General features: G+C 39.6%; 1 protein-coding gene across 1 annotated transcript; it reads left to right on the forward strand.

Annotated features, from left to right (window-relative positions):
* The first annotated feature begins 20,348 nt into the window (after positions 1-20,348).
* LOC131229905 (uncharacterized) lies at positions 20,349-115,599 on the forward strand. The gene is made up of 13 exons (XM_058225986.1): positions 20,349-20,849; positions 26,052-26,120; positions 26,207-26,314; positions 45,216-45,281; positions 54,771-54,935; positions 55,622-55,672; positions 76,580-76,686; positions 76,820-76,891; positions 77,944-77,995; positions 78,366-78,976; positions 92,557-92,760; positions 92,859-92,979; positions 115,258-115,599. Exons 1-13 carry the CDS (start codon positions 20,442-20,444, stop codon positions 115,330-115,332), a joined length of 2,109 nt encoding a protein of 702 aa, XP_058081969.1. The 5' UTR covers positions 20,349-20,441; the 3' UTR covers positions 115,333-115,599.
* Positions 115,600-144,179: the final 28,580 nt, after the last annotated feature.

Below are 144,179 nucleotides of genomic sequence, written 5' to 3' on the forward strand. Positions count from 1 at the left end.
CACATTAAAATTGACAATGGTGAAACACAGGTTGAACTTAAGTAGCAGCAACAGGTACAGGAGCAAATGGATTAACCACCTCTCAGGAGAAATCTATTACGAGATCACGGGTTAATAACGAGATACAAAGATGACTTGAATATTGCATTCACCCTTATTACAGATATGGGGGATCAGTCCACCTTCCAAGAATCACTAGATGATCTAGATGCTGAGAAGTGGATGGCAACAATATAAGATGAAATGGACTCTTTATATAAATTGAAACGTAGGAACTGGTGGAGCTTTCCATTGGGTGTAAAGTGATCGAGTCCAAGTAGATTTAAAAGAAGAAACACGATAGATATAAAGTAAGGTTTGTAGCGAAAGAGTGTGCTCAGAAAGAAGGTATCAACTTTAATGAGATATTAATGTCAATTGTTAAGCATGTATCTATTAGTTTCGAATTGGTGCTGGTTGCCTAATACAACTTTAAGCTGGAACAGATGGATATGAAAACTGCTTTCCTACATAGGGAGTTAGAAGAGTAGATATATATAAAAGCAACCAAAAGGGTTTGAAATACAAGGGGCATAGATAAGGTTTGTAGGTTGAGGATGTTGTTATATGACTTGAAACAGTCGCATGGTCAGTAGTACAGGAAGTTTGATACTTTTATAATGAGTTAGAGATTTACTAGAAGTGAATATGATCATTATGTCTACTTTAAGACACTGAGTGATGGGCGATTTTTTTATTGGTACTATATGTTGATGATATGCTTAACGTCAATTAAAGCATGTCTAAGATCAATATATTGAAGACACAGTTGTTATGGACATTCAAAATAAAAGATTTGAGGATTACAAATAAGATTCTTGGCATAGACATACACAGAGATAGGGAGAGGATCAGATTACAGTTATCTCAGGCGGAGTACCTTGGGAAGGTATTAGTGAAGTTTAGGATAGACAAGGTTAAGTCAATTAGCATACCCCATACTGCTCACTTTAAGCTTTCTTTAGAGTAATATCTTATTACAGATGAAGAAAAGTAAGTTATATCTCATGTGCTCTATTCAAGCGCAGTTGACAGTTTGATGTATGCCATGGTCTCTACGACACCAGATATTTCACATATAGTTAGTATTGTGAGCAGATACGTGTCAAACATCGACAAGTAACATTAGGAGGTAGTTAAATAGCTACTTTATTATTTACGAGGCACAACGGACTACGTCTTAACATTTAAAAAATCATAGGGAAAGATTGTACACTATATTCATTCAAACTACACAGAGAATGTGGACAACAAAAGGTCGACTTTAGGTTATTCGTTTGTATTAGCGGGTAGAACGATCAATTGGATGTCGAAGCTTTAGTTTATGATTGCTCTTTTCACCATAGAAGTTAAGTATATGCTATTGACAGAAGCATTTAAGGAAGGTCTTTTGTTGCGAGGAATGATGAATGAACTTGGGCTTCAGCAGGAGGCTGTGCTAGCTAATTGTGACAGCAAAAGTGTGAACAATTTGGCGAAGAATTCAGTTTTTCATTATCGTATTAAACGTATTGATGTTCGTCATTAATTTATCCAACATGTGCTTGAGAAAGGCGTGTGACTCTTGAGAAGATCCATATGAGTGTGAATCTGATAGGCATGCTTACAAAGGTGGTCCTTGCAGAGAAGTTTCAATTATGTTTGACTTCTTTGGGTTTGGCGAAAGGTTGATGAAGATGGAGTGTGCACAAGAAGCGATGACGATGGTGAAGCTATAATGGTAGCAATTAGAAATGAAAGATGAAGCTTGGATCTGTGGCTTATGAATAAAGATTGAAGCCATGGTAGAGATTATTATCAGATGTCTTAAATCTGTACATACATAAGGGGTTCAATCGATCGATCACCCTAGTCGATCAATCGAGTGAACTCCGAATTATAAATATTGATCTCTGGATAATTTTGGACATCCTCGATCGATTGACATAAATTTGAAAATATGTGTAAATTCTCTGGACTGTTTTGAGCGTGTCTGATCGATCGATGGTCTTCTTGATCGATCAAACTATCGGGTCAATTAATCGACGATGCGCGCAATTTTGTGGAATTGTGTGGATTGTTTCTTATTCTGGGTGTGATACTATATATATAAGTATAAATTGGATTATGGTATATTCCAATTGTGGGCTAATTTTTTTATTTTTTTTAACACAAAAATCATGTGCTTGTTATTACTTTGTTTATGTTTGCTTAATCTCGTCTGATTTAAATTCGGAATTTGCTTTCATAGATTCCCAACAACCCTAACCTTAATGGATCATCCATAGATACTCAGATTGAAATATGCTAGAATTTGGCCATTTTGGTTGAATGTGAATCGCTGCTAAAATGAAAGTAGTAGCAACAACATTAAAAGGAACATGAAAAGGAGGGAAGGAACAAGTTGTAGAAGAACCACAGTTCATGGTTGGGTTTTAATAACTCATCTAAGTCACTGAGGCATGGGGAGATTTGGAAAAGTTGGCCCATTCATGTCTATTCACCTTTCTTGAATCTGCATGAAATTAATCGAACATCTGACCCTAACCCAACCCTCCAATGGCCCTGCCTAACCGGATGAGGCGGCAGTTACAGCCAGAGTATAAAGCAGAGAAGCTGTCAGTAGTGATGCGCAGATTGTGAAGAAAAAAGTCATTAATCCTTTAGGAACAAGTTGAACATATTCCAATTTATATGTAAACAGGGTGGATTAAAATAAATGATGAGTGGACTGTATTACCTGGGCCAATACAATTTTTTAGTCGGATAGCCTATGATCCACCATCCACATTAGGAATCATGATCTTGATGATTTAGATTGGTATCATATCTTCAAACTATTCATTTTTCTCAGGAGATGTGGCCTGCTACTGAATGGACGAGCTTTATTTCAGGCAGGGCAAGTTCACCGTTGCACCCGATTGATGAATGGTTCGGATCTTCTGTATGCGTGCTGGGTTGGGACATGTTATGAATCACCTTCTAAGGCTAACTTCTTCCGGAGAAAACGATAGAGCCTTCTGTCATAAGGAAGATAGAAGAGTGGATTCGCATGATTTGAATGAGTGAATGAGATCCAGCCCATCATTTGTGGGCCTAACATGCATGTGTTGCCGAAGAAATGGGGCTGGTCTACTCAAACATAAGAGCTCATGTTCGAGAAAAATGGATGGTGGGAACATGAGACTCAGCTGATGAATGGGCTTGTGTCACATGCATACGACAGTTGATAGCTAATTGCCTTTTCACTGTCCTTGCATAGGTTGCTTTAGGTCCTGTTTAGGAGCTTGTATTTGGAATGTATTGGATTCCAAATCACAAATCAAGATGATTCCGGAGCCGTAAATGTGTTTGACAGCTTGTAATCCAAATTTATTGGAGTTCAATATATAGAAATGTATTAAAATTTTATAATATGTTTACAGGAATTTGAATTTGATTACTAAATCAACTTTGATATTTTTGATTAGTGTACATATGTGATATTTGATAGAATAATTGTAATAAACTCACTGAAATATATATTTTAGCCAAAACTCACAAAATCCTGAACCTCAAGTGGGCCACAACCATAGGATCACAAAAGAACGACTTGTTAACGTTTTTTAACTGCCGATTTACATGGCCAATTTTTGGACTATTCAGGTCATTCTATTGAGGTAACTAATTATTTTAATTACTCTGAGGTATCATCTGTATGCCATGTGTATAATGCATAGTAGCTTAGGTAGACTATTGTTACATATGCGACTCTCTTACCATTGAAAAAGTACAAAAAAAACATGTGATTTTGAATCACAACAAAAAGATGGAATTTCAAAACATAACAAAACTAATATTTCAAATGTCTCTTAATCCTCATTACTAAATGACTTTTGGATTTAGAATACTCTTGAATATGCTCAAATCCACATTGCCAAACGACATTTGAGTGTATATAAGTGCATTCTTCTAGGAAATGTTTGATATCTTTGGCAGAGTAAAATACCATACACCATTAGGTACTTATAAATAGTACGCATGGTATGTGTTAGCCCAAACTTAATTGTGGAATCCATTGCTGCTAAGCCACGGTTCAAAAATCAAAGCGGTTGGAGCAATCCAAACCTATGATTCGTGGATGCTTGTTTGCTGAAATAGAACCATTTGACTTTTTTGTACTGTCTAAAAATGTCCATCAATAGTCAGATAACGTGTGCTGAAATGAAGCCATTGGATTTTTTTAGTTTTAACCGTCCAATAAGTGTCCATCAATCTGATAGTCAGGTAATGAAATAGGTTGCTTAATTTGGCTTCATGATTCATCTAAACTGCAATCCATCATCTGAACAGTTCATGCTAAGTGCATGATTTTCATTCATCGCACTCTGCCCGAGTATCAAAGTTCTTCTCTTCCCACTGTCAGTGGAGATACGATTGTGGGAGCCTTCTGCTGCTGAGAGTGTGAGGGAGAGAGCGAAGGGCCAACTCTCGCACACATGACTACACGTGCAAGCGTGTGGGATCAGGTCCTCTCATCATGTTGAGTGCTCCAGTAACCGTATCCTTGTCCTTTAAAAAAAAAAAACTTCTCATCACGTGAGCCACACATGCACTTCGGATATGGAACAGTGGTCATCATTTTGTAACCATTGACTTCTCTCTTACACTTATCACTAACCAGATGATCAATCCAGCCCAACTTTTGGGCTAGAGAATACCAAGAGTGGGACCCTACTTGCCGAGTGGCCCCAGATCTTGAAAAACGATTCCATGTTACCAACCTGGAAGCGGATTGCGTGGTGACACCAACACCACTGGCATCTGTGGTGAGCAGATTCTGTGGGCCCATCCTGATGTATGTCTTTTATCCATGCCGTTCATCTGATTTTCCAGCTCATTTTAGATAATGAGCCAAAAATTGAAGAATATCCAAAGCTCAACTGGACCACACCACAAGAAAAAGCGGGGATTGAACACCTATTGTTGAAAACTTCTTGAGGTCACAGAAGTTTTGGGTCAAGTTGATATCTCTATTTTCCCTTCACTCTAGATTTGTCTGATCATATAAATAAATTGGATGGCAAATAAATATTATGGTGGGTTCAACGGTGGACATCATTATCCCACCGTCAGATTGCCACTGCCACTGGTGCTTTATGGATTTCATGATAACGTATGTGTTTTATTAATAGTGTCCATATTTTGCATAATTATTCTAAGGCATGAATGCAAAAACCAGGCAAATCCAAATCTCCACTGGACCACACCAGAAGGAAACAATGGTAATTGAACCATTGTTGACATCACAAATATTAGCTACATTCAAAACTTTTTTTGGTCCCAAGAAGTTTTTAATGGTAGCGGTCCAATCTCTTCTGTTTTTTTGTGTGCAGGCAGATTGTGTGCTGACAGTGCAAGCAGCGAGGTGCTGTTGACAATGCTTTGTGAGCCCTGCTTGACATTAATGTATTTTATCAAAGCCATCCACCGTATCATTATAGAGCATGAGCCCAAAAATGAGAGAGATCCAAATCTCAAGTAGATGACACTACAAGAAAACAATGAAGATTGAATGCCCACCGTTAAAAACTTCATAGGACTGCCTGTAATGTTTAATTGTCATCCAATCTGTTAATTAGGTCACGCACACTTTGATGAAAAGAAAACACAAATGTCAGCTTAATCCAAAACTTTGGTGGCTCCTAAGAAGTTTTTAACTGTAAGTTCAATCGCCACTCTTTCCTGCATTGTGGTCCATATGAGATTTGGATTTGCATTACCTTTGAGATCATAACATAAATATAGTCTGCAAAAAGGATAGATGGCATGGATAGGACACACATTATGTTTGGGCCCACGTAGAACTGTCAGGAGCCACCTTGCTCAATGTCCATCGGCAATCTAAACTATGTTCCTAATTTTTGGGCTCATTCTCCAATTAAGAAAATTAGATGAACAGCATGGACAAAATACAAATTTGGATCCTCTACTTGTCACAAGGAAAAAAAAAAAAAGAACATGATAAATTTAGGACTATGTACCCCACCTTTTATCCAGCTGTTTTTATGAAAGAATACGAACTTTGTTTTGCAACTTAGAACTGCTCGTACGGACAACAAATTTGAGGACGAAAATACCCCTCCTTTCATGGAAACAGATTGGGTACTCCGCCTGCCACCAGCCAATGGCGGATGGTCGGTGGTCTGTGGGCCCTACCATGATGTATGCTTTTCATCCATGCCGTCCATATATTTTTCCAGATCATTTTATGCTATGAGACCAAAAATGAGGTATATCGGGGGCCCACTGTGATGTTTGTGAGAAATCCTCCCCATCTAAGTTCCTTCATAGGGTCACAAAGACCTGGATGAAGAGGAAAAACAAATTTCATAATGATCCAAAACTTCGGTAACCCCTAAAAGGGTTTCAATGGTAGACATTCAATTCCCCATTGCCTTTTACAGTGTGGTCCACTTGATAGTTAGATCTATCTTATTTTTCGTTTCGAGCCTTAATATGAGCTCGCCAAATAGATGGATGGTTTGGATATAACACAGACCTCATTATGGGACCCACAAAAGCAAGACAGCAAAAAAAAACAAAAACACATATGGCCGCCGCACTGCCGGCCGCGTAGTCTACTACGGTTATGACTACGGTTATAATCCGTAGCCATAGTGTATCGAAAATTGCTGCATTTTTTAGGCAAACTCACTGGAAAGTTATCATATAATGTTTTATATTATTATTATATAATATAATATAATATTTTATATAAATATCATGGTGGGTTTGGCGTGCCAGGTACGCCCCACCATGATGTTGTGTTATATCCCTACCGTCCACCTGTACGTGGACGTGGGGCCACCGTGATGATTGGGTTTCGTCACACCTATCCAGCATGCTGGACAGGTGGGACCCACCACTTGATGTGACGTGCTGCATCCAGCCATCCATCCATTTGGTTAGCTTTTCGTAAGCTTGAGACAAAAAAAAATGAAGCTGATTCACATCTCTGGTGGGGCCACACTGACGTGGACCCACCCTAAATGTATATGGTTCATCCAACTGTCCATCCAATAGGTGAGCCAATCATAAGGTTTTAAAAATATATATATATATATATATATATATATATATATATATATATATATATATATATATATATAATAATAAAAAGGAAGACAGATCTAGTATCAGGTGGACCACATGGCAATAAACAGTAGGAATTGAACGCCTGCCATTGAAATCCCCTTTTTGGAGTACAGAAGTTTTGGATAAATATGAAATTTGCTTTCCTCTTAATCCAGGTCTTTGTGACTTTGTGCATAGATTGGATGGAAAATAAACGTTATGGAGGGGTCCACCTTAGATGTATGTGCTATAAATCCATGCTGTTCATCTGAAGGGGGAGGGGGGCTTATTTGGATGGTGCAGGCCTACCTGCTGGTTGTGCAGGGCCCACCTACTACGAGGCCCTTGTATGAGGCCCAATGCAATAAACTATGAGGCCCACCTCGATGTATTTGTGGGTCATCCATCGGGCCCATTGACGTAGCCGACTTGATGAGTATGAGGCCCATTAGTGCGGCCCATTGTGATGTATTTACGGCTCGTTAGTGCGGCCCATTGATGCAGCTCACTATGATGTAATTGGGGTCATATGATGAGGCCCGATGCGATGTTTATGTGGCCCATGTGTTGCAGCCCACTTGTTAGATTGATGCCCATTGATGCGGCCCAATGATGCGACCCACCGTGATGTGCACATTAGGCTAATGGTGCGGCCCAATGCATCGACCCACCGTGATGTGTAGGCCCACGTGCTGCATGTGTAAGCCTCACCTGTGATGACTATTTGAGGCCACCCGTTGGATATTTGGGCCCACCTTATGTTGACTCTACATGGGCCACTGCTTGGGGGCAATGTTGGTTGAATACCCACCTTGATTGGTAATGACGATTAGATGTCCTCATTGTAACCTTCCCTTAGGCCTTGTTAGGCCCATTCTCTTCGTGAGTTAACCCAAGTAAGTGGGCCCCATTCGTCATAGACAGATGGCTTCGTGCTATCGGATTAATATAACCACGTCTAAGAGCCGATCTTTACATTATTGTTGATTGGTTGTTTATCTATGGACCCCGCCTTGTTTATATATGCTGGTTGTCTGTGCCGATCATTGATGCTGATTGTCAGTGAGATTGATTGTCGATTCCAATCCCGATTGTCGAGGCCGAATATCGAGGCCGATTGTTGAGGCCCAATGCGATGTATATGCGGCCCGTATTTGAGGACCGTTGTGATGTGCATTCAGGCCGTGTTTAAGGTCTAATATGATGTATATGAGGCCTATACGGTGAGGCCCATTGGGATGCATTTGAGGACCAGGTTATGGATCCCATTGTGATGTATTCATGGCCCATGATGCATAGCCCATTTGATGTATTCGAGACCCATGTGTAGGGCCCACATGTCATGTATTTGAGGTACATGAGCAGGGCCACCTGTTGTGTATATGTGGTCCTTGAGTAAGGCCCCCTGTGTTGTATATCAGGCCTCTGTGTGAGGCTGTGGGCCCATTATATATGTTTGGCTCTATATAGGCCATTCCTTAGGGGCAATGTTGGTTAAATGTCCACATTGTCGAGGTTGATTGTCGATACCGATTATGAGTATTTGACAGCATAACATCATGATACATGCCCATACGCATCATCTGCATGTTTGTTATGAGATGTGGTTGATCATTGCATATGTCATTGAGCATGTTGTTATGAGACTCCCTGATAGGCGGAGGTTATCTCACTTGAGCACGCAGTATGCACAAGATTGATGCATGACTGGATTGTATGACTCATGCATCTCGCATTATGATTATTGTACGCCCTAGCGACACTAGGGCTGTAGCCTCCACAGGCGTATCATGGATGGCCAAATGGGACACCGGAAATATTTTGTTCTAGCATACGGCCGCCATAGATGTCCCTGGGTGAAAATTCCTAAACCTCCGTGGCCAGGAGACGCCCCAACGTCGAGACCGAGTGGATACATAAGCGCCTGAGTGCCGAATATCAGGAGGCCGCGTCTCCCACTGTGTCGTGGTCGGTTGGGAGGGGGTGTGGCCTTACCCGCCCGAGGGTAGGGGGCAATATTAGGCTGAGTTTAACCAGCTTGTGAATGGGTCCACTATCGACATGCCGGATAGGTATTGGCAGACTATTGGCCAGGCGGATAGTGAGGTTTCTTACGCTCACTTGGACTGTGCGGCTGGGAGAGCGGCAGTGCCATTTGGAGTGTACTAAACCCCGGTGATGATCCCAGAGATGAACCGTACTGATATGTGGACTTAGTGAGTAGGAGTTGCATACTCATTCATTCATTCATCATTCACTACCCACTCGGGCTGGTGGTGCGCAACTATTTGTTACGTGTACCTTCGCAATGGCCAGGATTTCGGTTGGGGCACGCGACTAACCTGAGATCAGGAGTTTACCACATTGGGTCTGACCATCCAAATTAGGTATAAGACTAGTTTGGATAGAAGTCCACTGTGATGGACCCCATAGCCTGTGATACTACGTACTACCATACCGACTTCACACTCCAGCATGGTCATTCCATTTGCACTGCATGTTGCATTACATCCCCAGTATATGGTATGGTTGACGCTATTCATTTTACTTATCAGGAATGTATATTGTATTGCATCCTCTGCATCTGATATTTGGCTCTCTACGACTCTTCGTTTGCATACTGATTTGTATTGTGTATTTTAATATTATATGATTTATGCACTTATTAATTTTTCCGCTTACTCTATTATCGTGTGATTTATGACCTTGTCAGTATTTCTGTTTGCTCTGAAAATTCCTGCCCTCGTCAATATTTCTGCTTATTCTGATTATGTACGATTTATGGATTACTAGTATTTCCGGTATTGTATGATGATGGCATTGTATTTAATACTTGGCACTTACCTTGTGCACACACTTTCACCACCCTCTAAGCTTTCTATAAGCTTACGCACGATAGATGCGTGCAGGTGTTATTAGGTTGCAACAGCGTTGAGCTTGGAGCGTGCAGTTGTATTCTGGAGCTTTGACTTCGATATATGTATTTTCCCTTTCAGCATTGTACTCAAATGATTATATTAGTGGATATGTGATGATGATGTTGCTTTTGTGAATTGGGGTAATCTTGTGGTTATACTTATTATGAGTTAAATGTACAAAAAAAAATTCCTCCTCGTAGGATCCCAGGATTGGAATCTAGCGTATGGATGCTAGGACCCGAGAATGAGGTACTACGGAGGCTGTCGGCACCGGATTCGGTGATCGGGATTCCTGCGAATCCGATTTCCGGGTTTGGGGCGTGACAAAAGTTCTGGACTTTTTCGATAACATTGAAAGAACTTCGATATATCGAAGCTACGATTATAATCCGTAGCTATAGGATCCCACTGACCGTAAAAATCTATAAAAAAAATTTCCTGTTGTGGTTGATGTAAGATCGGCTACAGTACCTATTGCTATGGTTATAATCCGTAGCCATAGGTCTACTTATCAATACTATCAATCATATCTCGATATTATCGATGACTTATGCTCGATACTATCGAACATGTGTCGATAATATCGAAAATTCATCCATTTTTCAAGTTTTGTTGCTGGACGATTTGGCATTCATCTTCGATATTATCGAATAATGGTTGAAATTATCGACAATCTATCGCTACGGTTATAATCCGTAGCCATAGGTCTATGGTCATTTTCTCCTCTGTTTTCCCCATAAGTACTATTACTTTATCAACTTTCTTCTTCACTCCTGATGTAAAAAAAATAATAAAAAAAAAAAATATATAAAAAAAAAAGAAACAAAGCATTAGGACACCATAGAGAATGTAACCTTAAAAGGCAATGTTTTGTCCATCTGAGCTTCATGGGCAACATCTTCCTACAACATGAGAAGGCTCAAATTATGAAAGGAGCAAGTATCAATAGGATTCTTGTCCTATTCCAGAATAGAATAGTACAGTGATGAGAATGCAATTAAACCAATATTTGAATTACAATATAATATATTTTATAATATAACTCATGTAATTTGAAGTCTGGCTCAGTTTCGAACTTCCATCTGCCTGGCTTCAATAAATGCCCAATGTGATGAATGTTGCTCTGGTTCCTTTGGTAGTTCACATGGTTGGAGTTGGTTATAAAGAGTGCTCCATGTAGAAACCTCTGCCATGTACTTCCAAAAAGTCAACCCAAATTCTTAGGAGAAGACTAAGATAATAATGGTGATGATGATGCATTTGTAAATTCATACACATATACAAACAGACATACTTATAGAAATATATAGATATGCATATGCACATATAGATACAGATACAGGCATGTGGTTTTGATCGTATATGACGATCACACAATGCAATTCTTGAGATTCCGGAAATGTCCATCTTTTTCATAGCCAACAATCATGGCCACATAGGACCTATCACTTGCCATGAAAGAGAAAAAGCCCTTAATTTATTTTTAAAATTGCAACAAACCCAAGACATCATTTCAGTAGCAATAGTGTAGGATACGATGTAAAGTAAAAACCCACTACACCTCGTGAATCAATGTAATTTCAAAATAAAATTACACATGCATATAGGACTGATTTAGATAGTGGACTCAATCCAATTCCAAACAACACATTCCATCCAATTCCATTACAAAATTATTTTAAAAAATTTCGAATCAAGTTGAGAAGTATTAAGAATATCCACTAATCAATGCAAAAATGATACCTATCAAGTTAAGATGTGACATGCCAAAGTATGCATATTACACCATAACTCTTTCAAGTTATTTTGAATTTTCAATAACATTCCTCCATATTATCATGCAACAAGAAAGGCTTGTTATTTGATTAGTTACTCTTGAATTTAACAGGGACTCAACGTTTGAATCATTTTATGAACATGTTTGATAATAAACAAACATCACTGTTGGGCCTAATATAGTTTCAACAGTGGAACTCATTATACCCACTGTTTCCCGTGGTATGATCCACTTGATCTTTTAATATGCTTCAATTTGGGGCTCAACCCTTTAAATTAGATGGAAAAACGGATGGACGACGTGGATATACTACACACATTCAATGTGGGCCCAATTGAGGTTACTCAGTACGATGGGAGTATACTGCCTAACTCAATACGCAATCCAATTACGCTTGCTACTCAGCGGGGCAAACTAGAAATTGAGTGGGGCAAACTGGAAATTGAGCGAGGCAAATATAAAATTGAGCAGGGCAAACATGAAATTTAGCGGGGCAAACTGGAAATTGAGTGGGGCAAACTAGAAATTGAGCAAGGCAAACAAAAAATTCAGTGGGGTAAACATGAAATTTAGCGGTTTTATATATATTAAAAAAACTGAAAATTCAGCGAGGGTAACATGAATTTCAATGAATTCAAAATACAATTGAACTAGCCTAACACATAATTAAAATGCAATTGAACTAGCCTAACATGAATTTTAATGAACATGAAATGCGATTGAACTGGCCAAACATTAAATTTTAAGGTCATTACTCAGGGAATTCAACCAATCATGAACCGGGAATTACAACGAAAAAAAAAAGCTAACTATCAAGTGGACCACACTGTAAAAGGCAGTGGAGGATTGAACGTCTACTATTGAAACCCTTTTAGGGGTCATATAAGTTCTGGATCATTATGAAATTTGTTTTTCCTCTTCATCAAGGTCTTTTATGACCTTATGAATAGATTGGATGAAAAATATATGTTATGGTGGGCCCTACAAAATTTTTAACGGTGAAAATCAATTTTCTCGCTGCTCTTTGTGGTGTGGTCCAGTTGATATTTGGATATGATTCTTTTTTTAAAAAAAATAATGCTCCCAAATGATCTCGAAATATGGATGAACGTTGTGGATATAATAAATACATAACTGTGGGGCCCATGTAACTTTGATCTCCTTTGAGTGGGGCGAACATGAAAATTGAGCAGGGCAAACTAGAAATTGAGCGGGGCAAACTGAAAATTGAGCGGGGCAAACATGAAATTAAGCAGGGCAAACATGAAATTGAGTAGAGCAAACTAGAAATTGAGCGGGGCAAACATGAAATTGAGCAAAGCAAACTAGAAATTGAGCAGGCAAAAATGAAATTGAGCAGGCCAAACTAGAAATTGAACGTGGCAAACATGAAATTGAGCATGCAATGACATTGAAGTTACTATCTCTTCATCAATATCATCATCATCATCTGAGACTTGTGGTGGATTAAAGAAGTTGAAGAAACTATCACATTGTTCAGTTTTTGTGATGAGCTTGGCATTCTTTGATCCCTTCTTTGGCTTATTTTTCAGAACCTTTTGTGTCAGGCTCTTTCCAGGATATCATTCAATCTCTGTCCTATAAGTACCTCAACCAAATTCCACATCATTTTTTGAGTCATTTACCTCCTCACCAACCACTTCGTTGGTTTTCATTACAGTGAGCCAAAAATCTGGTACTCCTTTCTCTTAAAAAAACAACACATAATAAGCATCCTAAACAAAGTATTTCCAATAAATTGGAGCACTCAAGGTTTCTTAAATACCTTATGTAGCTTTATCCTCTGTAGGTGTTCCCTCAATGCCCAGAACAACACAAAAAGCTACCTAAACTAAGTAATACTTGCTGTGTGCAACACAGCATAATGTGTTAAACACCTACGTGCTACTGTATCAGGTAAAACAATTAACTCGATATGGCAAAACAATGAACCATGTTCAGAAAGTGTCTTTTCAATAAACAAATAAAAATGATACCTTTGCATACAATGGATCATACATCTTCTAGTACTTAGCTTTAAGTGCCGCTCTCTCCTCAAAAAATTTTGCCTCCAGCTCATCATGTTGGCTCTGCAAATTGAGAAACCATTACAAGATTCAAAACTCAAATCTTCTCTCAAGTACATCCATCATAAGCAGGGAGAAACATGCAGAGGTTTGACATGGTCATATACTCGTGACTGTGAAACTAAGTTGAAGGAAAGCAAGAAAGAAAAAACATCCTAGAAATGAAACAAGCATTGATTATATTTTGAGAACCAGGAAAACGCCAAGCAACAGACATTGAAGACATTAAACATAATAGCAATTCTGAATAGCAATACAACTAAGCAAGTGAACAATACCTTTGTGCAGTTCCACCACATCACCAAGTGCTACTTAAAGAGTGCATCAGAATAAATGCAAAAAAAAAAAAAAAAAACTAGAATAGAGATTTAACAAAGTCAAGAATAAATATCCTACAGAACTACTGGAAGAAAAGGACCTTTGTTCATAATTTTTCTTTCCAGTTTAAAATTAACAAACAGAAAATCAATTGCAGTTTGCATAAGAAGGTTAGTTAGATTCTTCTAGTAGTATCTGAGAGGGGCCTCAATATTTATGAGAATTTGTAGAAATTGGAAGTGAATGGTGACCTCAAGATGAGCCAAATGAATGAACAAATGTTAACATAGAAGCCATTGGACCAGTAGAGAAATCTTGAAATTCAGCGGGGCAAGCATGAAATTCAATAGAGCAAGCATGAAATTCAGCAAGACAAATTAGGAATTGAGTGGGGCAAACATGAAATTCAGCGAGGCAAATTAGGAATTCAGCGGAGGAAGCTAGAAATTGAGAGGAGCAAACATGAAATTCAGCGGGGCAAGCATGAAATTCAGCGGGGTAAGCATGAGTTTGAGTGGGGCAAACATGAAATTTAGTGGGGCAAGCATGAAATTCAGCGGGGATGAGAAGTGGATGCATCTAATACATTACCCTTGGCGAAACCAAACGTGTGCACATCGAATTCCTCATGCATGAAGCATTCTTTCTCTTTAATATCATTTTCTTCTCCTCTCTTCAACTCCTCACCCTCCTCCTCCATCGTACAATCTTCCTTCTCCTTATTAAACTCCTCTCTTTCCTTCGCTAACTTTTCTCTCTCTTCAAAAAAAATCCTTCTCCCTTTTCAATGCTTCTTTCTCTTTCAGTAACGCCTCCCTCTCATCAACCCTCGCTTCTTTCCTTCTCAAGTCTTCCTTCTCTTTCCTCAATCTTCCCTCTCCTTCTTCAACTCTTCCTTCTCAACCCGAAATTCCTCCATAAGAATAATACACCCCCTCGGTCCCTCTCCCTCCACGCCTTTCTCAGTATTTTTGCCCACTTCATCTGATTCGTCTTCCTCCTCATGATCACTCTCATTACCCTCTTCCTCATCTTCCTGGGTCTCATTGAGCTACAGTGTAACGATGGGTATGTAAGAGGAATGATACATTTACAAAAGCAGAAAAAATATAGTTCATTTTTCCATAACATCTTACCTAGAAACTTTCACGAACCGATCTCACCGCATCCGTTTCCCATTCTCGAGGGGTTGGTTCTAATTTCATTATTACTGATGTCTGCAAAAGAACGAGGAGTATTATTAAATATAAAAGCGTATACTTGTTAGAATTAAGCAAAGTAAATGTCAGAGAAATATATTAACTTACAACTTTATTTTCAAGAATAACATGTATTTTGTTGTACCTCCAACCCTTCCAGCCTTGATATTGATTGAAGTGTGGAATTTGATGGGGAACATACGAAACAACACACTCTTACAGGGAAGGTAGTATCTCTACTGCCCATACTTGTTAGAATGAAATTGCACCAGGTTAAAAATTCATAATTGAATATAGAGGATAAACATATAAAAAAATAAAAGGTGTTCTTACTTGTAGAGGAAGGAAGCAACCACATATAGTGTACCGATGGGCACTTGATGCTACAACGTCAGATTTTATTCCTTGCGACATTGTATAGTACCCCAAACTACTCCAAGGATTGCTATAGAAATCATCTAGCGAGTCCACCAAGTGAATATAATGCATGTTACACATGGTTTTCGGTTCGGTTGCCTTGAGAAAGAACTCTACAACCAGGAGTAGGGCAACCTTTACGACATCCTCATGCTTATTGCTTTCAACTAATCTATAAAAAACGTCCATTTGGTCCTTCTTTAATACTGAATATTGCTTGAAGTATTTGTCTATTCATGTACTCGTAGTGCCACAAATTTTCGGTACTGTAAGATCTCCAGTCTTAAGGCCCGTAATGAGGGCGAAGTCTATCTCGATAAACTGCACTCGTCTCCCTTTGATCTCAAATACTAGATCATCTTTATATCGTTGAAAAAGAAGGTGAAATAGAGCCCCTAAAAATCTAAAGGATGTAGCATGTAATAGAAATGAAAAAGGGGATTAGCTAAACAAATTTAGCCGACTATCGTGCTTTTCCAATCCACCCTTCACCTTCTCAAACCACCATTTCAGTGTACACCTAGAGGTTGGGTTGAGGATTATAGAAGAATATTTGTTACCTGCAAAGATGAAAATGAAAAACATGTCAAACATAAAATTCACAACATAAACATACTGTACAAATCAGAAATAAACGAAAACAATATAACATTTCATGAATTTGAACAAGGTTCATATGAAATAGAGATAAAAATTGAGTAAGGAAATACTAGAAATTTTGTAATACAAACTATCAAAATAAGCAAGTCAAACATGAAATTAAGCAGGGCAAACTAGATATTCAGCGGGGGACACTAGAAAAACAGCGGGGCAAACTAAAAATTTAGCGGGCCAAACTACAAAATTGAGTGACAATTACATGAAATTGAGCGGGACAAACATGAAATTGAGCGGGGCGAACTAGAAATTCAGCGAGGGAAACATTAAATTGAGCGGGGCAAACTAGAAATTCAGTGGGTCAAACTTGAATTTCAGCGAGGGAAACTTGAATTTGAGCGGGGCAAACTTGAAATTCAGCGGGGTAGACCTGAATTTGAGCGGGGCAAACATGAAGTTCAGCGGGGCAAACATGAAAATGAGAGGGGTAAACATGAAATTCAGCAGGGTAAACTATGAATTCAACGGGGCAAACTAAAAAATCAGTAGGGCAACCTAAAAAATCAGCGGGGGAAACACGAAATTGAGCAGGGCAAACTAGAAATTCAGCGGGGGAAACATTAAATTGAGTGGGGCAAACTACAAAATCAGCTTGGCAAACTAGGAAATCAGCGAGGCAAACATGAAATTCAGTGGGGGAAACGTGAAATTCAGCGGGGCAAACTAGAAAATCAGCGGTGCAAACTTAACAGATAATTTCATTTATGGAGCTGAAAAAACTAAAATCCAACGTTTAAATGGACCACACCACATAAAAATTTTGAATTGAACTTCTCATATTGATAATTTCTTAGGGGCCACAAAAGTTTTGGATCAAGCTTATAATTGTGTTTTCTATTAATCCATGTCTATATGAATTTATGAATAGGTTTGATAACAAGCAAACATCATTGTTGGGCCCACTATGGTTTCAACGGTGGAAATCATTATGCCCACTTTTTCCCTTGGTATGATCCACTTAATCTTTTGATATGCTTCAATTTGGGGCTAAACCGCTAAGATTAGATGGAAGAACGGATGGACGCCGTGGATATACTACATACATTCAATGTGGGCCCATATGACTTTACTTAGTACAATGGGAGCATACTGACTAACGCAGTACGCAATCCGATTACGCTTGCTATGATGTTTTATTTGTAATACATCATGTTCATCGGATTATGTATACACCAAAACCCCATATGTGGGAGGGAACCTAGATATTGAACAGGGCAAACATGAAATTTAATGGGGGAAACAGAAAATTCAGCGGAAAAAACTGAACAATGAGCGGGGCAAACATGAAATTCAGCGGGAGAAACATAAAATTCAGCGGGGCAAACTATGAAATTCAGCGGGCCAAACTAAAAAATCAGCGGGGCAACCTGGAAAATCAGCAGGGGAAACATGAAATTGACCGGGGCAAACTAGAAATTCAGTGGGGAAAACATGAAATTGAACGAGGCAAGCTAGAATTTTAGCGGGGGAAACATTAAATTGAGTGGGGCAAACAAAAAAATCAGCGGGGTAAACTTGAATTTCAGCGATGGAAACTTGAATTTGAGAGGGGCAAACTTCCAATTCAGCGGGGTAAACTTGAATTTGAGCGGGGCAAACTAGGAATTCAATGGGGCAAACTAGTAATTCAATGGGGCAAACAAGACATTGAGCGAGGGAAACTTGAATTTTGAGTGAGGCAAACTACAAAATCAGCGGGGCAAACTAGGAAATCAGCGAGACAAACATGAAATTGAGCGGAGGAAACATGAAATTCAGCGAGGGAAACTTAAATTTAAGCGGGGCAAACTACAAAATCAACGGGGCAAACTAGGAAATCAGCGAGGCAAACATGAAATTGAGGGGGGAAACATGAAATTTAGCGGGGCAAACTAGAAAATCATTATGCCCACTGTGTTCGGTGCTCCGTGGGCCCCATCAGGATGTATGTGTTTCATCAATGCCGTCCATCTATTTTTATGGATCATTTTCTGATATTATACAACAAATGAGGTGTATCCTGATCTCAATTGGACCACATTACATGAAACGGTGTTTCATGAACATCGACCATTAAAAACTTTTTAGGGGTCATAAAAGTATTGGATCAAGATGATCTTTGTTTTTAGACTTCATCTGGGTCTTTATGACCTAATAAATAGATTGAATTTCAGATAAACAGTACAGTGGGCCTCAGGAGGATTTAAATGATTGATATCCAATCACTATTGTTTTCCTGCAGTGTGGTACATCTAAGATTTATATCCCTCTTATTTTTAGGATGAAGCCCTGAAATGATCTTTACAAATGGATGAACGGAATGGATGAAACATATACATCATGGTGGGGCCCACAGAGCACCGACCACCGGCCACGGGGCTGGTGTCAGGGGGAGTAGCCAATCCGTTACCTATACTAAATACATTCAATGTGGGCCCAACTGAGTTTAAAATATACCTGTGGTGTGTGATTTCTTCCCTGGACCGACCATTTTTGGAAGAAGACAAAATGCTGATAAGGGTAGCCCACAAAATGAGTTTTTTTCGTCTTTCTCGTAGAACCGGATCGTGAAAAGGGGGGTTGAAAGCAACGTGAAAGCAGCAGTAAAAAGGGAGATGAAAATCAAATGGTGAAAAGGGAAATGAAAATCAATAGAGGAAAGGGAAAAGGAAAAGTGGATAGCAGTAAAAAGGAAGGGTATTTTTGTCCTGAAATTGGGTATAGGCGCGTGGAGGTCTAAGTTGCAAAAGAAAGTTTGTACTCTTTCATAAAACCAGCTGGATAAAAGGTGGGGTCCACGGTCCTAAATTTCCCAAAAAACATCATACTTTTCTACACTGTGATTAGTCCAAGCCATCACTGGTATTATTGGCACTGCTCATTAAATACAGTACGTAATGATGTTGTCCAGTTAGATGGTGACAAGCAGGATTTTCCTGCCTGACACAAGCAAGGAATCTGAAATCATAAAACACATGCATCATGGCGGGGCTCATAGAGCACTCGTCTGCAGTCCACGTCCGTAATGTGGGCCAGCGTGTTGCCTGTGGCACCCCAAAGGATATCATGTGACACGAAGTGGCCCAAGCTCCATGGCCCCACCATGATGTACACGTATTATCCATGCCATTCATCTGTTTTTCCAGCTCAATGTAGGGCATGACCCCGGAAATCATATAGATCCAAATTCAAGTGTACCACACGGCAGAAAAAAGTAGGGATCGAATGATAACCCTTGAAAACTTTCTAATTCCTCCCGTGTTGTTTTACTTGCTATCTTACGTAATTATAAGGTTACACAGACACGAAAAAACACAAATATAAGCTTCATCCAGAACTTCCGTGGCCTCGAGAAGTTTTCAACGGCGGTCGTTCAATCACCCTTGTTTTCGCAGTCTAACTGAGCTTTCTGATCAGCATCATTTCTAACTCACTCCATAAAATGAGGTGGCAGAAACGAATAAATATAAACACATGTATCATGGTGGCCTCACAGAACTGGGCCCATGTCGTACCACGGGCAATCTGCTAAGGGAAGATTATTGAGCCATGAGAAAGTGGCATGATTATGCATCAATCAAGACTTTCCATCCAGTTGGCCTTATCATGCATCACCCACCGCTAAAAAATTAGTGGGATCAGACAATATTAACTTCAAATTCTCGCCCAAAATATTCGACCATAAACTAACTTTATTTTTAACCGTCTATTGTAGTTACTTTTTATTAAGGCACGGAATCATCTGATGTAAACGTATCATGAAACATATATCATCCACATCATGGCCACCTAGATGGACGATCTAGATTTATAAATAATCCTTCCACGTGTACCATGTAGAGACAGCGTTACCAGATTCTGGTTCTTCTGTCTCTACCATACCATCTACTTCAACCAAAATTCCATTTCTTTCCCCGGGCTCTCTCCTGCGGTTGGAGAGCAGAGGGATTTTCCGATGGAGAAATGGAAAGAACCCAGCTCTGCGGCGAGTCTGGACCTAGACCTAGACCTAGACTTAGACCTCGCTGCTTCTGATCATCCTAACCGTTCATCGCAACATCCCCCAAGGCCCACCAGATTCCACCCCAAGTCCACCAAGCTCAAACCCAAACCCAAGCCAGAACCAGAACCAGAATCAGATGCTCTTCCTTTATTGAAGAAGCAGCAGAAGGAAGGATCCTCTCTCCTCCATTTAAACACAGCACAACCCTCTCATGCCGTTACTGTCTCCAAAGGAGTAGTCTCAATTCAGGAGTCAGGAATGGATATTGACGACAATAGAGGTGGAGGTGATGATGAAGACGGAGTGGTTCGGGAGATTGATGTGTTCTTTACACCTTCTCCGCTCGATAACAATGCTCAGGTACGTACGTTCTCTACCTCTTTGTACTCAAATTTGATTAAGAAGGGTGCTTTTGGATTCGCCAATTTCTCTTCTTGTAAAATGGTGATAACTGAATTCTGCTGGTAATTATTTACTTTTGAGTTGGACCTGGAAGGACCATAGCTGCAGTTTGATGGCTAGTTCCTCTTTGATGGATTTCTGTCATTTCCTATTGGGGCCTGTTTGGATTTGTTGAGAAAAAAGACGAAAATTAATTTCTTTGGGAATAATGTATCTAGGAAAATTGGTGGAAATGAAACAGTAATTTTGTTTTCTGTTGAAAATGTCCATGGAGATTGGTCTTGTTTCCAGTTACGTTGTTTGGCAGCTCACCTCATTTGTGTGGAAACTTTGTGACTTGGTTTACATACCAATCTGCGATCCATGGCCCATCTCTATGGAAGCCCATGTGCCGACTTTGTCAGGATAGACTATTGGTGGGCCCCACATGGTTAAGTCCATCTATCGATGAGCCATAAGTATAACTACATGTGGTTAGGATCGGTTAACGATGAGCCCCATGTGGAAATATGTAGCTAGGATCGACTAACAGTGGGCCTGAAATGGTTAAGATTGTTTGGTGATGGACCCCATGTGGGCATATGCGTGGCTGGGATCGACTAATGGTGGGGGCCGCATGCTTAAGATCATCTAATGATGGTTCCATTGTGGAAATATGGTTGACTAATGATAGTGATGCAATCGTCACTAAAAAATTCCACCGTTTTCCTCATGTTTCTCCACATTTCCGGTTATCGGCGATATTGTTGTTGATATCAATATTGTTTCCGTATCCCTAGGCAATGAAACTTGTAGTGGCACCGATACTTCGAACATTGTGGTTGGTGGGTTGTAACATGAGCCTCACAATTGATGACATCTAAATAGGATTGTTGGTGATCTTCAATTGCTGTGTGATGTGTGTTGATGCAAAAATCTGGTCCACCCTTTTAGACCTTCGAGTACCTGCACAAGAAGTAAATAAAGGAGACCTTGGCTAGAGCAGGGGACCCTCCGATGCCAAAGTCAGGCTAGGAATCTGAATCTGGGTCTGGTAGTATCGAAGGGTTTTGGGTACGAGATTTTGTGTACTTTTCACCGTAGATAGGCCCTTTATTTATAGGGCAAGAGTTGATTACGTGGGTGGAGACGTTTCCTGAATTATAGACGTACGTTCAGCGGATGTCTCTCAACTGTTTCGCGTGATCTCTAGCGAAGATAAGATTTAATGGTTGAACCCCGAGAAAGTCGAGCAGAGGCCGATTTGTCGAGGCCGAGGTCTATGGTTGAGGCTAAGGTGGTCTTGGCCGACGTGACCTCGGAGTAATATACCGACCTTACCTAGGGGTAGTATGCCGACCCGGATTCTCTGGCGAGCCCTGACCCTTCTCTCAGTGCCGTGTAGATTGTTGATCTGCCGATCTGCCTTCATATGTAGTAGGTGACCGACCTCTTTTCCTTGGCCATTGAGGAGCTCATTGGTTATGACCGGCGTTGGCCAACCTTGTGTCCCGCAGAGATGTCCGAGCTTACCTCCTCTTTAGCTAGTCCATTTTTACCCATAACAGTTAGCCCCCTACTTTCGAGCTCGCGCAACAGGCTTGGGAAGTAAGTTGGTTTTGGTGAGATCAGACATTTTAGCTGAGTAGGAGCATTGGGGTGAGCTCTTGAGTTCTTCCTTTTATTAGGGGAATTATGCTTTTGTCAAACAGATGGGTTAACAGCAATGACCCCTTCATAAGGGACTGCGCAGTTTACTTAGGAGGATTATTTTCTTTTGCACTAAGGGATCCTCATTGTAGATCGTGTGATCCGAGTGGCATTACCAATTGTCTGACCTCTTCTTTAAGGGTCGGACGATTGGTGAGAACTGTTTTTCCCTTGCACTAAGGGAAGTCCTCAGTAGTTCGTGTAGCTTGGATTGTAAAAAAAGAGATTTTCTTCCCGATCTAGGGAACTTGTTCCATAGTAGAATTCATGGTAGACGACTTTTTTTTTTCTTACACTAAGGGAAGTCCTCGTAGTCGATTTTACAACTTGGATAGTCAAAATTTGAAAGAAGTTCTCTTCCTCTGACTTGGGGAAGTTCTTTTATTGTAGAAATCGTTGGACAGTAGAAAACATGACAGTAGTGTTGCGAGCACCTTTTTCCCTTTTAGAAAGGGAGGTCATCATTGTCCAGTAGGTCGGTCAGTGGACGCACTCTTGATCGGAGGACTTTTTAAGTCATCATGAGTAGTAGATCTTCAAGTGGTCAACATTCTACGGGCGAGGTAAGAGCCCCCCATGTCTTCTAGTCAATACATTCTTCAGTATTTGATGTCAAGGTCAGAGTTGGCCGATAAGTCTTATTATCGAGCTTGATTAATTGGTTCAGTTCAGTTATCAGGTTTCCTTGCTCAGCTCGGCTTCTTTCAGTATCTGCTCTGGCTTGGTGTTCAAGGGAGTACCAATGGAAGTGACTTTCTGGATGTCGGTTGGTGTGCTGGCATCAGTCTTGGTCGTCCTCTTTCTTTCTTTTGGCGTTAAAGACAGAGTGCTCCCCTTCTTCCTTTCTCTTCTTATCCTCAGCCGAGTTGTTTCCTCTTAAAGCAGCTCTTTGTGAACTAAAGAGCTCCTCAGCATTGTAATATTTTTGAGCTTGGTTGAGTAGGTCTGCGAGGGTAGTCGGGGGGTTCTTACCAATGGAGAGGGGGAACTTTCCTTGTTTGAGTTCGGCTACCATGGCGGTCAAATCTATCGGGTCGGAATAATCGTCGACTTGGACAGCTTCGGCATTGAAACGGATGAGGTAGGCTCTTAATAGCTTGTCCTCTCTTTGCTTGATTGTGAGAAGATGAGTTGATGGATTCCTTCTGTCTCCCACCGATGAACTGTGTGAGGAAGGCTTTGCTGAGTTGCGAGAAGAAACTGATGGAACTTGGCTTCAGCTACCTGAATCACTGTCGAGTAGCTCTTGATAAGATTAGAGAGAATGCTTGGCACATCACGGGGCTTAAGGCGCCATGAAGCTCCATCCAAGCTCTGAAGGATTCGAGGTGCTCGGCCGGGTCTGTGGTTTCAGAATAGGGGGTCATCTGCCGCATCCGGAACCTAGGCGGAAGCGTAGATGCCACAATGTCGTCGGTGAATGGTGGTTCGGTTTCTCCTAACATGAACTCTACCGAGGTCGACATTTGGGCATGGTAGGCTTATTTGACGTCGCTGATCTGCCCTCAAATTTTCCTGAGCTCTGCCTCCTAAGGGCTCTCGTTCTCGGCCACTGCTTCGGGAGTTTTTCCATAGCTCTTCCTCTGTAACACGAGGCGCAGGTCGGAATCGAGCGTGACTGCCCTTGAAGTGTGGGAAAGAGCTTGGGCTGGCAGCTCAGGAGGTTGTTTGTTTTTCTGCGAGTGGACCAGTGCTTGAGGTGGTGCAGTGGTAGAACACTCCTCTGCATCACGACCAATGGGTGGATTCTGTCTCTCCAGGAGTTGCATGAATCGATCAATGTTTTTATTCAAAGCTTCTAATCGGTTCCCCAAGGAGACTAATTGACCACCCCGGGTGTGGGATCGAGGAGTAGGCGCCGCAGGAGTAGAGCCGGCCCACTACTAGTAGGGCTGGGCACCCTGCTCGGCTGATGATTCGTGAAGAGCTGGGATGGTTGCAGCAATGGCACTAGTGCTTTTTTCTTTCCTTTCGCCGTTGTAGTTTTCTGGTAAAGTAGGAACGACTTTGATGTCGTTCCCACAGACAACGCCAAACTGTTGATGCAAAAATCTGGTCCACCCTTTTTAGACCTTCGAGTACCTGCACAGGATGAAGACAAAGGAGACTCTGACTAGAGCAGGGGACCCTCCGATGCCAAATTCAGGCTAGGAATCTGGGTCTGGTAGTATCGAGGGGTTTTGGGTAAGAGATTCTGCATACCTTTCACCGTAGATAGGCCTTCTATTTATAGGGTAAGAGTTGATTACGTGGGTGGAGACGTTTCCTGAATTATAGGCGTGCGTTTAGCGGACGTCTCTCAACTGTTTCGCGTGATCTCTAGTGAAGATAAGATTAAGTGGTCGAACCCCGATAAAGTTGAGGCAGAGGCCGATCTGTCGAGGCCGAGGTCTATGGTTTAGGCCGAGGTGGTCTTGGCTGACGTGACCTGGGGGTAATATGCCGACCTGACCTGGGTATAGTATGCTGACCTATATTCTCTGGTGAGCCCTGACCCTTCTCTCAGTGCTGTGTAGATTGCCAACTTGCCGACCTACCGACCTGCCTTTATATGTAGTAGGTGACCGACCTCTCTTCCTTGGCCATTGAGGAGCTCATTGGTCATGACCGGCACTGGCCGATCTCATGTCCCACAAAGATGTCCGAGCTTACCTCTTCTCTTTAGCTAATCCATTTTTACCCATAACAATGTGTTCAAAGGGTGCAGAGTCGGTGGCCATTGCCCATTGTCCGGAAGGTGTGGGAGTAATTCCTTACATTCTTTAGAATGTTTTGGGTAATGCTGGGGGTCCATCAAAGGCCTTTTATTGTCTTGGCTTGGGTGAGGGAATGGGAAGAAAGAAAAGGTGGTGTGGAGGTGAGTCTTGATGTCTGTAAGAGGGCTCAGCTGGTTGTAAGTGGGTGGGTTTCATGTATTAAGGATTTTGACCAAAGTGATTGGCCATTTTTGTCTGGGCCGCAGTGGTTGTTTGCTGTTTTGAGCCCTTTTGGTGCTCTTTTATAAAAATCTTCGTTACTTCTCAGAAAAAGAAAAAAAAAAACATAACTCTACGAGTTAGCAAGAAAATGACATATCTTACACTTGCATTGGGCTCCTATTTTTTTGGCTCTTTTTAAAGCCAAAATCCTTGTCCCTTTGTGATGAATAAACGTATTAATCATTGTGAAATAAGTTGCTTATTTGGCCATAGGGTTAAAACAGGTATTTGGCTTAGAGGCAATCCTTTTATCTATGTAATTAGTGGACATACTAATCGAATTTAGTTTCATACCTCGTTATTATGGGATTTGGGTATGAAAAAATGGCAACTTAAAAACTAAAGAGATCTAATCTCTCTAGCAAAACCATCTCATATATGCCCACATGATGTTCTACTCTATACCCATGTTTTTGAATAGTTACATTTTCTACTTTTGTTGTTATCTTTGATTATTGACTTTAACTAACAAGGTGTTTTCTCTGCCTTGCAGCTATATGTTATGCAATATCCCCTTCGACCTTGTTGGCGTCCTTATGAATTGAAGGAAAGTTGTATAGAGGTATGTTCAACCTTATGTTTGTGGTCTATGTATCTATTAGTTCAAATATTGATTTTTTATTTTTATTTATTTATTATTATTTTTAGGTTAGGGTGAAGCCTAAACAATCAAAACTTGAAGTCGACTTGGAGCTGAATGTTGATGGAGAAAATTATGATCGAGAGGTTGCCGAGCCTTTCAGGATCCGAAAGCAGGTTGATCCTAATTTTCTTTTTTATATTTGTAAAATCATTGACAACATGGCTGGTTACCAGTGGGTGGTGTTAGTTGTACGAGATAGCATTGCCAGGTGGATGGACCATTTTTTTTCTTGGATGCTATTGGCAAAGTGCTCTTGAAAATTATGTTTTAAAAAAAGTGCTCTTGGAATTTTGACTATAGTCTATCATTATATTTCTCGAAAAAGATTTATCCACCAATCTTGTTGTTTCTTGTGGATATCGACTGATTGATATTTGTTTTGTTCCTTGGTTGGCCATTAAGCCTGCATTTACTTTCCTGAAATTCAAGTTTCCTATAACCTGTGTGAGTAATTTCATTATGGTATACTGCTACATGCAGTTGCTAGTTTATTATCTTCAGTTTGTGATTATATGCCCCATTGAGCGGAACTTGTTAACGTCATGCTGGATATAAATGAGAGAGGGAGGAGGGAGTGTCTCCTACACTCCCCATCTAGTTGGAGCATTGATATTGCACATGCCCAATTCGCACACAATCTCCTGAAGCTGGGAGAAGGTAGAGTCTTTTGTCAGAATCTCAGCTAATTGATTATCGATTAGACAGGCAGAATACACTAGAACTTGGTTGAAATATTCTCTCACAAAATGGCAGTAAACTTGCGAAAACTAGATTAGAGGCAATGAGAATCACGGTTTGATTGTCACGATATAAGGAAACATGAGTAGGAACACCAAAGCTCATTTCCTGAAGGTGAGAACGAATCTCTTTGACCACAACCTGATTGTGTTGGAGACATGTGAAGAGTCATGGGGCCCCAAAACCTTTTAGGTTTGAATTAGTGTGGCTTGAAGAGGAGGGATTCTTCCGGAAAGTGAAGGATTGGTGGGCTGAGTTCTAAGTTTCTGGTTGGGCTGGTCATAGACTTATGTTCCAATTGAAGCTCTTAGAAGGAAAGATCAAAGACTGAGTGAAGGAGAAGAAAGATTCACCAGAGGATTAAAAAGGCCTGATTGATTGAGGTGATTATAAAAATAGATGGTATGGAGGAAGAGGGCCTGCTGGAGGAGGTTGAGGTGGTGGAGAGACACGTTCTAAAGGCGGAGCTTGACAAGCATTTCTTATGAGATGTGATAAAGTGGAGACAGATTGATGGTGGTTTGGCTTAAAGAAGGCGGTATCGTGAATGCTAGGATCAATTGGATCCAAAACCTTTTAATTGTAATGTTAGCATGAATGATAAAGAAGATATTTGAGACGAATCAATTTAAAATTTCTCTAATCTTCATTCAGATGAAGAATGGGTCATTCTGCAGCTCTTGTTTGACCAAATCGGTGATGCCGAAGCAGCTTTGGTTGGAAAGGAACTTCGAAGAGGAAGAGGTATGGGAAGTGCTAAAGAGCCTGGGCAGGGATATACATGAATGGCTTTCCGATAGCCTTCTTTCAATATTTATTTATTTATTCTTATTTATTTTTTATTTTTATTATTATTAGGAGGGGAAGAGGGATGTGATGGCATTTATGCCTGAATTCTTCGAATGAAATAGGCTTTCTAAACACTTGGGGCCTTATTTATCGCCTTGATCCCAAAGCAGGAGGGGGCTGAAAGTTTGAAAGATTTTTGCCCGACCAGTCTCATTGGCAGTTCATATAAGTTTCTAGCTAAAGTCATTGCGTCAAGGCTTTGCAAAGTTCGTGGCAAGCCATTTCGGAGTCCTGAAGAGCCTTTGTCTTCAGTAGGTAGATTCTAGATGGAGCTCTTATTGCCCAGGGATACATCGATTCGAGATACAAAGTAGGTAGTATGGGGTGTATAATCTATGGATTTGGAGAAAGCCTACAGTTACGCCAATTGGGAGTTTCTTCGCTATTTGATTAGGCATATAGGTTTTGACACAAATGGTGCAAGTGGATAGGGGAATGTATTGGTTCAACATTCTTTTCTATTTTGATTGAAGGGTTGCCTTAACACTTCTTCAAAAATTCTAGAGGGCTGTGTTAAGGAGACCCATTATCTCCTTTCTTTTGGTCATTTTGGTGTAAGTCCTTAGCAAAATGCTTGATAGAGCGGGAGAGGTGGGCCTCATTAAGGGCTATGAGGTGGGGCATGCATATATGCAGGTTTTGCATCTCCAATTTGCCGGTGACACTCCTTTTTCGTGATGCGGATAATGAATAAATCATTAATTTTTTGCAAAGTGTCAAGCTGTTTTGAAGCGTGTTAACGTCCAGAATAGCGAGTTAACATCCAGAATAGCGGGTTGCCTATTTGTATTGGCAAGCTGGCTAAGCATCTATGGGATGTGGCGATCAAAAGGATAGGCATGCAAACTCTCGGGTTGGAAGAGTTGTTACTTGTCTTTGGGAGGGAGAATTACGTTTATTGAATCTGCACTTGCTAGTTTGCCCATGTTTTTCATGTCGATGTTTCATTGCCTAGCTAGTGTGATTCAGAGGCTTAAAAAAACTAAAAGGATTTTCTTTGGCAAGGAATGGATACAAAGAATAAGGTTGGTGAAGTGGGAGGAGGTATGTAAGTCAAAGTCTACAGGCAAGTTGGGGATTAGAAGGCTTAAGCTTATGAACCTAGCACTTGTAGGCAAACGATTGTAGAGATTAGGGGAGGAGAGTGGCCTTTAGACCCGATTAATTATTAACAAAAACAGAAGAGAGGAAGGAGGGTGGTTTTCAAGATCTTTTGTCCAATATTGAGTTTCGGGTGCATGGAAAGCAATGTTAAAGTAGAAGAGGCATTCAAAAGGAAACTTATCCTTAGAATAGGGGAAGGATCGAGGGTTAGATTTTGGGTAGATACTTGGTGTGGGGAGGGATCTCTATCCCTAGCATTTCCTTTGTTATTTAGGTTGGCAGAGGGGGAGAACAACCCTATTTCCAAGTGTTGGGGGCAACATGGTGTGGTTCTTGTGGATTCAAAGAAAATTTTTGTGACGACGTGATAGAAGAAGTGATTAGCTTCATGAGCCTTCTCTAACACTTAAGTTTGAACTTGGAGGAACTTAATCAGTGGGTTTGGAGAGTGGATATTGCGACCAATACCCGATTAAGTCCTTTTACGTGGTCCTAGTAGGGAATTAGAGCCAACCGATCCTTCTAGTTGGATTTCGAAATTGAAAGGTCCTCACATTCTTGCCTTTTCATGGCTTGTGGCTAAAAGAAAGGTGCTCATGAGTGACAACCTCAGAAGAAGAGGCCTTGTGTTAGTTAATGGTTGCTCTCTATGCCTTCATGAGGCGGAATTAACATGTCACCTATTTATGCACTGCCCAATTGCTCAATCTGTATAGTGGAAGATTTTTTCATTGTTCGGGGTAGAATGGATCATGACGTAATCGTTGGAGGTTTTAATCCATGTTTAGTATGGTGTGGGTATGGTATATAGGAGAAGAAAGGAGCATTGGAGATTCATCATGGTCGTTGTGTTGTGATCGGTTTGGTTAGACAACAACATTTAAACCTTGAACAATTCCATAAACCAACTTTTTGTAGTCTTTCTAATGTCAAGCACTTGGAGAGAGAATGGGGTAAAAAGGGTATTGTATTCGGGGATGGGAGGAGTCTATTGTAAGCCCATTGGGACTTCTGTTCTGTGTCCTAGACGAGTCCTTATCATCCTTCTTTTTGCAATATATATTTTTATCCTTAAAAAAAAAAGTAAAAAAGAAAAAGAAAAAAGAAAAAGACATTCATATAACTTCCCATGTAACATGAGCATCAAACCATAATTTGCTTTAATAAAGGAGCGTGCCATCATAGTTTATTTCTTACTTTGGTAGGTTACTAGATTCTACCAATAAAGTTACAATAATCGCTTCTAGACTGTCTATTGGAGTGATAAAGTCCCTTGATATACATGGATTCACCACACTCTCTAGCAGCTTAAGCTTTTAGACTAAATGATTGTTTGACATGGTATCAGAGTGGAAGTTCCTATGTTCGAATCTCGAGAGCAGCAAATATGCCTCACTAATATATTATTCTCCCACGAGGGGTCAGGAAAATTAGATCTGGCCAAGGGATTGGGAAATCAAGCCCGGCCTATTTATGGTGTGAGTGTCCCTCCACCCTTGTCAATTTGTTCCCGTGTGGAGTTCCCACGCCGGGGGGGGGGGGGGGGTGTTGGTGTTGGAGTGATAGAGTCCCTTGATATACATTGATATACCACAGTCTGACAGCTTAAGCTTTTAGAGTAAATGGTTGTTTGACACTGTCCACCAATGAAGTTACAATAATCACTTGTAGATTGTCTGTCATTAGAAGATCCTTTATAATCAACATCACACTACCCACTCAGATTCAAGTAGCCATGTTTAGAGTAGTAAACCCCTTCTTAGAGTAGCCTTCAAATAATGAAGATTATGGGAGACAACATTAAGATGGTGAGAGCATAGAGCTCGCATGAACTAACTAGTCACACTGGGAGCATAGGCAATTGTTGGGCGAGTTATCATCAAGTAAATAAGCTTATCCACCATTCGACGATACATGTCGGATTATGAAGGGATTCTGAATCCTTATCATGAAGGCAATGATTAACGTAGAGAGGAGTATCCGCTGGTCGAGCACTCGACATACTTGATGTACAAGATGACCAAGAGCATATTTCCTCTATGAGATATTTCCCTTTTTGACCGAGCAACCTCTATTCCAAGGAAATATTTCAAAAACCTCAAGTCCCTAATAGCAAATGTACAAGCTAGGAAGGACTTCCCCTTATCTTACATCGTGAGGAATATATCACGATGAGTCCTTATCATCCTTCTTTTTGCAATAAAATTTTTCATCCTTCGTAAAAAAGAAAAGAAAAGAAAAGAAATTCATATAACTTCCCATGTAACATGAGCATCAAGCCATAATCTGCTTCAATAAAGGAGCGTGCCATCATAGTTTATTTCTTACTCTTGTAGGTTACTAACTTCCGCCAATAAAGTTCCAATAATCGCTTCTAAACTGTCCACCAACGAAGTTACAATAATCACTTGTAGACTGTTTGTCATTAGAAGACGCTTCATAATCAACATCACACTACCCGATCAGATTTAGGCAACCACGTTTAGAATAGTAAACCCCTTATTGGAGTAGCCTTCAAATAATGAAGAGTATGGGAGACAACCTTAAGATGGTGAGAGCATAGAGCTCGCATGAACTGAGTAGTCACACTGGGAGCATAGGCAATTGTTGGGCGGGTTATTATCAACTAGGTATTGTATTCGGGGATGGGAGGAGTCTCTTGTAAGCCCATTGGGACTTCTGTTCTATGTCCTAGATGAGTCCTTATCATCCTTCTTTTTGCAATATATATATATATATATATATATATATATTATTTTTTTAAATCCTTAAAAAAAAATTCATATAACTTCCCACAACACGAGCATCAAGCCATACTCTGCTTCAATAAAGGAGCGTGCCATCATAGTTTATTTCTTGCTCTCGTAGGTTACGGGCTTTTGCCAATAAAGTTACAATAATCGCTTCTAAACAGTTAGCCAACGAAGTTACACTATTCGCTTCTGGACTGTTTGTCATTAGAAGATCATAATCAACATCACACTATCCACTCAGATTCAGGTAACCATGTTTAGAATAGTAAACCCCTTCTTGGAGTAGCCTTCAAATAATGAAGAGTATGGGAGATAGCATTAAGATGGTGAGAGCATAGAGCTCGCATGACCTGACTAGTCACACCGGGAGCATAGGCAATTGTTGGACGGGTTATCACGAGTAAGTAAGCTTATCCACCATTTGGCGATACATGTCGGATCATGAAGGGATTCTGAATCCTTATCATGAAGGCAATGATTAACATAGAGAGGAGTATCCATTGGTCGAGCACGTGACATACTTGATGTATATGATGACCAAGAACATATTTCCTCTATGAGATTTCCCCCCTTTTGACTGAGCAACCACTATTCCAAGGAAATATTTCAACAACCTCAAGTCCTTTATAGTAAATGTATAAGCCAGGAAGGACTTCCCCCTATGTTACATCGTGAGGACTATATCGCGATGAGTCCTTATCATCCTTCTTTTTACAATAATTTTTTTTATCCTTCAAAAAAAAAAGAAGAAAGAAAGAAAGAAAGAAAGAAAAGAAATTCATATAACTTCCCATGTAACATGAGCATCAAGCCATAATCTACATCAATAAAGGAGTGTGCCATCATAGTTTATTTCTTACTGTCGATTGTCGTAGGCTACCAGCTTCCGCCAATAAAGTTACAATAATCGCTTCTAGATTCTCCGCCAATGAAGTTACTATAACCGCTTATAGACTGTTTGTCATTAGAAGAACTTTCATAATCAACATCACACTACCCACTCAGATTTAGCTAACCAAGTTTAGAATAGTAAACCCCTTCTTGGAGTAGCCTTCAAATAATGAAGAGTATGGGAAATAACCTTAAGATGGTGAGAGCATAGAGCTCGCATGAATTGACTAGTCACACGGGGAGCCTAGGCAATTGGTGGACGTGTTATTATCAAGTGGGTATTGTATTCAAGGATGGGAGGAGTCTCTTGTAAGCCCATTGGGACTTCTGTTCTATGTTCTAGATGAGTCTTTATCATCCTTCTTTTTTGCAATAATTTTTTTTAATCCTTCAAAAAAACAGAAGAGGAATTCATATAATTTCCCACATAACACGAGCATCAAGCCATACTTTGCTTCAATAAAGGAGCGTGCCATCATAGTTTATTTCTTACTCTCGTAGGTTATCGGCTTCTGCCAATAGAGTTACAATAATCGCTTTTAGACTGTTCGCCAACGAAGTTACTCTAATCGCTTCTAGACTATTTGTCATTATAAGATCCTTCATAATCAGCATCACACTACCCAATCAGATTCAGGTAACCATGTTTAGAATAGTAAACCCCTTCTTGGAGTAGTTTTCAAATAATGAAGAGTATGAGAGACAACATTAATATGGTGAGAGCATAAAGCTCGCATGAACTGACTAGTCACACTGGGAGCATAGGCAATTGTTGGACGGGTTATCACGAGCAAGGTATCCCGTATCAGTATCGGTTGGCGTAACGGTGCCCTCTGATACCGATACGGATACGGGGGTGTAACGGTGATACGGAGGCGTAACGGCCCGTAACAGTGCAAATTTTTTTTTTTGGCCAAAAAAGTATGAAAAAATATGGATTAAATCCGGAATATTCTAAGCATTCCAAATATGCATTTGTTTATAAATGGTGGTGTAATGGTGCATGTTTATGGTGGTTTAACGGTCCACTCTTTGGTGAGAAGTTGTATCGGACTATCTGATTAAATTTTGAACCAGGTAACTTGAATTTGACTACAAAATTCATATATTTAATTTTCTAAATATCTAATTTATATACTTAACTTGATATCATTTCTCCCAATAGTTCTTTAAAAAAATGAAATTAAATTCAGGTAGATGGCGTTACCAATTTGGGGCTGACTTGGAGGACCAATCTATGCTCCAAATCAGCCTTAAATTTATGCAATTTATTGTCATTATCTTACTTATGAATTGGTGGACGTTTATTGGATAGTTAATCATGAAAAAATAAAATCAAAAGGCCCTATTTTAAAAAATAAAAGTCCACAAATTAACAATTAAAACTATTCAAACAATTTGATTTTGGCATTGTGAGTTCGCAATTGCAGTCCATAATTTAATTGCTAAATTTTAAGTTAATATATGTCTCGTGTACAATTTTTTAAGGCTCGAATTAGGCGGGACTCGGATTGTGAAGTGTAGCACAAGTGTCAAAGTTTTTTGGGCCCCACCCGTGATGAATGTGTTATATCCACATCGTCCATCCATTTTGCCAAATAATTTTAGGGCATGAGCCCAAAAATGAGGTACATCCAAAGCTCAGGTGGACTGCACCATAAGAAACAACAATAATTAAACGTTCACCATTAAAAATTTATTGGGGGCTACAAAAGTTTCAGATCAAGCTGACATGTGTGTTTTCCCTTCATCCATGCCAGTGTGACCCAATTAATAGGTTAGATTGAAAATATACATTACGGTGGACCTTAAGAAAATTTTAATGGTGAGCATTCTATAATCACTGTTTCCTATGGTGTGGTCAACCTGAGATTTGGATATTACTAATTTTTTGGATCCTGACCTAAAATGATGTGGCAAAATGGATGGCCGACATGGATAAAATATATACATCATGGTGGGGCCCACTCGGGTCTGATCAGATTGGATGGAAAATAAACGTTACCGTGGGCCCTATGAATTGTTTAACGGTGAAAATCATTATCTCCACTGCTATTTTTGGTGTGGTCCAGATGATCTTTGGATATAATTCATTTTTTGGGTAGTGCTCTAAAATGATCTCTGAAAATAGATGAACGGTGTAGATGTAATAAATACATCACTGTGGAGTCCATATAACTTTGATCTCCTTTGAACCGTTCGTACAACTCGGAGCTCGAGGAGTGTTAGCGCTCGTCTTAGCATGACACGTACCTACAACAGCTAGCTGGTGTGTGGTACGCCTGCAAATAAAAAAAAAGGGAGAGAGGGACACCGAAAAGAAAAAAGAGGGAAAGAAGAGAGAAGAAAAAAGAGGGAAAGAACAGAGAGAGAGAGAGAGAGAGAGAGAGAGAGAGAGAGAGAGAGAGAAGAGGAAGAAGAAGAACAGGAAGAAGGCCGTAGCCGCAGCTGCCTGAGAAGAAGAAGAAGAAGAAGAAGAAGAAGAAAGAGAAGAAGAAAAGAAAGGAAAAAAAGGTAAGTTTTTTTTTTTTGCCGTTTCGACCCCGTATCGCGTAAAGGTGTCGGTCGTTACCATTACGTATCGGCCAATACGGCCATATCGTAATGGATACGGGACACCTTGATCACGAGCAAGTAAGCTTATCCACCATTTGGCGATACATGTTGGATCATGAAGGGATTCTGAATCCTTATCATGAAGGCAATGATTAACGTAGAGATGAGTATCCACTGGTCGAGCACTTGACATTCTTGATGTATAAGATGACCAAGAACATATTTCCTCTATGAGATATCCCCCCCTTTTGACCAAACAACCTCTATTCTACGTAAATATTTCAACAACCTCAAGTCCTTAATAGGAAATGTACAAGCCAAGAAGGACTTCCCCTTGTCTTACGTCATGAAGACTATATCATTTGCATGGACAATTAGAATGATCGTGAGTCACCATGTCTCTTTATAAACATAGAGTGATAGAGGAGCTTTGAGGAAATATAAGAATTGAACTTCTCAAACCAAGCTATAGGAGACTACTCATGACCATAACTTGCTTTCTTCACTTTTCACACTTTCCCTTCCTTTCCTTGTGGGTGGAACCCATGAGGTAGGTACATGCTTACTTTTTCCTGAATTTTCCGTAAAGAAATGCCTTCTTCACATCAAGTCGATGAATATACCAGTTTCGAAATGCAATGGTGGATGGAAGAACCCAGAAAGAGTTTGAAAGAACCCACAAAGAGTTTAATTTTGATATAAGAGTGAACGTTTCCTAATAGTCCAACCCACACTATTGGGTAACTTTGCTACAGGAGCAAACTTCTCCTAATAGTCTACCCCATGCTGTTTGGTGAACCCTTTCGCCACTAGACATGGTTTTCTTCTAGTCATTGAGCCATCTGCCTTATGTTTTAGGGTATACACCCTTTTGCGACTAACAACATGTTTCCCAAATCCCATCTTCCCCATCTCTTTAGAGCTGACATCTCCTTTATTATTGTTGCTTTTTAGTGAGGATCAACCAAAGCATCTGTAAATTTAGAAGGAATGGAAACGTAGGATATGTGATGGGGACATTAGAGTACCTACTCGGGTGTACCAAAGATGGAGACGACCACCCATATGAGCATTACTTTCTTTGTGGATGGGAGATGAGCTCTAGATGGGGCCCGCCGGACCATTTTGAAGACCCCACATGCATTGGATGTGCATCAGGAAGACCCTAAAGCATGTGGATTGCTTAGGAGACCATTTTAATCATAGGATTTTTATTTCGTGTCGATCCGACCGTTGGATCTTGTCAAGTAGGCCATTGGGCCACCAGATCTTGTAGATCTAGGCCCCTTGTACTCTGTTCTTGCTTTCTTTATGTTTTTTATTATTTTTAGGATTTATTTGATGGTTGAGATCGATAATAAATGTTTTAGTTTTCTTAATTTGGATGATAGGCCACTTCACTTAAGTGAGTGGTATAGTTGTAATCATGCCGAATTTTTAATTTCAAAATTTTAATCATAAAAGCACAGGGGATGTGGAGTTCTAACCCTAGTGGTATTATTGAGAAGAAAGAAAAAAGAGAGAAAGCTCTGTTGTGTGAATGAATTTTTCTCATTGTGTTTTAGGGTTTGTTAGAAACCCTAATTTCCAATTGAATTGTATAAGGGTAGAAGCTTGTTTGGTGGTGGATTCCCAAAGGTACATCCTTCCTTTTCATCTTCTTCGAAATGTATTCTTCTTATTACATCCTTTCTCTCTCTTCTTCGAAAGGTATCCATCTTCTTCTTCTCGTCTTCCTCTTTTCCTTTCCATTACAACCTTCTAAATCCTAGATCCATTGAATCCGTAAAAAGCCCATTCTTAAATTTCTATCAATGAATCCAAAACCCTAATCAAAATCTGAATTTTTTTATTTTTATTTTTGTGAAACTTTCCCAAAACCAGAATTTTGCTAGCATCATTATCTATCCACGTGGTTGTTGCACTACCCACACTGGATTGGAAGTCCTTACTTCCAAGTGGGCTACTCTTGAATTATTTTATATTTTCGTGCACCGTGTATGTGAAAACCTAGAATCTTCATGTTATAAATTTGAATTTCCGAATCTATTATGAGGATATGCTTGATTTTACACGATTGATTGCTGAAATTAATGTGTAATTGATCTCTCATCTTGCATCCTAGGATAGTTTCCATCATCCTGCATCAATATGGAAGAAAGATATGCTTTAAAGGAAGGAGGGGTGGATCTATAGGACGCAAAATTATTGATTGGATGTGATGTAGATGATCGATGTGCTTTTCAAAGAACAATTGGTAATCCTAGAGGCAAGGGAACTAAACCAAAAGATGGATGATGGTCATGAATAATATATGATGGCTTATCCTTGTCTTTCCTTTGTATCATAAGGAATTTGCCTTTTCTATTGATTCTTATGGATTGGCTTAAAAATAATAATAATAAAAAATATCCTGAAGAGGTATTCAACTCCAGGATTAATTGAAAAAGAAATCTTTATCAGTTCTACCTCCTATTTTTCATGAAGAGAATGGATCTTTTTATCAAAAGATAAAAAAAAATCGGTTCAGATTTCCTGCGGAAATAATTTGGAAGATCCAAAACAAAAGATAGCGGTATTTACTGGCAACCTTGAGTTGCTTCTGTATAAGCTTGGACTGTTTATCAATAGGACTTACCAGCCTACCAGGTAATTCCCGATCACAAGGATTTGTAATAAACCATCACGAGATGGAGTAATGGTAGTTCTTTGTGACAAGAAACTACATTACCAAAGAACTTACCATCTTTAGAGATAGACATTTTTTTAGGCATTGGACAATAACAATTATACCCCTTTTGAGCATTTGAGTACCTTAAGTAGGCAATTTAAGAAATGAGGTCCCAACTTATGTTTCAATGGTCCTAAAACACGGACAAAACACACATGCAAAGAGTTTTAGTGAGAATACATGAACACTGTGTTTAAAAAGCTTTAAACGATGGTTGTTTGTACGAATAAGAGTGCCATCATATTAATCATGTAGGTAGCTGTGAGAACTGCCTTATCCCAATAGACTTCAGGAACCAACATTCTTATGATGATGGATCTGGTACATAGTTGCATGCATTGTTTTTTGTATTGTTATCGCGTAATGTATCGCACCCTTGGGATTCGGATACATATTGGTTATCATATGGTATATATTGGGTGTATCGCGTAATTTATTGCTATTGTTGGGAAACATGGGAAAACATTGGGAAATTGGTCGATTTTTTAAAATAAAACTTTAGAAATTGTTAAAAAAGACACCAATACACACTTACAAATTAAAAAAAAAAAAATCACAAAAAAAGTGCACATAATAGGTTTCATCTGTATCGGGTCCTAATATTCATAAAATTTATAAATGTAAGAAGACACGTATGGAAACACAAGCATTACATTCAAAAGAAAAAGAAGTAGAAAATTAGAAATATACTTGTGGATTTCAAAAAAAAATATATGAATTTTTAGCATTCTTAATTAAAAATTATATTTTTCCCCAAAAAATCCTCAATTTGCCAAGAACGTGTAGATTAGGTTATATACATGTTTGATTTTGTATCTGGACACTGAGATTACAATTGATTTGGGAAAAATCTGGGAACTTTTGATTTTTTCCCAAATTTATGCAACTCGGGCCATCTCCTCCAAATCTCGAAATCATAGTTCCAAATCCATAATGTTTTATGCAAAACATGAAGAATCATGGATTTCTTATCATTTGAAATTATTTACAACATATAAAAATGAAAAAAAAAAAATTGAAATTAAAAAATATGCACCTTTTAGAATCCGGCCCCAAGAAGCTTCCAATTGCAATTTTGGAGAAATTTCGAAGATTTTCTTCCAACAATCTAGAGTGGACTGGTCAAAATCACCTTACGATGTACTAGGAAGAAGTGTTTTTTTTTTTTTTCTTGCAATATATATATATATATATATATATATAGGTTTTTGTGGTTTTTTAGGATTTTTCAGACAATATAGCATTGGTTTCCTTTTATCCCCTTGGACATCACACTTGGTGTTGATATATCGCACAATCCATTAAGAATTTATAAAAGGGGAGTGTGGATATATCGCATGATATCATGATATCCATGTTATATATCGTGATATTGTCCGATATATCGGATGATACCATGAAAACTGGATATTAAAGCTGCGTTTTGTATTTGCCCACCTGGGATAAAAGATATATCCTGGGATTTATCAGTGATATCGCAAGATACTGAAAACTCTGGTTGCATGAAGCGTGAAGTGAAACAGAACAAATTCTGGTACGGGTGCGGGAAGCTTCTCTTTCAAAATGTAAGCATAAATAGGTAGAAAGTGGGAGTGTGAGACTGTGAGTTGAGTCCGAAGCGGGGATTTGAAGTGGGAGCATCACCTAGTTAGAGGGATCCTGCAACTAAGGTACAAAGTCTGTTGTTGCAACGGGCCTTCATTTCAATTGCAGTTAACTTCTTAACTAGCAGCATAGGGAATGCAGATGCCTGCAATCCTAACAACTGATCCTATAAGGTGGTCTGCTCCTTAACCAGCTTTGTCTGATGTCCATGGTTGTAGGTCACAACACATGACTTTTGACGTAGTAGTAGGTTGAAACATTTCCATATTTGGTTTTAACTTATCCTTGAGGTTGCTAATAAAGCAACCGATAGAACTTTTCTGCTTAACAACACCATTTTGTTGTGTAATATTTGAATATATGGACAAAAAGTTTAGAGTTTTACACCATGCTCTAAAAAGTAAGGGCCTATTCGGCACTCGTAATAGCCTGTTAGCAAAAAGTAGGGCTATCATGATAGATAATTTTTCATTTGGCATTTTAATTGGCTATGCTCATAGCATAGTTATCAAAATTGGCGCCCCCTTTTTCTTTGATGATTGCAAAGAAATTCATTAAGAAGGCAAAAGCCAGGAAAACAACAAGCAGAACAGAACAGGGAGAGGGCAAAAAGACCTAAAAGCCTTTTTAGGGAGGGAGGGAGAGAGGGAAGGCAAAAAGACCTAAAAGCCTAAAAACCTAAAAAGGGAGAGCAAAAAGACCTAAAAGCCTAAAAACCTAAAAAACACAACTCAAGACAAAGGCAGGTGCGAAAGAGCTAATTGAAGATGGAGGAGAAGGGCAATCTGTCTAATAGATTTAGACTGATCAGCCACTCCTTCAGATGCCAAATGATCTGCTTAGAAACAGAAGCAGAAGAGGAGGCTTGATCATAAAAGTGGCGATAGTTCCTTTCTTTCCAATGGCCCACAAGGTGGCCATAACTGCTGTGTTCCACTCTGTCTTCGAATTCTTCTCGAGAAAGATTCCTTGCAAAGCAAGCGGAAGAGAGGGATCCAATCAGGCATGACCCAGGGGACTTGGAATCTGTTGAAGATCAAGGACCAGACCTCCGTAGTATAAGGACAGTGGAGGAAGAGGTGACGAATGGATCCCACATCGCCCATGCACAGAAGGCAGATATTGGGAAGCTTAAAGCCTTGACGGTGGTGCCCTCTTTTTTCTCATGTCAATTGCCGCATTATTCTAATAGCAGGATTTTTATAGGAATGAACCCTTGTTGTGTTTCCCATTGCCACATGGATGGAGGATGCATGCATACTATCTCCATTGTTCATCAGGTTTGTTGCCTGATGTTCACCCTAGCGCCCAAAAATGAGGCCAATCCAGAACTCTGGTGGGCCAGACCATAGGGAACAGTTGGGATAAGGAACCCACTAGTAGTTGTGCATGCAGTCAACTGTGCTGTGTGCATGTTGTCCAATCTCTTCACTTGACCAGCCATGCCCAACTGCATGAATTTCATGGTTTTAGGCATGCTTTTGAACTGTTCTCTATGGTTTGGCTCACCTAAATTTTGGATGGGTCTGATTCTTGCTATTAGGTCCAAACATGGGTTGGTGCACCTGATGGATTAATTGGATCACACGCACATAGGTCGTTCTCCCCACTTCAGTGGCATACACAGCTGGCATGCATAGTCATGCCCATAACTCAATGGCATAGTAATGCCTGTAAATTATGAGGGAAGGGGATTTATGTGTTTGGAGTGTGTTGGTTGGTATACACATACACGCATGCATCAAATTGTAACATGTAACCATTGTTTTATAATCTAGACTGTGCCCAATCATTTGCATCTCACATGTGGAGCTGTGAGCAAGTATCTAGTGTTAAATGCTTTGCACTATTCATGCAAGCATATACCAATATGTAATTTCATTGCCAAACACCATATATCTCGTATCTTCATTAAGTGTAGTCATCATAAAATAATCATATCCATATAACACTATCTACATAGGTGTACGATGTGCGCCAAACAGACCCAAGTCTGTAATCATGGCATAGATATTCCTTGGCGTTTGTCTAATTAGAAAAAAATGATTTGGGTACCAAACTAAGTAAAAACCATCTGTTGTGAACTGACAGTGTTGTGTACTAACAAGCTAACCAAAAAAAAAGAAAAGGAAGTAAAAACCATCTGATGAAATGTTTTGACATTAGAAGGAACTTCATCTACGTCAAAAATAATAGTGAATAAACAAAATAAATAAATTTGTAACCAAAGACTGAGGTAATTAGGGCAGGTTGCTGCATGTCAGAATGAATTAAATTAAAAGAACGTGAACCCAGTGTTCGAAATATCTGTATCGTGTTACATATTGCATCCTTGGGATACAGATACATATCGGTTATCGCACGGGACATATCATTTGTATCGGGTAATTTATTGCACTTTTTGGGAAACGTGGGGAAATATTGAGAAAATGGTTGAATTTTTCAATGAAACTTCAAGGATTGTGTTGTAGGACCGATGCATGAACTAAGTAACATGTGAGATCAAATAGCCGAATTAAGATATTTAACAAAAAAACACAAACATCGCTATAATCATAAAAAATATCATGAAAATTAAAAGAAAACCATGCATAATCCCAGCCTAAGCTACTAACATTGTAACACAAGATCATTGAATAAAAAGAAATTTGGATCTAATGGATGTAGGGACATCCAATTAGCATATGATATAGTCTATTTCAAAATAGGAAACCTAATAAACCTAGGGTGAAAATTAGAGTTTGGGTAATTTGGGAAAGTAGGAAAATTAGGAATTTTAGGTTTAGGGTTAGGGTTTTGGGGATGGAAGAAAGTGGTTTTGATATAATGATGATGGGAAATTAAAAGGGACAGGTGGGATTCACACGTGTGGCCATACGGGCACACTTGCGGCGTGGGGTGTATGGGTTTAGGTCGATTAGGGTTTGGATTGTGGATGGGTATGGAAAAGTAGGATTTGGGAGAAGACGAAGATCTGGGATGGAGAGAATGAAGAACTTAAAGAAAATACCTGGATGGAGGAGAAAAGTGAAGATGGTGTGGGGATATATGGAGGCCTTGTGCCTCCGTTGATGAAGATTAGCCTCGCACCAATCTTCTTTCCAAATCACATGGAAGTATCTTCAAATTGCATGAATATGGGAGAAGAAAGCAAGAGCTTTTTATTCTCTTAAAAAAATAAATCACAAAATCCAATGGGAGAGAGGTCACATGCCCCACTCTTTTTATAGATCCAAGAAGTTTCAAAAATTACAATAATCTCCGTCTTGTGAATCTTAGCGAAAATAGCCATAGTCTAAATAAAATCAACCAAAACACTTATAATGTGTCCAAATATAAAATAATAAAAAACTAAATCCTAAAAGATGATAAAGTCTAAAACTGATGTGGACGATCAATGATTAATGGCCCGATCAGGTAATCCATACGATCCAATGGCCCGATCGTCGTGTCCCTCGGATCCAACGGTCTGGATCACTCCATAAAGCAGCTCATGTGCATCTTCCTAGTGTGGGGTCTTCCATATACTTGGACATGCACATGGGGTCTTTAGCACGATCACGGGTACTCACCTAGCCATAGAGAAATTGGTGCGGCTCGCCGCCTCCTCTGATACGTACGTAAAGGTGTACGTGATGTGATGTCCTCATCAACTCTCCTATAGCACTCCAAAATGTTTGGATCTAAATGCTGTAGTTCATCCTTTGTAATCCACGCACTGTCTGAGATGGGCCTGTGCTTCCACTTGAAAAGGAATTTCTGAAATCCTCCACGTCGAGTGGAAACTGCTTGTGTATCCAATATGTCTTTTATCTGTTCGCTTCGAGTAGGCAAGGAAGGTAAAGGTGGTAATGGCTTGAATGATTGGTTAGGTAAGGGCCATGGATTTGGGACTAGGTCATGGTCTGTGGGAGGGTCTGTGGATGGATTAAAAGGTGAAGTAGGACCCTTGTATTGTACTAGATCTTCTACATTAAAAGTTGAGCTAATTCCCATGGTAGGTGGAAAGTCTACTGCATACGCATTAAGACCTAGTTTCTGCATTATTTTGTATGGTCTTGCGCTATGCACTTGTAATGTTTTAACAGCCTCATGCAAACCATGACATAATCTCCTACTTGGAATTCATGAAACTTGTGATGAGAATCAGCAAACATTTTGTATTTTTCATTACTTACATTAATTCGCTTCCTGACCTCACCATGGAACTCATGTGTGTGATGTGCAAACTCATGTGCAGACTCATATGGCCTATGGGATACAGATATAGGCATGAGATTTATAGGTTTTCTAGGTCTGTAGCCATGCACAACCTCAAATGGACTCATGCCTATGGACCTATTTATGGAACTATTGTATGCTAACTCGGCTATAAGCAAAATCGTATGGTATCCCAAGTTTGGACGTGATCACCTGCAAGACATCTAAGCAGATTTCTAAGACTCCTATTGATAACTTCAGTTTGACCGTCTGTTTGAGGGTGATAGGCAGATGAAAATTGAAGCCTTGTCCCCATCATGTGACATAGTGTCTTCCAAAAATAGCTCATAAAGCGTATATCACAATCAGATACTATGGTCTTAGGTAGACCATGTAAACGCACTACCTCCCCAAAGAAAAGCTTAGCCACATTGGAGGCATCTGATGTTTTTGAGCACGGAATGAAATAGGCCATTTTAGAAAAACGGTCCACAACCACAAATACGGAATCGTGTTTCTTGATAGTTTTTGGTAAGCCCAACATGAAATCCATACTAATATCCTGCCATGGAGCATGGGGTACTGGTAAAGGCGTATACAATCTTGCATTTTTCTTCCTCTTCTTTGCCAGTTGACAAGTCCTACACTGCCCCACAATCTTGGATACATCTTGCTTGAGACTTGGCCAATAAAATCTATCCTCCACAAGGGCAATGGTCTTGTCCCTCCCCAAATGACCAACTACCCCTCCTACATGAAGTTCCCAAACTAGGAAATCACGGAGGGAGTTGCGAGGAACGCAGAGTCTGTCACCTTTAAATAGGAACTCATCGATGATGCAAACCCGTGACTGTCGATCGACTGACCGTTTCTCAGTGACGCATGCAACTCATCAAAGTCTGGGTATGTAGGATACTCTTCTCTCAGCCGATCAAACCCAGTCACTTCCACTCTCATACTTTGGAGTAACGCCACTCGACAACTAAGGGCATCATCAGGTTTGTTCTCGACTTTAACCTTATGTTTAAGAACGAAAGAGTATTCTTAAAGAAATTGGACCCATTTAACATGCATAGGGTTTAGTTTCTTCTGGGAACTGAGGTAACGTAAGGTCTTGTGGTCAGAGAGCAAGATAAATTCTTTTGGTAATAAATAATGCCGCCAATGGTGCAAGGATTGGACGACCGCATGGAACTCTTTGTCATAGGTGGAATACTGTTGCTTTGACTCATTCAACTTCTCACTAAAATAAGCAACAGGGTGCCCTTCCTGACACCACATGTTTGTTGATAACAGCAGTTCTACTAGCAAAAAATGTTCACTGTCCATAATATTCAGTTTGTTGTACACCACATGTTTGTTGATAATGGCAGTTCTACTAGCAAAAAATGTTCACTGTCCATTTTATTTTATTTTTTCTTCTTATTTTACACACTTATACCTTCAACATTTGGGCTTGTTAGGAGGAAACAATATTTCCTTTCATTGCTGTGAAAATATGCATGGAACAGTATGGTTTGTATTTGATGCGTGGAAATACAAAGTTAGATATAACCTAATATGTTTGTTTTTGATTCCTTTTCCAAGACTTTGTCATCATCCAAGGCACCCATTATAACTGGCTATGCTGTTGGGATTCTGATGGGAGATAAGGTATGCTCTTGTATTAGTTTGACTCTTTCATTTCTTAGACTTCTAGAAATATGTAGTTACTGTATTTCCTGGTTCCCTTTACTGCACCTTGAACATTTGCAATGGAGATGGCAGGTCTTGGAAATGCATTGCATGATTAAATGGTTGCTTTCTGGTTTTCTTGGTCATATTTTTCCATTTTCATGTTGGTGCAGCTACATTCTTCATCAGACCTTAGTATGAGAACTTTGAATTGTATGTTGGGTCTGAGATCCGAGATTCCACAATCCGGAGAACAATCTGAGATCTTTCGATGGAAGCACATCAAGATCGTGAATGTACATCTATGGGACCCTGATATGAATACAGTCATACAGACATGGACATTATATGGCTGTGTCGATGTGTTTCCAGAAAAGCTTGTATATGGGTATGGGTGTCCCTCCAATATATGGGAAGGCTATCATTGTTCATAGTTCATACTATTTTAAAGATGAGATCATTTTAAAAGGTTGTTAAGACCAAAAGTAGTACAATCATAGTAAGGTACCTGACATTCATCTCTTCGTTAATTCATATTGTATTCATATATCTTTATAGTATATGCAACATAGCACCTGTTCTATATAATGTTTATGTTGTATTGAAAAATATCTATTAAATAGTTCCAATAATTGTAGGATGTTTCCATAATGCATCCTTATGTATCCCATCACCCATGTATCTTATCCTCTGGATATTGGCACTCCAGTGTAATACAAGTATCTGGGTATCACAGGTGTACACTAAACCAACAACGATAAACAGTCACCTTTATAGATTTGAGGAGAAGGTCCTCGGTGTGCAAGCAAATAAATAGAGAAAAAGACCCACACATTTATGTGGTTTCTTACAATGTGATTAAATTCATGGGGGAACAACAATTCAATCAAGGTGATCCTTGAGAGCCATCCTCTTTTAATATGAGAAAGCACAAAACCCTCTCACTTTTTCACACCTTACAACCAAGAGAACCCTGGGGTGCATCTCTGCTAATACCACCAGTAACTATTCTAGCAGCTTCTCTTTTGAAATGGGAGCTATTCTAAGGTGCAAAGGTGTTCACGAACATATTGTTTTGAGAACCATTTTTCTCAATACCCGAAAATAGGTCTTATGTGAAATGATTCTATCTCTCTCTCTCTCTCTATATATATATATATATATATATAGAGAGAGAGAGAGAGAGAGAGAGAGAGAGAGAGAGAGAGAGAGAGAGAGAGAGTTCAGAAGTGTCAGTTCTCATAGCGAGGCTTTAGGCCAACAATGTTGATGGCATGACCCCCCTTCCTTCTTTTCCCATCAACAGAAGTAGCAGTAGCCCCTCTCTGTCAATCTCTCCTTTAGCTCTGAAATCCTTCTCCTTATGGTTTTTGCGACCGGCTGTTTGCCAAGTAGGTTGAATGCCATACCTAACTTACGTCCCCCGTATGAGAACCTGCTTCTAATAGTAATTTCTTTTGGTACCTCCCAAGGAGCGGGAACTGCCATTGTAACCCTTCTTGAGCCAGACTTTGCATGAAAGCTGCCCCTCTTTCTGGGTCCAACACAACTGCACGAGACTCTTGCTGCACCATGCATATTATTGGGTCATCAATTTCCAATTCTTCACTATCCTCTTCAATATATTTTTCCCTTGCTTCCAACCAAGGTAGAAGCGGGTCGTCCTCATCATAAATATTGTTCAAGTTTATTGGATAGTAGTCGGTGTCATCGGCGCCTGTAATGCTCCTATGATGTCGTTGCATTCTTAGCCTCATGTTGTAGTGTATGAAGACAAGTCTATCCAACGTCCTAGTCTGCAATCTATTCCTATTCTTTGAATGAATAAGTGCAAAACAACTTCAGTTCCTTCCACAGCTAGAGTATGCTGTCTGGCTCAAAACTTTTACTCCATTTTTTTAGAGAGCCTTCGTACTTTCTCAGAAATTCATTTACCATTCGGCCGGTTGCAACCTAGATACTGCATACTGTGCAAGAGCATTTCCAAAGTTACCCTGGCGATTTTCAAATGTATCTAATTCATTCAACGCCTTTATTTGCATATCTAAGTTAGGCTCTAATCTCTTTATCACATTCTTTAGCCCGACATGAACTTCATTATCCACAACAAATGATTAGGCATATTTGTACCTAGGATTTAGGTAGTAACCTGCTGCATGAAGATTGTGATGGAGTTGTGTTATCTATCTCTTGTCGATCATCTTTCAATAAGACTCCCAGCTTATACAATCACATTGAATTGCTAACTTCGCCTTATCAACGACATTGTAGAGGAAGCCCATGGTAGGTGCTTCGTCGGTTTCAACAAGACGGAGTACCTTCATTAGTGGCTCCATCACCTTTAGGATCCTTTTGACCTTTCAATATTTGTTGTCCTGTATTGTGTTCACAACTTCAACCGGTGTACTTGATGTCTTCTTCCCATCTTTTGTGTTGAGTCAATCTCGAGAAGTGAACATCTCACTCTACTCTCCCCTATGCTGGTATAAACTCTCTAAGGCTATAAAGTTTGTTGTGAATCTAGTTGTTGTAGGCCTCAACAACTCTCGTCCCTTCGTGAACTTCACCATTATTGCGACTACTTGATTATGGTTGTAAATAAATGTCATCACTTGTCTTGCCCTTTCGACCATTTCCCTAACACTCTTCTTCTTTCCAATATCTTACAATATAAGATCAATACAATGGGCATCACATGGTGACCTAAATATGTGGTCTCTTTATCATCAGCTTATGGCCTGCGGCCTTATATGTTGCTTCGTTATCTGTCACAATCTGCACCACATTCTCCTCTCCAATCTCATCCACCACTTTATCCATTAGGGAAAAAATATAATTAGAATTTTTTGTTTAGGCCAAGGCATCAATTGACTTGTGGTACACAGTTCCTAAATGGAAGTACACCATGAAGTTGATCATGCTGCGTCTGGTTGGGCCAGTCCAACCATCGCACATGATCGTGCATCCTCTGGCCTACCATATGGGTTTAAAGGTAGCCACGTATGCTTTCACATCCGTATACTCTGCATCTGTTCATTTCCTCGTAATCTCCCTAGCCGTTAGAGCTTTAATTCATTATCTTGCTTCTGCTGTTGCATCAATTACCACTTGCCAGTATGGAGAATTGGCCGCGTTAGGAGGTATGTTGGCATGTATAAAATACTTTGTTGTTGCCATACCTAACTTCTCAATGGAAGTTCTACTTCTACTCCATATTTGTTTTATCTTCTTTTGTTTAGTTGATTCTTTCCTAAACAAGATTGGATCAATAGAGGGTCTTCTGTGCTTATTTACTTCTTCGACCAAATTTATAGGGGTATCATGTGAAAATGCCTCCCGTCGGCTCCCAAATATACGTCGTAATCCACCCAACCTACCCCCACCCCCACTTGTAGATGTAGTCGCACTCTCAGCTGCACTCCCACTCCCACTCCCACTGCCCCCCCTCTATATAGACCCCCTCATGCCAAATATGCGCTGACGTTCTCTCTTCACGAGTAAGACGCAAGTTCTCTCTCCTAACTATAGTTATTTCCCGATCTGAATATTCGTCATAATCAATAATATATTCATCATGAACGCCCATATATTCAGGGCCAAACACCTCCAGTCGGACTGCTTCCAAAATATCATCTTTCTTCTTCTGCCCAGCAACACGTTTACCCTTTGACTAATCCAAACTGGCTTCCATTAAGATTATTATCTCTTTTGGTACTCTAGTACATCCCACAACTTGACCCTTTCGATGTGGCAAATGTTGTTTGAGACGCATCATTCTACTAGTTGTTAGTTTGTCATAAAAGTTGCACTTCATTTGGTGCCTAGTACCACCTACCCTCTGACAATGTTGCCAACTAATATCCTTACCTCCTTGTTGGCTAGACCCAGACATTTTCTTACGTAGATATGACCTATGTGAGAGTCTACTCGATTTTCTAAGTTTAAATACAGTTTCTATAGGAGAATGAATTAATTAATTTAAATATCGAAACTTAATGTAAATATATTAATAAAATAAAGTTCAAACTTCTGAATCTAATCAATAAAGAAGAAATTATGTTCTAAACCCTAAAAAGCTTCAAAACTTGTCCAAAATAAGAAAATATAACTATAAAGTCACTAATCTGAAAATAAAAAAATACAAAAAATATATAATCAATTGTATAATCTGTTAAATGCACATTAATATGCTCTACTATAATTTTAATACATCATATTCAACCATTAAAACAAAAATACATTGAAAAAAATGATTTATTGTAATTTTTTAAAAATAGGCCGAAAATAGTCCAAAAAATAAAAAATAAAATCAGTAGCATAATTTGTTAAATGCACATCAATATGTTCTATTATCATTAACACATCATATTCAACTATTAAAATAGAAATGCATTTAAAAAATGATTTTTCGCAATTTTTTAAAAATCGGCCGAAAATAGTCTGAAAATTAAAAAAAATAAAATCAGTAACATAATCTATTAAATGCACATTAATATGTTCTACTATCATTAACAATTCATATTCAACCATTAAAACAAAAATACATTGAAAAAATAAATTTTTGTAATTTTTTAAAAATCGATCGAAAATAGTCCGAAAATAAAAAAATAAAAAATATATAAAATCAGTAGTATAATTTGTTAAATGCACATTAATATGTTATACTATTATTGCCACATCATATTCAACTATTAAAACAGAAATATATTGAAAAAATGATTTTTCGTAATTTTTTAAAAATCGATCGAAAATAGTCTGAAAATAAAAAAATAAAAAAGTTATAAAATCAGTAACATCTATTAAATGGACATTAATATGTTATATTATAATTGCCACATCATATTCAACTATTAAAACAGAAATACATTGAAAAAATGATTTTTCTTATTTTCTAAAAAATCGGCCTAAAATAGTTCGAAAAAAATAATATAAAATCAGTAGCATAATCTGTTAAATGCACATTAATATGTTTTACTATAATTAACACATCATTTCAACCATTAAAATAGAAATACATTGAAAAAAATGATTTTTTGTAATTTTATAAAAAATCGGTCGAAAATGGTAAGAAAATAAAAAAATATAAAATATAAAATCATTAGCATAATCTGTTAAATGCACATTAGTATGTTTTACTATGATTAACACCTCACATTCAACCATTAAAACAGAAATACATTGGAAAAAATGTATAAATACCTATTTTTGAAGATTTTTCGGAAAGTGGCCCATGGAGCTTTAAATCAACAAAATCCTTAAAATAATTTGTTTTGATCCTCAATTTCAAGCTAAGAGTGGTCAGAATTTGCAATAGAAGGGTTTAAGAAGAATTTGGAAGAGAAAAGTATTAAAAAAAATGTGAAAAATTGGAACTTAAAAAGCCAAAAAAAAAGTAGCCATTTTTAAAAAAAAATTATTAATACCCTGACCGTCATGGGGCAGTAACAGCCGTTATGGGCCGTAACGGCCATTACGAGTCGAAAAAAAAGGGGGTTGCCGTTACGACCCCGACGCGTAATGGTATCGACCATTACTCTGACGACCAATATGTAATCGATTTTGCATACCTTTTTATCTTCCCTTTTCAATTTGCTTTTGTTGATGATTACTAGATTTTGGATTGCGTGCTTATTGATAATGAGTGTCTTCATTCATGTGTCTGGTTTAAGAAGGCTGGGATCATTTGCAAGCTGGACCTCTAGAAAGCATATGACCATGTCGATTGGGCTTTCGTGGATTACATGCTCGATATATTGGGCTTTGGTTTCAAATGGAGGACTTGGGATCAGAGTTTGTGTCTCTTCCCCTAAATTTTCGATCTTGATCAATAATTCCCCTTTTGGTTATTTTAGGTCGACCAAAGGCCTTCGTCAGGGGGACCCGCTGTCTCTTTTCCTTTTTGTTATTGTTTTTGAAGCCCTTAATGGTATGATTTCTAAGGGTCAAGATACGGGTCTTCTCTCTGGTTTTGTGGTGGAAAATTTTCTGTTCCCAATTTCTCACCTTCAGTTTGCAGATGACACTTTGCTCTTCTGTGAAGCTGATGAAACTTCGGTGATCGATCGCGGGATGACTATTTGCTGGTTTGAAGTTGTTTCAGGTCTTAAGGTTAACTTAGTTAAAAGTGAAAAGTCTATGGGATTAATATTTCTCATGAGGTAACTATCTCGCTAGCCTCTTCCATTGGTTGCAAGGTGAGTTCCCTTCCGACTCTTTACCTTGGTTTGCCTTTGTGCACCGGTAAACCCCCTCTTCATTTGTGGGATAGATTGCTTGAAAGGATGGAGAATAAGCTTTCATCTTGGAAGTTGAATATTCCGTCTCTGGGAGGTAGACTAAACTTGATTAAGGCATCTCTTTCCAATCTTCCTACTTACCTCCTCTCCTTATTCCATTGCCCAAGATTGGTGATCAATAAAATCGATAAAATCTGTAGGCAACATCTTTGGCGGTTTGGGGATATGGGTGGTAAATTTCCTCTGCTCAGATGGTCTGAGGTGTGCGTCCCTTATTCTGAAGGGGGAGCCAATGTAAGAGACCTCGATATTATGAATAAAGCTCTGCTTGGTAAATGGGTTTAGAGATTTTCTTTTGAAAAAAATAGTCTTTGGATGCAGATAGTTGCGGCTAAGTATGGTTCATCTCCTTAGGGTTGCTGGACAAAGCAATCCTCTCTTTACTGTGCTTCTTCCATTTGGAAAGGTATTGTAAGGATTGCCCCTTTGGTGTTTGATAGATGCTCCTACTCGCTAGGTGATGGTATGAACATCAGATTCTGGCCTGATTGATGGGATGGGAACTCCATGCTCGCGGACTCCTTTCCCGGCTTGTTTGTGGCTTCCTCTAACCCAAATGCTCTAGTCTGGGAATGCTTCTATGAGCATGTTGGGGGTGGTTTGTGGATTCTCCCAACTAGACGTAGTCTGTCTAATTCCTAGATTCTTGAGCTTATCCAGATTATTTCTCATTTGCAACGGATTGGCCTTTCCCCTGGAGTTGAAGATGGTTTTAGGTGGTCTCTCGTGGCTTCAACGATATTCACTGTCAAATCCTTTTGCAACTTCTTGTCTGTGCCTGATATCTCCTCCTCCTTCCACATGGCCTCGCTGTGGTCCTATGACATGCCTCCTAAAGTGGTTGCTTTTGGCTAGTAGGAACAAAATTTTGATTATTGATAGCCTTAAAAGAAGAGGCCTTCCCATTCCAAATGTATGCTTTCTTTGTTTGAGGGATGAGGAATCAATGGACCATCTTTTCATTCATTGTCCCTTCTCCCTTGACATTAGGTGGAGTGTCTTTTGTCTGACTGGCATTTCCTAGTGTATGCGAAAGTCGATGGAAGCCTTGCTGTGCAATTGGAATGGGGAGTCGGGGGGTGGTTTTGGGAAAAAGAAGTGGAGGGTGATTCTATTGACATTTTTGTGGGCGATCTGGGCGGAGAGAAACAATCCTTGTTTCTGTAACATGAGCCTCTCTACGGCTGGAGTTTTCTCTCGAGTCCTATCTTTGTTTAGGGATTGGGCTCTGTGATATGCACTTGCGTTTTTGGGGATCGTGGGCCGCAGTTGTGGGACTGTGGTCGTTTGTTTTTGGGTGGGTTTTGTTTTTGTAGTTGTTTTCGACCTAACTTAATCTAGAGTATGGGTGCTAGTGAATCATCTTCTTTCATATATATATATATATATATATATATATATATATATATATATATAGAGTCATGCTCACCTACGCACGTGCGCACCTTTGCACATGTGTCATGGGTGTCTAATCTAAACGGTCCATGGGATGTGGAATCCCATGAAACCTCTAGGGACAAAATTTCACCCTGATCTAAAATTCTGGTGGGCCATAGCAAAGAGAATGCAAATCAAGGGAGGAAACCGTTTTCATTTTTCATGGCCCACCAAAGTTTTGGATCAAAGTAAAATTTGGGCTTGGGGGGTTTCAGGAGGTGCTGCTTCACATGGACGGTTCAGATTTTGGAACCACATCATGTATGATGGGTTCTCAAAAAAGTTCTCACCAGTTCCGTGCGAACTGGTGCGCAAGTGAGCATTTCCCTATATATATATATGTGGTTATGTTTATCCATAGTTATCTGCACCCGCCTATGCAACCTTATTTGGTTGCATCACAACCATTGAATCTTTCCATCAGATGTGGTCCATTGTTATCCTTTTATCCTACAGTATTGGGTTACTTTACCCATCACCTGTGATTATTCTTTGATAATTAGGGGCTACTTGGCCACTCGATCCATCGTGTCCAACAGTGTGAAGGAAGTGGGTAATGTGTCAAAATGTTAGCGAGTATAAATTGCTGTGAAGTGGGAGCAAGAGTGAGAAACCTGAGCAAAATTTGAAGCGGGAGCTGGCACCTGGATGGAAGGTTATTGCAACTTGCACTCAACTTTATTCTTGCATACAATAAAAGATTAATGTTGGTGAACTAGCAAATTTCTACTTTAGATTTTGTTAGGGTGGTGATAGTGATAAGTGATAACTTCTTTCTATCTGCCCGGTTCCAGATACCTTATTACAGCACTGGCTTTTTCATATACATCCACAATATGTATTTGATATTTCATTCTTGTTGAGTCTGTTCTTTCCTATAATTTTTGCTTCGAAGCAGTTACATTGACCAGGACTAAATGGCAATATGTGCTTTAATGGTTTAGGTTCTGGTATCTTGATGTGCTAATGTCATGATGTCCCAGCCTTAAATATATGTAGCAGTGTTTTAAATAGTGTGTAGCGTTTATCCTTTTGAAGTGTGCAGTGTAAGCTACCCACTTCTAGATTTTTAATTAACTTGCAATTGGTTGCATCAAATATCATGAAATTTCATGATATTTTGCACCAAATTAGACTGATAACAAAATTTCATGATATCTGGTGCAACCAAACACGATATAAAATAATAGGAAAAATAGGGCAAAGGTTAACTATAAAGATAAAGAAAGAGCAACCGAATTGGTTTAATACTGTTACTTTTATTGATTTTTATAAGACACTAAAAAGAGAAACTATATATATATATATAAATTATTATTGAAGAATAGAAAATTGTAACAAATCATTGGCAATGTAAAATGATTTCTGTTTTAGTGAAAAATAGCTTGTAGTGTAAGCTACATAGCGTATAGTGTGTAGCTTATGTAAAGTAGTATGTAGTGTAGGCTACATGCAACTTAAGCTATTTTTCATAAGCTACGTAGCGTTAAGTCTAAGCTAAGCTATGTAGCGTAGCCATTTAAAACACCAGTAGGAGTAGATTGAAAATGAAGATATGGTTCCCCAGAGATGACAGTTTCTAGGGATATGCTTGATCTTTATATATATATATATATATATATATATATATATCTCTATAACACTATATAACTATCAGTAAACACACATTTGCCATACTGTTTGATGAGTTTAACTAATAAGCATTGTAAGAGTTTTTTCCCCTTCTATCTTGCAGTTACACCTGAATCCTGTTCATGCAGTTGTGCAGCTTCGGCCATCAAGGGAATACCTGAGAGCAGGTAAGGTGCAGAAGAAGAATAATGTTACTGGAAGTGTAGAAGTTACAGCCAATTCAAATCTGATAACTAAAGAAGAGCCTGCAATGACATCACGTGCGCAGGTGAGTTCCATGTTTGCAACCGCATTTACATTTTTGCTTAGAAGAAGCAAACATTATGCAGGTTCGACTAGTTTATATTACAGATTTTGTCTGTGTTTACCTCTGAGGTTGTATCGTTTTTTTCTTCTCATGTAAACCTATACATGATGTTTCCTTACATGATTAATATGCAGACTTCCATTGCGTCTGGAAATTTAGTTTTGGATTTTGTTTATCATTTTTACTTGCTTCTTCATTATTGAAATACTATTTGCTTGTTCTTTCCTTGTATGTCTAATCATGTCATTGGGTGATTTAGACAAAACATGCTTGGAATTATTATGTAGACATAAATAGCATGGCCCATTATTTTATTGCTATGACAGGACCGACATCTAACTCTGATTTACCAATTTCTACCATGACGTACATCATTGATTCCATGAGCATCTTTTCTCCTGTAATACAATTAGGGTGCTTCCAGGAGTTTTTTCTGCCTTCATACTTTATCATATTCATTGACATGTGGTAAATGGAGACTTTTTTGATCCCATGTTTTCATACATTTACCTCTGTAAATCATTTCTTGCTTTCTTCTGCTATTTAGGCTTTGTTATGTTTTTGCTTCGTTAGCTACATAAGTTATTCTTCTTATCTCTTGTGCGAAGGGTTTCAATGTCTAAGTGTTTTGTCTATCATGTGTACAGGGCAAGCATGTATCAGGGGCAGCAAATGAGAAAAACACCAACGAAGAAGAGGTGTGTTGTTACAATTGAAATTAATGAAGCTGTTTCTTTCTTGGCACACATTATGAAGTTAGGAAAAGATCATTAGTCTTTATCTGTAAATGTTGTTGTTTAAGACACTTTTCTTATGCATTTAAGATCCAACCATTTGAATGCTATAGATTGGCTCTGATTTACTACCTTGAGCTTATAATTTCATTATTTAGATTTACTATGGGCTCTGGATTCTTGCTAGCACACGTTCAGATTGTGTTTTTTCTTTTCCTCAACCTGCAAAGTTAACATTCTAAAAACCAATTAGATTACTTATTTCCATTGGTTCTTGTTAGTTTAAGTGGATACTGATTTATCTTTGCAGGCTGTTGTTTCCATCAAGGCATGGTAATTAGGCTCAAACATTTGGGGCACAATGCTATATTGTGGGAGGATACTGATAAAGTGGAGGCAGGGGATGTTCTGGGTCTTGATTTATGCTGCCCCTCTCCATAAAATGAGCATTGCACATATACAGGATTAGGTGCCAAAAAATGTCTTTGAACCATCTTTTTTCTCTAATATTGAATTGGATGTTCATATATAGGGTAGCTCCATTGGTTTTTTTTTTTTTTTTTTTCCAGTTTTTTCTGTTGTCTATTTGTTTCTTATCTATTTCATATTAAGATTTTTACACTTCTGTACTAGTTCTGGATACTTATTTATCCTGTCTGGATTCTTTTTTGATAATTTAAAACAATCTTATAACTATTTTGATAAAGAAGTTAATGTCATGTGGAATGAGATGGCCGAGTGAATTAGAAAGTGATGAAAGGTGTTCAAGAGTATCTAGAGAAGCCACTTATATAGAAACTTGGTGGAGGAATGATAGTTTCCGGAAGGCAATTGGTGAGAAACGATCATGTTTTAAGTCCTGACACAGGACTAGAAATGATGAAATTTTAGAATAATATAGAAATACCAAAAAGAACGCTTGGTAGTAAGTGGGGCATATGATGATCTGTACTAGAGAATAGAGATGAGAAGGTGAGAAATATGCATTCAACTTGCAAAAATGAGATAGATGAAAGGTAGCGACCTAGATTATGTTAGATGCAGTAAGGGCCATGAGCAGAGTGTATTGGTTAAGGATGATGTCGACAATGAGGTGGAGAAGCTATTTCTGGAACTTTTAAAATGACGACCACTCTTAAGAGATTTGGAATAAAGGAATCATAAAATCAGATAAGGCTGGAAACTATAGATACTTTTGTCGGATTAGGATATCTGAAGCAAAAGAAGCTTTGAGAACGATGAAAATAGGAAAATCCCTAAGACTAGATGGTATACCAGTAAAGGTTTGGAAGCGTACATGAGATATTTGTTTATTTCTTTAACAATGTTGTTCAACAAGATTGAAAGATTGAAGAAAATGCTAGATAGATTGAGGAAAAGTACCATGGTACCTATTTATATGAATAAAGGAGACATAAAGAGTTGAACTATTGTGTGATTAAACTTATAAGTCATACTATGAAACTGCGGGCGAGAGTGTTTGAGCAAAGATTAAGGCATATGATGAATGTATCATAAAATCAGTTGGATCTATATGAGGAATGTCAATCATTGATGCTTTTTCCTGTTGAGATAGCTGATGAAGAAATATAGAGAGAAGGATCTCCATATGGTCTTTATTGGCGTAGAGAAATCATATGAAGAGATAACAATTTAGATCCTTTTACTTGATGCTTTCTGGCTATGCTCTGGGATCTGAACCAGTGCACTCTTCTTATATCTGGTCTTATGGTGCTCTGAAGAAGGTCACTGCTTTTGTATGGCTAGCTAGTTGGAATAAGATCTTTATTATAGAGTATAGACAATTGTAACGCCTTGAAAATCGGGGGTCGAGCAGATGCTCAACTCCCGAGTTCCAATGCATCACTTATGCAACATAGATAATGATGATTAAATGTTGTCTGTATTAGTGCATTAAACATGAATGAGATTATACCAAAACAACATATCATACTCTAGAGATAATTAGATTACGCAAGCGGAAGACTGTGATAAGTATATAAAGCATATAAGTGATTGTAAGTCCCCAGAGTATGAATGTCACCAGGTTAAATAATTACATGTATAGTTCCAAAATGTACAAAATGATAAAGTGTAATGTCATCTAATCTATATCCATGTAGCCCCGGTGACGCAACTCCAGGTCTATATAGACCCGCCAGAGAGTTGCAGGTAGGAGAACTCCTCGTCGTCGTAGAAGTCAGGCTCCGCCTTGTAAGCCTCGACATCACCTGAAACTACAACAGAGTCTGGTTGGTGTTTTAAAACACCGTCCCAGAGTGGGAGTGAGTGATCAACTCAGTAGAGCTATAAGGCAAAGGTTAACATGTTATCAATTCAGTCAAGCAGTAATGATAAAGCAATACATCAAACATTCCTAAGTACTTTGGTTAATGTAAGGATGGTATGTATTAATGATGTGTGCCCTCGCTTGCATTCCCTTTGCGACATCATCTCACGGTCGCGCATGCAACACTCTCGCTGTGTTCAACTCCAACGCCAAAGGCACATATAATGCGGTGCATGTGCGTGATTAGCCAAGTTCTTAATTAGACCTATTCATACAGTAGGATTGGGAAGCTAAGGTATCTCCCTTTATATCATTGATCCAAACAATGATCTATCTAGGGTCGTGTCCCGTATCGGTATCGGTTGGCGTAACGGTGACCTCCAAAACCGATACGGATACGGGGGCGTAACGGCCCGTAACGGCGCAAAAAAAAATTTTTGCCAAAAAAATATGAAAAAATATGGATTAAATCCGGAATATTCTAAGCATTCTAAATATGCATTCATTTATAAATTGGAACATATTTATGGTGGTGTAACGGTCCACTCTTTGGTGAGAAGTTGTATCGGATTGTCTGATGAATTTATGAACCAGATAACCTGAATTTGACTACAAAATTCATATATTTAATTTTCTAACTATCTACTATCAATGATAGATATATTAGAATGAATGTAATATGAAAATATCTTACATTTAGGTGTTTGCAATTATTTTTGAGGGCCAAAATTCATGCGTAAATAGAAAAAAATATATAAAAAAATATAAAATGGCACCCCAAATATGTAAAATGCACATTAACATGTTCTACTATGATTAACACATCATATGGCATCATTAAAACAGCAAAAGAATCATTAAAAAATGATTTTTCGAATTTTCAAAAAAAGGGCCGAAATAAATGCGTAAATAGAAAAAAATATAAAAAAATATAAAATGGCACCCCAAATATGTAAAATGCACATTAACATGTTCTACTATGATTAACACATCATATGGCATCATTAAAACAGCAAAAGAATCATTAAAAAATGATTTTTCGAATTTTCAAAAAAAGGGCCGAAATAAATGCGTAAATAAAAAAAAATATAAAAAAATATATATATAAAATGGCACCCCAAATCTGTAAAATGCATATTAACATGTTCTACTATGATTAACACATCATATGGCATCATTAAAACAGCAAAAGAATCATTAAAAAATGATTTTTCAAATTTTCAAAAAAACGGCCAAAATAAATGCATAAATAGAAAAAAATATAAAATATATATAAAATGGCACCCCAAATCTGTAAAATGCACATTAACATGTTCTACTATGATTAACACATCATATGATGTCATTAAAACAGCAAAAGAATCATTAAAAAATGATTTTTCGAATTTTCAAAAAAAGGGCCAAAATAAATGCGTAAATAGAAAAAAATATTAAAAAAATATAAAATGACACCCCAAATCTGTAAAATGCACATTAACATGTTCTCCTATGATTAACACATCAAATGGCATGATTAAAACAGCAAAACAACCATTAAAATTTGATTTTTCGAATTTTAAAAAAAGGGGCCAAAATTCATGCGTAAATAGAAAAAAATATTAAAAAATTATTAAATGGCACCCCAAATCTGTAAAATGTACATTAACATGTTCTACTATGATTAACACATCATATGACATGATTAAAACAACAAAACATATTAAAAAAAGTATAAATACCTATTTTTGACGAATTTCTGAAAAATGGCCCACCGAGCTTTGATTCAAAAAAATCTGTGATATAATGTGTTTTTATCTCAAATACCTAGCTAAGGTTGGTCGAAATTAGTAGTAGAAGGAGTGAAAAACAGTTTGGAAGCAAAAGGTTTCAAAAAAACAGCAAAAAACGAGCTAAAACAATGATCCATCTAGGGTCGTCAATCCTAGTTAGTCGCATACGATGGCAGTTCCAGGTCGCTACGGAGAGGCTCGTCACCTCAGCGCAGGCCTAGTTTATACTCGAAGTCACTACGGAAAGGCTCGTCACCTTAGCGTAGTCCTAGTGTATACTCGAGGTCACTACGAGAGGCTCGTCACCTGATCGTAGGCCGACAGCTCGAATACAGTGTCTCATACCACCGTATTTGGCTTACGAGTTTAGTTTGCTCACTAGACACTACGGGGAGGCTCGTCACCCCAGCGTAGGCCGACAGCTCAACCACGGTGTCCCATACCACCATGCCCGGCTCATGAGTCTTAGCGGATCGTGGTACCAAGGTTAAACGGGCTTTTCACTGGTAGGTTGGTACCTTAGATTCAAGCAATAGCGTCCATACATGGTGAACATACATTAGGTCAATCGGGTTACTTGACAAGCTCAACTGGTACGAGCGCACGTTGAATTAATTGACATGGAGCGCATACGCACTCCTCGTGTCTTAACCATTGCCGATAGTCACCGTACGACTTAGATTCATCGAACGTATCTGTCGTGGCTAAAACAGTTCGGCCACCGATCGTAAACCATTACCGATTGCCTGGACTACATCATAGCCCCAATCACACTCCAAAGCGATAGCATTCACATGTAATAGTCAAAGACAACATGTGACAACCAATCCAAATATAAATCTCATTTGAGCATTTTAACAAACACATAGTGTACATGTTATCATGCACAGGCATTTCAACCACAAAACACGTAGTAGCAATATAGGTTACGTAAAGGAAACTGTAACTATAGATAAGGGAATTGAGAATCTTATCTCAACCCCCACATTAAATACATTTGAACAAGCTTTTTCTCATTCAGGCATTTTATCAAACACTTAGACTACACATATCACATACATGTAATAAATTGGTTATAACGTATATTATAGCAAATTCTTTCACAAAGGCATTGCTACACGTACGACAATCATGTATTCTCGAACAACAATCATGGTAAGCACAAATCATAATTCCGTATTCATACAAACATTTCAACAAACACATGGAATGCATTAATTTCAACATAGTTCATATATATATGTAATACGCGGAAAACATCGCATCTAAGCATATGTGATAGCAATCAAGTCAGTCATAAATCATTAACTGACATTGAAAGCCTTGAAAACCATAACCTAAACATTTATAATCCGTACCTTTCGTCAGTAAACTCGTATCGAACTCAGTTCGAGTACTATGCCTTCGTCTACGACACAACGGCTACCTAAATCACGAAATAGGTTAGCTATTTCGCGGATTTATCTACTCAGACACTTAAAACAGATTAGGATTTGGATTTCTTACCTAAAAACGGAATTGAAATCGCCGGTATAGCGATGCAAGTAGGATGATTCAGCACGTGGAGTGGTGGGATTGAATCCTGGCAGCAAACCCCAACTCTCTCTCACTTCTCCTCACTTTCTCCTTCTCTTTTCTCTCTCCTCTCTCCTAGGGTTTGGTAATTCGTATGAAATAAGAGAGGGGTGGGTTAAGGCCCTTATATAGGCCCAGAATTGCTGCCAATGTTCCTAGGGCCACGGTATAGTTAGGTTATAGCCAAAAGTCGTCTGTTTCGGTCCAACGGAGCTCATCTGGAGGTCCATTTCCTGCATACGGTCCGGTGAAAGTTCCCTGACAATGGATCTATGTCAGGTTAAGTTTTCGGTCCGATCGGGTTTGTAGATCGACCGTGGAGGACCAATTTCAGTTCAATGGTCATCGCCACTTGATCAGGGCCACAAGTGCACTGACTTGTGTTGAGAAATTTTCCTGATCCAAGGGTGTAGTTGGGTCAAAATCTGACGGTCTGAAACCTTAAATTTGGCCTGCAAGCGAACGGCCCAATTCACTTAAGTTTGAGTTCACTTTCTAAAGATATTCACGTTTCTCACACACTTCGCTCCGGGCTCAAGTTGTGCGTTTGTGGATACTATTTGGACTTGATTTCCGAGATGGTTGTCAAACCCAGTAAGGCGGTCATAACTGTATAGTTTCGCAGTAATCGGACTTTCGACGCGCGGTCCAGGTCCGATACGGAGTTTCAAGATGCTCCCGAGAGCAACTGGGTTTTGAGATTGATCCTAGGTTTTTAGGTAATGTAGAGTTAGTGATTCTACTGGTTTTGGGTCTTGTAGTTCGTATAGAAAGCGATTCGAACTAATTTGCCGATTAACTTAGTTTAGTACTTAATCAATTTTCGTCTAATTTCTAAAGGATTCGGTTCTTAGTGATTTCTGCCTGAGGTGGTACTCGGGTTTTTGTACGGATTTTTCCGAGACGTTACAAAAATCTTCACAGACAAGGCATTCCCATAGTCAATGCTTGTCCTATATGTTGGAAGGACAACGAATTGGTAGATCATCTTTTGCTGCATTGTCAGTTTACTCAAGAGGTTTGGGTCAATTTTCTGTCGCTGTTCAGTAGAGGTCGGCAAAATGGACCCGATCGGGCGATCCGACCCAATTCGAACAGAACCAATGGCCTGGATCGGTCAGGTTTGGGTAAGATTGGTCAAATCCAAATGACAATCGGATTGGATTCGGGTAAGTAGCAAATCCGACCGAACTGAACCAAAATCCGATCTGTTTGGATCCTATCCGATTCGATCCGGACTGCACCGGGTGTGGTAACTAGTAAATTATAAGTTTACCCCTCCCTATATCTCATATTAGTAGGTGGATCCTATAAATTTTTTAACGGTGAAAAAAATCATTATCTCCGCTTCTATTTATGGTGTGGTCAGATGATCTTTAGATATGAGTCATTTTTTGGATAATGCTCTAAAATGATCTCTGAAAATAGATGAACAGTGTAGATATAATAAATACATCACTGTAAGGCTCATATCGGTCAGGTTTGGGTAAGATTGGTCAAATCCGAATGACAATCGGATTGGATTCGGGTAAGTAGCAAATCCGACCGAACTGAACCAAAATCCGATCTGTTTGGATCCGATCCGATTCGATCCGGACTGCACCGGGTGTGGTAACTAGTAAATTATAAGTTTACCCCTCCCTATATCTCATTTTAGTAGGTGGATCCTACAAATTTTTTAATGGTGAAAATCATTATCTCCGCTTCTATTTATGGTGTGGTCCAAATGATCTTTGGATATGATTCATTTTTGGATAATGCTCTAAAATGATCTTTGAAAATAGATGAACAGTGTAGATATAATAAATACATCACTGTAAGGCTCATGTAACTTTGATCTCCTTTGAACCGTTCGTACAACTCAGAGCTCGAGGAGCGTCAGTGCTCGTCTTTGAGCGACACGTACCAAGAGCAGCTGTATAGCTGGTGTTAGTTGGAAGCGGATTGCGTATTGAGTAACTCAGTAGGCTAAGCGTACTGAGTAAACTCTGTGGGGTCCACCGTGATTTATGTATTTTATCCACTCCGTCCATCCATTTTAACAGATAATTTAAGGGCTTGAGCCTAAAAATTAAGCATATCCAAACCTCAACTGGACCACACCATAGGAAACAATGTGAATTGAACATATACCGTTGAAAATTTATTGGGGGCCACTGAAGTTTTGGATCAAGCTTGTATTTGTGTTTTCCCTTCATCCATATCTGTGTGATCTTATAAACAGGTTGGATGAGAAATAAACATCACTGTGGGCCCTAGAAAGGTTTCAACGGTGGAAGTCATTATTCCAACTGTTTCCAATGGTATGGTCCACTTGATCTTTGGGTATGCTTAAATTTTGGTCTCAACCCCTAAAATAAGATGGAAAAACGGATGGACGGCATGGATAGACCAGATACGTTCACAGTGGGCTCAACAGAGTTTACCCATGGCGTGGATAAAATCCGATTTCGTGTTAGCTGGAGAGTGCTCGTCTTCTAGCGACATGTACCTAGAGGCTAGAGCAGCTGTATAGCTGGTGTTAGCCTGTACTTGAAGCTTCTTCAGGAAGTCACATGCATAAGCTTCTTCAAGAAGCTATGCATGTAGCTGGCTTGAGCTTTACTTTTATCCTAATGAGTAAACTATGTAGGGCCCGTCTTGAATTTTTTGGTTTATCCACACCGTCCATCAGTTTTTCCATATCAATTTAGGGGTTGATACTAAATTTTAAGTATATCCAATAATCAATTAGATTACACCATAGGAAACAATAAGAATAATAATTTCCACACCGTTGAAAAAATAACGATCTGAACCTTGTCCAATCCGATCCGACTCGATTTTCCTGACCGAGTTGGACTCAGATCGATTCAGGCCAGCAGAAGATCGGATCGGATCGAGTAAGATGGCCCGGACTCGGTACCGGATCGGATCGAGTTTGGGTTTGACCCTGCAAATTTCGAATCGAATTGGGTTGGGCCTAATCCGATCTGACTCGGTCCGATGCCCAGCTCTACTGTTCAGTGTGTCATGGGTCATGCCAAAGTTGTTACCCGAGTTATTGAGGGCTTGGCACAGGAGTGGTTTCGGCAAAACCAGGAATCGTGCTTGGTGGAATCTTTTGCTGATGGCCTTGTGGGCATTATGGTGGGAAAGAAATAACAGGTGTTTCAACAATCTGTCTGTTTGTGCTACATGGGTGTTTTTCAAGGCCAAATCTCTCATCATTGAGCGGGCAGCTTCTTTGTCCTCACTGAAGGACTGCAATCTGAATTGTTCCTCTTGGACTAATCTATAGGTGGAATCCTTATATGTTGGTTTGAGGGTTTGGGTGAAGGAAATTTGTTGTGCTTAAGACTCCTAGCTCCTGCGTAGAGCTGCTGTACACCACTATATTTTTGTTTTGGCATTTTGGGCGCTGTTTCTTTAATAAATAAATCTCTTCAATTTTCAAATTATTATTATTATTATTATATGATAGTGGAGAGATTGAGAAATGTTACTCATAGAATTAGAGCTGGGTGGATGCAGTGGAAATGTGCCTCTGGAGTTCCGGAAACACAACAATTTGGGATGGATGTGATAAAACATCTCATGGAATTGATGAGACTGCTGACAGAAAGAACATATTTTTCCATTGAAAAACAACCTGAAAATTAACTTCCAATGTGGGGAACTTGAAATTTTACTTTATAGATTTAATCCTTAACAAGTTTGTAGCAGAAATCTCCCAAAACCTGCTTTTTAGAAAAAAAAAAAACCCCTAAATTGAGCTGTTTTGGATGGTTAATTAGTTTATGCAGACTGGAGATTTTTTGTTCTTAAATATGGATATGGTTTGTGAATTATGGTGAAACTGTGGTATCTGATTTTTTTTTTTATTTTTTAATCCCTAAATTGAGCTGTTGTGGATGGTTAATTGGTTTTTGCAGACTGGAGATTGTTGTTCTTAAATATGGATGTGGTTTGTGAATTGTGGTGAAAATGTGGTATCTGAATCTGCATTGAGATACAAACTTGACCTTTTATTTGTATTGGATTTTATGTTTATTGTGTGTGACTTTAGACTTACATTATATACTTGAGGCCAGGTGATTGTAACTGGGGCTCAAGTAATCTACTTTAGTGTGAGAGGCGTGTAAGCAATGTAGCACCTTGTGTCTTGGGAGCTCAAATCTACCGAGAGGGCCTCAGTCATTTTAATATAAATATTGTATCTCTTTCTTTTTTAGGTTGGTTTACATGGTATTAGTGTAGGTCAGATCCTGTTGATTTTTTCTATTTGATTGATCGCTTCTTTGGCGTCCTTGTTTTCGCATTTGCCACACCTCCCATTCTCAACTCTCCATGCTCATCTTATCAGCCCTGAAGTCACTACCTCCAGCAAGAAACTTGGCATTGTTGTAATCGTGATCATCGTCGTTGTTGGAGAAGGTGGTCTTAGTGATGGATTGCTTCCAAAGCAGGGGCTTCTGCACAACAAAATTTTTTACAACATTTTCATTTTTTTTTTTTTTTTTGGTCATATATCAATTCTTCAATGTCACATTTGCTTGGTGGGGTGGTCGGCGTAGTTAAAGCCTTATGAGATTCTTTTCAGAACTGTTAGGGTTGATGTAGATGATGTCTTGGTGCTATGTGTTGGAGTTGGAGGAGCCATGGATCAAGCCATGGATTGCTGCCATACATTGTGGTCTACATACCTGAAATAAATGATTTCCAGCCTTGTTTTTGCTCGATACACACAAATTGTTCAACAAAATCTTGACCCAATCTGACATGGAAGATTTTAATCGACATTGGAACTTCATTTTTCCATTGATCGTTTCTTCAATTAATAGGCCTTCATTAACAGTTGAGGATATAGGTCGCTCATCTTGTGTTGCGTCTTTACATGCCGTTGTGGATGTTAGTCTCCCTCTCAACCGTAGTGAGCATGGTTCACTCACTTGTTTTATAGTATTGCAGTGTGATTTTGAGACAAATTTGCATGCAAATGACGGTTTGGTAGCTTGATAGTTGTCAAGTTCAGCTATGGTCTACTAGAGAAGATTCAGCAGACAGAGAAAGTTCAATTTAAAGGCAAGCTGCAATTGAAGATCTTGAACACCACCTCGTTGAGTTTGAGGGGCAGTGTTGAGCATACAAATTCAGCCTTTTATTATATTTTGTTTTATGTGGATTGTATTGTGACTTTAGTCCCATATTGGATGCCTGTGGGAAAGTGGGTTGTAACCTTTCTCTTTATAAAGGGTCTCAAGTTATCTAGTCTAGTGTGAGAGTGGTGGCAGCAATTGTAGCACTTTGTGCACCTGGGAGCTTTATTCTAGTGAGAGTGCCTAACCTTCTTTTAATAGAAATATTGTGAGAGGGAGGGGCTAGCAACAAAGCTAAAACTATGGAGGGATTCTTTGTAATCTGAAGGTTTTAAAATCAGTCGGATTAAAACAGAGTATGTGGAGTGCAATTTAGTAACCATATAAGTGGAGATGAGGAATTAGTTAAGATTGTTGACCAAGAAGTACGCAAAATGACCATTTTCGTTATCTGGGGTCGATAATTCATGAGAGTGGAGAGATTGAGAAGGACATCAATCATAGAATTGGAGTTGGGTGGAAGAAGTGGAGATGTGCCTTTGGATACTATGTTATTGCCACGTACCAATAAAACTGAAGGGGATATTTTATAGGATATCTACAAGACCTGGCACTTTTATGGGACATAATATTGGGCAATCAAGTAACAACGTGTTGGTAGGATGAGTGTAGCTGTAATGAGGATGTTGAGATAGATGACTGACAAGATGAGAAGGATAGAATTAGAAATGAATGCATTAGAGGAAATATAGGAGTGTAGCACTAATAGGTAATAAGATGAGGGAAAGTAGACTTAGTTGGTTTGGCCATGTACAACATAGACCAAGAACTACATTGGTTAGAAGAAGTGAGTTGGTTCAAGTTGAAGTCTCTAAAAGGGAAAGGGGAAGACCTAGAAGGATGTGGTTAGAGGTAATTAGAAAATATTCGATGACCTATAGTTTAACTGAGGATAGGGTCCTTGATAAAGTGAAATGGGGGAACAAGCTTCGTGTAGCGGTCCCCAATTAGTTTGGGCAAGGCTTAGATGATGGTAATGGTGAAGACTGTCTTTCTCCTCCTCCTTAGTTTTGCTAAGAAGTTGAACCTTTGAATAGGCCTAAGCACTCAATCCGCCATATTGGGCCTCGATTGGATGATCAGTTGGTGTGATTGCATTAGTTTGGCCAAATGTTAGAAAACTGGCAACAATCTTGGATAATAGGGCGTTAGAAGAGTGATTGGCGAAATATGATTCAAAAGCTATCACCAAATAGCTAGGACAAGGCTACGATGATGATGATGATTTATAAACACACAACTATTGTTTATGTGGTAGGGAGTCTCAATTATATGTTTACACGGAGAGTAGACTTGGCGGGTAGACCTCCAGTAACTCATGTAGTGGCTATGTTCACAGAATATGGATTTTGGGGGGTTGGGGGCTATTTTCTAATTTAGAATTTGTATCATATGGAGATTTTTGGCAAGTTTCACCTTTAGTTTCATGATCATATGGGCCACTGTTGAGTGACATGCCCTATTATGCCTTCCCATGTTTACAATCATGCAAATGGCAACGCTCCTGAAGATCTGAACGATGCAGTGATCTAGGAAAGAAGAGTAGTGCTCTCGGAGATCTAAACAATGCAGTGTGGGAAGTTAGTCTTTGATATCATATCAGGGAGAAGACAATTGCGCGATCCTAATAGGGGAGGAGAAGGTACTTCCAAATCTAATTGACAGAGCAAAGGTAAAGGGGTGGAAGGGGAAGATGAAGAAGGAGAATGGGTTGTAGTCTGGAGCATAAAGGCTTCAATGAGTGGCAAAGAAATTGCAACTCCTGGGCTTCTGAAAGAAATCCCTACCCTCTATGTCAAAGGTTTCCCAGAAGGATGGCTGCCTATAAACTTCTCTTGGGTTTTCGGCTGTGCAAGAGATGTGTTGGAGGTTGTTATTCCACGCTTCAGGGGGTTGACGACCCCTCGTGGCTTTGCCTTCATCAGAATGGAATAGAAGGATAGTTGGAAGAAGCTATGAATCTTCTAAATGAAGAAAGCTTCAGAGGCAAGAAAATGGTGGTGTAGCAGGCAAGATTTGGCTCGGATGTAGTTAACAGGTAGGCCTCCTTGAAGCAAATAGGGCAGCAAAAGGAGTGGGGCTGGAAAAGGGGGGATACGAAGAGGAGGCCATGGTACCACCATCAGGATTCTTGGCCAAAGAAGGAATTTGCAATGGCAGTGTGTGGTGGAGGGAGGCCAGCTTCAATCCTTCAAGAAGGTGGCGGTTGGCGAAGAGGCCCGGATCATAGGAGTACTGGAAATAAGGCTAGAAGGAGATGAGGTCCTGCAGTATAGCAAGCGGGCTTAGAGAGGGACCATGGTACCTAATCAAGTAGTATACGTGGATCTGATAGTGGTGAAGATTGCCTAGCCAACATTATGAGATTCAGTGGTCATGAAAATGAAAAATGGAGCTCCGCTCTCTAACGTCAGAGTATGGCTGAAGGTTTGTTGTAAGCTGGAGGAATGGGACTATAGAATCAAGCCCCTTAAAGCTAACGAGTTGTGGATTTCGTTGAAACCCAGTACCAACTTGGATGAGCTGATTTTGGCGGGGTCCTTGGTCAATGACGGCCTGATTTTGTCTGTAAAAAAAGAAGGGAAAATAACTCTATTTTTGGATGGGAAGATGGGTGGTATCTAATATGGGGCATTCCACTTGAGCTATAGAATAGAGAAGTGTTGGTGGAGGTAGGAGGCTGCATTGGGGAGATTTGGCCATCGATGAGAGCTCTGAAGTGGGTGAAGATATCAGTGCAGTTAGACTCTACATCAAAGTGAAAAGAGCTCACGAGATACCTAGTTCTCTCACAATTTGTGTGGGAGAGGTAGGTATTTAGCTTTTAGTGGAGAAGGCTTGTCTAGTCCTGACACATTGGGGGCAAGAGTGGAAGAAGAGGGAAATTTCGGCTACTTTGAATCTTGCTGGAGAAAGGATTGGGGAAGGAGGAGCACTATTCCCAACCATCGGAGGAGTACCAGAAGCAAGCGCGAAGTAGTGTGAGGCTACGATTGGTTCGCAAGTGGTAGGTGAACACATGGCTCCTTTGGAGGAGACACGTGTTGTTTCTCACTCTGCAGGAGTTCCTACTGTGCCATGCTTACTCAGAGGGACGCGGATTAGGTACTACCCCCACTTGTCCATAGCTCGAAATAGGCTGGGGCTCTGAGGGGCCTAACATGATGTATGGGTTTAGTAACACCATCCATCCATTTTGACTTGTCATTTTAGGGTACAAGACAAAATTAGTTACAAGGCTCAAGTCGACCACACAGTGAGGATTAAATAGCTACCGTTGAAAACTTTTTAAGGACCACGAAAGTTTTGTATCAAGCTAATATTTGTGTTTTGTCTTCATCCAGGTATATGTGACCTTATGAATAGGTTGGATGGAAAATAAACATCATAGTGGGCCCTAGGAAAGTTTCAACGGTGGGAGTCATTCTCACCACTGCTTCCTATGGTGTGGTCCACTTGAGATTCGGATTTACCTCATTTTTTGGGCTTGTATCCTAAAATGATATGGAAAAAATGAATAGATAGTGTAAATAAACCCATACATCACAGTGCCCCCCCTCAGAGCCTCAGCCTGTTCCAAGCTAGGGACAAGTAGGGGTAGTTCCTAATCTGCGTCCCACTCATAGTGGAGTACATGGTAGTGGGAGGCGCTACTTGTGGAGGCCAATAGCACATGTACTATAGATATTTCCTCACCTCGCTTGTGCGATGAGGCTTGGTCTAAGGCTGTGGAAGTGGAGCCGGTTCCGTATCTAACTTGGGTCTAAGCTGGAGATTCGTATGCTGAAGTGGTAGAATTTGATGGCTTCGAGGTGGCTCTGCATCAGGTTTCAGGGGAGGCTCGGTGGTAAGCCTCTGATGTTGAATTGCTTCAGAGGCCCCTCAAGTCCCATTCCTCTGCTTCCGTCGACAAGCAGGCAACACTTGGAGGTTTCTATTCCCGTGCTTAGCTTTTGTGTAAGGTGCAATCACCATGTAATTTTGATGGCCCTATCATGGAAAGAAGTGGAGACACGTGCATCCCTACCTCTCCTATCAACGATCCCTATGATTTACATGAGTCATCTCCATCACGTGCGACGGTTCTAGCCGCTTCTATTCGTGTTGAGAAGGCCTTAGTTCCTTATTGAAGGGGATGACTGAGAGCTATTCTACTAAAAGGGAGGGAGACTTTCCTTTGATGGCCTCTCCACAATCTTTTGAAGGCGATCATTCCCTTATGTGACTCCAACACGAGCATCTGGAGAGTGCCTAAGCTCCTTTGCTTGATCAATACATATAGGAGGAGGTTAGGGTGGAAGTAGGAGGGTTGAGGTGGAAGAATTTGCCTTGGCGATTATTGAGGCTAAAGTTTCCGCTGAAGGGAATTCTAAAGCATAGGGCGAGGTTTTCTTCGAGGTGCTGGATGCAACCCCGCTGTTGATAACAGGAAATAGGGTTGATTGTCATCCCACAAATGAGACGCATCATTCGAACTCTGCCAAGACAGTTCAACCAAGCCCAATGATCGATCTTATCTCAGAGGAAGAGATTGGCTAGATGAAGGATGCAATTGACAGAGTGGGAAGAAAATTGGGCATGTCCTTCCAAGCGAGAGATGAGGATACAAACACACTTATTTAGTTCATTAAGGAATGGGTAAATTAGTCACAGAGAAATTTGCGACGTATCCCAAGAGCTCAAAGAGAACTGAGACGATTATAAACTTCGATCAACTTTTGTATTAAGAAACAACACAAGATCGTCTAATAGGGGCAGAAGGGCCAGGTCTATTTCACGATGAGTGTTTTAAGTTGGAATGTTAGGGGATTGGGGAGCAAGGAGAAGTGCTTGCAAGTCAAAGAAATATGCAGGAAGTCAAAAGCTTAGATCATTGCGCTTTAGGAAACCAAACTTCCTTCTCTAGATAACAATCTTTTAGATGACATTTGGGGCATGCATCGGAAGGAGTACGTACATCTGGATGCAGTGGGATCTTCAGGCGGTATTATGGTTGCTTGGAACTTGAGCACATGGAGAAAATAAGAAGGTTGGTATGGTAACTTCTCAATCTTTGTGATCCTATATGAAATTTCTTCAGGTTTCAGATGGCTTTTCTCTACAGTTTATGGTCCGTGTAAAGCAACTAGTAGAACCCGTTTTTGGGAAGAGTTGCATAGCATCGCTTCGAAGTGGTCCCTGACGTGGTGCATTGACGTCAACGTTTTCATATTTAGGTACGAGAAGTCCCTTGAATCTCGCATTACTAAAAGCATGCGGGCTTTCATTAAATGGTCGCAGACCTATGTTCTCATAGATATTCCTAGGAAAGGTACTAAGTTCACATGATCGACAGGCAGAGTAGTTTGATTATGTCCCGTCTTGATAGATTCATGGTATCACTTGATTGGTTGGCCAAATTTCCCTTGGTCCAACTTACGGGTTCCCTAGAATGGTATCAAACCATAGACCTATTACGCTTCATACGGTGAATGAGAGTTGGGGCCCCAAGCCCTTCATATTTGAATTGTCTTGGCTTGAGGTGGACTACTTCTATGGGCTAGTGGAGAGTTGGTGGAATTCCTTTCAAGTAGCTGAGGGGGTTGACTCCAGATTACACCAAAAGCTTAAGCTCCTTAAAGGTAAATTGAAGATATGGCGTAAGGAGATTCATGGAGAAAGAGAGGATGAACTTTCTGGCATATTAGATGAGATCCACTCTCTCGACATCAAAGAAGAAGGCTCTCATCCATCTGTTGAGGACACCTTGTGGAGAAAGGACTTGCTTTTAAAAGCATTCGGAGCATCTCAAGGAGGAAGAAATTAAATGGAGGTAGCGGTCAAGAGCCTTATGGTTGAAAAAAAGTGACAAAAATGCGCGATTCTTTCACAATATAGCCTCGGCTAGAGCGAGGAACAATAGAATTTCCTTGATCATCGTGGATGGTAAAAGAATTGAAGACAAATCACATGTATGCGACACTATTGCTGGCTTTTATGAGAAACTCTAATCCAAGGAGTCTTGGGTAAGACCAAGTCTTGATGTTCTTCACGTCGATCTTTTATTGGAGGAGAAAGCTGAATTTTATTTTTTATTTTTGGAAAAACAAATATCTGAATTTGAAGTGCAGGAGGCCGTGCAGGAGCTTGTATAGAGGGACAAAGCCTCGAGCCTCGATGGTTACCCAATGGCCTTCTATCAAGTTTTTTGGAAAGTCACGAGGAAGGATGGCATGAACTTTATTTTAGATTTCTTTGTCAATGGTTGATTAGCTCCAGAGTATGGTGCGTCGTTTATGGCTATTATCCCCAAAATAGGAGCTGAGAGTTTGAAAGATTTTCGACTGATCAGTCTCATTGGCAACCTGTTCAAAATCATAGCCAAGATTTTAGCATCGCGCTTCTAAGAGGTGATAGGTGACGTTGGCTTTTGTGGGTGGGCACTAGATTTTGGATAGTGCTCTTCTAATGCACCAATGCTTAGACTATTTTTAAGGAAAAGTAGTTGGGTATTATCTGTAAATTGGACATCGAGAAAGCATATGATCATGTTGAATGGGATTTCATTGATTATCTTTTTTAGAGAATGGGATGTGGGGCTAAGCGATGAAAATGGATTTGGGCTTCTGTGGGATTCTTAACTCTTTCGGTTCTTGTTAAAGGCTCTCCGACAGGCTTCTTCAAGCCTTCTAGGGGACTTAGGCAAGGGGACTTGTTATCTCTCTTTCTCTTCTTGATTTTGGTGGAAGCCTTTAGCCGTATGCGGTCTTAAGGTCAAGATTCTAACATGATTAGTGGGTTTAGGATATCCAAGTTTGCGAAGCCTCTCTCATCTTTAGTTTGCCGATGACACCATTATATTTTGTGATGCCGATATGTTGATGGTGGAAAATCTCCGAAAGGTAATAGTGTGTTTTGAGGCAATGCCGGGCTTGAAGGTTAACTTAGTCAAGAGTGAGATTCTTGGCATCCATCTATCTAAAGAAGATATGTCACTCTTTGCCTCAGTCTTCGGGTGCAAGGCTGGGTCTCTTCCCTCCTCTTATTTGGGGCTTCCTTTGTGCATTGGGAAACACACAATGCATTTATGAGATAAGGTTATAGAAAGAATCGAAAGAATCCTTTCTAGGTGGAGTCGTTACCTCTCTTTAGGTGGGTGTCTAACTTTAATTAAACCAATTTTCTCCAACGTGCCACTTTATTTCATGTCTCTCTTGAAATGCCCACATGTTGTTAAGGAAAAGTTGGAAAAACTTAGGAGGGATTTCTTATGGAAGGGATAAGCTGAAGGCAAGAAATTCCATCTGTTGAAGTGGGATGACATTTGTAAGCCACTTAAAGAGGGTGGGGTTGGTATAAGAGATCCCTATAGCATGAATTTGGGTCTTCTCGGGAAATGGTTATGGTGATTTGGCACGAAGGAATTTATTATTATTATTATTTATTTATAGAGAAGCCATTGCATGTAAATATGGGCTAAATGAGGGGGTTGGGATGTGAAGGACTCCTCTTTAGATGGGGCTTCTAGCATTTCGAAGAAGTCTATTATGTCTCTTAAGATTGAATTCAAGGAAGGAATATCATTTTCTATACAAGATGGCTCGAGAGTCAAATTTTGGGAAGACGCGTGTTGTAGTGAGTTGCCGTTATCTCAAATCTATCCAAGGTTGGCTCGCATAGTGACCTTTAAAGACATCAAAGTGGCGGAATGCTTTCCCGGATTCGGATCCGGATCCATAGTCAGCTGGACTTCCTGTTCAAAAGGGTGTTGACAATCCCGGAGGTTGAGGAGCTTGTCTCTCTTGTAGAGCATCTCCGGTTGGTTTGCCCATTGGGAGGAAGGGATGTTGTGGTTTGGAAAGCTCATACTTTTGAAAATTTTAAGGCCAACTCTTTCTTGATCATGATTTAGCCGAGTGCTACATGTATTGCGAGCAAGGTAGTCCGTATCAGTAACAGTGGCTGTAACGATCACCACCGTTACTGATACGGGGTGTAACGACTGTTACGACCCCTATAACGGTTGGAAAAAAAATTTGCCTTTTTTTTTTTTTTGGAAAAATACCTAGAAAATCTAGAATAATGTAAATATTCGAAATCTGTATTCATTTTTTTATTTTAATTTTTAATTTAATTTAATTTTTTATTTTTTGTTTTGAACATGTTTATGGTAGCATAATAGTCCACTCTTTGGTGAGAGTGTTGTATTAGGTTGTTTGGTGAATTTATGAATATGGTTACGTGTTTCTAATGTTTACACATCACAATCAAGCATTAGAATTAGAAGTCGAAAAAAAAGGCATATATACCACTTTTTCGATTATTATTATTATTATTATTTTTTAAATGGCCCTCGGAGCTTCTATTCACCCAAATTGCTTCAATCAACTGTTTTAATCCCAAAAACACGAGTGGTTGGAATATGTTGTAGAATGATTTTAGAATGAGAAAAGTGAAAAAAAATAATAAGAAGAATGGATTTTCATAAATAAAAAGTGGTCATTTTTCGACCGTTACAGGGGTAACAGTCATTATGCCCTATAACGGCTGTTATGGCCCTCATAACGGTTGATACAGTGCCGAAAAACCAACTGCCTAGTTTTATCCCTGTATCGTGTAACGGTCACGGTCGTTAGTAGTAACGGATATGGAACAACTTGATTGTGAGAGATCGGACTGATCACTTTTGGTCATATAGAGCCACCCCCAAAGGTTGTAGCTTTTGTGTGGTTAGTGGGTAGGAAGAAAGTCTTGATGAATGACGATATCTAGAAGCGCTCCATGATTATTCCGAACTGTGTCCTCTTTGCAAGCAAGCAGTAGAGTCTATGGACCACCTATTCATTTTCTGCCCCTATACTTCCAGGGTGTGGTCTTACTTATGGAGTTCAATACTCCATGGGTTATGTCGAGCAACGTCAAGGATATGCTTTGGACCTGGCACAGTGGAGGGTTTGGTAGGAAGGATGGATTTGTATGGTGTCTTCTTCTACCTGCAATCTGGTGGACATTATGGGCCAAGTGAAATAGTTGCTGCTTTCGCAACATCTCTAGAATGGTGGAGGCCGTCTTGGCCAAAGTTTCGGCATGTGTCTCCAAATGGGCCTCTGTGCTAAATGAATTTTGAGTTCAAGTAGCTGTATTTTTGGTTTCGTAGGGATCTTTCTCTTTTTCTTCTTATTGGCTGTTTTTACTTGCTAACATTTTGGAATAGACGCTTCATTACTCCTGCACCCTAAACTCTTGCCACTTTGCTTCATGCCTAGTCCAACTATAGTTTCATCTAGTAGCAATTGCACTTGCTAGTAGCATTTGAACCTGCAGACCCCAGCATGAGTGATTATTATTATTATTATTTTCAAGGTATGATGATGATAGAGATTTTAGCACCTCCAAATAGTAGTGGCAAGGTTATGGTGGTGTTCACAATGATGGAGATGATGATGATGATATTGAAGATGACAATGATGGCCCCCTGTAGAACTCACTTTTTCTTTAGACAGGAGAAAGATATCACTGTCATCTCTTTAACAGACAATAGTTTATCCATCTACTAGCTGCCACTTTAGTATGAGCATGTGGGTGTTTAAGCATGTTCTGATTCTTAGGAGATTGTTTTGTCTACTTAAACTTGGACAATTACAAATTAGGGATGTGAGATCAGCCTTATGCCCCTTCAACTGCTTTAACTCTGGAATTTTGCAATGGTTTAAGATGTGCGTAAAATATTTCTAGTGATACCAAACGCTTAAGTGTCCTTGATGTGGTCTATGGGCCATCAGAAACAAAAAAATCATGAATGTTTTTGTGGATAATCTTTTGGTTTTGGTGTTGAAAACTGTTGTGCCTTTGTATGCTGGGAACTGAACCAATTGCCATTTTCATGCAAATGTGCATGAATAAATCTGTTGAATTCATGGGTAAATACAGTGTGGTTTTCCTTATGTTGGTATTATCTCATTTTGATGTGGTACTGTCACAACTTCATTTTCTATTCACTTAGAATTCCCTGTTCATCTATATTTTTTGTTGCCCAAAAGAGTGTGTTCTGATATTGTTCTTGTTTTATATGCTTTTATATTTCGTTAATATATTCCACCATTTTCTTTGTATATTTCAGCCCTGGGTTTCACTCGAGTACCATGACATAGGCAGCTCCTTTTCAAGCAAATATCGGCAAAAGATGGCGGCAGAAGAAAGCTGTCATATACAATTTTTGATGACCTTGTATGCCTTCACAACTTTATTACTTAATCTATATGCGTTTTGAGTGGAATAATCTGTGCCTCAATGTCTAATTTTCTTGGTGTCGACTATTTTTTGTGTCTTACCATGTTAAACTTCTTATTCTTTCCTGAAGGTACGACTATACCAACTCTCTTTGCCCAGGAACATCTGGTGATAAAAGTCACATTAAAGGCCCTCCAAGAAGGTATGGATTTATATTCAAGTATCTGCTTCTAGTTGTAATGTAATCTTGTAGAGATTTTACTTAATTATATTATGCTCTCTCTAAAACAGAAAACAAAGTAATTATGCTCAGCTCATGATCGTGTCAGTCGTGTACATGTGTTTTTCTTTAGCTATTGCACTTGCGAACTAAAATTTATACTAGAATACATTTTTCAATATAATTTCCCATACAAACGTGCCCTTCATTTCTCATTCTTAAAGGACTTATGTCCAAGACCTACAGATTGACATGTGTCCATGTCCAACTTACACAGTACTTCATCTACTGAATGTTGATGGTGTAAGACAGGCTAATGGTTAGATGAGCAATGAACTTCAGTCTGGAATGAGTGATCAGAAGATAGAGAACTAGTGCAGAGAAGCTGAATAAGGTGGCATTTATCATCACATTACTTTGTAAACCATGAGAGAGGCCATGCAACGTTTGTGTGACAAATATGGTTTGAGAGAGATTATCATGAGAGATCGAAGAAGATTGTGAGAGATTGAGATAAAGAGGGATGGAGTGATGGATCAAGGATTACACCCTTAGGCCTATGCCTTACTAATTTGACATTCCATACGCATTGCATCTCTTTTTGTAAAATTTACTCAGTTCTGTAGATACTTAAGCTAATCATGTGGGAGGGAGGATGGAAGATTATACATCTAGGTCTATGCCTTACTAATTTGACATTCTATACACATTCTATTTCTTTTTGTAGAATTTACTAAGTGCTTATGCTCCTTTCCCGGCATAAGTTTTACTAGATAACTATGCTTCCAAATAATCACGTAGGAATTGGCTATTTTTTATTTTATTTTTTTATTTTTTTTGTTGCTCTATTGATTTGATTACGTCCGTCTCTAATTTTGGTGTGTATTGTGTGGCTTCTCTTACCTTCAGCTTTTCTGAAGTGAACAGAAATGGAAAATACTCACCTTAAAAATGTATTCATCATCATAGAAATCTGCATTATTCACGATGATATGATTGAAATATGGAAGTTTAACATTTTCTATTTTGTGCAGATTCTTACTTTCACTGCCATTGGAAGAACGGTTCAAAAGGTGGCTTTCTGAGGTCAGTAGTCTTTGTTACACGAGACACATCTTATGATTATCATTCACTGGTCAGTTAATGCATTTCCGAAACTTTCTCCCAGTAAGTTGTTTACCTGATTAATTATAAGAAATAATATATTTTCTAGCCTTCTAGGCAATAATTTTCCAACAATTTTTTGTAGCAAAGTTATTGAGTTGTTGCTTTTGGTTCATGGATTAGATAGAAGAGTTTCTGTTAAGTGATCATTCTTCCACTGTCTCTCATGTTTAATAATTGTCTTGTAAACTCATTCATAGCTGAACCTTTTATCTGTACCCATGCATCTTTTGTAGCTATAAAGCTTGACCTGGTTTAGTCTGTACTTTAATTGAGCGTTTCTTCTTCATAGGGGCCTCAAGTCCATCGATTTCGTGCTCTTATGCACCTTGCTCCTGCCAACTCCGAAGATGATGTTCTTAAGGTTGTTCAGCAATATGCAGATCTAGTGCAGGGATTGTGGGTTTCAAAAAGTTCATTGCTATATGAAGGTTTTGAAGCCCTAGCTAGAGATTACATCCTTCTCTTGTTTAGCAAGAACAGATTTATTCGCCACGACGAGCTAAAGGGGTTGAAAGTTCACAATCAAATTCTGAAACGCATCTTGCTTCCATTGGCTGTTGAAAGATCTGCCTTTCGGGATTGGAAATTCAAGGAGCCTGAGGATGGTTTATTTATAAAATGTCACCCAGACATTGTAGAGGAGCAGAAGCAAGCTTGGTCTGCCCGTTTAAAACATATCACAGATGCCATGCATGGAGTCGGGAGAAGTTTACTTGCAGTGAGCAAGAATTCTTCCAAGCCAAGTACATCCAACAGGATTTCTGCTTCAGGTAATGCTGATGAAGGCACGAAAGGTGTTGACGGGGTATCAGGCTCCAGAAAAGTCACAATGTCAGAAGAAACTCGAGAAGCTCTCCCTAAAGCACTTGTGGAACTCTTCCGCATTCACAAAGTTTGCAGGTAATGCATATCATAGAAGCTATACATATCTCAAACTTCTGCTCTTCCCTGTAGTTCATCTTTTGAAAAAGATGCTTGGTAGACTACAGGCTTAGGGAAAAACTAAATCTGGAAAACCTTTTGGCTACGTTTGGTTGAATAAGTGAATTGAACTGTGATCATTCAGTTTATTCAGGAGGAAATATGAAAAGCTAATGATGTTTCTTAGTCCTCAGACTGCAATTAGTCTCTCAAGCTAATCTAAAGAGATCCTTTGGATCTTGCTTCTTGCCAGGCTCAACTAAAAGATCATCATCATCCTCCTCATTTATTGTGGTTTTGTAATGGAGATTACACCACTATTTCTTAACTGTTAACACTCACCTAATTTGCTACATATCAGTGATGATATCTTGACAAAGTGGCTTAGTTCAAATACAGGCCAAATGCTGAGAAGGAACTAACCATAAAGATATATGGAGTAAAAAATGTACCATGTTTATTGTTTCGTTATGCAAATTACCATGCACTCTCAATTATTAATAAGATAGTGTTTGTCAGTAAAAGGAAGCATACTTTTCAAAATTAATCTCTTAATCTGATTAAAGATTGGCAGTGTGTAGATCTCAAATTTCTAGAACAAATCTGAAAGGTAATGGTTCGGATATTATACCTTGGATCAAATCTGTGAAGGATGAAATTGTCAATGTCATTATACCTTGAGTTGGGGAAGTCTTTTTATGATCTATCCTCAATGAAGGACAATTTGCTCAAGCAAATCTAGATCCCACTATAGGGCCGAAATGTAGATCAACAGGTTGAAATCAACCCGTGAGTGGACCACCCAAGTGCTAGAAGAGGGAGGAGGATTCTCTCTCTCTCTCTCTCTCTCTCTCTCTCACACACACACACACACACACACACACACACACACACACACACACACACACATTGTGCTGGACCGATGTATAAAACTAAATACTAAATGGAGATCAATCAGAAAATTAATTTAAATTATTAAAAATCACAAGCATACTAAATACCATCTCACATTCCATGATTCTAAGAAAAAGTTATGAAAAGTTCAAACCTAAATTAACAAGCATATGTCCCACATGACATTAAATGCTTGAAACTAGGATCTAATGTAGGAACATCCAAAAAGCATAGGGATTATCCTAACTAAAAAGGAAAAATCTAAAACCACCTAGGGCTATCTAGATTTGGGTGTGGGTAAGGCTAGGGTTTAGGGAAATTGGGGAAAACTTGAAATTAGGGTTTAATTGGGTAAAGGGGTTGGTTATTTAGGTTTTAACTAGATGGGAATTAGAGTTTTGGATGGTTGGTGGCTAGGGATTTGAGATGAATGAGGGGAATTTGGGAATTAGGGTTTGGAAAAGTTGTTGAAATTGGGAATTTTTGGAATAAGGTATTAGGGTTTGGGTTTGGATGGGGGAATGGAGAGGGTTTTGATGGGAAAAGGGAAGGAAACAAAAGGGATAAAGGGAGACTGTACGGCCAGCCCTATGGGCTCACACGTGTGGCCATACGGTCGCATGTGTGGGTTCGGTAGGGTAGGGTTTTGAGTTCCAAGGTCAGGTTTGATGTGGGAACGATGAAAGAGAAGGATTGGAAGCGTTTGGAAGGGGTTATGAAGAATGTGGATGGGAGAAATCAAAAGTAGTAACAAATACCTTGTAAAGAAGAAACTCAAAATGGATAGATGAGAACCTCGCACTCTTGTTGATGGAAGATCGGCCTCGCACCAATCTATCTTTCAAGTCACATACCCACACCCCACCCCCCAGTCTAAGAAACAGTAAGAAGATTACAAAATAGTCCATGCTTTATCTTTTAGCCAAAATAACCCTAGTTAAAGGAAAACATATAAAACGACTCATAAAGTGTCCAAAAGCATAAATCAAACTTAAAACTAGATCCTAAAACATATATATGTCGTATGATGAAAAATGGTCCACGATCAACGGCCCGATCATGTACTCCATGCGATCCAACTGTGTGTGTGTGACATCCACACTTGAAATTTCCAGCACATCTAAATTCATTGAAGTTCTAATTCATGGACAATCCATCTTGTTTTTCTTCTTGTAATTCTTCTTCTTCTCCCTTCTTTTTTCTTTTTGTCTTTTTTTTAACAAAACCTGTCAAGCGTTGATATTTGAAGTTTTCGGTATGAGAACGACAATTCCCCTGGCCACCCAGAACCACACGTGGCAAATATGTAACTCAAATTTAAAGTGTCCAAATGGTGGGCCCTACTTTGTATGGATCATAAGGCAACATAAACTAGAGAAATTATATTTTAATTGGTAAATTGATGAATGGCGTGGACAGTGATTTGTGTATGCAATTTCTATTTCACCACAACACATTCTTTTACAAACAGAGTTCAAAATTGTTATAAGATTATGCTTACCTACCTTTGATGATGACGTGATGCCGCCGCCGCCGCCGATCATGCTACGAGGAGAATCGTTGAGTAGAGGCGAATCGTTGCAAGAAGATTCGACAGGAAACGCGAGAAGAAAAGATAGTGCTACAACGACTGAGAACCCGGATGACTGGAATAAGAATTTAGAGGAGGAAGCAGGTAGCACTGGGTGGAAGGTTGTTCCAGGCAGGAAACACAATCAGAAGGCTTCAACTCTAGCTAGGAGAAGGAGAAACTCCTATCCTACCCTTTTCGTTAAAGGCTACCCACCCGGATTGCTACCGATCAACATCTCTAGGATTTTCTGCCATGCAGGGGCGGTGATGGATGTCGTGATGCCAAGAGACCGGGAGTACGGCTCATATAGAGGCTTCGCCCTCGTCCGGATGAGCTTTGAAGTTGAGCTTGCTAGGGTGGTGGAAATGCTACATGGCGTGAAATTTGTTGGGGTTCCATTGTTAGTCCAGCGAGCCAGATTTGGGCCCAATTATAGAGATCAAATCCGGAAGCCCTCTACATACGATTATCCTAAAGCACGGGCCCTGTCACCTTCGATATCATGAAGTCGGGGGATCACTCATTCAGAGACGTCCTCCTCCACGGCAACCCATCCTCTAGAGAACCACCCAAATACCCCCCTAGAGCTGAGCCAGAGGTCACTGTCCCGAATTATCCTGTTCGTGAGGAGGCCATAGAGGGCCAGACGGAGGGCGTGCTTTCAGTAAACCAGGAATGTTTTAACCAAGCTAGGGCAAAGCTCGCAAATACAGTAGTCATAAGAACCGAAGGAGGAGCTTCGATCTCGCAAGTGAAGGAATGGATCAAGGATTGTACAAGATTCCACCCTGGTAATTACGTTATTAAACCTCTGGGTTAAAATGATCTATGGGTGAAGGTATGTCCTGGCCTTAACCACGAGATGTTAACAATGGCAGGGCACCTTCATGCTTACAATCTAGTTATTAGAGTTATGGCGTGGGACTTCTCCATGTTCGGGATGGAGAACGTTTGGATCTTGATATGGGATGTTCCTCTAGAATGTTAGTTCGATGATTTCCTCATTTCCACTGCTTCAAGTGTGGGATCCTTGCTAGAGGTTGATTCCAAATCTAAGCTAGGAGTGGAACTGGGGGTTATAAGAGCTCGGGTGAGGAGGAAGAAGGCTTCTCCCTTGCCTTCCCACCTGTCTGTCAAGATAGGAGATAGGCTGTTGTTACTGCCGGTGCAAAAGGAGGAGCTAGGAATCGTATACCCAAGATGGGGCGATTTTTGGAGAGCAAAGGAACCTCTTCCATAACCATCGGAATCGGTACCGGAGAAGTTAGTCTCCGAGGGAGTTCGTCCCACATGCTCTAGCGCACCACCGAGCGTGACCCCTGCCAGTTCTGCTGCCACCATTAACCAGGCATGCATCCCGAGAGAAGGGGGGACGCGTGGTAGGTGTTCTGCGGGCCCTACGTCGCGTCTTCCTGACGCAGCCGTATTTTCCAGCAATAAGTCGCCGTGGGTGCCGGAGAATACGCCATGTGGCACTGTTGCTCTTATGATGCCTCTACAGACAAGCCTTCGACGTGACGGTTCGAATGCATTTAAAATAAGGGACGATCAGCTGTTGCCATGTCTCCCTGCAACGTCTCACTCATCGAGACGCCAGGACGTCGTTGTAGAAAAATCATCGGGGTTTAGACACGTGGAGGCGATGGATATCGACCCAGATTTTGATCACAGACACGTGGTTGCTCCTATGTCTAACCCGAGTTTGTTGTCCCTTGCTGAGATTGGGCCCAGAGTCTCGGGTCCGATCCTGACCCGACCGCGTTGCTTCCTTACTACATCTCTCCCTTCACCCTCGTACGAACCCGATACTTCTTTCACTACCTCTGTCACCATCCCTGCCTCCCTACCTCTCCCATCTCCCATTGCCCTTATCCATAAGCCTGATTTCCATCTGAATCCGTTCCTATCCCTCCTCCCTAGACCTCAGTCCCCTAAAGCCATGGGTGGCGATTTCTCCAGAGAAGATGAATCGGACAGTCGTTTCTCAGAATCCCAACCTTTCTCATCTCTCCCCGCCTCGCTATTCACATCCCTCCCCCAATCCCGAGATTGGGCTGATCTAGGCCCTATTACCCTTTTTCAGGAAGCCATTCTTGACGACGTGATTGTTGTGGAGCCACTCCAAATGCGCGTCGATTACCCTTAACAGCAGCATAATCCTATTGATCTTGCTCCCATTGCTGTTATAAGTAGAGACGAATTATTTGATTCTCTCCAAAACAAGAAATGGATCAAGGACGTGGTTGGCCGTGTTTGAAGGTCCCTCGGATTTTGTTTCGGAGGCAGAGACGAAGACTACACCACCCTATTCCACTGTATTCAAAACAGAGGCAGACCTCTCATAACCCCAGAACTCCCAGTAAACAAGTCCACAAATCCATTAGTAACAGAGAACTTCAAAGCCTTCAATCGAGTCTGGGTCTGCTAGCTGCCTCCAGCACGAGGCAAGGGCGTAAGGGAAATCGAGGAAGTTCGGTGCCCCAATGAGAATCATCTCTTGGAACGTGAGAGGGGTGGGTTCGAGGCAGAAAAGGCGCCTGATCAAGGAATCTATCAGCAGAAAAGATCCGGACGTTATTTGTCTCCAGGAAACGAAAGTCCCTACTTTTAAAGATGGCCTTCTGGCTACTCTATGGAATGTTAAGGACACTAAGTGGATGTCTCTGGATGCTTTTGGTTTGTTGGGAGGCATTTTAATTGCTTGGAAATCTTCCAAATGGGAAGTCCAGACAGTTTCCAAAGGGGCCTTTTTGGCGTCTATCATCATCTAAGATAAGTCCTCTAATTTCTGCGGTCTCATTGCAGCAGTTTATGGCCCTAGTGATGACTCCCTTAGATTTGTTTTTTGGGATGAATTGTCTACTGCTAGACAGTCCTTCACGGGTCTTTGCTGTTTTGTAGGTGATTTCAATGTGGTCCGATTTGCTGAGGAACATTCCCACAGTACAAGAGCTCCTGCTGCGATGAACTCTTTCTCTGACTGGATCCAATCCCAAGAGCTTGTCGACCTTCCGCTTTCAAGGGCTCGTTTCACCTGGTCTAACGGTCGCAGAAATCAAATCCAATCGAGGCTGGATAGATTTCTCATTTCTCCAGATTGGTTGGAGGCCTTCCTATCTGCATATCAACTGGCCCTTCCCAGGGCCACGTCGGACCATTGCCCTATCATGCTGATGCTGGAGGACTTAAACTGGGGTCCAAAACCTTTCAAGTTCAATTCTTCATGGCTCAAGATCAAAGGCTTCCATCAGAAAGTTGAAGAGTGGTGGTCTACCTGCCAGGCTGAAGGCTTTGCTGGCCATAGACTGCTATGTAAGCTCAGAATGCTCAAGGAAAAGATTAAAGATTGGAAGGAAGTCGAATTTTGCAAACGGGAAGCCGATACGGAAGCCTTATTTGTCGAGTTACAGCGCATCGACTCTGAGGCAGAAGGTGGTCCCTTGACCGTTGATGTTCTGTCCAGGCATATTCAAATCATCCAATCCATCTCTGCCAAGGCCCTCGAGGATGAAATCTCCTGGAAACTCAAGTCCAGGACCAGATGGATATCAGAAGGGGATAGAAATAATAGGTATTTTCATACCATTGCTAACATGCGGTCCCAAGCCAAAGCCATTTTATCCATCTCTATGGACGAAATTCTTACTGAAGATAGACAGGAAATTACGGAGCACGCGGTTTGGCATTTCAAATCCCTCCTCTCTGCAGAAGATTGGATCCGATCCAATTTAGACAGCCTTACTTTTAGATCCCTTGAAGATTCAGACGCGTCGCTCCTCAAAGCCCCGTTTTCTGAAGAAGAGGTCAAAATGGCCATTGGTTCGATGGGGGGAGATAAGTTCCCTGGCCCTAACAGTTTTACGGCGTTCTTCCAATCTTTCTCGGACCTCATCCGTCAAGATGTAATGGATTTCCTTCACGAATTCTATCTCAGGGGCAGATTTTCAAAAGGCCTAGGCGCATCCTTCATTGCGTTGATCCCCAAGATAGCAGGCGTGAGCTCCTTTTCCAACTTTAGGCCTATCAGCTTGATTGGGGGCCCCTACAAAATCCTGGCTAAAATTCTGTCTATCAGACTCTTGAAAGTTATAGGAAAGCTTATCTCCAAGTCTCAACGTGCGTTCATCAGGGGCAGACAGATTATTGATTGCGCTCTGATCGCAAATGAGTGCCTGCATTCATGCCACAAAACCGGTTTGAAAGGCATTTTCTGTAAGTTGGATATCGAAAAGGCTTACGATCATGTCGAGTGGGCCTTCCTTCAGTACATGATGGGTCGCATGGGATTTGGAGAGGCTGGATCAAGGCGTGCATTGGATGAGCCCACTTTTCTATTCTCATTAACGGCTCCCCGCACGGTTTCTTTAAAAGCTCGAGAGGAATTTAACAAGGCGACCCTTTATCCCCTCTCCTCTTTCTTTTGGTGGGTGAGACCCTATCGCAGATGCTATCTCGAGGTCAAGAGGTTGGGATCCTAAAATGGATTTCTATGCCAGGTGTCCCAGCCCCTATTTCCCACATTCTGTTTGCAGACGACACGCTCATCTTCTCTGAAGCGGTCCCATCCTAGATCGACAATTTGTGCACAACCCTTATCTGTTTTGAGGCTATCTCAGGGCTGAGAGTTAACCTCTCTAAATAAAAAATTTATGGTGTCAACCTCTCAGATTCAGAGCTGTCCTCCTTTGCCAATATCCTTGGGTGTTCAGTAGCCCTCTTCCCCTCCACGTTTGTGGGCCTTCCCCTTTCCATTGGTCCTCCGAAGAAAATGTGGGAAAGAATTGTCAACAAATTCCAGAAATTCTTAGCCAGGTGGAAATGCCAATACCTATCTATGGGGGGTCGCCTCACACTCATCAAGTAGGCTCTCTCTAATCTACCAATTTATTTCATGTCCTTATTTCGTAGCCCTTCTTCAGTTCTGCTTCAGATAGACAGGCTTCGTCGTGACTTTCTCTGGTGCGGAAAAGAATCGCAGAAGAAATTGCACCTTCTGGACTGGCATGAAGTTTGCAAACATTTTCAGGGGGGGGGGGGGGGTTGCTAGTATCAGAAATTTGAAGATCATGAATCTCGCCCTTCTTGGTAAGTGGACTTGGAGGCTGGCCACTGATAATAATGCCCTTTGGAATTCCATTATCAAAGGTAAGTATGGCACATCCCCCGGTGGTTGGTGGACTAAGGATTTTATGTCATATAGGGCTTCGTTCATTTGGAAAGGGATCTTGAGATCCAAGAAGGCGGTGGTTGATAACATCAGATTTCATCTTGGCAACGACACTGATATAAGATTCTGGGTGGATATTTGGGAGGGCGAGGAGCCCCTCAAAAACAGATTTCCGAACATCTATAATTTGAGTCCAAAGAAGAACATCCCGATTGCTAGCTGCTATGAATCCTACAATTCCAGTTTCGTTTGGACCGTGAAGTGCATCAGGAATCTCCATGACTGGGAAGTGGAAGAATTTATCCCGGATCCCACTGCTCCCGATAGGCCAATCTGGGCCAAGGACAAAACCAGTATGTTTTCAATGAAATCTCTATATTCTCTCCTTACCCCTTTGTCCGTCTCAACAGACCACATGGCCCCTTTTATCTGGAAGTACCCAGCCCCCCCTAAATTCATTTGTTTCGCCTGGTTGGTTGGTAGAAAGCGGATCCTCATAGTTGATAATCTAAAGAAAAGAGGCATGCAAATAGTGAACATTTGCCTCTACTGCATGCAAGATGAAGAATCCGTTGATCACCTCCTGATTCATTGCCGGTTCATCTCTCAGATTTGGGCGGAATTATTCAGAAGATTTAATATCAGCGGCTGTCTCCCGAACTCCTCCCTCAGTATGTTGGCATCCTGGCACGGTTTTAAGTTGGGTAAATGCAAAACTCGGGTTTGAAGAATGGTGCTTCTTGCAAATCTGGTGGTCAGTTTGGGAGGAAAGAAACAACAGATGTTTTAATGATAAACTCTCCTCGGTTCAAGTTGTTTGGGATAGGGCCAAAAGGCTGGTTGTCGAATGGGCTGTCTTAGTTAATTGTCCTAAGGATTATGACCTTTTGTTTCTAGATTTCTAGTTTTGTTGCTATCTCAGCAATCTCTAGTTGTATTTCCTTTTTCCTTTTTTTCACTTAATATAATCCCGTTATCTTTAAAAAAAAAATAAAAAATAAAAAATTGTTCTTAAGATTAACAGGTTGTGTTTACCAAATTGGGTTAAAAAAATTTACACAACAAAAGCTTGAGCATTAATTTTTCGTTTGGTCTTTTTCTCAACTTGTTCCAAAATTGTTCCTAATTCCTATATCCAAACCGCCACTGAACAAACAAATATACATGAGTTTGCAATGCTGCACTCGAAGTCAAGCTCAAGTCAAACACTATTAAACTGCTCAAATCAAGCACGAGGAGCTTGACTAAGTCTATAGTTGGCCTTATGCCGGCAACCAAAAAAGAAAAAAAAAAAAAGAAAAAAAGAAAAAAAAAAAGAAAAGAAAAAAAACGAAAAAAAGAAAAAAAAGAAGCCCTGATTAGAGGCGTTCATTATATAAAATTGTCTAATTGACCAACCTCAAGAGACAAACAATAATGAGAACAGTGCAAATGATTTCAGAATTTACCATAGAACTAATGGTTTCATCAAAATCCAAAACCATGTTGCGGATTATAGCCTTTTGGTACAAAACAAGCTTTGCAACGTTCAACTGAACCATCAGCATGGTACTTAATTTGTTTGACCTAGTGATTGCCAAGAATGTTCACATTGGATGTCTAGGATTGAGAGTCCGAGATCCCTTTGCACAGGGAGCAGACATCTCATCGATCATAGCTTGATACAGTGGGGATACCTGGAAGCAACAGTGTAGTTAGAAGGTTCAAACACAACATGAAGAGAGGTAAGAAGAGAATAGTATGCCTCAAAGTGAGCAAGTGGAGGAATAGGATGAGGTAGTGGATTGTGGATGACAATGAGGGCGAGTTGTTAGGGATTAATGCAGGAAATGAAGGCGGGGAAGGAGATGGATGGTAGGTGGAGGGTGGGTATTTTTCAGCTGACGACATGAGAGGAAGGGACAGAGAAGATGAAGAACCTAAAGAAGGAATTTCCAGCGAAAAGGAAGGAAGCAGAAGGAGAGTCTATCCCTGAAGTGGAGGATGAAGAAAAATGGAGTGAGTAACGGGGGAAAACAGTAACTGAACTCGTAGCTCCCCTAAGAAGAGTAGGGTGAACATCAACACCGGAAAGCAGGTCTCATCAATGATCAAACACACAATGTCATGAGATAAACTCTCGCTTAGTTTGAGGATGGAGATAGCAATAAGCTTCGTGATAATCACTATAGCTGAGAAAAAACACAAGAAAAAAGGACTTGGGATTGAATTTCCTTCTTGGGAAAGAGGTTAAATGAAGTAAGCAGAGACATCCAAAGACCCTAATATTAAAATAATCATGAAGAAGACAAAAAAGAACAATATACGGACAATCATTACTTAAAATAGGAGTGGGAAGACAATTATTGACTAAAGTGGTAGTAGAGAAGGCTTCTAACCAAAGGAAAAAAACATACGTTACTGCAGTAAAGAAGGTTAAAGAGTATGATAATAGGAGACATGACAATGAATCCATAAGCAGATAATTGAGACAGAAAGGCTGTACAAAGAAACCAACCAAAAGCATCACATCGAAAGATTTCAATGTGATGTTTAAGTTGGTTTTCATAGTTTATAAAATAAGGAAGAAAGTCTGATTTATGCTTCGAAGGGTAAAAGCAAGTCTATTGACTAAAATCATCAATTAAGACAGAGAAGTGAAAAGCAGAAGGAAATTGGCGCAAGATTGAATTGGTTACTATGCATAATTTTAAGGAACAAACCTACTCTCTTATTATTATTATTTGAAAAGGAAGTTTACCACTTCTGCCCATGTGATTATGTTTATTTATTTAAAAGAACTTTTGCCCCTGTGACAACTCGTAAGAAGGTAAGAAATGTGGGACTGGGAACCATGGTGTGTCGTAAAGGCCGTTACGTAAAGGTAATGATGGCAACTGCTACACGTTAAGGGGTCGTAAAGGCCGTAACGATTGTTACAGAAAATTACCAATAAAGGCCGTTGTAGCCTCCATGACGGCCCTTTACCCCCCTGCCCCCTGGTAAAGCCCGTAACGGCCTTGTAACGGTCCATTATAGGGCTGATACATGTTTTTCAGATTGTTTTCAATAGAAAAAGGGATTGTAATAGCCATTACGGCCCCCGTACACCCCGTATCGTAAAGGTAACGGTGGTGGCCATTACGACCATTGTTACCATTACCAAATACCTTGCTTGGGACCAATGTTGATGATTTATGAAGAGAATGAGCAACATGATGATCAAGATGTTGTATTCTATGTGGATGGAGAAGATGATAAGGAAGACAAGAACATCATCATTGTAAGCTTGTCCCAGCATTTTGGGGTCAGCTTATGAGTCGTGTTGCCAATCATTCCTATCTCAATTCTTAAGTGCTATCCTTAAGTGAAAAGCCTTAATATCCCTTCTCACCACCTTGATCAAAGTCTTTTTCGGTCTTCCATTCATCCAATTTTCACACCTTTCAACCCTAATCAAAATTCCTATCCTATTATGGTTGTCTTCAGGCTTCGTGCCAACTGTCAACCATTGATGAAGGCTCGTTGCTAATGAGAACTTGGTAGTCTCGCCATAAGCCGTTTGATGAGGAAGACACCACAACAAAAATAGTAGAACGATGCGAGTGGAACACATAGAGGCTACTGCCTACTTGATCTAGTACCCTGTGTGAGGAGTTGATTGGTCATTAGGTCCTCCACAAAGAATGTAATAGGAGTAACTCAAAGTAACCATGGAAATCTTTGGTAAGTGGAGAAATAAGTATGATAGGCTTTAAAGACGAGGAACATGCAAAATAACAATTATAATTAACCTACCACTAGTGGAGGGAATGGAAGTGGACCTTTTATAAGAGATCAGAAGACAAGTATCATTACTTATAATAACAAACTGTGAACTAGTGTAAGGAATAATTGAGCAACTATAGTAGATGATTGGTCATGAGAAGTAGAACTACTGTCAGGGTACCACTTCCAAGGTTTTAAATATTTGTTTCAGAGTGCTAGTTGTCTAGTATCGAACATAGTTATATCGCCAATATTGATACGACTCATCCGATATGGGATGAGTCCAAAAAGAAAAACATATTTCTTCTTCTTCCAAGGCAAAAAGAGCCTCTCTCTCTCTCTCTCTCTCTCTCTCTCTCTCTACAACCATCCCCGCATCAAACTCAATTTTACTTGGTGTTGACTCATCCCAATTGGGATCAACTCACATGAGTTAGGATGGTGTTGACTTGTCCCAATTGGGAGTTTGGGACCAACTCAAATGAGTAAGGACGATGGACTGATTGAGGCCGAGTTTCCTGTTTCTAGAATACAAGTGGCCTAACCTGTCCTGGTTCTAATCAAATGTTTTTTGTATCGTTATCGCGTAATGTATCGCGACCTTGGGAAATAGTTATATATTGGTTATCGCATAGGATATATTGGTTGTATTGCATAATGTATCGCTATTATTGAGAAACATGGGGAAATTTGTTGAATTTTTAATGAAACTTTAGGGATTGTTAAAAAAGACATTAATACACACTTAGAAATCAAAACATTAAAAAAAGAAAAAAAAGGTTTCCTTGATATGGGATCTTAATCTATGTAATGTTTGACTGAACTAATGCAAGTATGTTTGAAGTCTATTCATTAATTTATAAATGTACGAAGACATATATGAAAACACAAGCAATACATTCAAAAGCAAAAGAAGTAGAAAACTAGAAATATACTTGTGAATAATGTGTGTGGTTGTGGCTCAGACCCACATAGAGCCATGCGGTGGCTCAAAATCACTCTCTATCTCGATAGGGCTAGGCATAGTACTGCCGCTCCACAAACCAACAATACTATGCCCAGGTCATAGTAGAATAATACCAGTAAAGATACTCTCGAACATAACGCTAGTACTCATCCTCTCCGGTTTGAGAAAATTTTGGAATTTTCCCCAAATTGACCTATCTTCCTTGAAATCCCAAAATTAGGGTGTATATGATGATGATTTCATCAAACACTTTTGATTACTTTGAAATGGGGGCCAATTGACCATCGATCGAAGTGGAATTTCGATTTTTTTTTAACAGTTTTAATAAAAAAAATATTATTATTTTCGAAAAATCCTCAAATTACCAAGAATCGCTAGATTTTTTTTTTTACCAAAATTCTCCAGCTATTCTATTGGAGACTAAGAAAAGATCATTTGAGACTCACAACAATAAGAATCGCTAGATTAGGTCACATACATGTTTCAAAATTTCCGAATTTTCCACAAGTTGATCCATCTCCCTCAAATCTCGAAATCGAAGATCCAAATCGATGACTTTTCATGCAAAACATGAAAAATCGTGGATTTGTAACCATTTGACACTGATTTAACATGATTTACAACAACAACAACAACAAAGAAAAGATTAAAAAAAAATGTTCATCGCATCGAACATGTGGGATATATCGATGCTACCTATGCGTTTTGCATCACACAGGTGTGATACAAGTTATATCGTGGGATATATCAGTCGATATCGGTGATACTGAAAACATTGTTCCAATCAAACTAGATGTGACTAGGGTGTTATTGAGTCATATGTGATGATATTTAAAACATGACTTAGATCATATAAGAAGCAGGAGAGGCATCCATGAAATAGAATCAGCAAAGCTAAACCCCAAATAGCTAGGACAAGGGTGTGAGGATTATGATCATGATGATTACACAAGTTTTAATGATTTGCCCCACTACCATGTAATTCAAGGGAACAGAATTTCTTCAACATGGCTACTAAAAAAACTAGTGGAAAAAGATTATGAGTACTTGAAAGTTGCTTTGTCCACATACTTCATTGCTTCAGGGTTATATTGGACTGATCAAGCCTATATGGATTCAGTTTTTTATGAATTCATGTAATTTTCTCTTTCTTTTCTTTGTGATATTGTGATAGAAATTAATGTGGCATGATCTGTGTTGTGTGCTGGCAGTTTGCAACTAATTTGCCAAGGTTTACGAGATATGGCTGTTTCCAAATCTACCCATCCAAAAGCAGATCCTAGAATGGCAATAGCTGCAGCACAGGGTGCCAAAGCTCTCCCTGAGCTACAGTCTATTTTAAGTCAAGTTGCAATCAATATTCACGGTGCCTATGTTTTGAAGTCATTGGGCAATGCTTCAGTGGATCCATTCAGGTTTTCAGCAGTAACTTTGTTGTTTCACTTTGTTATTCTTCAATATCTCTAATCATGTGTTATTGCATTATGTTTAACTGTGGTATATTCCTGACCAGGAATGTCGTCATTAATCTTTTCTGTGCAATGCAACCTAATGCAAAGCTAAAGAAGGCAGAGATTGTAGAAGCTGCCAGGATTGCACTTAAAAGGGAAATTCCTAATGCTGAATATAATCAGGTCAGTGAGGAATCTGTTTGATTTCTTTATGGCATTTGATGATTTCGATATAAATTGTAAGAACACTGAAAGAAACATTTTAAGGCTTATATTCAATTTAGTGCATGACCCACATTTCAGATGAAATGCAAATGTTCTAATCCTTACTGAATGATTCAGTATGAGGCCTGTATTTGACTATTTGTACAAGCATATATCGTTGTTAGAGTACAAGGTTATGTGAGTTGCAATTTATTTGAGTGTGAGAGTACTCATATATTTAGTTGTCTTGTGGTGCACCATATTCTTGGAGATAATGGTGTATCTTGTAGATTTCGTTTGCATTTATTTTGAGCTTATTAGTTGTAACATATGCTCTATAAATAAGAGCTCATAGAGTGGGAGAGATATGAAGAAAATATTCTCATCTTCTCTCTTTTCCTCTCCATGAGTCTTCCATAGTCTCCTCCTCTCCTCTTCCTCTCCCCGAGTCTTGCTCAATGTAGAGTTTAAGATGGTATTATAACCATATACCTTTCTTCTTTCCAATCTCTATTATTTCACCTTCCCTCTTTTTCTGTTCTTACTACCCTATCATGAAGTTTAAAGGGCTCTTCCTCACCAATAGATCGAATAGCTTCTCTAGATCTTCACGGAAATAAAAAGGACCCCATTATATGTCGGCAACCATCAAAAGTGCTACTAGATCGTCATTCAGTCACTGGAAATGCCATCGAAATGTCATCTGACCATTGGAAGTACTGCCAGAATGCAAGCCACCACAAGTGCTACCAGAATGTCCTGAAAGTGTTGTCGCATAATACAATAGCCATTGGAAGAGTGATCAGTCCTTTGGCATCCACTAGATATTCCTATGAATCATATCCCAGCCATTGGAAGTGCCCAAGAGTCAAATCTTAGCCACCACAGTCATCGGAAGTGCAGTCAACCTCTCCACAATCTCCAGAATCATTAGCAAGCTTGGCGTGTATGACATACATAATCTAACCTGAGGGTTGATAGAGTACACAGTATTTGGCTTATGTGCATTGCAATGCATTTGAGTGGGAGAGTAAACATATATGTGCACCATATCGTTGGAGATAATGGTGTGTCTTTTAGATTTCATTTGCATTTATTTTGAGCTTATCACTTGTAAGGAATGGTCTATAAATGAGAGCTAGTAGAGGGGTAGAGAGATGAAGAAAATATACTCTCCTATTCTCTCTTTTCTTCCTCTCCATGTCTACCATAATATAGTTTCTTCCTCTCCCCATCTTCCATGTCTTTTCTTCCTTGATGTGTATGGAGGGCTGGACGGCACATTTACCATGAGGCACACATGTACCTGATGATCTAGGTCATTCTTTAGGTGTTGCCCACAATGATCATTTCCTTCTGAAAAATCAGGCTAGTCCACTTTGTATAGGTCATATGCATTTGTTGAATATTAACTATTGGTTGATTTCTATCCATTTCTTTTGCATAAGTAGAGTGCACCTAGTGAGCAGATTGACTTGATTTTTTGGCCAAGAAATCCTCAAATGGCTGTTGTATGTTGACCATGGCTATCTAGGCATGATGCAGATTGGTTGGGTCATCCGATGACCGCCACTGCCCTTTTGGTTATTGCATATACGTCAAAGAAAATCTCATTTCGTGGAATAGTATTCCTCGAAGCCAAACATTGCTCTATGGCATCTGCTATGTGCAAAATTATTTGGCTTCAGCTTCTTCATGACATGCACATCGAAGTTTCTATCTTGATTATGTTATATTGTGATAATCAAGCCACTGACACTTCACCTCCAATCCTGTTTTTCATAAGAGGGCAAAATGCATTGAGGTTGTTTGTCACTTTGTCCATGTGAAGCAAGGCACGCCGTAATGACTGTTACATAACAGTAACGGTGGCAACAGTTGTGTTACGAGGTTGTAACGACTATTACGGAAAAAATGGTCCATAACGGCTGTTACAACCCTTGTAATGGTTGTAACATAGTGCTGATACACGTTTTTTTTTTTTTTTGCCTTCAGAGACTGTAACGACTGTAATGGCCGTTACGGCTCATATTGCGACAGTAATAGCGGTGGCCGTTACGACCACCATTACCATTACAGAAGACCATGATGTGAAGATTTCGTTTGGGATTCTTCATACTAATGTTCACATCATAAGCTCATGAATATTCATATAAAAGCTATTCATCATTCTCATCTTCAAACTATTATGGATAGGTTGGGCATGCATGATATCTATTCCCCAACTTGTGGGGGAGTGTAAAAGATGTAAAAGTATGTGTGTATGTGTGTATGCATGTGTGCATGAGTAATTGTGTAGAAATCTCATATTTCCTGTAGTTAGGTATACTATATTTTGGTGCTCCTGTTGGGCACCATTTCTTTTTAATTATTAGGGTTGATTATAATGATATTGGGGTGATGGGGATTCAATGTTGTCTCTCTACAACCCCGTTTCTCTCCCACAAAGAGCGATTACAACGTAAGAAGCCAGATTATTAAATAAGATTACAAGATTAAGGTGTACAAATTTCAGGACTTAGAACTTACAACACCTCTCGTTGGGACTTACTCTGCCCAACTGATGAGAGGGACCTCCCTTTTATAGATAGGGAACATCGGATTTTAAAGGGTCTGAAATACATTGCAGATAAGGATCCGGATTTCAAAAAGTTTCGATTATGCTACAGTGACCCATAAAAGACAAACTGCTACAGTACAATACAGTAATACTATTTGCTAGTGCTGCCGACACAACAGTAGTATGCTACGGTACATGATTACACCAATAATCTTCTACAGTAATCGATTCTTATCTGCAGTAATTGCTACAATGGGACTGTGCTTTTCTCATCATGTTGTCTTGATCAATCGTCGGACCCTGAAGAAAGAGGGTTGCTATTAGAGTCTCGGTCGCTTCCTATGCCGACCCATGGAGAGTCTGGTTCTTCATCTACCTCATCTTCACTTCCATGATGCTCTAAGAAGGTGACCAACCGTTCGATAAATGGGGCATTCAGGGTCTGCTAGGGGTCGACAAATGGGTGTTCGAGAACCTCGCTGGGGAGAAAGGCAATAGAGATTGCGTCGCAACATCTTGCTCAGAAAGACAAAAAACATGCCTTCATTGTTTTGATGATGTCGGGCGAGATTATAGGACTACCATAGTTGAATTTCTGATTGAGGATCAACTGGTGTATAGTTTCCGTTGGGAGCGTGGACAAAATCTCTAGAAATGTGAAAGGAAATCAGCACATATTTGCCATAATGAGTTGTGAGGAGATTTTCCCATCGTACAAATGGTGGAATCATTGCAACCACTTCGAGGTGTTTAGTTGGGAATCCGAAAGAAGGTGGTGTCTTGGTTGTACCTAGAAAAGGTACACATAATCGAGGAGCATCGGAGATGACAACCATAGTATGGGCCTCAAAAAGGTAGTAAAGAACACATAGAGCTTCCTTAGGAAGATGATAGAGGTTTTTGAAGGATATGGGAGTGAGGAAAGGATTTGGGAGTTAGAAATCCAATAAAAACACACAATTGTTTCGGCAGAGATGAAGAATTATTGAAATTTGTGGGAGCTTCGGCGAGCAGAAGAGGAGATGTCCAATGGAATCTATGACTTCCTGTGGGAGATGCGGAATATGCTTGATGGGATAGATGCAGAGTGGAGCAGGGATATGGACAAGAGTCTTATCAGGGAGCGGACGGCAAGAGAGAAAATCCGCCAAAGTGTTCGTCTTTCCTTTGATGTGCTTCAATGTGATTGTCCACTGGGAAAACCATTCTGCCCATCGTAGCTACTAGTTTGGAGGGATCTACTTCTACTTGAACTGGAGCATTTGTGGGAAGGAAGGCATGTCCTTTTCAATCTGGAAATGATGCCCAATGAGGTGGTACTGGAATTTGCTTATCCCTTTCTTTACGGCTAGGATTTCTTTGAAGGTGGCGTGATAATGTTGTTTGTTGTCAGAAAATGTACCACTCTTATAACCACAGATTTGGTGTTGTCCATGGAGTTCTTCCGGGAGGACGACCCCCCAATGAAGGTTGCTAGCATCGATCTGAAGGATTCTTGTGCCGTGAGTGATGGGAATATTGAGGGGAGGTAGTTACAACCAGCGTTCAAATTATCTTTGATATTATCTTTATCTCCAGCTTAGTGATACTAATAACACTAGTAGCGATGCCAATAACGCTGTTAGTATCAGAAATTCCAGGTATTAGCAATGTATCGCTAAGTATCGCCAACGTATCAATATTGCTAATGTAATCGCCAATATTTTCAACTATGCAAATTCTAGGTGTCGCTTATATTGCCAATGCATCAATATCGCTAGTGTATCGCAAATATTTTCGACTATGTAAATTCTAGGTAATGCTTGTATCATAAGTGTATCGATGATATTTCAAGCGTAAATTTTTATTTCATTTTTTTTCTTCCATAGGCACATGGTTGTATGTGGTGTTCAATTTGTCATTGATAATATTGATAATATCTTGATATTATCGATATCGCAACATGCACAATATTGAGACCACAATCTTTCATTTCCTTTCCAATTGGTGATGATTTCTTGGTGAAATATCATGTGTTGTTGATATTTTGCAATATCGATGGATGTTTGCATAAAAGATTAGATGGTTAAATAGAGTGGATGGGATGGTTGGACTGATTTCTTACAATAGCAAATGCTTTTAAGTCCCCATTAAATGGAAACTTGTTATGTATGCATTCTTTTTGTATTTTTTTTTTTCTAAATATCCAAATATGTCCATTTTAACATCTCTTGAAGTTCCGCTGAAAATTCCATAGTTTTTCCCATGTTTCCCCGCATTTCTGGTTATCAGTTATATTATCGGCGATATTGATATTGTTTCCGAAATCCCTGGCCAACAAAATTTGCAGCAATACCGATACTTCGAACACTGATTACAACAGGTAGTTTTTGAGGGTCTGTACCATGCTGGTGTGCTTTGTTGTCCAGGATGGAGGGTCTTTCTTAAGCTGCTAAGAAAGAAGCCCTCATGGTTGAGCAATGTGGGGGATGAACTCGGAGACCGTTTACTATGCCAAGGAATTCCTCAATCTGCTTCTTGTTGTTGAGCTCGTTAGGAAAAGTTTGCAATTGGGTAGCGATGTGTGGATGTAGCTTGTATCTTCCATCGACTGTGCATGTCGAGGAAGTCAATTGTTGTCCAAGTAAGGACCATCTTTTTCTTTGAGTGCATGATTCCATATTTAGACATTGTCTCATAAAACTGCTGGAGGAGCTTGAGATGTTTGTCCACGGAGGTAGAGAACAACGAGATGTCATCAATGTAAACCAACGCATTCTGAAAGATTGGCTGGAAGATCTTGATCATGGCTTTCTGAAAGACGGACGGTGCTATCTTTAGTCCAAAAGGGAGGACTTTCCATTGGTAATGACCATCAGGGATAGTGAATGTCGTCTTGTGTCGATGTTTTGACTGAATATTGAGTTGCTAGAATCTTGCCTTCAAATCAAACTTAGAGAAGACACATCAGTTAGCTGCTGAAATAAGGATGTGCGATGTGGCAGGGGAAATTTGTCATCGACCAGAAAAGAATTAAGCGGTTGAAAATTGATGACCAACCGCAACTTTCCGTTGGCTTGTTCAACGCGCTCGTTTACATAAAAAGCTTCACAGGTCCATTGGGAAGATGTGCGTTCAATAAGATCCTGGGCAAGAAGGTCATTCAACTCTTCCATTGCCAAGTGTAGATGATCAGGGGACATGCCTTGGTGAGATGCTTTTGTTGGGTTTATATCGTCATTTTTCTTGAAGGGAAGACAAGTAAGGAATTCTGGATTTTTCTACAGAGGAAAAGTGTGTTTGGCAAGGAAGGAAAAATGAGAGGTGGCACAACAATCAGTCTCCAACCTTTCTTTAAGATGGTCAACTGTAAGCTCAAACATGTATTAGTTCAAAATTTTTTACCAAGGAATGGAGCATTGTTTGTGGGAGAGGCCATTTTTAATCCACCGGAGAAGATGGAGTTTGTGAAGGATGTTAAACCCAATGATGAGGTCTTTCCCGATTAGACGTGAGCCAAGAAAGCGGTGGCGAATGTTGAGATGGGGGAAGAGTTTTAGGGTGATGGATTGACTGATCAGGCTAGTGTGGAAAATCTTTCCATCGATTGCTCGAAAAGCTTGGGTGTGTGGTTTCCAAAAAGCAGGTGGAAGAATGTTTGGGTTGAGGATGGATACAGAGGCACCAATATCAAGTAAAGCGATAACTGAGATGGATTGTGCATATGGTTCTATCAGGAGGGACTGGTTGGATTATAGTTAAAGGATCTCAAGGAATGGAGAAAATTCTGTTAATTTCATGAGTTTTAGACTGCTCATCAAAGTCATCTTTAGAGTTGTGGTGACTATGCTAGATAGCCAGAATAGACTCGGGATGATACTCATCATCGAGTGAAAAAACAGATTCAAGATTGGAGAAGTTTGTTTCCACCAGAGTAGTCGTTTTCTAAAGAACGGCTACATTGCAGCACTTTGTGTGCTTAGGGCATGTTTTGGAGAAATGCCATTTCTGGCCGCATAAATGACACTTGTGGGAGGTATTTTTTCTTAATTTCTTTTTCCGAAAGAACCTGATGCAGGACAATTAATCATTTACTCTAAAAACTTGAACTGATAGAGCACGGTGAATTCATCCCTTTATCTCATAACCGAGGCCCCATATCCATGAGTTAGGTTCTTGGCCAAGCCCTCCTCGTGGGCCCCAAATCCATGGGTTCTATGGGCCACCCACCCCAATTGTCTCCTTGCATCTCACGAGCCATCCCACTCGAGCTCAGTGTGAAAATGCCCCCGCATTAGAACCACCATTTCTTGCCTGGGCATTTTTTCTTGGGCGGAAAATGTTCACGTTTGTCTTGGCAAGGATGTGATAGCTTCTTAAAATGATGCTTCTTTTTGCAGGAGCAATCACAATCCTTTGGATCCTGACATCAGATAGAAAGGCCGGGTTTGTCGCATGCTGCTCCGAGGCGCTTGCCAAGTTGCTCCATGTGCCGCATAAATTTGTGTTGATTGCACAACTTCTCATTCGCCTGAATATTGAATTGGGGAATGAAACCAAAAGAAATTTTCTGCAAATTGTGGCCCTTGAGGGTTAGCAAGTTCTGAGTCTCATCACCAATGGGCTCGGGGAGAGTAGGTATGTTTCAAATTGACATCGTCAATGCCATTAAGGATATAAAATCTTCGGGACATGGCATCGTAATGCTTCTCAATGTCTTTGCGATTGAAGGAACACACCCGTTTCCTGACAAGTCTGAATGAAGCCAATGAATTCATTGTAGATGAGTCCCATGAATGGTTCAAACATCAGGGACTGAGGAGCCTAGAGCTGCCGATATTCTACAAGGCTATTCCACTACTCATGAAGTCGGCCAACAAGGCGATCAACAAACTTTTGTATCGTTCATGCAGCGGTGGCATTTGGCGTATGCATTTCTGCGGTGCACCAGGAGTACATTTCAAAAACACGATTCTGCCATTGTGACGGGTGAATGCCAACAAGTGTTTTTTGTCAATTGTTTCAGCATAATTGACTCTGGTGGGTATTCTTCATGGATGGTCGTCTGGCTCATAATCAGACAGGTCTTGCACAGTTCCTTCCTGATCTTGCATGAACAACTCTGGATATAATTTCAGATATTCTGGGTATCCTTCAGTGGTGTTAGAAGAAGAGCGTGGATCTGAATATGAAATATGGGCGTCGATGGTCATAGCAGGAGGTGGTTGGATAGATGTAGAGAAAAGAGGCAATTGGGTTAAGGTCGGTTGTGGAGACTGGCAAGGTGGTTAGGTTTGGGACAGATGAAGTGGTAATGTTTTTAACTGGGTAGGAAGGAGAAGGTGTGTATGGAGTGGATTTATGTGGTTCAGGATGAGAAGAACGGGAAAGTCGTTCTCGGAAGGTGGCCGGAGGTTGGGAGGAAGAGACTATAGAGGGAGTCACAGGGTTTGAGTTTTGACCTTGGAGGTATTTCTGGAGGGATGGGGAGAAAGGATCTTTGAATGGGTTTGTTGATTCCGATAATGGAGTTAATGGTTGTTGCTTGATGTTTGTAACATTGGGTAAGGAGATAGGAGTAAGGGTAGGAAAGGCCTGGAGGAATGATGGTTGAGGGGATGATGAGGCTAGGATGGAGGATAATTGATTCTCCAGGGACTCCTTTTCTACTTCCTTTTGTGCAAGAAGTGGACCCGCAATTGTCAAATTACCGATTGTTGTGGCAATCTAATGTAAGTCCTTTTCAAGGACAGAGATTCTTGATTTCACCATTTCTGCTAGGGAGCTATTTTGTGAGAGCATCTGCTGCTGGTTGGCCAAGATTTGCTGTAAAGCTTGGTTTTGATGAATAGCATTTTTTGCCTACCAATTTAGGGAAGCTTCGGCAGCAGAGATCCGTTTCAAAGTTTCATCTACATTTTCTCCAATAGGAGTTTTGATCTTCCATACATCTTTAACTTGCAAGTGAGAGAACTGAAAATTGTCAAAGAGGGGGAAACAACGAATGTGAAGTTTCTTGCTGTGGACCAGGCTGGGATTTCAGAAAACAACTTTCGAGAGGTGACTCTTTTGGCTACATTGTTCGAGAATGGAAAATGGAGCACTAAGTAGGAACTGGATCATTGAGCATGGACAAGGCCTTTTGGTAATAATCTGCAAAGGTTGAATTTAGAGGGGTAGGCTTGTGATGCTTGGGTAGGGAGCATGGTGCTAATGGAGTTGAGGGTGGAAATTTCTTGTTTTGGGGATAAAGGACATAATAATCAAATTTCCCAGAGGGCTTACCAAGAAGTCCAACTTCTGGACCACCATCTTTGTATCGCCAAACGAGCTCCTTTTGAAAAGACGATCGTCGTGCTTTTGGGTGGTCTTCTTCTTCAACTTGATCGAAGTAACAGTCATCACATTCGCACACATCTCATGAGATGTTTTTGTTAAGTAGTCGGCATTGCTGGGAATAGAGGACACCACTAAGATCATCATCCTTAGAATCATTCCACGGGGAGAAAAAATTGATTTCAGGCAATGGAGTGGAAAAAACATTTGGGGGAGAAGCGGTGGTGCGAAAGCTGGTTTCAACCATACCGTCACTGCATCAGCGGAAGAAAGTTGGTCATGTTGCATGACATGTGGAGTAGAGTGCAATTGTTCATAGGCAGTGATCTGACTCGAGGGTAAAATAGCTTTGATCTGGTCATGAGTGAGGTGTCATGGAACGAAGATGCAATGAGGTACACCTGTATTTTCCACAGATAAAATGAGAGCATCTTGGTGTTGACTTCGGCCAAGAACAGGAAGGTTCAATACATGATTCTGGACCTGAAAAGCCAATTGATAATGGAGAGTCGCAGCTATAGATCCTGCAAGCTGCTCGATGCCCATAAGCTGTATTCGAACCTGGAGCTCTTCAAACAAATGTTCATCACAGATTGACTTATTATAATTTGGGTATAGGGTGATGAAAATCGTTCCCTCGTTCAAGGTGGTTTCAACTGTTCCAATTGTTGCCAGCTGGTACTCTGAACCATGAGTCTAGCAAGGCTATTCTAGAGTCAACAAGAAGGCCTCGACGCCCATGAAAAGTAAGGGCCAACTTGACAACACCAAAATGGATATGTGTATCCATTTGTCAACCAGCCTTGGTGGAGTTCTTTAGGAAGGTTTAGGGTCACAAATGACTTCTTTTGGTTTGCATAGATTGGATGTTGATCAAACTTGGAGGTACATGTATATTCTTTTATGGAATTGGGGTTTTTGGGTGGAGTGACAATTCTTTTGAGAAGTTTCTTGGCAGTATTATCCCGAACATTTCCATAAATGGCGTATGGATTGACAACAAGATAATCAGTTGCTAGGATTTTGGGATCAGGAAGACATTCTATTTCATAAAGGTTATCTAGTTTAGAGGCAGAAGAAGTGTTTGAGGGTTCGGGGAGGAGAGATGAAGAGGTCATTTTGAAGTTACTATTCACTTTGTGGAATGTGCATGCCCTGCATATCCTAAGGTGTTGATGAATATTATGTGCATAACTTTGTAAGCAGAGAAATCAAACTCTTTTTTACTACTTAGCTGGTCTTATTGTGCAATTCTGTTGCCCTTCCATCGGCAATCTGATCGTCGCTCCTTGCCAGGTAGTAATTAAAGAGGTCAATTTTATCTGCAAAGTTGTCTGTATTAAGACAATGTTTTCCAGTTTTCTATTGCAGGAGATTCGTCATAGCGGCAGCTGCAAAGCATACTAATCAGGAAAAATATGTATTAATACTCATTTACCCATTAGATAAGCAGAGCAACAACACCCACAAAGAGAATGGTAAGCAGGAAATAAAAGAATATGACTATGCTGTTATAGTTCTGTAGTACGTTGATAAAACTATATATATATATATATATATATATGATGATGATGATGATGATGACGATGATGCGGATATCAGTGGTGCACCATTTAGAGTGTACCAGAGGAGGCGTCGCCAATAGAGCATCGGAGTGGCGGAGTTGATGTGGATGGACATTGGATCCATCGGACCTATTTTCTGACGTGCTATGAGTGCAGGAGCGGCATGACCGTACCCTAACCATAGATCTATGGGTCGGATTTCACACCCTACCACACGAGTGTTTTAGTTTTAGGCCTTTTTTTTCCCTTATTTTAAGGGCTTTATTACACTTCTTTACTTTTCGTCTTTTTTTTTTTTGTTTGTTTGGTTATTTAACTTGTTTTCAAGGGCTTTAGTACACTTTTAATTTTTCCATAGCTTATATATACGTTGTGAGAAACCCTATTTTGATTATTATTGAATGAATAGAAATTCGTCTATTTTCTTCCTATTTAATCAAGAGATTAAGGTTTCGGGATTGGCCCTTGGGTGTCGAAGATTCCACCTCGATTTCAGATTTCCTTCTTTCTAAATCTTCGAGGTGCAAGAAAATGTAAGAATCATCTTCCTTCTTTTCTTTTGACGACAAAAGGACCTATACTTTCTTCATCTCAAACCCTTCGTTCTTCACCCCTTTCGTTCCTCTCTGGATACCCCATTTCTAGTTTGAACGGAAAAGAGAGATGGTTAGTCGGTAGAATTAGATCCAAACTTGACCGTAGACTAATTTATGCTAGATCTAGGATATCCTCATATCCCTAGGTCATCCTTTTTTACTATTTACGTGATCTTATGCTAAGGGGCATGATCCTGATGGAATAACCTCATCTTTGTGTTGAGATTTACCTACTCCCTTTGATTGGAAACGGTTAGTTAATTAGTGTATTTATTTGAATATTCTTAAACCTGATTATACATGCATCTAGGGTTAGGTCATCACATGTGGCTACATCAATGTAGCTCTATCAAATTTGTGTGTTGCTTGAAACATTTGATCTGTTATATTTATTTCCAATTTTGTTAAACAATGTATTGTTCTTTACTATTTATTTGGAATCTAAAGTTAATGGACTGGTTCTAGTTGACATGTTTTATGGGACCTTTTATGACCAGGATAGTACATATTATCCGTTAGTTATCATGCCATCAATGCATAACTGCTTTTAACCAAGCCTTTTGATACATCTTTTCTATGTGCTCACATATGGGACCAAATCTGATGAAATCTGCACCAATATTAGGGCTGGCAATGGATATCTAACATCTTTGACTTGGAAAAATTGGATTTGCACAAGGGATTTTTTTTTTTTTTTGCCTTGAAATTTACCCAATTACTCGATTACCCAACTACCCGATTTCTAAACTGGTTGAATACCAATATTATCATATCCGTATCAACTTACCTGATTAGTTGAGGGCATTTTCATAGTGTCCTAACTATAAATATTTTTAATTAAATTATTAAATACTAATATATGATTGGTGGACACCTATTGGGTGATTAAAATGAATATTATCCAATGGCTGTATTTTAACCAATAAGCATCCATGAATCAGAGGATAGGATTTCTCAATCACTCTGATTGTGGGATCATGACTTAGAGACAGGGTTCAACAATTTTGTTGGTTTAACTTTGGTTAATTTATGACCATGTGCAATGAATATAGTATCAATAATATTAGCTGATATTTTCGATATTGCACCTTGGCGATACGAAACCCCTAGGAAGTATCCTGATTTCTTGGTGTCAATGATTGATGTAGGGACACATGATGACCTAATCCTACATGCATGTATAATTAGGTTAAAGAATGTTCAAATAAATATACGAATCAACCAATGGTTTCTAATCAAAGGAATTAGGTAAATTTCAACACAAAGATGAAGTCATTCCGTCAGGATCATGCCCCTTAGTATAAAGTCACATAAACAGTAAAAAGGGAGGACCCAGGGATATGAGGATATCCCAAATCTAGCATAAGTCAGTCCACAGTCAAGTTTGGATCTGATTCTACTGACTAACCATCCCTCTTTTCTTTTCAAACTAGAAAGGGGATATCCGGAGAGGAACGAAATGGGTGAAGAATGAAGGGTTCAAAATGAAGAAAGTACAGGTCCTTTTGTCGTCAAAAGAAAAGGAGGATGATTCTTACCTTTTCCTGCACCTCGAAGATCTAGAAAAAAAGAAACCTGAAATCGAAGTGGAATCCTCAACCACCCAAGGGTCAATCCTGAAACCTTAATCTCTTGAATAAAGAAGAAGAAAAAAGACGAATTTCTATTCATTTAATAATAATGAAAATAGGGTTTCTCACAACACATATATAAGCTATGGAAAAAGTAAAAGTGCACTAAAGCCCCTGGAAACAAGAAAAATAAAAAAAATAAAATAAATAAATGATGAAAAATTAAAGAAAGTGCAATAAAGCCCTTGAAACAAGAAAAAAAAAGAAAAACGGGTAAAACTAAAACACTTGTGTGGTAGGGTGTGAAATCCGACCCCTGGATCTATGGTCAGGGTGCAGTCATGTCGCTCCTACACTCGTTAGGGGTGCACACGGGTCGGTTCGGTCTGGTTCTGGGGTGAAACCGGAACAATTTATCTATGGGCTTTAATATCGACGGTCATGATTATTTACACAAAATAATTAAAATAGATATTTTGATCAAACACACACACACACACACACACACATATATAGACACACAAGTAGAGAGAGAGAGAGAGACTAGAGAGAGAGAGAGAGAGAGAGAGAGAGAGAGAGAGAGAGAGAGAGAGAGAGAGAGAGAGAGAGAGAGAGAGAGGATCGAGGGCCGACGAGAGAGGAGCAGTGAGAGAGAGGGGCAGTGAGAGAGATAGGAGCAGCAAGAGAGAGAGAGAGAGGACCGGCAACAGAGAGATGAGAGAGGGTAGAGGCAGCCGCACGCGCGTAGCAGGGTCGAGTAGACTTAGGGTTTTTTTTTTTTTTATAAATGTAGGTTCGGTTCGGTTCTACATACCCCTAAACCAGAACCAAACTAATGTAAACAGTTCTTTGATTTTTTTAAACCGGAACCGGTGCACTATAAAACTGGACCAAACCGGACCGTTTGATCGGTTCTGGTCCAGTTCTGCTAGTTCGAATGTGCACCCCTAGCATTCGTAGCGCGCCATAAAATGGGTCTGATGGGCCCAACGTCCATCCACATCAACTCCTCCGCTCCGGTACTTTGTCGGCGACGCCTCCTCCTCTGGTATACTCTAAAGGGTACACCACTGATGTCCGCATTAGGATTTCATATAATCATTATGGTGGGCCTTGTAAAAATCAAAGGTGGACATCTCTCCAAACTGTTTCCTTTGGTCTGGCCCACCTAAATCACAAGTCAGCCTGATATTTTGGCCTGGGCCTAAGGTGAGATTACACATCTATTGGTCGAAGTGGATCTCACATACACATCAAGGTATGTGTGTGTATATATATATATATATAAATCTTTCAATCACCACTGTTCTTGTGGTGTGGTCCACCTGAGATTTAGATCTACTTCATTTTTGGGCCCATGCCCTAAAAGGAGTTGACAAAACGGATTTGTTGAAATAGGCCCATCTCGTATTGATGCCCCTTGATTTTTTCAGATTGTTTGAGTGACCCTAACTGTTGATTCGAGGACAATTGTTTGTTGAAACAGGACCATTGGGTTTTTTTTTTTTTTTTGTTATTCTTAACTGCGTAATAAATGCCCATCAATCTCATCTAGACAAGGAAATAAATCTGAGTTTTGGGTTATGAGACATAATTTGGATAATTTAATTTCAATTACTTGTACGCCATGTGCAGTTTTTTAAAAATAGTTAACTCATTGTTTTTTCATACATATTTTCTATGATTTATAAATTATGTGAATTGATGTTAAATATGATTGCATCACTTCAGTCAAGCAACGTATAGATTAGGGCCCTGTACAAATGAAACCTATTATTATGTGTACCTTTTTTTTTTTTTGTGATATTTTGATTTCTAAGTGTGTATCGATGTCTTTTTTAACATTCCTTGAAGTTCATTGAAAAATTCGACCAATTTCCCAATGTTTCCTAAAAACAACAATACATTATGTGATACATCTGATATTTCCCATGCAATAACCGATACGTTTTTTGTATCCCAAGAGTGTGATACATCCATCGATAACAATATAGAAAACGCTGGCCACGTGTACAATCTTAGTGGCCATGTATTAATCATCGTACTATGTTAGTGTGTCAAATTAGTCATGCCCAGCAGCTCAATGCAGAACGTTACCGTTATTGCTTACTTAATCTGCCAGATTTATGTGAAATCAGGAGATGATTTATAAGAATGATATGGTAATTACTATAGTTCGAGCAGCATGGGGCCTACCTTGATGTATGATAGCGTGAGTGCAATCCAACCCGCTCATTAGACGAAACTCATCATGTTAGGCCTACAACTAGAATTTCAGACTAATCCATAACTCAGGTGGCCCCCACAAAGGGGAACAATCGGAACATTATTTTAGGTTTTATTGTGCATCTATGATGTGTCCCACGTGTGTTTTGGATTAGGTCCATTAGGATGATTCTTGGGATTTACGGTGAATATGAGGAGGCATTCCAGATGCACAGATTGCTTTACACATAGTCATGGATCGGCACCACACATTTCAAACATTTGGTAATTACTATATGTCCAAGACAGCTAACACAGGATTCGATTTATTCCCAAAGAGAGTTTTCTTGAATACATCCCAATGTGTTTATACGATTACATCAAGATACGTCGGGCCATTCGATTTAGGCCTTTTTCAATGAAAACTGTTTATTTGATATGGATTCCTTTGGATTGGGGATACCCAAATTAACTTTCAGATTGAATACTTCAACCCATTGACAAATGACAATAAGAAGGTTATGGTGACCGTTGATGTTCAAAAGAAAAGATACATTAGTGTGTACTAAAGCAAATCTCTCCCAAAGAATTTGTATTACCAATATGAGGTTTGGTAAGCCCACATGAGTGTACAAGGCAGCTCATGTCAATGCTGCCACATGTACCAGCGTGGCCGACAGGTACCAGATCCATCCATCAGGTGAATCCAACCACTTAGATGTTTTTTCACCGAAAATAAGGTCCACTCAGTAGGTGGGTCTGGATATTGGAAACAAGTGGACATGTTAGAAAGCTTGGCCAAGTTTTTCACAGCCATACATTCTGAACTGACCTGATTCTTGTGCCAGGCATCCACGGTGTTATCCCTAGGATGGATGGACTGGATCTTTTATTTATTGCATCACTGGCACATGTGTAGCATGTACATGATCTACCTTGTATGCACGTGTGGGCGTAGCAAAGCTCTTAAAGCGTTTCAACTTCCTTTCTCAACCATTTGACTTCTTCCTTTCTCAAAGAGTCTTTCTCATGCACACACCCCAGCCTTCTCCACAGATCGTTCCGTGCTCCCCATACTCACTTATCGTTCTTCCACCTATTAGAAGCTGCTGCAGCAGTTGGCCCAGCTGATGAGTGGACCAGGCTTATTTTGTGCCAGGCCATCTTCATGGTGGGTCCTAGCACTGGATATCCGATTACCTGACTAATAGTCAGATATCTGATTTATTTTCAGATACGGATGGATACAGATTTTATACAAAGAAGTTAGATATGGGGATGCGGAAATTAAATATTCCAATATTCGACTTGTTTACAGTCCTGACCAATATGGATCATGCATGGTGAGCATCGTCATTGTTGTCAAATGCGATCGCATATGCACATACTGTGGATTGAATCACATATGCCATGGCATACTGATGCAGGACATGAAATTTAAATATGATATGCAAGATTTCAGGCTTAGATTATACTAATTTAGAACAATCGCATAATAATTCCACATCCCACACAAAAAGCTCAAACATTCAAGTAAAGAGGAATCTGAACAGGTCCAGGCCTACACAGGTTAGGACTGGATCAATAAAATTATGGACCAAACGATGCTCAAAGGGAAATAGAATTCAGCCACACATGCACAACAATCAGTCCTTAATTCAAGGGATTCCCCAATTTCAATTTAAAAAACCCTAGGGTGAGAAAAGGGGCAAATAAGTTAAGAGATAATGCAATCTAGGGTTAGGGTTATGAAAATAGGTATGAAAAGGAGGAAAAGCAAGGAGGAAACCTGAACCTGGGATAGTCCGCGCGTGAAAACAGCGGGCCAGGGCCTAGCGCACATGCGCGGGAGCCTGGTCACACGTGCGAGCATGGCCCGATTCCCCGAGCCGACTCCTAGGGTCTGGTCGGCCAGGGGAGGACTCCAAAACCCTTGATTTTCAACTCGATCTGAGATGCGGTCTATGCGTGGTGCTCCATCGAAGTTTCAACCCTCCGGCAGGGCTAGATTCTGGAAACTAGTTATTGGGGGAAGAACTGCTACAGAAACTAGCATATTCGAAGCAATAATGATTGTAGAAGGGGATAAATATGGATGATAGAAGGTAGGGGCGGATGGGGATAGATGCGGCTTTGCACCACGGTAGTTAGCCCTTCGAAAAGGGAGGGCTTCGCACCCACTTGAATTTTTCCACAACTCAGAAATTCAGAGAGTTAAAAAAAAAATATTGCAGGAATTTTTATTAAACTTCAATGAATCAAAAGAACTATAAGGGATGCCTATTTATAAGAAAACTCTATACCCCAAAACTTGCGCCATGTGCGCAACCTATTACTTAGCGATGAAGTAAACCAAAATAAAAACTAATCAAAGAAATGTAAACCGTTCATGGTATTCTAAATAACATAAATAATTAAAACCAAAAATATGAAATCAATCCGACTAATGCGTCCTGATCATGAGATCCCATGATGGGCTTTACTTGATTATCAAGTCCACTCTAATGAACCAAAATTCCGTCTTTTAACTAGGAGGCCCTCCTTGGACGTCGTCATCAAGCCAGATCGACGGTGGGGCCCTCTCTTTCCTTCCGTACGTGCATAGGGGGCGGTGTGCGTGCGCGTGTGCACGTGATGTCCCCATCAATTCTCCCCGACTGTGAAGATTTTGCCACTGGTGAAATAAAACTCCTGAACCGCTTCAGGATGTCAAGATCAAGTCTCTGAAGCTCCTCCTCAGTCAGCCACGTGCTGTCTGAAGCTGGGGCATGACTTCCATTTAACTAGGTACTTCTGAAACCCGCCATCCGACGTTGAAACTATCTGATGGTCCAGGATATCATTTATTTCCTCTTTGGGTGTGTGAAAGCTAGGTATGGGAGGTAGAGGCTGGGAAGAAAGGTCGGGAAGAGTAGGTATGAGAGGTAGAGGCTGGGAAAATGGGCTGGGACGGGTAAGTATGGGACATAGAGGCTGGAAAAATGGGTCAGGAAGGATAGGTATGGGAGGTAGAGGCTGGGAAGATGGGTCGGGAGGGGGCCATAGATCAAGGGAAAGGTCTGGGGAATTAGGATGGTTAGGTGAAAGGCTGAACAATGCATCAGTGGCCCCTTGAAATACAACTAGATCCTCCATATTGAATGTGGAACTAATTCCCGTGGAGGGTGGAAGATTTGCCACATACGCATTGAGACCGTTTCGTTTTATAATTTTGAAAGGTCCAGCGCTACGCGCGTGTAACTTACGAACAACCCTCGGAGGATACCGTTCGGGCCTGATGCGGACCATTACAGAATCCCTTACATTGAATTCCTTGAAACATTTATGCTGGTCTGCATAAAATTTATAATGTTCATTACTAGTAGTGATCTTCTACCTGATTTCTTGATGCCATGAATGAATGTGATTCACAAAAGACTCTGCAAGCTCTGACGGCCTATGGGATAGTGACATAGGGACAAGATCAATAGGTTTCTCAGGTTTATAACTAGTAACGACTTCATAAGGACTAAGACCTGTGGACCTATCGACAGAACTATTAAACGCAAACTCAGCTGTAGGTATTACGGTGTTTCATGTTCTGGTGTACTCTATATCCCTCCTAGGGGGAGACTCATCTGGTAGATCATCAAGACAGACATCACGAAACTCATCCACTACCGGAATGATCTCAGTGGGTAACTCTACACCAGCCTCTGGTGCACTCTCTCCACCCACAAGGTCGCACATGTTGTACCCCTCAAAATAGTGGTCTTGATGTCCCTCATGGGGTGGGTGCACGCTCATAACTAATTCCTTGGCCAACTCCATTCATAGGTTTATTCTCCTGGCCACATGCCTGAAATTGGACATCCACCCCAATGCTAGGGTTTGTCTCGGCGGAGGCCTTTAATTGGGTAATGCACACATCAAATTGATCAAAGCGTTAGTCTATATGTTGTTCCCAGCGCTTACCCAATGACTCGATCTGCTGGGACAGTTTGTTTAATGACTCTAGCAGTTGCTCCATATTTAATGTAGGGTGCAAGCCAAAACCATGACCCGTACATGTGGGCATACACTTGCTAACTCTACCTAAGGACTTTCTATGACGACTATATGCAACGAAATAGGACTAAATAATCCTATGAGACTCTATATAAGGGAAACTACGCAGTGCTACTAAAATCCACCAATATAGTTGTCAAGATAAGGGAATAACCAAAAATTACAACAATGTAAATTGCTGACTTCCTGCTGCCAGAGATTTAAACAACTATATGTGATGAACTAGATGCATGAAGGACTTAAACAAACTAAACCCTAAATATGTGATGTATTCTCCTACAAGAACCCTAGGCTCTGATACCAAATTTGATGCAGGACATGAAATTTAAATATGATATGCAAGATTTCAGGCTTAGATCACACTAATTCAGAACAATCACACAATAATTCCACATCTCACACAAAAAGTTCAAACATTCAAGTAAAGGGGAATCTGCACAGGTCCAGGCCTACACAGGTTAGGACTGGATCAATAAAATTATGGACCAAACGATGCTCAAAGGGAAATAGAATTCAGCCACATATGCACAGCAATCAGTCCCTAATCCAAGGGATTCTCCAATTTCAATTCAAGGAACCGTAGGGTAAGAAAAGGGGCAAATAAGTTAGGAATAATGCAATCTAGGGTTAGGGTTATGAAAATAGGTATGAAAAGGGAGAAAATAAGGAGGAAACTTGAACCTAGGATAGTCCGCGCGTGCAGACAGCGGGTCAGGGCCTGACGCACATGCGCGGGAGCCTGGCCGCACGTGCGAGCGTGACCCGATTCCCCGAACCAACTCCTAGGGTCTAGTCGGCCAGGGGAGGACTCCAAAACCCTTGATTTTCAGCTCGATCTGATATGCGGTCTATGCGTGGTGCTGCATCGAAGTTTCAACCCTCCTGTAGGACCAGATTCTGGAAACTGGCTGTAGGGGGAAGAACTGCTACAAAAACTGGTGGATTCGAAGTAAGGATGATTGTAGAAGGGGGAAAATATGAATGATAGAGGGTAGGGGCGGATGGGGATAGATGTGGCTTCGCACCACGGTAGTTAGCCTTTCGAAAGGGGAAGGCTTCGCACCCACTTGAATTTTTCCACAACTCAAAAACTCAGAGAGTAGAAAAAAACTTGTAGGAATTTTTATTAAACTTCAATGAATCAAAAGAACTACATAGGGTGCCTATTTATAAGAAAATTCTATACCCCAAAACTTGCGCCCTGTGCGCAACCTATTATCAGCGATGAAGTAAACCAAAATAAAAACTAATCAAAGAAATGTAAAGCGTTCATGATATTCTAAATAACATAAATAATCAAAACCTAAAATACGAAATCAATTCGACTAGTGGGCCCCGATTATGAGATCCCATGATGGGCTTTACTTGATTTTCGGGTCCACTCTAATAAACTAAAATTCCGTCTTCTAACTAGGAAACCCTCCCTGGATGTCGTCATTGAGCCAGATCAATGGTGGGGTCCTCCCTCTCCTTCCGTACGTGTGTAGGGGCGGCGCGCGCGGGTGTGCGCGTGATGCCCCCATCACATACTTTTATATGCGAGTATGCAATCGCATACTGCATATGTGATTGCATATTTCCCAATAGGCAAAGTGTGTATATATATATATATATATATATATATATATATATATATATATATATATATATATATAGAGAGAGAGAGAGAGAGAGAGAGAGAGAGAGAGAGAGAGAGAGAGAGAGAGAGAGAGAGTCATGCTCCCCCGCACACCTACGCACATGCGCACCTTTGCACACGTGCCATGGGTGTCTAATCTGAACGGTCCATGTGATGCGGAATCCCATAAAACCCCATGGGACAAATTTTCACCCTGATATAATATTCTGGTGGGCCATAGCAAAGAGAAATGCAAATCAAGGGAGGAAACTGTTTTCATTTTTCATGGCCCATCAAAGTTTTAGATCAAAGTAAAACTTGGGCCCTGGGGGTTTCAGGAGGTGCTGCTTCACATGAACGGTTCAGATTTTGGATCCACATCACATATGATGGGTTCTCAAAAAAGTTTGTCCGTAGTACGTACGAACTGGTTCGCAGGTGAGCGTTTCCCTATATATATATATATAATTTTTTCTTTTTTCAATTTGGAGAACTTTTGCCTATAAATAGGCACTCATATCCCCTCCCTTTTAACTATTCTTTACTCCAAAGCTCTAAATCTCCTACTCTTTCTCTCCTATACCTCTTTCTCTCTTACTCTTAACTCTCTACAATTATTTCAAGTATGCTTATTTTTTGTATTTTGTAAGTTATGCTTACTTTTTGTAAATTAAGTTGTAAGTTATAACTTGTAAGTTGTTTCAAGTTATCCATTAATCAGTAAAATTTCTTTGTTCGAAGTTTTTAATAATTAATTCTCTTTTAATGTAGCTTGTTGATTGTTTTGTTAAAATTTATATAATATAATATAAGCAATTAAATATATAACTTAATGAAACACTCAAACTATAATGAAATAAGTAAAATAATCTAAGCCAATCATGTGTACTAATTAAGCAAGTTTTTCCTTCTTTTTTTTTTCTTTTTTTTTTTTCCTTTTTTCAATTTTTTTATTATTTTAAAAATATATATATATGCCATGGCATATGCGATTGTGCGATCGCACATGTGATTTGACAACATTGAGTATCGTTCATTGCAGACAATATGTATAGTTTTTGTAGCTCACTGTTGCATGCTAGCATGCCAATATTTAAAACCATGTCTTCAATCCTTAATTATGTGTATGTGCATGCGATGGTCACAAGAAGATAAGAGGATAGTCAGCATTTCAAAATTAATGAACGATATAGATGATTTGATTGAAGTACAAGTATCATAAGAGCATCCATTACGAATATGGGGGGATGTCTAACTGAATATGCTGACATACACAAGTATTTGGGTATCTATTGCATGCATGGAAATCGTTGGTGTTGAGGTCTTGGTGCTTGAAAGGGGTAACTTTGGGTGGCGAGAAAAATTATTTTTTTGACTGTGAAAATGAGTAATTTGTTAATGTTTAGGTCCGTTTGGGCATGGGATCGCACATAATCAGGATTTAAGTCTAATCCTGATTTTGGCAGGCCCCATGCCCTTCACATAGGCTTCATGTAGGATTTGCTGCACATAAGCAGGGTTTCTTCCGCACAAAAAATACAATTAATGTTTTATGGTTTTATGGAAACTTCCTTAATTGCATTTATATGGAGGAAAGTGTCGATTTATTGTATTTAATCTTACATGGTTAGTGTGGGGCCCACCAAAATCAGGATTTGACTTAGTCCCGATCATCAGTGATCCCCTATCTAAACGGACCCTAATGCCACTATCTTCTTTTCAATAATCAGAGATGACTATGCTATCTGCTTATGATCAAATTTTGGTGTTGATAATGCAGGTCCTGAATGAACTTTGTGTTTCTGTCAAAGGCGGTGCATGGATGTTGAAAAGTGGCGATGGGAAGCCGAAATGATGTGTATAAAATATCCTCAATGTAAGGGAGGAAAATGTTAATTTTTCTTTTTTAATGATGTAAATAGGTGTACATGTGGGTACCTTGCTTTTTATTGTACTGTTAGAGGGTGTCCCACCCTTTGTTTTCATCATGAAGAAAGCAACTCAGACGCCCAAAAGCTGTATCTGTCTATTTTTTGCCTCTTCTAAGACTCTTTATTGTATTTAGATGGTGATGAACATACAAGTAGGGCAGGCCCGATGCAAAAGTAAGATCTTAACCTTTCATCCTCTTTCAAATTTCTGTCTCTTGCTTTATATGTCAAAATTTATTGTATTCGTTTCTCTTAATCTCACAAAATCATTCCATGTATTCTTCACTCATTTTCTTATAAATCATCTTCATATTACTCTTTTTTTTTTTTTTCTCTTCAGATTAGTTATTAGCCTTCCTTTTCATCTCCTCTTGATCCAAAGCTTAAGGAACATATATAAAGTAAAATTTTAGATTTTGAGTGTTTTGGCCTTTGCTGAACTCTCAGGAGCAGTTTAGGTAATTTGGACTTTAATTTTGGGGTAGTTTAGTACTTTTTCCTCCTGTAGTCAAGTTCATTAATACTATGTTATGGTATTTGCCATGTCATCAATGTTAGGTAACAAGGACTTGTATTTTAGTTAGCTTGGTCAACAAGTCCTCTTGTGCTTCAAATGGAAATCCTCGGTAATGTATTGCAATTATGGAAGTAGCTGGTAGGTGGTTGGAAAATGGAAATCAGATTAGGGATGTAATTCTCTATGAACTATAAATGTGGAGATTTTTGGAGTAGTTTTGGTGACAAAAAAAAAAAAAAACACTGTGCTGGATAGATTCTCCTTGCAATCTTAATTGTAGGTTTATTTTATTTTATTTTTTATTTTTTTGGTATTGTAGCTTTTTCTTCTATTCCATTCCAATTGCAACTCCCTATTGCATGAGAAATTGCAACGGCCACTAGGTTTGGTCATTCTCAGGGGACCCAAGGAGGAATCCCATAGATGAAGAGATTCAAGAGCTTTGTGCAAGGATTGATCAGTTGATACAACATAACATTGGATCGTGAAGATGGATACGATACAGTGTTGGGGAACCAATGTGAACCCTTCTTCATCACTGAGCTTCGCATGAAGAGCCAGAAAAAGAAAAAGTTCATAGATCGGTTGATTGGAGTCAACCTGAGTAGGATCATGGGATAAGGGTATATGTCCTAGAATTCCACGGACACCTTCGCTGGAAGCATTTTTCCAATTCGGCAAGCACCTTGGAAGATTTCTTTGAATGGAGCTTCCAGAATAGAACATATAAAAATTTTCCTTGAGATCTCTTTGCATGCATCTATTTGGTGGTTACAAGTGCAACAGGTTGGGACAAGGTGTTCCATATCCGTTACGATATGTCCGTAAAGGCCAATACGTATAGGTAACGGCCATGACCGTCACATGATACGAGGGTGAAAATGGGCAATTAGTTTTTTGAGACCGTATCAACCATTATAGTGGCCATAAAGGCCGTTACAAGGCATAACGACCGTTACTCCCATAATGGTCGAAAAACGATCACTTTTTTTTTTCTTTTTAAATTTATTTTTCTCCTCTTTTCACTTTTCTCATTCCAAAAACTATCCTATATCATTTTACAACAGATTTTGAGCACTCTTACTATAGCTTTTAAGATTAAAACTGTGGATTGAAGTGATTTGAGCGAATAGAATCTCCAAGGACCTTTTTTTCAAAAAATTGAAAAAGCAATGTTTGTCTTTTTTCTTTTTTTTTTTCTTTAAAAAAAATAAAAATAAAAATTCTAGTTCTAATGCTTGATTGTGATGTGTAAACATTAGAGACATAATTATATTAAACAATTCACTAGACAACCCGATACAACACTCTCACCAAAGAGTGGACCGTTACACTACCATAAACATGTTCAAAACAAAAAATGAATACATATTTGAAATATTTACATTATTCTTGATTTTCTAGATATTTTTTCTGAATTTTTCAAGCAAAAGAAAATTTTCAACCGTTATAGGGGTCGTTATGCCGCCGATAACCGTATCGGTAATAGTGGTGACCGTTACCGATACGGAATACCTTTGGTTGCGAGAAAATGAGGAAGTCCTAGCTATAGGCTCTTTCGAACATTTCAGAACTTGAAAACAAAGTGAGTGGACTGTTTATGAATACACTCATGATTTCTACAAACTCTCGGTGCAAAACGGGCCACAAGAAACTGAAGAGCCGGATGGACTGAATTTTCAGATCCAAGACGAGGTTGGATGATGTGCGTCAAGTTACTCTCAAGGTATATATGATAAGTAACGAAGGAAAAGAAGCTGTTGGAGTGCTGATTTTCACAGACCAGCTACTAATCTCAGCTATGGCGGTGCTCAATTCAAAGCGGAGGGTGTTGTCAGGGAATCCAGAGGAACACGCCTCTAAATCCATACATTTTGGCCTAAATTCAGACGTTTTAAGGCAGGAGATAGCTGCTGCTATTAGTGGCCTGCAAGCCATCATTCAACTGATTTAATTGTTAGGAACTTGGCCACCACTCCCACAAATGTCACTAGCATAGATTTAACCAAGTTTCGGCATATGTTGCCATTGAAGAGGAAGAATCTATTCGAGGATATGATGCGGGTCCAGTGTTCAATAAAATGGCTGGGGAAGGGGTTATTTCAAGTTTATGTAGAAGCCGATGGAGGAGCCATTACCCATATGTAGAGCTATGATAACATCTCGTACTCTACCCAAAGAAAGTTGGTGCAAACCAATATTTTCAGAACTTGATTACATACAAGGGAAATATGTGTATTGTGATTATAGATGGAGGGAGCTGTGAGAACATAGTAGCACAAGACATGGCGAACAAGCTGCAATTGAAGACTAAACCTCTTCCTAGAACATATAAAATTGCTTAATGTAAGAAGGGCATGAGGTGAACGTTTTTAGTCAACGCCTTGTTTCATTTTCTATTGATAAGTACGATGAGGGCAGTGTATGGTCAGTGTTATACCAAGGGATGCATACCGTCTATTACTGGGACACCCATTGCAAGTTGATGGGGGTACAATTCATGATGGTGCTAAAATTCATTCATTTTTGAATAATGGCGTTGAGGTCATTTTTGTTTCCATTCAGAGATGAGGTTCAACCTCAGTTTAGCAACAAGGGGAAGAACCTTCTCTATGGTTGATTTCCTCCATAGCATCAATGAGTGGAGTCATATTGATGGTCAAAGAAAAGGTGAACCCAATCCCTTTCAGTTGGAGCTAGAAGTGTTGATGAAAGAATACGAAGGCCTTATGCGCAATGAACTTTTTGATGGCTTACCTCCATTAGGGTTTTAAAATCCATTATGATGTAACAACATCATTCGAGGCAAGCTGATAATGCCATAGAGGCCCCCTTTGATTTATTATTATTATTTTTTTTTTAATGCCCAATCTTCTCTCATTTTTCCACTTCTTTCTACACCTCAACAACGGAGGAAGCTTAGAAACCCATTTTATACAAGTTTTAGGCCGATTTTTAGGATTAACATACAAGATTCTAGTGAGATTTGATGAATCACAGCAAAATGAACCCTTTCTGGGGAAAATCAAAATAAGGGGTAAACCATCACATTTCCCCCCTTTTTTCATCTTATTTTTGTTGTATTTTAATATAATGGGTCCTAATGTACTAAATCATACTTGATTTGTGTTTGAATTAGGGCTTACTTAGTTGACTTGTAAGTTGTAATAGGTCAAGATGACTGAGAATAGTTTAGTAAAAGAATGGTCTAATAAACAACATAATACATGTTGAAAACATTTAAAAAAAATAAAAAATGATAGATTCCTATCCTTTTACATTTCTTCCTTTTCCCACAATAAATTTTCAAAATTTCTTATGGAAAAAATAATAATAATTTTGGACGATATCAATATGTATCGGCCAATACAGGCCCAACAAGCACCATATCATATTGTTTTTTTAGCTCAGTTGAACCTTTGACCTCCATTGAGAAATATCTAACACATAATAGATCTCATACCAGGTTTGAGCCATCCCAATCACTACGCATGAAGAATGAGCCATAAGAATATGAATGGTAAAGGTAAGTAGAGCAATTGAAGAAAGGGTGTATTGAGACATCATGAGCCCATGTTTGTCTTGGGCTTTGGTTACTCCAAAGAATGATGGTGTTGGAGGATGTGTGTGAAAATGTTTGCAATAAATAAGGTTACGACAAGTATTAGTATTCAGTTCCTGATTTTGAGACTTGATGACTGTGCTTGACAAACTATTTGGTGAATGAGTATTTTTGAAAATTGATATAAGAAGTGCTTAATCTATTAACTTAGAGACAATTGATGGAGAAATATAGGAAGAGGAGGATCTCTACATGGTGTTTATTGGCTTAGAGAAAGCATGCGATAGGGTTCCTAGAGAGTTAATACAGTGGATGTTGGAAAAGGAAGGAGTTTCAAGAGGATATATTGATGTGATTAAAGATATGTACAAGGGAGTGGTAGCTAATATGATTCCCTTTAGTGCAAAGAAAGGTGAGTTCCTGATGCAGGGACATGTGATGACCTAACCCTAGATGCATGTATAATCAGGTTAAAGAATATTCAAATAAATACACCAATTAACTAACTATTTCCAATCAAAGGGATTAGGTAAATCTCAACACAAAGATGAGGTTATTTCGTCAGGATCATGCCCCTTAGCATGAGATCACGTAAACAATAAAAAGGGAGAACCTAGGGATATGAGGATATTCCAGATCTAGCATAAGTCAATCCACGGTCAAGTTTGGATCTGATCCTAATAACTAACCATCCATCTTTTCCATTCAAAATAGAAAGGGGGTATCTAGAGAGGAATGAAAGGGGTGAAAAACAAGGGGTTCGAGACGAAGAAAGTACGGGTCATTTTGTCACCACAAGAAAAGAAGGAAGATGATTCTTACCTTTTCCTTCACCTCGAAGATCTAGAAAGAAGGAAACCTGAAATCGAGGTGGAATCCTCAACACGTAAGGGCCAATCCTGAAACCTTAATCTCCTGAATAAAGAGGTAGAAAAGAGACGAATTTTTATTCATTCAATAATAACGAAAATAGGGTTTCTCACAACGTATATACAAGCTATGGAAAAAGCAAAAGTGCACTAAAGCCCCTGGAAACAAGAAAAATAACAAAAATAAATAAAGTTGCAATAAAGCCCTAAAACAAGAGAAATAACAAAAAAGTCTAAAACTAAAACACTCGTGTGGTAGGGTGTGAAATCTGACCTATGGATATATGGTCGGGGTGAACACCCGTGTGGTGGGGTGTGAAATCTGACCCATGGATCTATGGTTGGGGTGCGGTCATGCCGCTCATACACTCGTAGCGCATTAGAAAGTGAGTCCGATGGACCTATTGTCCATCCACATCAAGCCCTCTGCTCTGGTACTCAGTCGGCGACGCCTCCTCCTCTGGTACACTCTAAAGGGTGCACCATTGATGTCCGCATCAGTTTCCAATTACCATAGGCTTGCACCAGGGGTCATCATTGAGCCGGTACCTTTTCCCATTTGTTATGGACAAGTTAACAATGCATTTACAAGAAGAGATCCCATAGTGTTATATTGTTTGCAAATGACAGACTTGATTGTCAAGACGAGGGAGGGTGTAAATAGAAAGCTAAATTTATGGAATGATGCTTTAGAATCTAAGTATTTAAAATTAGTTGGACTAAAACAGAGTATGTGGAGTGCAATTTTAGTAACAATACAAGTGAAAATGAGGAATTTCGTTAAGATTATTGACCAAGAAATTCACTAAAATGACCACTTTTGATACCTAGAGTCAATAATTCAAGAAGAGTGGAGAGATTGAGAAGGATGTTTACCATACAATTCAAGCTGGGTGGAAGAAATGAAGATGTACCTTTGGAGTTTTTATGTGATTGTCATCTACCACTCAAACTAAAAGGGATACTTTATTGGTTAGCTATAAAACCAACCATGCTTTATGGGACAATGTTGGCCAGTTAAAGAACAACATGCTCATAGGATGTGTTCCTGAAATGAGGATGCTGAGATGGATGAGTGGCAAGATGAGGATGGATATAATTAGAAATGAATGCATTTGAGGGAATTTAGGAGTTGCACCAATAGGTAATAAGATGAGGAGAAGTAGACTTAGATGGTTTGCTCATGTGCAAGGGAGACTGAGAACCGCACCGGTTAGGAGTGAGTTGGTAGAAGTTGGATGCTCTAAAAAGGCAAGGGGAAGGCCCAAAAGGACATTGATGGAGGCAGGAAGAAAAGATTTGATGACTTATGGTCTAACTGAAGATTTGGCACTTGATAGAGTGGAATGTCATAACAGGATTCATGTCACCCACCCCAATTAATCTGGATAAGGTTTTGATGATGATGATGGTTTAGGAAGTGGTTACCACCAGATTTTTAAAATGCCTCGATACGAGTGGAAATGGCATTTAAAACTTGTAAAGGATGTGTGGCTGGTTATGCCAATCCGTTTATCCAATGCGCTAAGCACGTTTGTGCATATAATGAACCAGGTCTTCTGCCCTTCCATCAACAAGCTGATGGTTGTCAATTTTGATAATATCTAATTGTACAATTCAAGCACTAAAGATGATATCTACCCTGTTTGCAGATCTTTGAAGTTTTAAAAAAGGAGCAGCTCTACATATGCCTTAAAAATTGTGTTTTTATTTAATATTACTTGTTATTTTTGGGATATAATTTCAGCTGAAGGAATCTAAGTTGATTCAACATAAATTCAAGCAATAGCTGACTAGCTGGTACCTCAATCTATATGAGAAGTGAGGAATTTCCATGGGACTAGTGACATTTTATCAAAGATTTATTTAAAATTTAGCAAACCTTATTGCACTGATCACTGATTCTTTGTAGGACTTAAACTTTCCAATGGACAAAGGAGACCATAAAGAGCTTTGGGTTGATCAATTGAAAAATGGTGCCAAGTCTTATTTTAGCTCAAACTGATTTTGATTAAGCCTTCAAAGTAGAATCCAACACATCCCACATTAGCATAGAGCAGTCCTAAATCAAGAGGGCAAACATGTTGTATATTTCAGCTAGAAATTGGATCATGCACAGTGCAGATTTTCCACTTGCAATCTGGAGTTAGATCCCATTATCCAAGCCTTTTGTTAATGGATACTGTATATAGTGTGACAAGAATTTACTCCATTTTCACATTATGAAATGCTGAAATTTATTTACCAGATGGAGAGCAACAACAGGCATGCGAAATGGGTTTCGCATTTGTAGGAGTTATCATTCTTACTAAGATACAAAGCTGGAAGCTAGAATAAAGTTGTTGATGCAATTCAGTAGTGGGAGAGCGGTGTTGATTACTAGGTTTTCTACCAAAGTTGTTGGGTTTGTTTTTGTTCATTTGTAACCAAGGCGACCATGGGACAAATGATGACTTTGTATTGCAGGAGAGTTTTCTCTTCGAAGGATCATGTCTATGCATTCCAGAAAGTTCTTTACAGAAAGATATCAGCCAACAGTTGCATACAGGAAGTCTTGGAGGTCATTTTGGGCAAGACAAGACATAGCATTGGCTGAGGAATGCTACTATTTGCCTAGACAAAGGCGAGTCGTCTTCAATTTTGTCGACCAGTGTAGGATTTGCCAAATTTCCAAAGGGCAATCCTGAAATATTGGACTTGACATCCCTTTGCCCATCCCATCAACTTGGATTATGTTTCAATCAATTGCATTTGGGACTTCTAAGGACATAAATGTGTGGATGTGATTGTGGTGGTTGTTCATAGATTTTTCTAAATGGAACATTTCTTTGCATGTAGAAAGGTATCTGTGCTACCCATTTTGCACATTTATATTTTAACAGGATTGTGAGGCTGCTTGGTGCTCCTAAAACAATCTTCAGAATGGGCACAAACCCCAGGCAAGTCTATGTGCATGTACACCAACATCTATCCCAACCAAGGTTTGGAAGATCATCCATAACAGAGACATCATTTCAGCATCCAGTGGTAGAAGTCAATATTTGAGGGAGATGCATTTGAAAATGTTTATTAACATGTTTTAATGCATTTTCTGGGATTTCAAGACTATTTTCTTTTATTATTATTGAAAATTGGTGTATGGTCTGGTACTTATCAAGTGTCAGTAATGGAGAATATGATGATATCCAATATCCCCATTTTAATTATTCGATCGCAACCTGACCAACTCATAGCCCTAAAGAGAGGGTAGAGAGAAAACTTACAATAGAGCTAGTATTCTTTATTTTTTTTCTGGTTTTGCCCCTTTTGATCTTTCTTGTGATTCACTTTATGGTGTTTAGTCATGGGTCATCACAGGGAGGCCTCCATAGCCATGTGAGGCAAATACACCTCGAGGTTCCATAGCTGGTGTCAATGCATGCAATGAACTAGCCATTTGTGATGTTTGTGCTTCGTGAAAGAGACAGTGAACGTTACTGATACCAAAGCAGAAGAGGGGAACGCTTGTGCCTGTTTCCTTGCTTTTCCTATATTTCAGTCCAAAAAGTGGATTTTTTTTTTATTTTTTATTTTTTATTTTTTAAAAAAAAAATTTTACACACACACACAGCCCCACATGCTCACGCCGTAGTGGAATTACCCCTGGAGCAAGAGTAAGGACTCAACCAAAAAAGTTGTTACCTGAATGTGTTTCAAGCTATAATTTATATCTTGTATGAAGCCACATCGTAGTATATTACTGCTTGGAGTCCCATGTACTAGTTACTCTGCCTGATTCTCCTTTTGATGCATTCTCATGGACTTTTTTTTTTTTAACACATGCACTTACACCACGGTGGGATTTCACCGCAATGGATGCTCGAACCCATGACCTAGTATTAAAACTCTTGTGAGTCTACTATCGAGGCATGAGTAAGGACTTGCAATGACTCCATTTCTTCAAATTTTGTTAAATTTGAGAAGAACCTCATACATAGGAACTTTACATGAAAGGGCCTGTTTTTCGGGTTGCCTCCCATCATGTAGAATATCCTTTGCAAGTGCATAATTCCAGGCCTTGTGAAAATTGGAAAGTACTGGCTGGGAAAATGCTACACACATGATAAAGGTATCAATTCAGAAGCACTTGGAGTGTATTTGTCAATCAATCAATCATAAAACATAGGTTGATCATCCAAGGTCATAGACTAGAGTTTACTAAGATCACCGCGGACATACAAGGGTGGGCTACATGATCCTCATTCTAACTAGAGAGCTGTACACAAGCCCAGCTAGGTTGAAAAGCTCGCTCGGCTTAGTTCGATCTAGTTCCGTTTGACTTAGCTTGAATGGCTACTCAAGGCAAGCTAAGCTTTATATGACCCAGCTCGTTTAAAAATGAGCCGAAGTTAAGCAAAGTGGAGCTTGACTAGGCTCACCTCGAAACTCAAAGCTCGATTCAAAGCTTGGTTACTCGAGCTCAGCTTGGCTCGAATATATATATAGACGCAAAAACCTTGAAGGTTCCTTATTCTATCCGTTCATTTCTTTACCTTTCCTTTTAGAAAACCAACTTGCCACCCCTGCTTAAGCCCATCTCTCTCTCTCTCTCTCTCTCTCTCTCTCTCTCAAAACATCAAGGTACCCTTAAATTTAATATTTATTTATTTTTATTTATGTAATTGTTTGAAAATAGAAAATTCTCAAATTTCAAAAATAAAATTTGGAGTTTTTAATTTATGATTTGTAAATTAAAAGGTTCGAGGGTCAAGTTGGGGCTGGGAGCTTGAATGGTAAGTTCAAGGACGAGCTTGAGCTCAATGGGAGTACGGATGAGTCAAGCCAAGCTCAAACTCAAGGAGAGCACAGATGAGTCAAGCTAAGCTTGGCTCACCTCAACTCAACTTTGCTCGATGTACAATCCTAATTCTAACTAAAAGATCCGTTGATTAATTAGGAGATGCTCTCAAAGTTTGAAATCTCATTTAAGGACTACGAACGTGCACGTGTGATAATTAATAGGCATTGGAGTAAGAAATCTGTAAAGTGAAAAGGTTCCATAAAGAAAGGTCAGATGCACGAGAAGGATGGTAACAATACTTACAATCACAAAGTAAATATCATAATCAAAGGCTCTGTCACGGGTATGGAAAGCCAGTCGTATTCAAAGAAGGTACAAAAATTTATTAAAGGACAACATTATTAATGTGATTACTGAAGACAATACAATGAAAAGATAACGTCAAGAAAGACGGGTGGAACATGCAAGCATTGTTACACACAAGTGCTATCAGAGCTCATCGTGAGGGGGAGCTATCATCAGCTCTAGCTATAACGATTGTTCCACTGTCCAAGCATCTAGATGAGGGGTTTGATGCATGTATTGCCACAACTTCTTCCTCAACTATGTGAAGGATTGATTGATTGATTGATTGATTTTGAGAGTTCGCATCATGATCCGCAATTAAAACAAGCTCCAGTCAACACACAAGTATAATAAAAACCATGTGGTAGTTGCAAATATGGAAAATGTAAAGACGGCCCTAGGGTGTGTTGATGGAGAAAGTATCATTATATATATATATATATATATATATATATATATTGTATGCGTATCCACCTCCATACAATGAGCCATTATCTTAATGCAGGAATCCTGAGTTGTGGGACTACAGATACGCTCGTTTATGGGGTTTTGAAGGGTAATAATGACAAAGATGAAAATCCAGTGAAATGGCTTGTGCGCCTGCCCACACATATATAATCACACACAGTTCTTGGTGGGTTTACACTATATAATAAGGAGATGCACAAATTTAAATTGTTATTTTTTAATATGTCTACACGTGTACAACACCTTTGGACATGGCTGGGAGAAGAAGCCGGAGAAATGATGGGATCAGGTGAATGGAAATCTGAAGTGTACATATGCACTAAATCATATAAATTGTTTCCATGCTCTTTTGAGACCTCTGAAAAATGGACAAATTCCATCTGTTAGGAACCCATATAAGATTCATCACAAGGAAGAACTGGGTCCATCATGACCGTATAATTTCGTAAGTAACTAATTTTAGTGTTTGATTGTAAAGGCCTTTTTATTTTTGGTATACTTTTCTACATTTAAGTAATTAATGTTTGAATTTGTTAATTATTTATTTTGAAATTCTTTTGGATATGAGAAATTATCTGGTAGGCTGTGAAGCCTTTCCAGATATCTATTTGCATTTGGACTCCTCTAGCATCCACATTGCCTATGTGGAATGTCCATTAGATCCGGCCCACTGTTCATAGGCTTCCTTGGAAAAATCAGATTAATTGGAGATCTAAAATTGTAATGTCAGCGGCATGCAAAGATGGATGGATAAGATTGTTTGCAGAAGAAGATGGGTCCAGTCACTGATACTTGTGAACATCAGATTGATGTGATTTTTGCCGGGCAGCAGACGTAAGATTAGACCGAACATGAAAGGGACAGTTTGGATGGTCAGTGGTGTGTAGCACACCACGCAATCCAGTAGTAAAGAAACAAGTTGGTAAAGGTCTCCATTATGATTTTAAGACTTTGGACAGTTGATACAACTCGTGAAAGTTAGCTCCATATTCAGTAGTACCGGATCTGGTTTGATGCCGTGAATCACCCCGGCTTGGGTGAGCCTGACCGATTCACCCCCTAACTCAGGCCCATTCTCAACTTGACCCGAGACGGAATGAGTTGAATCGAGCCATGGCCATGTATTTTCACCATACATACATTGACCCACCAAATAATATCTATATAAGATTAATTTACAATACTATTACTTTAATGTAAGACAATTAACCACTTGTTCTAAAAGTTCGAACTGATAGAGTGTGGCGAATCAATCCCTTTATTTTCATAGCTCAGACCCCACACCCATGAGTTAGGTCTTCAACTGAACTCTCTTGTGGGCATCACATCACACGGGTGGGGACCACCTCATACGAGTCACCCACCTCACATGGGCCTCCCACCCCAAGTGTGTTTTGCATCCCACGGGACATCCCACTTGAACCCGATATGAAAATACTCATGCATTAATCATCTCATGTGAAAATGTCTCTGCATTGAATTAGAATGTTTTATTATTTTAATGGGCAAGTTGCTACCCCTTATTCTCCACCAGGTGACAATCCAGACCATTCATCATATGGTCCCATGGGAGATGGACTAAAAGGAGTGTCCCTCATCAGATATCTCGCCATCTCAAAGTGCACTGGCACGTGCGTACATTGCACATTATTTTACAGGTAAGCATGAGGTTAGAACATCCTCAGCTCAACATTACGCACTTGAGGCCATCTCCACTTATGCACTTGCATTTCTCAAACGATAAAATGGTTGGTAGAAAGGTGGCCAAACGAATCCATTAAGATTGCAGCTTAAGGAGAATATCAATGTGGCCAATACAGTCATCCCACATTCTTCATTTGATATGCGTCCGATCAAGCAAAAGCTCATTGTGGTGTTTTGATGGCACACTGCTTCGACCACAACCAGCTCCTCCAAAATTAGTTAGGTATGCATACCATGAAGAAAACCTAATCAAAATCAATCTGAACCGTTCAGCGGAAGGGACGCACCTTTACATTGGATTAGATCAGCGGTTGTCTATTGTTTCTCAAGGTGTGGCACACCTGATGAATGAACCCACGGGATTTTCGTTTTACATGTTCTTCATGGTGGGACCAACCTTCTAGACGGGTTGGATTTAGTACACAGTTCATAAGTTAGTATTTATCTTGTACTTGAACTTTATCTCATTGTTCGACTAGCCATATACAAGCATTTTCTTCCGAGTCTTATTCAGCACGAGCTAGAGTCCTACATTAGCTTTACACTACTTTGGAAATGGCGCGATGACTCATCCTCGTCCATTGGGGCACTGTATGTACAACTATCCAGGCCATCAAAATTGTAGGTCTCATCTTGTACGAGAAAATCTCTAAAATCACACTAATCAAGCAATCCATCCAATTAATGTCTAGCAAATGAATGTTTAAAACTAAAGTAGTGAGTGCTCCAAATTCAAAGGGGGGAAAATCATATGGCTAATGTTATCCTCTCAGTGCAATTTTTCGGTTACACCCCACAGGTAGTTGGGTTGGCAATTTTGAGTGCTCTGAATTTGTGTATAAGTATGCCTGTGTATGGTTGGAGAATCAACACCAATTTTAAAACAGTGCAAATATAACACAGAAGTTTAGTGTTTGGTGTGGATAGCATGGCTTATTATATTTTAGATTAATATTACATATCGAGTAACATGATTACACAACTGAATTAAAAAGCCAAAACATGAAATTTAATGGCCCACTCAAATCAGATGCATGAGGGAAGACAAGTTTCATCTTCATGGTCTGACAATAAAGAAAATATATGCCAACGACATGGTGCAAGCACAGATGGTGCAGCTTTATATGGAGGGGATGCACAATGCATGGCCCAACAAGGACCGAATATATGGTCCATTAGAAGAGAGCGCGGGTATTTGGTCTACTTAGAGGGAACTTGTGTATGCGGTCCAGGGGGGCTTGCATTGCGGTCCGAAGTGGCACGGTACATTGTAAGCACTTGAAGAGGAGAGAGGGGAAAGAGTATATAGGAGGGGGTTGAATAGGGAGAGGCGGTGCGTGAATCGACCTCTCTTTATGTCTCTCCTTAAGAAGTATTGAGAGCAAATGGGCCCTCCTATGCAGCCACGTGGTGGGTGGGTACCACTAAGGGTTGTCCCCCACGTGTCTATCATCAACAACTCAATCTTGTAGTGAGGAATATACTACTCTATATCTTACTCCGATAAGACTGATCAAGATCTCATGTAAAGAACAAGAATCATGAAAGTGAGACCAATCAGAATTCCAATGTCTCTATAAACAAGTGTTTTTAGGCTAAATGATAGTACAACCTCCCAAGCTCTCCAAGGCTTAACCTAAACTGGCATGACCATACTAGATGAAGATAACCCTCAATCTCGAATTGGTTTGTCCAACATATGCACTTATTCTCTTTTCGAGTTTAAATCACAAATCTTTTTTACAAATAGTTTGTAAAGTTTTTCTAAAATAAATTATTTACATACATGTAATTTTAAGAAACAATTTATAAATTATCATCCCATAAAACTATATAATGTCACGGTAATAAGTCTCAAAGTGGGTAATCATGATCATAAGAACCTAGTGTGTTGTTAAGAGGTCTTTAGAACACAATTATGCAATTCAAAATCAACTAAACTACTTTCCTAGCACTACATCTGTGGCCAAATCAATCATGATAATCGTGTTGTAAAACAGATGTCTTAAATCTTGGTTCACCGAGATACTCAACCAGTCGAGGGACTGGCTCAACTAGTCGAAAGTCCCTTCGACTGGTCAACAATGTATTTGGGATTTCCGAGATACTCGACCAGTCGAAGGGGTCCTTCGATCAGTCGAATCCCAAGCTTGACCAATTGAGGGTTACACAGATGGTGTGCAATTTATGCGCGGATTGCGTAAATTTGAGACAATTTTTAGGAAGGTGCGTAAGTGGGGATTCCCCATCTATAAATAGGAGTCCCCAAGGCCATTCTCAGGCATGTTAAGGTTTCCTAAAGGTATTTTAAGGGTTTCTAAAAGGGTTCTAGGATTTTCAAAGGGTGTAGCAAGAGTGAGATTCGAGCTTGTTCAAATCGGTTAAGTCCTCTCTGTTTGTAATTTCTATTTTCATAGTGAAGATATGTCACTTTGTGCAGTTGTTTTTTCCCGAAGGGGTTTTTCACGTTAAATCTTTGTGTTCTCTTGTGATTGTTTAGTGCTCTTGGATTGCTATCCTAGATCTATATCTATATGATTCCGCGGCACAAATCCCAACAAGTGGTATCAGAGCTATTGTTGGGGCACAGATTTGAATATGAGAGATTAGCATAATGGGAAGCACTAAGTATGATATTAAGAAGTACTCAGGAAAAAAGATGATCAGTTCCCTAACCAAGTAAGGTGAAGATGGTGCTCTTGAGGAGTGAAAGCTTATTATGAATGATGATTGGAATACTTTTGATAAGAAGGCCTTAGCCTCCATCTGTTTATGTCTCATGGATGAAGTTCTTTACAATGTTTTGAGGGAGAAAACCGCAACGAGTTTGTGGGTGAAGTTAGAGGACTTTTATGATAAAAGGTCCATTGAAAATCGCTTATACTTGAAGTTGCAGTTGCTCGACTTTAGGATGGCATAAGGTGGAGATGTGGAAGGCCACATCAGCAATTTTAACAGGTTAATTTGCAAGTTGTTGGACATGGAGGAGGTGATTAAAGATGAAGACCAGGCATGTATTTTCTCAAACTCTTTGCCGACCTCATATGAGCTATTCAGGGGCTCATTGTGCACCTGAAATTCGTCCCTAAGTGTGGCCACCGTTATCTCATCCCTTTAGGGTAAGGTCATGAGAGTGATAAACGGTACCATATGGGGCTCTTCAGATGTACTGATTACGAGGGGTAGAAATTTTGAGCAAGGTACAGGATCTTCAAGGTCAAGGTCCAAGTCTATGGGCAAAGGCAAATGTAAGTTAAAGTGTTGGAATTGTGGGATGGAATGACAAATGAAGAAGGATTGTACAAATCCTAAATCTAAGAGAGAAGATTCTGAGGCTTTATACAGGGAGGCCAATGTTGCCTTGTCTAATGAAAGTATGAGTGGATGTGAAGGTAATGTCTTATCTGTGTCTATGATCAGAAACTTATACGATGATCGTAGGGATGAGTGGATTCTAGACACAAGGACATCTTTTCACATGACTCTTATCAGAGTTGGTCTGCCAGCTATAGGGAGTGCGATGGTGGACAGGTATTTATGGGCAATGACATTGCATATAATGTTGTGACTGTTGGTACGGTACACATCAAGATGTTTGATGGTATAGAGCGTACCCTGACTAATGTGAGGCATGTTCCCGACATGAAGAAGAATCTAATTTCTCTTGGTGTACTTGAGGCAATGGGTTACAAGTTCACAGGTATTGATGGTGCCCTTAAAGTATCTAAAGGGATACAGGTAATCATGAAAGTGCAACGACTCGATAATCTTTACAGGTTGATCGAGAGTACTTCAAAAGGTAAAGCTGCAATGGCTGTAGCGGATTCCACCTCTGCACGTGTGTGGCATACTAGGCATGGCCACATGAGCAAGCAGGGCATGAAGGCTGAGACGCGCGGATAGAGATACAGAGCATGTGAAGCAACCACCTGTGAGAAGAATCACACCACATAAATCGCAAGTTATCAACGAGGTACATGATCATTCCAATATCGCATATGTTCTCATTACAGACGAGGAGGATCCGTCTTCTATTCAGATGGCTCTAGGTGAGCATGGTGCTGAGAAGTGGAAGGTGTGTATGGACAATGTGATAGACTTGTTGTACCAGATCGACACATGGGAGCTGGTGAAGCTTCCAGTTGACCAAAAAGTAATTGAATGCAAGTGGATTTTCAAGAGGATACATTATAGATACAGAGCGATAGGCTAAAAGCAAAGGGTTATGCTCTGAGAGAACGGATCGACTTCTCAGAGATATTCGCCACGACGGTATAGCAGGTGTCTATTAGATTCATATTAGCGCTGATTGCCCGATGCGATCTCGAGCTGAAATGATAGATGTGGAGACTGCACTTCTGCATAAGAAATTATAAGTGTTATTATTCATGAAGCAACCAGAGCGGTTCGAAGTTCAAGGGGCAGAAAATAAAAGTTTGCAGGAGGTCGTTGTACGACTGGTCGCCTAGGCAATGGTATAAAAATTTGATTCTTCATGGTAAGTCAAAAATTTTCTAGGAGTGAATACGATCACTATGTCTATTACAAGACATTGAGTGATGACACGTTCATCATCCTGGAATTGTATATTAATGACATATAGATCGTCAATCATGACATGTCTGAAATCAATATACTGTATACTCGGTTAACAGGGATATTAGAGATGGAGGATCCAGAGGCTGCAAAGATGGTTCTCAGCATTAATATTCATAGAAACTGGAAGAGGAGCAGGTTTTGGTTATCTCAGGAAGAATACCTTTAGTGTGAATTGATCAAGTATGCGATGGACCAGGCAAAGCCGGTGAGTGTTCCCAACGCGACTCACTTTAAGCTTTCCTCAGGATAATGTTCCAAAACAGATGAGGAAAAGTAGGATATGTCTCATGAGCCTTATTCAAATGCGGTTGTTAGTGCATGCCATGGTCTGTATTAGACTGGTTATCTCATAGGTAATCGGTATTGTGAGCAAATACCCTAGCAAGCAACATTGGGTGGCGGTGAGATAGTTACTTCGATACATTCGAGGTACGGAAGACTACGTCTTAACTTTTGAGGAGATAGGGACAAAGTTGGTAAGCTATGTGGATTCTTACTACGTAAGCAATTTGGATTTCAAAAATTTAACTTCAGGTTACTCGTTTGTACTAGCGGGTGGAGCAATTAGTTGGATGTTGAAACTTCAGTCCGTGGTGGTTCTTTCCACAATCGAAGCTAAGTATGTGGCAGTGACGAAAGCATTAAAGAAAAGTGTTTGGTTGAGAGGCATGATAAATTAGTTGGGGCTTCAGTAAGAAGCCGTGCCGGTTAATTGTGTAGCAAGAGTGCTAACAATTTAGCCAAATATTCTATTTATGACTCACATACTAAACACATTGATATTCGTCACCACTTTATCCAACAGGTGCTTGAGGAAGGAGGCGTAACATTGGAAAAGATTCACACCAGCGTGAATCTGGCAAACATGCTCACCAATGTTGTTCTTATAGAGAAGTTCAAGTTCTGTGCAACTTTTTTGGGCTTGGCGATGGCGTAAAAGGAAGACGGAGAATGCACAAGAAGCGTTGATTAAAGCTATGATGCAATGCAGAGATAAAAAGAAGATGTGAAAAAGTTTCAGGTTAAAGATTGAAGACATGGTGGAGATTGTTGTAAAACAGATGTCTTAAATCTTGGTTCACCGAGATGTTCAACCAGTCGAAGGACTGGCTCGACTAGTCGAAGGTCCCTTTGATTGGTCAAAGACAGTTCGACTTGAAGTCCAACAACGATGTATTTGGAATTTCCGAAATGCTCGACCACTCAAGGGATAGGCTCGACCAGCTGAAGGGGTCCTTCAACCAGTTGAAGCCCAGGCTCGACTAGTCGAGGGTTATGCAAATGGTGCACGGTTTATGCGCGCGGACTGGATAAATTTGAAGCAATTTCTAGGGAGGTGCGTAAGTGGGGATTCCCCATCTATAAATATGAGTCCCTAGGGCCATTCTCAGACATGCTAAGGTTTCCTAAAGGTATTCCAGGGTTTTTTTAAAAGGGTTCTAGGATTTTCAAAGGGTGTAACAAGGGTGAGATTCCAGCTTGTACGAATCAGGTAAATCCTCTCTCTTTGTAATTTCTATTTCCATAGTGAAGATTTGCCGCTTTGTGCCATGATTTTTTTCCTTAAAGGGTTTTTCACATTAAATCTTTGTGCTCTCTTGTGATTGCTTGGTGCTCTTGGATTTCTATCCTAGATCCATATCTGTGTGATTCCGCAAATCCCAACAAATCGTACTTTATGTTAAAGTAACGACACTTGATTTCATCCTCCTATATGTGAAGGAGGGTAAATTAGGGCACAAGGGTCACCTACAAGATCAATCTACTCGAACAAAGCACTAATCATATCAAATCAAGAACCATAGGTAAATTGGTCGTGAAAAGGAGTCCAACTCAATGCTCCAATCATGTGGTTGCTCACTCATGCTGCAAAGTAAACATTACTAGGTATACATCGGGTCTATAATGCACAAGTCCCGCTTAAAGCTCATCTCATTGACTTTTATCCTAACTCCACGTACGTTATGACATCATCTTGGGATAGAAGTCATACCTAAAGTGCACGAGTACTATCTTAACAATTCTTAACTTAATCATACAAAGTTTCTACCTAAAGTGTGTGAGCACTAACTCAATATAGTAACTCCCAATCCCACTACTATGAATATAATTCAACTCTCAGAGTTTCATACCCAGTCATTCAAGGTTATCACTATGTGGTGGCATAGGTAATAAACACTAATACATGTGAAAGTCAAGTGTACATACATAGGATGCAATTATATATATATATATATATATATATATATATATATATATATACATACATACATACATATATACTCCTTTACTTTGTACTTCCTCATCTTCTATATCACTACATAAGGTGGTTGCAACTCAACATGCTTTTTTATCTTGAACATGCCTTCTACGCACATGTAAGGGGTGGTCAATTCCGTACGAGTGGGGTAAGGCTAGCTTGTCAACGAAAAGAAACCAAAGTTCAGCATTGAGTTTGTGTTCTACCACTAATGATCACAAGGCTTACAAATTTTGATTGCGCATGACCATTTAATTAATGTGTGGATATTTAGAAAATTCATTTAATAAAATATGTCCTAAATATAAAATATCAATAGTTTACGTGATCTAATTTCGGGAATACATATATCTTAGCTTATGTGTGCAAGTCTCAAATACTACATAAATGAAATTTTTATCATCATAATCAATAGAAAATATCAAGCTCTCTTAACTCCTTCTACCTAGCTTATATTTTAAATATATCTCTAGTAATTTATTTAATCATGTGACTAATTAACATATTTCTAGTGGTAATATATTTGAGCATAACTTGCCCACCTCAATGTACTTTATTTCTTATGGTGTGTTAAATTATTTAGAAGGTTTACATCTGATGTGTTCATTTTTATTACGTAATGACTTTTAGTAGTATGAACAACATCCAAGGTCTAAAAGCATCATAATTCATATATAATCTTGAATTGTTCTACAACATATAATATATTTAACCTCCATGATTGAAATGATAATTAAAGATTGTTTATTGCTGCGCCATGAGATGGTACATCCGTTTAGCATAAACACATAACCTGAAGTAGACTTGTTTTCATCTTAATCATCTCCCCAATATACATCAAAATAAGCTTGCACCTTTAGCTTGACACCTTAATAACACAACATATAGTTCTTCTTCAAAGATGGCAGAAAATCACCTTGACTTCTTGTCGGTGTGCTTCATTTGATTACTTTAATATAGACTCACAAAACCTATAACATAACATATGCCTAACTTAGTATATAGCATGACATATATAAGACTGCTTATTGCACTAGCATAAGGTATGAAAAACATATGTTACCTTTCGATATTAGTTTGGGGACACATACTATTATTTAATTTAGAGTATATGTCGATTGAAGTTTCGACTAGCTTGGAATTATACATTGTGAATTGTTATAATATATTATAATATAAGATGTCTATACAATCCCAAAAATAAAAATAAAAAAATTCAATAAATCTCTTATAATTTTCTGGAAGACACGTATCCTGATTAACCTTACATACACTCCGTTTCTAGTGTTGATATACTCGAAATGGACCAGATTGGTGAGCACCGATCTAGTGCCTTGTTTTAGTACCGTAATGACCCGAGAACTATACGCTGGAGACCACTTATGCGCTGTGATTCCAACGTTGTGCGGCACACCCCGTTGCGATTCCTGATTTGGAAGTTACTAAGCAATCCGAGGTGGGCCGCACAACCCATGGGTGACATGGGCCCCACATGCGCAAATTTGAGAAAGTCTTGTCAATCAATCAATCACCCACCTACCCTTATTACCTTTTTTCTCCATCAACCATCACCCTAATTACCTTATTACCCCTACTAAAGTACGACATACCCCTTACAAATTCCCAAAATACCCATACCTTTCTCCCATTCCCATGCAAGAGAAACCCCGAAGTTAACACCTATCCCCCTAACTAGAAACCATCATTCATCACCCTCTTTCATACCCTTTCTCCCCCTCTCTCCTTTCTAATACCCTCTCCGTCCATTTTTCTCAACAAATTCCCACAAACTCCCAAAACCCTTATTTTTACTCTACCATTTGTAAGAGAGAGAGAGAGAGAGAGAGAGAGAGAGAGAGAGACTAGAGAAACCTTAAGGAAGATTAGGAAAGAAAAGAAAGAAAGAAAGATTAGTGAAATAAAGAAAGATATTAGTGACAGAAGGAGAGTTTAAGAGAGAGTTGGGAGGAGTTAGGATGATCTGAGTCGTCCAATCGATGATCCGACAGTCCGTCTTCGTCGTGAGTGCAAGGGGAAGTGTTGTGTGGCCTACAAGTGGGCCACGCTAATGTGCCCTACCCGCTATCACAGCATGGACCACCTTACATGGTCCACCATGATATTTACTTTTTATTTAACAAGTTGATTAGATCACAAGGATCTGGATGAAGGAAAAACACAAAGATCAGATTAATTCAAAGCTTTTAGGGCCCACCATGAGCTGGCTAAACTGATGGATGGATTAGATTGTCCAAGGTGGACCCCACATAGCTGGAAGAAAATATACAAGAAAAAAATGATAAAAAAAAATGTTCGAACAGAGAACGTCCAACGAACACTGTTGTCTAGCGTCAAGGTTGTTAACATAGGCCCTTTTGGGCGTTAATGAGGGACCTCACTCTTGGGACCCAACATAATATATGTATTTAATCCACACTGTCCATCTATTTCTCCATATCATGTTATGCTGTAACGCCCTAAACTTCGAGGGTCGAGCAAAGACTCAACTCCCGAGATCCGTCGCATCACTTATGCAACATAGAAAATGATGATTATATATTGTCCGTATTAGTGCATTAAACATGAATGGGATTATACTAAATCAGCATATCATACTCTAGAGATGATTAAATTTAGCAAGCGGAAGACTATGATAAATATATAAGGTGTATAAGTGGATATGAACCCTAGAGTATGATCATGTCACCAGGTTAAATAATTACATGTATAATTTCAAATTTTACAAAATGATAAGGTGTAATGTTCAACTAGTCCGTATCCCTGCGATCCCGATGACACAACTCTAGGTCTACATAGACCCACCGAGAGTTGCATGTAGGAGAACTCCTCCTCGTTGTCGTAGAAGACAGGCTCCATCTCGTACGTCGCATCATCATCTATAACTACAACAGAGTCTGGTTGGTGTTTAAAAATACCGTCCCAGAGTGGGAGTGAGTGATTAACTCAGTGGAGTTATAAGGTAAAAGTTAACATATTATCAATTCAGTCAAGAAGTAATGATAAAGCAATATAACAATCATGTCCTAACTACTTTGGTTAATGCAAGAATGATATGCGATAATGATGCATGCCCTTACCTGCACTCCCTCTACGACATCATCTCACGGTCACGCATGCTAAACTCCTACTGTCTTCAACTCCTACGCCAAAAGTACATGCAATACGGTGCATGGTCGTGTTAGCTAAGTTCTTAATTAGACCTATTCATACAGTAGATTTGAAAAGTTAAGGTACCTCCCTTTATATCATTTATCCAAATAATGATCCATTTAGGGTCATCAATCCTAGCTAATCGCATACGATAGGTAAGTTATAGGGCAACATCACCCCTGATCTGAAAGCAGTGGATAGGCAAGTTCAGGTCACTATGAAGAGGTTCATCACCTCAGCGTAGGCCTTAGTTTATACTCGAGGTCACTACGAAAAGGCTCGTCACCTTAGCATAGGCCGACAGCTCGAATACGGTGTCCCATACACCACCATATTCGGCTCACGAGTTTGTATTGCTCACTGGTCACTACGAGGAGGCTCGTCACCCCAGTGTAGGTCGATAGCTCGACCATGGTGTCCCATACACCATCATGCCTAGCTCATGAGTCTTAACGGATTGTGATACCAAGGTTAAACGGGCTTTGTATTGGTAAGTAGTACCTTAGATCCAAGTAGTAGCGTCCATCCATGGTAAACATACATTAGGCCAATCGAGTTACTTGACAGGCTCGATTGGTACCAGCGCACGCTAACTTAAATGACATGGAGTGCATACGCACTCCTTGTGGCCTAACCACTGTCGATAATCACCGTATGACTTGGATTCATTGAACGTGTCCGTGGTGGCGAAATAAATTTGGCCACTCGATTGGAAACTATTACCGATTGCCTGGACTATGCAATAGTCCCAATCATACTCAGTTGCAATAGGCATTCATATGTGACAGTCAAACAACATTTAACAACTAAATCACATATAAATCTCATTCGAGCATTTTAACAAACACATAGTACACATGTTATCACACATAAGCATTTCATACATGAATCACATAATCGAATATAAATTACATGAAGGAATCTATTCATATAGCTAAGGTAGTTAAGAATCTTATCTCAACACCTTAAATAAATGCATTTCATCAAACAATCACCCGTTCAGACTTTTTGTCAAACACTTAGACTACACATTTCAATATACATGTAATGAATTAGTTATAACACATATTATGGCAAATCCTTTTATAAAGGAGTTGTCACGCATACAACGATCATGTATGCTCAATTAATAATCATGGCAAGCACAAATCAAAATTCCATATTCATTTGAACATTTCAACAAACACATGGAATGCATAGTTAATAAGCATAGTTCATACATATGTAATATATGGAAAGCATTATATCTAAGGGTATATGGTGGCAATCAAGTCATTTATAAACCATTACTGACATTGAAAGCCTTGAAAACCATAACCTAAACGTTTATAGTCCGCACCTTCCGTCGGTAAACTCGTATTGAACTCAATTCGAACACTACGTCTTTATCTACGGCACAACGGCTACTTGAATCATGGAATAGGTTAGCTATTTCATCGATTCCTCTATTTGGACTTTTAAAATGAGATTAAGGTTAGGATTCCTTACCCAAATCATAGTCGGAACGAATTGTGTAGCGTAGCCAAGAGGCGATCTAGTGCGTGTAGTCGCACGAGAGAAACACCGCCTCAATCTCCCTGACTTTCACTCTTCTCCTCACACTTTTCTCTTCTTTTCTCTCTTATCTCTCCTATGGTTTTAGGAAATTCCTATGGAATGAGAGAGGGGTGGGTTTAGGACTTTATATAGGCCCAAAAGTGAATTCAATGGCCCCAGGGCCATGGTATACTTAGGTTATAGCCAAAAAGCGACTGTTTCGGGCCAACAGAGTTCATCTGAAGGTTCATTTTCTGCACACGGTTTGAAAATTTTTTCCTGATAATCGATCTATGTCAAGTTAAGATTTTGGACCGATCGGATTCGCGGATCGACCGCGGCGGACTAGTTTCAGTTCAACGGCTATCGTCACTCGATCAGGGCCACAAGCACGCTGACCTGTGTAGAAAAATTTTCCTGATCCAAGGGTGTAGTTGGCTTAAAATCTGACGGTCTGAAACCTTAAATTTGGCCTGCAAGCAAACGGCCCAATTCACTTAAGTTTGAGTCTATTTTCTAAAGTTATTTGCGTTTCTCACACACTATGCTCCAGGCTCAAGTTGTACATTTCTGGATACTATTTGGACTTGATTCTTGAGAAAGTTGTCAAGCCTAGTAAGGCGGTCATAACTGTATAGTTTCGCGGCAATCGGACTTTCGACGCGTGGTCTAGGTCCGATACAGAGTTTCAATGTGCTCCCGAGAGCAACTGGGTTTTGAGATTGATCCTGGGTTTTTAGGTATTGTAGAACTAGCGATTCTACTAGTTTTGGGCCTTGCAATTCGTATAGAAGGCGATTCGAACTAATTCGCCGATTAATTCAGTTTAGTACTTAATTAATTTTTGTCTAATTTCTAAAGGATTTGGCCTTTAGTGATTTCTGCCTAAGGAGGTACTCGGGCCTTTATATGGATTTTTTCGAGACGTTACATATGCCAAGACCCAAAAATAAGGAATATCCAGATCTCAGGTAGGTCACACCACAAGAAACAGTGGATAATGATGTTCATCGTTGAAACCTTTTAAGGCCCACCATGTTCTTTATTTTCCATCCAGACATGAGCCTCAGGTCCACAGACCTGCTTGAAGGCAAAACACAGATATCAGCTTGATCTTGAACTCGTTGAGCCACACAAGTGGACCTTGCAGGGCAGTGTGCCTATGAACATTGTTTAGCAAAAGACCTTTTAGGGTCGAGGACCAAAAATGAAGAAGATCCTTATCCCAAGTGGACCACATCACAAGGAACAGTGAGGATTATAACGTCCACTATTGAAACCTTTATAAGTCCCACCATGTTGTCCATTTGTCATTTAACCATGCTCACTAATCACGTGGTTGTAGGGAAAACACCAATATCAGTTTGGATTTTTTTTACTATTGGAGCTAAGGATACCCACTGTGATGTTTGTTTGATCATGTAACGTCTCAGAAAAATCTGTACAAAGACCCGAGTACCACCTCAGGTAGGAATCCTTAATGACCGAATCCTTTAGAAATTAGATGAAAATTAGTTAAATACTAAGCTAAATTAATCGGTGAATTAGCTTGAACCACTATCTATACGAACTGCAAGATTCAAAACCATTAGAATCGCTAACTCAACATTACCTAAAGACCTATGAGCAATCTTAAAACCCAGTTGCTCTGGGAGTGCATTGAAACTCTATATCGGATCTGGACCGCACATCGAAAGTCCAATTACCGCGAAACTATAAGGTTATGACCGCCATACTGGGCTTAACAAGCATCACAGGAATCGAGCCCAAATAGTATCCAGAAACGCACAACTTGAGCCCTGAGCAAAGTATGTGAGAAACGCGAATATCTTTAGAAAATGAACTCAAACTTAAGTAAATTGGACCATTCACTTATGGGTGAAATTGAAGGTTTCAGACCGTCAGATTCTGACCAAACTATACCCTTAGATCAAGGAAATTTCCCTGCACATGTCAGTATACTTGTGGCCCTGATCGAGTGACGATGATCATTAAACTAGAACAGATCCTCCACGATCGATCTACAAATCTGATTGGACTGAAACCTTAACCTGGCTTAGATCCATTGTTAGGGAATTTACTCCATGACTTAAGTGAGAATGGGCCTCCAAATGAGTTTTGTTTGTCCGAAACAGACATCCTTTGGCTATAACCTAAGTATACCATGGCCTTGGGGCCATTGACATCACTTCTGAGCCTATATAAGGCCCTTAAATCACCCCATTCCTATCCCATACGAATTTTCTCTAACCCTAGGAGAGAGAAGAGAGAAAATGAGAGAAAAGAGTGGAGATCGAAGGGAGATCCTTGAGTTTACTGCAGTACTTCTGTTCTGTTACTTCACGCATCGAATCGCCTATACGTCTAGCTACTCAACTCGTTTCAACTCCGATTTAGGAAAGAAATCCTAACCCTAATTTCATTTTAGGAATCCAAATAGAGGAATTGACGAAATAGCTAACCTATCTCGTGATTTAGGTAGCCGTTGTGCTGTAGATGGGAACGTAGTGTATGAACAGAGTTCGTAACAAGTGTACCGACGAAAGGTGCGGACTACAAATGTTTAGGTTATGGTTTTCAAGGCTTTCAATGTCAGTTAATGATTTATAACTGACTTGATTACTGCCACATGCATTAGATATGACGTTTTCCATATATCTCACATGTATGAACTATGTTGAATGTATAATGCATTCCATGTGTTTGTTGAAATGTTTAAATGAAATTGCTCTTAATGATTTGTGCTTGCCATGACTACAAATCTAGGTTATATGTTCGTTGTATGTAGGACAACTCCCTTATGAAAGGGCTTGCCATAATATATGCTTTAACTATTCTAAGTCATGTATGTAATAATGTGTAGACTAAGTGTTTGATAAAATGTCTGAATGAGTAACTGTTTGATGAATTGCATTTACCGAGGGTGTTGCGATAGGATTCTCAACTACCTTAGCTATATGTATAAATTCCTTCATGTAACTTTGATTTCAACTATGTGATTTATGTGGAAGATGCATATGTATAATAACATATTCTATGTGTTTGATAGGATGCTCAAATGAGATTCATGTTTGAATTGTTTGTTAAATGCTATCATGACTATCACATGTGACTATCTGTTGTATTTGAGTATGTACTACGTAGTTCAGGCAATCGGTAACAGTTTCTGATCGAGTGGCTGAACTAGCCATGCCACCATAGATACGTTCAATGAATCCGAGTCGTACAGTGATTGTCAACAGTGGTTAGGCCACGTGGAGTGCTTACGCGCTCCATGCCGATCAATTCAACATGCGCTCGTACCAATCACACTTGTCAAATAACCCGAATGACCTATTGTGTATTTACCATATATGGACCCAACTACTTGAACCTAAGGTACCACTTACCAATATAAAGCTCATTTAATCATGGTACCAAGATTCGCTAAGACTCATGAGTCAGACATGGTGGTGTATGGGACACCATGGTCGAGCTGTCGGCCTACGCTGGGGTGACGAACTTTCCCGTAGTGACCAGTGAGCAATCTAAACTCATGAGCCGAATGTGATGGTCTATGGGACACCGTATTCGAGCTATCGGCCTACATTCAGATGACGAGCCTCCCATAATGACCTTGAGTATAAATTAGGCCTACGCTGAAGTGACGAGCTTCCCCATAGCGACCTCGAGTGTAAACTCGTGAACTTACCTATCCACTGCTTTTCATCAGGGGTGATGCCCTACAACTTGCCTATCATATGTGTTTAACTAGGATTGACGACCCTAGATGGATCATTGTTTAGATAAGTGATATAAAAGGAGGTACCTTAGCTTTCCGAATCTGCTATATGAATAAGCCTAATAAATTACTTGGCTAACACGACCATGCACCGCATTACATGTGCTTTGGAGAGGAAGCGCATATTTAAGGAGTTTGTCATGCGCGACCATGAGATGAAGTCGCTGAGAGAGTGCAGGCGAGGGCATGCATCATTATGCATATCATTCCTACATTAATAAGAGTACTTAGGACATGATTGTTGTATTGCTTTATCATTACTGATTGACTAAATTGATAACATGTTAACCTTTGTCTTATAGTACCACTGAGTTAATCACTCACTCCTACTCTATGACGGTATTTTAAAACACCAACCGACTCTGATTTAGATGCAGGTAGTGTTGCGGCCTACATGACAGAGCCGGACTTCATGGATGAGGAGGAGGAATTCTCCTATATTCAGCTATTAGGCGGGTCCCTGTAGACTTTGTTTTGATTCGATGGGATCACAGGGATACATGGATTAGTTGCACAGTTACATTTTGAAATTTTGTAAATTTTGGAACAAACACTTGTATATATTTAGCCTAGAACAGATTTATACTCCGGATGGTGAAACACTTTCATGTTATAATTCAAGTACTTAAGTCTTCCGCTTGCTTAATTTAATTATACCTGGAGTATGATATATTATTTTAGAATAATCCCATTCATGTTTCATGCACTAATATGGACAACATTTAAACATCATTATCTATGTTGCATAAGTGATGCATCGGATCTCGGGAGTTGAACCTTTGCTCGACCCTCGATTTTTGAGGCGTTACAGATCACCATGATGTATATGTTTGATCCACGACGTCCATCCAATTTGCCACATCATTTAAGCCATGGGCCCAAAAATGAGTCAGATCCAACTCTTAAGTGGGTTGTACCAAAGGAAATAGTGGATATTAAGTGTCTACCGTTAAAACCTTCCTTGGGCTCATTATAATGTTCATTTTTCTAGCCACCTGGGGGCATGGTGTCTCACATTGATGTATTTGTTATATCCATGCCGGCCATCCATTTTGGCAGCCCGCAGGATGTGTGGGGCCCAATTTTGGATGGGCCCCACCAAGGAAATAGTGGTGGTTGAATGGTTGCCATTAAAAACTTCCAAGGAGTTACTGTAATGTTTATTCGTCACCCAACCTA

This window comes from Magnolia sinica, chromosome 16 (assembly GCF_029962835.1).
Source record: "Magnolia sinica isolate HGM2019 chromosome 16, MsV1, whole genome shotgun sequence".
Classification (NCBI taxonomy): Eukaryota; Viridiplantae; Streptophyta; class Magnoliopsida; order Magnoliales; family Magnoliaceae; genus Magnolia; species Magnolia sinica.

Coding starts and splice junctions, on each gene's coding strand:
- LOC131229905 (XM_058225986.1), top strand. CDS start 20,442: ATGGAGAAATGGAAAGAACCCAGCTCTGCGGCGAGTCTGGACCTAGAC. Junction 26,315..45,215: donor CTTTCAGGATCCGAAAGCAG/GTTGATCCTAAT, acceptor TCCTTTTCCAAG/ACTTTGTCATCATCCAAGGC. Junction 54,936..55,621: donor CAATGACATCACGTGCGCAG/GTGAGTTCCATG, acceptor TCATGTGTACAG/GGCAAGCATGTATCAGGGGC.